This window comes from Meriones unguiculatus, chromosome 6, assembly GCF_030254825.1.
Source record: "Meriones unguiculatus strain TT.TT164.6M chromosome 6, Bangor_MerUng_6.1, whole genome shotgun sequence".
In the NCBI taxonomy this organism is placed as follows: domain Eukaryota; kingdom Metazoa; phylum Chordata; class Mammalia; order Rodentia; family Muridae; genus Meriones; species Meriones unguiculatus.
In genome coordinates this window covers 34530997-34652892 of record NC_083354.1, presented here as the reverse complement: position 1 = coordinate 34652892, position 121896 = coordinate 34530997, and the positions used below count along the sequence as shown (strand labels likewise).

Genomic DNA, 121896 nt, shown 5'->3' with positions numbered 1-121896 from the left:
GACCAAGAAATAGTACAGAAACTTTTCCATCAAAGGTTTTGATAAACTGATTGACCTAATCTCATCTGTTTTCAAACAAGCCCTACCTACATGCCTACACTGGCAGTGCCAGGTAAGCTGTCACGGTCAGACTGATGGCCACAGCAGCACAGTAAGTGGGAGGGTGGAGGACGGTTTCACAGCTGTTCCTAGCAGTGTTGAAGGCTGTCTGGGCTCCTCCTCTAGTACGTTTCATCCCACATCAGCCTGCATAATCGGAAGGTAATGTACATGTGAAAGTACTAAGACAACTAGCACTGTGACTGCAGTTACAAGAAATTGGGTTTATTACCCAACCAAACAAAACAAGAGGGCTGGGAAAACGATACATTGGATACATTTAGGATTTTTCCCTATCCCGTAATTAATAAAGCAGAACTCTGAAATAAATATTTTATTTCATTAAAAAATCAGTATTTTCATGATTAGGGTGAGCAAATATTGTTTCAGTTCATCATTTCTGGTTTACATTGCAAACGGTTTCCATAATCTGTGTCTTCCTGACTCACTATTTGCCTACATGCTTGTGGGAAGCTTCTGTAGCCTTTTCTTGGTAGGAACTCCAGTTCTTCTGAATTCTTCCCTTTCTTTGAGATATTCCAGTTTGCATTCTTCATAGAAGGCCGGATCATTATAGCTACAAGGAGTAATTTAATATATTTCAAAATAGATACAACATAAGCTTTAATAGCATTCAGATATTCATGAGGTTCAATCTTGAAAAGTTGACTTTCAGTAACCCACCAAGACACAATAAACACTAACAAACTAGTGAGAAAAGCAGGATTAAAGATTTAAATTTTTTTGTAATTAATAAAGTACATAGTAATATAAAGTCTTGAGTCTTATCCCAGGATGCCACAGTGAGTGATCCTACACTCCAAGAGCCCGTGGTTCAACAGGCAAGGGCTGGACTAGAACAAAATCAGACAGTACAAGGATGGCAGTGGAAACATTAGGAAGGGGAGGTGTCAATGAGAACTCGGCTGAACTGCACTTTGCAGGGCCACAGAAACCCACCAAAAGGCATGTGGAAAGGCACATGTGAGGGGAAAGAGGTACATGACACTGCACGTAGGCTAGTACTCCCACGGTGGATGGAGCTCACAGAGCTCAAGAAAGGTGCCCAGGGACCAGGTCACGAAGGCCCAACCACCTCTGCCACACTGCTGCAGTCTGTCCTCAAAGCAACAGGAAGGACGAACAGTGAGCACAAGAGTCTGGAGCGGCTGCGTCGTGTGGCAGGCAGACTAGACGGGAACGGTTTTTAAACTTGGGTCCCCAATAATAGCACTAAAACAAAAAAATGACGAGGGCATAGCCCAGCCCACAGGAAAAGGTGTAGGATGCAGAGGAAAAAGGCTGACTTGGTAGCTAACTATAGTTAGTTTGGGCACAGATGACTCTAGATCACAGAACACTAATTCAAGTCACGTGACACAGACCGAACAAAAACATTCCCTTTAGGACATGAAGAAAGCAGAGAAACAGGATCTATAGTTATTTAATCCATGAGTATAAATTACAGCTAAGACAGCCAGCCTCGAGGACTGAACAACCCTTGATTCCTGGCCTTTCTGTCAGAGAGCCATTTATGGACTAGCCTGACCATAGCCTGTAAGCCACTCAGATAAAGGCCCTTTTAATGTATATAGAGTCATTCCAGTTGTTCCTCTAGCAAACAGTTTTTTACATATACATATGTAAACAAAGTGACAATTTCAAATTTGCACCACAGAGCTGAAGATGTTTCTTATTCATCATAGCTCTCTACCACGGTCAAGTAGAAGTTCCCACTATAACTTTACTAAACTGCAAGTCTCGTAACTAAGATGTGGCAAGTTTGCCTTGTTTTAATCAACAGTGTTTTGATGCTGGACATGTGTGTGCTCCATGGAGTATCTCTGTCTCAGCCATTAGAGAAGTCATGCCATCTTGCCTGATCAGAGAAACCCTTCACCTTCTCAGCCTAGAATCTGATTTTTCTCCAAAAAGTACATTGAAAATGCCAGAGAGTGGAACAGGATGATGCATGCTTATGACAGCATTCAAAAGTCTGAGACGGCTGGCCCAGGCTACACTCCTTCCATATTCCCAACATATCTGGAATGGGCATTGTGGGAGCCTGGGCAACTTCCAATCCTCTGTGACATGAGGAAGAATGGGCTCCTGACCAAGGCAGAACTTTCCTGATGGGAACAGACCTTTAGTTTCCCATGAAAATTCCTGATTGGTGGCCAAGGCTTTCAGGAGCTGTCTTGTCCCATGTACTGCCTACACCTGTGAAAACTGAGGACAGAAAAAGTGGTCCTTGGCTCTCACACTAGCTGTGCGCATCGCCTGAGGAAGTCTAGGAATGGCAGCTGCAGTTTGTAAGTAAGGAGAACTCTTGGTTTTCACAGGCATCACCTGCAGACTTAAGGAAGGCTGTCTGCCACAGCAAGAGAGGTTTTTAATACAAGCCTCAAACACCTCCTTCCTCCCTGTTACAGGACTGGGGAGCCTTTTTAAAGGCCACACAGGAAGCACACACTGGCATTGGCAGTCACCAGGGCAGGGGAAATTTGAGGTTCAGGGAAGAAATTCCAACTGGCTCGTGACCAGGCTTCGGTGCTCGGGCACTAAGTGCTGAGCAGATGGCCCTCCAATACACAGAGCAGTAGTGTGCTTGCCACCAGGACTCCACCTGTCTGTAGCTCTCTCCAGCACTGCTCACCACTTCCTGTACATGAAAGGAAGAGCCACAGTTCCTATCAATGACCAGCACATGAATCGGGCTAGGTCAGGATGCTCTCCAGGTTCTGCAGATAAGCCTAGGTCTCATACGTCCAGGAACTTCCAGGTTTGGAATTCAGACTGACAGATTAACCCGTTTCCCAGGTGGAGGGCACAAACCTGCAGACCCTGTGTCAGGGGCTGTTTATCCACTGAAAGCCTTTGTAATTTGGTGGGCTCAGGAGGACTTCCTGTCACATTCAAGGACAACACACAGCAGTGAGGGATTTAGGTGTGAGTTCGGTGTATGGCTTAGGCCCCTGAGCTAGAAGGTGGGGCTGTATTTTGAGGAAGAAGAGACATAAAGGATTCCCTGTCTCAGGTTTCCTAAGGATTCAAGCTGGAGTATAAACTGGCCTCACAGAAAGAAGGGGAAATGCAGATGGTTCTAGCACAAAGGACTCTGGAGTGAAAAGCACCAGGGGTATCAGGATTCAAAACAGTCACCTGTCTCCCCATCCCCAGAATCCCTGTGGGTCTGGTCTGGGTGGCTGAGAAGGAAAGACCTGTGCACTTGCTGGGTGTGAGGCAGAAAGCCAAAGTGCGTCTGGCAAAGCTGAGGCTCTTAGGATGGGTGATGGTGCTTACTGTACACTGGCTGGTTTTATGTCAATTTGACATAAGCTACAGTCATCAGAAAGGAAGGGGCCTCAGCTGAGGAAATGGATCCATAAGATCCCGCTGTGGGGCATTTTCTTAATTAGTGATTGATGGGGCGGGTCCAGCCCATGGTGGGTGGTGCCATTCCTGGACTGGTGGTCCTGGATTCTGTAAGAAAGCAAGCTGGGCAAGCATGGGAGCAGCCAATAAGCAGCACCCTGGATGGCTTCTGCATCAGCTCCAGCCTCCAACTTCCTATCCTGTCTGAGTTCCTGTCCTGACTTCCTTCAATGATGTAGAACAATAAGGAAATAGAGACCAAATAAACACTTTCCTCCCAACATGCTTTTTGGTCATGGTGTTTCACAGTAATAGAAACCCTAACACTTATTTTCATCTGCCCAAAAAACTTGGGCTTGTGTTCTAGTGAAGGCTGTGTGGTGCCAGCTTCCTTCTGTGGTCTGTAGACTCTGGGCAGGTGCCCCGCCCCCTTGATGTAGCACATTTTGTTCTTTTGGTTGGTTGGTTTTTATTTGCTTTTTTTGGTTTCTTACAAAGGCAGGGTTTCTCTAACAGAGCCTTGGATGTCCTGAACTCACTTTGTATGTCAGGCTGGCAAATCCACATGCCACCTCTGCCTCTCTGCCTCTGCCTCCGGGATTAAAGGTGGGTGCCAATGTCCATCCCGTTTGCCTTTCTGAGTGAGGATTGATCATCTTACCCAGGGTCCTCCTTCTTGCTTAGCTTCTTTAAGGGTACAGATTTTAGTATATTTATCCTATATTATAAGTCTAATATCTATGATATTAGTCTAATATGAGTGAGTATATACCATGTGTGTCTTTCTGCTTCTGGGATACTTCACTCAGGATGATCTTTTCTAGTTCCCACCATTTGCCTGCAAATTTCATGATTTCCTTGTTTTTAATAGCTGAGTAGTATTCTATTGTGTAAATGTTCCACAATTTCTGTATCCATTCCTCAACTGAGGGACATATGGGTTGTTTCCAGATTCTGGCTATTACGAATAAAGCTGCTATGAACATGGTTGAGCAAATGTCCTTGTTATGTACTTGAGCATATTTTGGATATATGCCTAGGAGTGGTATAGCTGGATCTTGAGATAGCACTATTCCTAATTGTCTGAGAAACCACCAGATTGATCAGAAGAGGGAGAAAACAGGGAACAGGACAGAAGCCTACCACAGAGGGCCTCTGAAAGACAATACCCAGCAGGGTATTAAAGCAGAAGCTGAGACTCATAGCCAAACTTTGGGCAGAGTGGAGGGAATCTGATGAAAGAAGGAGGAGATAGAAAGACCTGGAGGGGACAGCTCCACAAGAAGAGCAACAGAACCAAATTATATGGGCCCAGAGGTCTTTTCTGAGATTTATATTCCAACCAAGGACCATGCATGGAGATAACCTAGAACCCCTGCACACATGTAGCCCATGGCAGCTCAGTCCACAAGTGGGTTCCCTAGTAATGGGAACAGGGGCAGTGGAGTCTCTGACATGAACTCAGGGGCTGGCTCTTTGATCACCTCCCCCTGGGGGTGGGGGGAGCAGCCTTACCAGGCCACAGAGGAAGACAATGGAGACAGTCCTGATGAGACCTGACAGCCTAGGGTCAGATGGAAGGGGAGGAGGACCTCCCCTATCAGTGGACTTGGAGAGGGGGATGGGAGGAGAAGAGGGAGGGAGGGCAGGATTGGGAGGATATGAGGGAGGGACCACAGCTGCGATACAAAATGAATACATTGTAATTAATAAAAAATAAATAAATTTTAAAAAACAATAATAAAATAAAAAATACAGGTGGGTGCCACCACCCCAGTGCAAGTTTTGTTCTTACAGCAAAAAGGCAGCAGTCTCAGACCAAGTGGTCTGTTCACCTAATGTGTTTTTTCTGTAAGGCTTCCCCACACCCTCCTGTTTTCTGTAGGACTCAGTACTCTAGCCAATGCTTCAAAATTTGAAATTTACTTTTATAGCTTTCTTATCATGTGTTGCCACTAGGAGCTGAAGCAAAAATTCAGCAGGCTGCCAGGCTGAAAAGTTCCTGGGGAAAGTCTAGTTCACTTGCTGTTCACTTGCTGTTCATTAGAAGAACTAAAAAGCAGGCTATACTGCATTCTATAAAGCAAGCTGTTACAGGATCTATTAAACCATGTGGAAAATCACATATACAATTCTGCCAAATATAAATTTCTTAAAAATCCCTTCCTAAATGCCCTTCTTTTAGAATAACCTGTAACAAACTGATGTCTTAACCAGCAACATGCAGAATGTGGTGGTGTGTGGGGGTGGTACTGACATATTAAAGGTAATGAGCTATTAATATTCTCTTACTACACACTTTGCAATCACAGATCCACAAACACAGAGGTAACTACTTACTAAGCAGTTAGACAGTCTTTCAATGCAGAATTTTCTTTCCGGCATTTTACTACCATAAGGAATCCAGAGTCCTTGCAACATTTGGTAAAATCTGAAAAGAAATGAGAGAAGAGAAAAAGAAAGAAAAGAAAAGGGAAGGGGAGGGAAGGGAGGGAAGAAGGAGAGAAGAGAGAAGGGAAGGAGAGAAGGAGAGGAGAGGAGAGAGGGGGAGGGGAGGGGAAGAAAAAAAGAAAAGAGAAAGAAGAGAGAGAGAGTACATTAACATGATTTTAAAAGTCTTAACAGTCTTTCCCTTAGAATCCACTATCCAGGCTGTGCACATTCCATATTCCAAAAAACAAAACAAAACAAAACAACAACAACAAAAACAGAAAAAACCACATACACTTACACTACTAAAGGGCAGACAAGTATTGCTCATTTTGTAAAAAAGGATGTGAGAGGAGGATTTGTAAGATAAAGGCAGGAAAGCTGCCTGAAGACACACAGACCATAATGACCTCACAAGATTTTTAATGGGCAAAGCATGCACTGTAAGGGAAATAAGTAACAAGAAATGTGGCTGGAATGAAAATGGCCCCCACAGGCCCAAGGGAGTGGACTGTAGGAGGTATGGCCTTCTTGGAGAAAATATGTCACTGGGGGTGGTTTGACGTTTCAGATGTTCAAGTCAGGCCTAGTGTCTTGCTCTTCCTGATCTGGATATAGAACTGCCAATTCCTTCTCCAGCACCATATCTCATGGCATGCAGCCATGCTTCCCACCATGAAAATAATGGACTAAACCTCTGAACCTTTTAAGCCAGCCTCAGTTAAAGTTTGCCTTGTTAGAGTTGTGTGGTCAAAAGTTTTCTTCACAGCAATAGAAACAAACCCTAAGAAGTTGGTACCAGGGGTGGGGTATTGCTGTGATGGCCCTGGCCATGCTTTTGTTTGGAGGAGTGTGGACTTTGGATTAAGAAAGCAGTGTAATGCTCTAAGTGGATCCTAATGGGCCATGCTAGTAGGAGCATGGAAGAATGGAAGACAGTGGTGCTGAGTGTGATCTGAACTGTGGAGACCAGGATCAAAAGGTTTCAGACTCAGAATATGCTGATGTGGCCTAGGGACCATTCTTGTGGTATCTTGTCAAAGGATGTGGCTGCTTTCTACCCTTGTCCACAAAATCTGACGCTAACTTGAAGAGTTATGGAGATTTCCAGACAGCCTAGCATTGACTATGTTGCTTGCTTATTAGTGGCCACACTCATGCGGATTTATAATGAAAAGAAGCAAACTAAGCAAGCAGAAATACAAAATGTAGTCTGTGGAGAAAAGGGGTACCAGGAACTATAAATAGGTTAAAGAAAAGCCTGATGGTAGATGGAATAAAGGGAATAGTGACCATAAAGTAAGACCCTACTTATCGAAGTTTCAAATTTGTGAAAAGGAATCAAAGAAAAGTGAAAAGAAATTAAAGATTAGAGCCTGGCACGGTGGTGCACACCTTTAATCTAGCACTAAGAAGCAAAGGGTGGTGGATCTCTGAGTTCAAGGCCAACATGGTCTACAGAACAAGTCTCAGGACAGCCAAGTTTAGGCAGTGAAGGAAAACAATGAAAACAGAAAGCTAGTGAAGATGTAATTGAACAAAATGGCACCATGTCCCACCCTCGGCAGCAAGAGAACACTGCAGCTTCCGCCATGTGGTTCTGGCTTTAAAGTCAAGGGAAGAATAAAGGGGTTATGGACTCTCTCTCCAGGGTAAGAAAAGCCGCTGAGGCCAGGCACATGTGCATGGAGGCCTGAAAAGGCCACTGTGTAAAGCCTGCATTGCCTTTGAGACTGAAAGATGTTAGAGATGCCAGAGCTATAGGATATGTGCCAACAGGAGCTGCTAACAGGAAGTGGATCCAGCCCAAGACAGAGAAATGTGCTGCAGTCAACAAAGCTGAAAGGAGTTGGAAGATCTGAAGAACACTTTGACTTAACTATGGAGATGCAGAATATGGCATTTGCCCAACTGGTTTTTGGTCTTGTTTGGTCCAATATTTCCTCATTATGTTCCTATCCCTCCCTTTTAGAATGGTAATATGTATCCTGTGCCATTATATGTTAGAAGTATAGGATACAATTTTTCATTTTGATTTTATGGGGAGTTGCAGTTAAGAGAGTATGTGAGTCCCTGAGACTTTTAACTTTGAAACAGTGCTGATACTGTGACAGACTGTGGAGACTGTTGAAGTTGGACTATATACTATGGCTACAAGCTTCTGAGAAGCAGGGAGTGTACTGTGGTGGTCGGAATGAAAATGGACCATAGGTCCATATACAGGAGTGGCAATGAAAATGGGCCATAGGTCCATATACAGGAGTGGCACTAGTGAGTGGCCTTCTCAGAGGAAGTGTGTCACTGGAGCTAAGTTTTGAGGTTTCAGATATGACTCTCCTCCTGCTGCCTGCCGATCTGGACACTGAATTTTCAGCTCCTTCTCCAGCACCATGTCTGCCTGCATGCTGCCATGCTTCCCACCATGAGGATAATGGACTAAACCTCTGAACCGGTAAGCCAGCCCCAATTACATCTTTTCCTTACAATAGCTGTTGTGGTCATGGTATCTCTTCACAGCAATGGAAACCCTACGTGTTAAAACTGTTCCCAGGCCCAGGTACCTGGCATCCATGTCTGTTTCCTCTCAGAGTATGGCAGAGCTGAAGACTTCCCTCTGGTGGCAGCAAAGCCTCCCCCTTCTGAAGAGCCTTGCAATGTGCCTTAACGTCAAGTGACAGGGCTCTCATTCTTTACCAAGTCCTAAGATGCCATAAAATTACAGTGAGTTTCCTGTTCTGCTTCCATCCCGTGACCTCACACTGCACGTTTAGTCTCTGATACCACAGTCTGCTCACAGCCTGGCTGCTGACCCTCTACCTTGCACTCGCTCTGAGCCAGACCTAGTTGCAAACTATCTTTGCAGCTCTCCTCCTGACTGTCCTGCCACTCTCTTGCTGCTGCTGCTATTCTACAAGTCCCAGGCTATGCTATCAAGTTATTACTTTGCTGTCAAATAACTGGCCACTTCCCGCTCTGGTGCTAAGCATGACACCATCCTCACAAAGAAGCTGTAGGGTAAAGTCTCGATGCTTTTGTAGTTTGTATGATATAAATTATCCCTTGAGCTATGAGCTATATTTTAATCACTGAGGAATATTTTATTCATAGTTAACTTAAAACAAGCAGAAACTTCCCAAGTCTTCATATAGCTACATACCTGTATGTGACAAAAATACTTTTATATCACAGCAACCAACAATGATTGAAATAAATTTTATGTGTACAAAACGTACTAGGAGGGATTTGGCCAGAACTAGAGACCCAAAGCAGACACAGCTGTATCTACATAGCAGCATGACTAGACTCTGAAGAGAGCTGGCAGCATAGGAGCAAGGATAAGATGAATTAGAGAATGCCCAGGATGTGATGACATGAAAAGCAGTCTAGAGAGAGAGTGCTCTTTAGCTGTCAGCCCTCCTACCATCCCAACTCCATCCACTGTCTAGTCTGAACAACAGCCATTATTTCCTTCATTCCAACTACAAATATCTCTGTTCTCTAGACAGATGAGCTGGGCCTGAGGGCTAAGTCAAACCCAGTGAACTTAGTTTGTGCCCTTTGGCCAAGGACTTCCAACTCAAAACACAAAGCAGAGATAAGGTTAGCCGATTATCAGTGGACACACTAAGGAGCAGTCTCATGGGTACAAGGTATCCTTTACTTTTGATTTTGGAATGTCTACTTTTCTTACACGTGTTTCTGCACTTGGAGCACTGTGTTAACATGTGATCGCAAATAAAGCAACATGGGCAGTCCCCAAAGGGAATGTGTCCATAAAGTTGACTACAGGGTTCTTTAAGAGAGCGGCCATGTTCAACAGCAGTGATGAAAAGTGATCTAGAAACCCTTCCTCTGTGTCCCACAGTGACCTCATCACACCTGTGCCAAACTGGCCTCCTCAGATAATGGCTGGAAGAAACATCAGTCATCCTGAGTTCTGTCTGAGGAAAGCATGCTGGTTGGCACATTCCCAGACCTTTCTGGAAAACACAGTGGCTATTATCAAAAGCCTAATTGATAAATTTAACAGACCCAGCATTCTACTGCCTTAGGTCAGCACAGAACACAGGGGCACTGCAGGGTTTTAGTATCCACCCCACCCCCAGCAGCCAAGTGTGCTGAGTGGGAAACTGACAGAAATGGTATTTCTATGTTCTGCTCACATGAGAGGTACAATCCACAGTTGTCTTCTCTTTGCCAAAACCTCTTCTGGAGTAACTACAACTGCTCTGAAGCCTCAAGATGTTCTGGAAGGTTTCTATCACATGTTTAGCAACATGACTTTAGTAAGGATCTTTCTTTCCTCCTGCATTAGCATATAGTCATGTAAGATAAATGTTGCTAGTATTACAGACTGACTCTAAAATGATATTCTGAAAGTCTTAAAAGTAAATACTGTCCACCTATCAATATTATGCTAAATGTTAAAGAGTTTGCATACCCTACTCTATCAATCATTGAATATTAATGAGAACTATAAAAACTATACAAATAGTTACAGGACATGCCCCCCCCCAAAATAAAACCCTAAAAATTAAGAACTATTAAAGTAATATTATGAACTACAAAAATAAAACTTCATTTCATTAAATTCATGTTAAGGTAGTATAAATACAAATGAACAATGCAAGCTTGAAAAGACTAAGTTATTCCAAAATTTAGTGACAAGAGAATTCAAGTCCTTTTTTTCACTAAAATACCAAGAAGAGGAGAATCTCTTAATCTCAGTATTCAGAAAGCAGAGGCAGAGAGGCCTCTGGAAGTCTAGAGTCAGCCCAGCCTATAAAGCAGGACGGCCAGGGCTACACAGACAGACCATGTCAAAAAACAACATGGAAATCCACATATTTTGTACAACCTTCATTTCTTTCAAAGAAACTACCTGGCATCAAACTAGAACACGCCTCTAATAAAATAGTTTTGTGTAAACCAAAAGGTACATCAGGAATGTCTAGGAAGACCCAGAAGCTTCAGCATAGGGTAGTGGACAGAGCATTAAATCACATTTTAGTTCATTATTAGTACATACCGTTTCCAGTTACTGTGAGCTGAACAAACTTTGAGGGAGCTTCTAATAGCCATACAGTGGGGAGCCAAAAATATCAGACACTTGATCTTTTCCATTATTCTCTTCACTTAATGAGTTTCATGAAACACAATATTTTACAAATAGTTACACAATTAGAACTAAGGTATTTATTGAGATAGAATCATTTTTTAAGATACATTTTTTTAAGTCTGTTATTGTGGCTGGAGAGATGGCTCAGCAGGTTAAGAGTACTTGGTGCTCTTACAGAAAGTACATGCACCTTTTTTTAATTCTTCTGTTCTTCCACATAATTTTCATTATTACTTTGCTGATAGGCACTTATTTAAAGTTAATGATAATCACAATTTCAACTAAGACCCTGACTGTCTACTGTGTGCAAGGCACTGCTCTACGTGTCTATGCGCACACGCTCCACCAGACAGGCATTCAGTTGCCAGCTGGGCCAACTGCACTGTAAATAGGTAACAGACCATACAGTGTGGCACAGATTAGACTAGAATCAGGCTTTTTTAAGTCAAGAAAAGTATCTGAAACTCCTGGATAACACTTACTCTCTCTACGGTCAGAACACAGGGTGGAAGGCTCACTGCACTGGAGGAACACTCAGGCCAACAGAACAGACGCACAGGCCAGCGTTCTTAAATGACTCAGAAACCCTGAGAGTGGAGTGGCAATAACCCAGCATGCCACACGTCATGGCCACGGAAGCAGGAAGCCAAGGCTGCTGGCTGGGTGCATACTGAATGGCATCTTAGTAACCACCAAAAATAAAACAGCATCAGATACTTCAACTCCTCGGTGTATATCCTATTCTGCAAAACTCTTATAAATATTTTTAGCGAGAATTTTACATAATAAAAAGTGGTTTCTCCAATGTGACTATAATAAATGAGCTAAAATTTTTCATTTTGTTTATTTTTCCTGTGACCTGAGGAATTTAATTGCAGCTGCTGACATGAGCATGGGTGAAGGGTTACACAAGATAGTGGCAGATACTTTTACTGTTTATTGGAAGAAGCCACTGGGAATAAATTCACACATGCAATAATAAAGCCTCTCTTTCCTTCCATAAGCTTCTCACAATAACCACACAAAATGACAAGTTGTGTACTTTAGATTTGAAGTATGTCATGAGGACACTATGCTTTCTTTCCACAATGTCAAGCCATTATTTTAAAGAATAATGACAGATTTACAAGCTATATCATTGGTATATTGACTGCATTTTCCAAGCACTCTCAATTTCCCTTGATAGCTTGCTGATGAGAGATTAATTTCAATCCTAATTATTCATATGAACTCTTAGATCACACATCATGTAAGTAATTATGTCTCTCTCTTTTTCTTGGTGTGTTTACAAGAGGTGAGGGTTACAAAAGGGTTAAAGAGGGAACAAAGTTCGAAGAGGTGGCTGTGGGCTTAGACATCAACAAGATAAAAGGCAGGTAGGCCTCAGGGTGAATGGAGCTGCAGAGGTGAGGTACAGAGGACCCTGGAGACCATAATGGTGAGGTGCATGACCAGGTCTGTCATGAACAGCCACAATCACAGGGCAATTAAAGGCAGCCCTGTCAAGTGATAGTGCCTTCACTGAGCCGACCACACACAGGGTTCTCAGATGACAGATTGGCTCCCCTATCCATCTGTAGAACACAAGTGAGGCTGCAGCTTTCCACCGTCTGATGTGCTCTTGGCCTGGTATGTTTTTAACATGTCTGTGTGCCTACACGGTCCCTTCTGTCCTCAGGAGTAACGTATTATCAATCTGTGAGTCACAGATGATGCTGGTACCTGCACATACAATGACCTGCAGCACCCTTTCTGTGTTTGGACTTAAAACAGAACCAAATGCTGCTTTGTGAATGGAGTCACCAGAGCAAGATAGCCTGAAAGCCAATGTTCCACAGGATTTGGAGTAACTTAATGCAATGCAGCGCAGCCAGATGGCAACAAAGTGCTATGAGATTTTGAAAGGAAGGTATGAGAACAGAGCGGTGTAAGCAGCAAAGCCCCTGACCACCAGCTTCTCAAAGGAGCACAAGCAGGAGATGCTCTAATGACAGCATCCACGATCAGGATTAATGATGAGAAGTGGAAGGCTGAGAAAATAGCCAAGAAAGAAAACCAAAAAGTCAATGACTCTGTCTCTCCCATTTTCCTTAGAGATCCCATTTGAGGGCCCAATACACAGTTTCCTCACAACTCCTGAAATGTGCTGGTGTGAAAATTTTAAGCAAGCTGCTTTAGACAGGTCAATGTCCATACAGAAAGTAAGAACCTCCAAGATAACTACAGGAGCAGGTCCACTCACCTCATATTAAAATAAATATTTGAAAGCTGGGTGCAGTGGCACACACCTGTAATCCCAATACTCAGGGAGGCAGAGGCATGCGGGTTGCTGCGAGTTCGAGACCAGCCTGGTCCACAAAGCAAATCCAGGACAGGCAAAGCTACACAGAGAAACCCTGACTCGAAAAAAACTGAATACATACATACATAAGTAAATAAATGTGTATATGTATGTCTTTTTAAAAATGTCACTTTCCAGATAACCACAATGGGACTATTATATAGTTATTCAGTAAAGGAATAGCATATTGACTGCCATTTTCTGTTTTCTTAAAACAAAAGCTGTGTCTCTTGTCAACAACAGATCTAACTCTTATCCCACCTGCCAAAATGAAAATACTATAAACAAAACAGCACACTGATAGTGTTGGTCTCCTAGGTTCTTTTCTTTTCTGAGGGGTGTCGCCATCTTCAGCTAGGCTCAAATGACTTCCTGCCTTTGCCCCAGGAGCTGTGACTACAGCAAGGGTAGGTTGTGCCTCCAGCAGTCCTCAAGACATGGAGGGATGTCAGTAAAACGCTTTAGAGTATGCTGCAGAGTATTACTGCTCAAAACACAAGCACAAAGTAAGTGGCTAAGGAAGAGCGTGAGCAAACAGCTGTGGGCATCACACAGGAGGACAAGGACGGGCTAGGGGACAAGAACTACAAACTCGGGGGTTTTGGTACTATATAAGCATGGAACAAACTGTTGCCTTAAGAGAGAGAGACAGAGAGAAGAAAAGAAGTAGCTGTAGGCTGGGAAAAGAGAAAAGGAACCTGGGCTGAGGGAGTGGCATGAGGAAGCCAGCCGTCTCGCATCTTTCTCCCTGTCTATTTAGCAACAACTGGTGGGAACCCCACTGACTCACTAAGAACTTCCCATTCACCACCTTCCAGGGCTGTTTCAGATGTATAGCTTAATTTCCTTAAACACTAATTAATTGTTCTCAACTACAAATTTAGAAAGTCCTGTTTGTGAAATGTATATAGTCACATCAAGCAAAAAGCATTATTTCAGGGGAAAAAGACACTCTCAGAAGTCACACTGTAGGCTTTCTTCCATCTAACACGGTCACACCAACTGCCAAAATGAAAGAAATCTGACAATAATATGTGCTACCTTCCTGGTAAGTACATCCAAATTCTCAGTTTGGAAAAGGGGAAAAATGGGAGAAAGGGGCTAAAAGACATGGTGGCCTCAATTTAATTAGACATTAATCAGTATACTATCCCTGGTTAACAAGACAAATCGATCCTTTCAGTTCTGGCTGCAGTTTATTTAAAGACTTTACAATGTTACTACTTAAGATCAGGTCCTATGGAGGTGTTATCTCACCATTTATATTTTCACAACACTTATGATATCGCTGTCACACTCTTAAAATAAATGAAAAGCCCATGCCACATTTCAAATCAACAAAATGCTACTGACTCTATTTTTATTTCAGGAAATAAACATTAAAATAATTCTGTATTGCTCACTTAGTGTTGAACAGTTAAATAAAATGATGTAGGGTTTTTCTTTTTTATGTTACAAGTAGACTTCAGAATCAAGTATTTAATCACTTGGCTTTAAAATTCAGTTTGAGATAATGTATTAGAAAAATCGTGACAACAAAAGCATTTTGTGACAAAATTATTATGCTTTTAATTTTCTATTAAATTATGATTTATTAACATTCTACACTTTAAAGATTAGTCTGTATATAAGAATGAATTTAGTGGTGCATTTAATGAGACAAGAAGATAGAAGGATGAACATGAAAAGATTATTCTATATTGTAGTGCATGAGCTGTTTGACAATTCTAGCACAGTCCAACAGAAAGCTTCTCTCTAGATTGATCACGGCTCAGTTAACAGCACTGAATATCTAATACCTCCAACTCAATTAATTCTCACCTGATTAACATCAGACTGATATTCAAACTAAATCATCTCTCCAGTCAAGTAGAAATCAATATTTCTGATTTTACTTTTAAATTACAATAGAAAATAAAATGCATGATCTTCAATATGCCAAGAGTGGCTTTCCTAGTCTACCATGGCATGGGTAACGCAGTTGATTAAAGTATTATTCTAATTTGAGCACCACTATGTAGCAGGATCTGATTAATCTGAACACAGAGATGGGGTAAAGTAATTAGATATGTCTTATACAGGGCAAACAGAAAATTGACATAAAATAAACTTGACTTCTTTAAAACAAACCTTGCTGTTTATGAGCTCAAGTACTTAAGAATATAGTTTTATTAGAGATTGATTACGCTCAGAAAAAAATACATGTCAGAATATTTACCAGGGGCTAAGAAACAGCAACTCTTTTCTATAACATTCCTTCTATAACTATCCTCTCTAAAAGGCATACATTCTTGAAACCAACCCAAATTATTTCTATGTGACCTTTGCAGAGAGAAAAAAACATGGTGGCCCAAACTTGCTGAGTAGAGAAATCACTAAATCCTTATACATTTGTAACTGCTCCTATTGAGGAGAAGGTGAAATTGATTTTGTCCTTCTTCATTTCCTATAAATTTAACATGAATATGAACTGTAAAGCCTAATTATTTGTTGGGTTAATTGACCAGAAATGACTGTTTTGCTTGTTAGCAAACTCAAAAATTTATAAGAAAATTAGAAAAACTTAAAATTTTTATAATGAAAATTGCAGCTAAATGTATAGTTTACTAGAGTTGAGAATACTACAGTTCCAAGCAGTGGAAGCCAAAATTGTGCTGTACACAGAATAGATATATAATGTAACTTCATGTCATAATGTAACAATGGTATGCATTTTATATATAAAAATCTATATATAATGTAAAAATGTACATTTTTGTTTCTATGCCTCTTAAACTTATTTGCAGATGGGAAATCCAAAGAACCACAAAACAACAAACTTTGTTTTTATTCTACTAGTCTATCAAACAATATGAATACACACAATGAAATAAATAATTATTTAAATGCTGCTGATGCTTTTACAGTTAAGACTTCAGACTAATTATGTGCTCCACACGTGCAAGCGAACAGTAGCATGCTAAGATCTAATGAGTCAAGAGTTAGGGCCAAGGAGAGGCTTGAATACTTAAGAGACACTACAGAAATATTTTATTTTGACTGTTTTATTAAGAACTTTATTAAAAAGCTAAAAAGGAGCCATAAGATATAATTCCTCTCTCCAAATATATGTATTTTGCCATAGAATAGGGGTAGAAAAAGCAGCTGTCACAAAGTCTTGTTTGTTAGACTCCACAAAGAATATTTTTAATTTTAAACCAGAATGTCAATAGGGTCGACTGAAATAAAGAGAAATAAATTAATGCTAAATAATTACTAAGGAAGTTTTGTTTATGGAAATGAATAATTCAGTGTTTCACAAACTAAATTCAAGCAGCAGCTGCTCTGCTGACATTAACCTAAAAAGAGCTTCCTTAAAATGTACAAGCTTGAACACCATGGGATCATCCACCCTCTCAAGTCACAGAGTGTTGTTTCCTAGGTCTTCTGCATTTGGTGTAAAATATTCCACAGCTATAATACAACTAGCCAATCATTAAAGACTCGCAGCATCACCATTTTCTTGGGAAGACTCTGTCACATTCTACTTAACTGAATATATGCATAATTTCTGGCCTGTTATATCTTATCACAGCTGGGAAGAGAGACTAATTCAGTTTCTAACAATCTGTTCTTGGCCTACTTGGTCCTGGATTTTATTGTAATTCTAAAATGAGCCCTAGACTGCCTTTCAAACCAATGCAACTTCCGTCTGTGCCCTATTCATCAAAACGAGCAAAGAAGTGGGCTGAAGTTAGCCTTGTGACGAGACCCTGCACCATTTACTCTCGTTACATACATCCTTAGTCCTGCAGGTCTTACATGTGCAGTCAACTGGGTACGAAAACGCGGAAATGTTGAAACAGTTTAGCACCCAAAATCAATCTGATATCATAATAAAACACCAACAATCACAACAGGAAACTAGGTCCCATGCGTACATAATTTTTGTTTGAGGTTTATCTGTTGTGTACGGCAACTAAAACCTGCAACTCTTCAGTGATCATAAAATGTGGTAAACTGGCCTGGCGGTGGTGGCACATACATTTAATCCCAGCACTTGGGAAGCAGAGGTAGGTGGATCTCTGCAAGTTCAAGGCCAACCTGGTCTACAGAGGAGTCCAGGACAGCCAGGACTGCACAGGCTAACATCCTCTAACATCTGTCATAGCCTTGTAATGAAGACATTTTTCTCTATTTCTCCCCCTGTGGTTTTATGAGACAGTATAGCTACATCACCCACGTTGGCTTGACCCTTGCTCTGGGGTCAAGATCCAAGGGGGTCAAGATCCAAGAAGCTATACATTCTTAACTCACTCTTTTCTCAAATATGTACTGAGCCTATCTTTCCATCAAGCTGTGCTCCAGCTGTTTAGACTGTATGTGTGAAATAAACCCAAACTCTGTCCTCTGAAGCTTATTCTCAAAGGCAGACAAGAAGCAAAACACTATGAACGGTTACAGTGCCATAAGAAGGGACAGTGGGAGATGGAGTTACAGAGGTGGTGACGACAATACTATGCATTTTCAGGAGGGCTGTCAAGAGTAGAACCCTCCGAGGGAACTGTCAGAGGAAGCACTTGAAGAAGCAAGGAAACCAACATGACAATTTCACAGCCTATAATGCTGAAATACATAATTATGTACATGACAATCCAAAACAGTATTTACGAAGAAAATGGGCATCACGAAGAGTGACAGTAGAGGAGACTACTAGTCCCCTAACCATGGCATGAGCCACTCCACAGCTGTTCCAAAGGCTGCAAATGCTTGTAATGCCTTGGTTGCTCTCATGGGAACCGGCCAGCGTTTGAGTTCACGAGCAAGAGTGAAAGTAAAAGGTGAAGACACTAGACTTACATTTAAAAAGCCACATGGTCAGCCCTGAGATCATATACAAACAAGCAGATTTTACATATGTGTTTAAGAATGTAGCGGGGAGGGGATAAAATACATAGACATATATAAAACAAAAAAGCTGTAATTTTGAGAGAGCACAATGGGATATGTGGGACGTGTTGAAGGGAGGAAAACAATGAAGAAATGATGTAATTGTGTCATATTTTTTAAAAAATAAAAGATTATTATTAAATATTAAAAATAAAAGGTTTGTAATAAAAGCACTCAGTTGGGTAACCATTATTTACTAAGGATAATTCTGGAGTAGCAGAATAGAGAAACTGAATCCTATTTTGCTTTATTTTTCTAAACAAACAAACAAACAAACAAAACAACTAAGCACTGGTGCGACCTCTCCGTGGAAACAAAGAATTAAGGGCTATGTTCGGAGAAGCAGCAGCAGCTCTAAGAGGCCTTGGAGCAGGAACAGGTGCCGGCTGACAGGCTGAGCTGAATCACCTAGTTACAGTCCATTCTGACAATCTCTACTTCATCCAAATCAATGAGCGCAAATATGTTTTCTAAGGAGAAGTCAGGGGATGAAAACAGCTCAGTGACAGAACACTTGTCTAGCAAGCATGATGTCACAGGTAATACTTCCAGCATGCAAAATGGACACGGGTGGCAGATGACAGGTATATATTATAAGACAGTATAGGGGACAGATGGAAAACGCTGAGTCAGATGACAGGTATATATTATAAGACAGTATAGGGGACAGATGGAAAACCCTGAGTCAGATGACAGGTATATATGGTAAGACAGTATAGGGGACAGATGGAAAACCCTGAGTCAGATGACAGGTATATATGGTAAGACAGTATAGGGGACAGATGGAAAACCCTGAGTCAGATGACAGGTATATATGGTAAGACAGTATAGGGGACAGATGGAAAACCCTGAGTCAGATGACAGGTATATATGATAAGACAGTATAGAGGAACAAATAGAAAATTCTGAGTCAGAGAATTAAGGCTAAAGTGATTTATTAAATTTTTAAAAATGTTAAGAATACTCTTAACAAATCCAGAGTTTCTGGTATTGCGGTTTTATGATTTAACTTGTTAAACTCCATTAAGATCTTCATTTCCAATTAAGAACTTTCTTCATACTTATTAAATAAAAGCAGATTAAGTCTTAGCTTCCAGCACTCAATGCCCATGCATAGCCCCTCTGTCTCACTTTTCGCTTGTTTGATTAATTAAGGACTTCAGAAAATGTCGCATCTGTTGAAGTGTCATACATGCTGTGACATCATAACCACTGAAGACTTATCTGTAAACATGTCTGTGAAACAAGAATGCTGCACTTTGGCTTGGTTTACTTTTATACATTATTTTTCAGTTTTTAATATGCAGGGTATAAAACTGAGACTGAGAAACATTCCCAACATACTCCCATTAGATTTAACTGATCCCAACTGGAAATGATTTAACTGACCCCAACTGGAAATGGTGCGAGGCCGAGCACCATTTAGGCATGTAAGCAACGCTTTAGGCATCTACACTTCTCTACAAGTGTTAACACACTGAGGGCCCAAACTATTTTAAAAACTAATGTTTTCTGTTCTAGAGTGCACCCGAAGGAATGTCTTCTATGCTCTTAAGAGTCAAAATACACACAATAAGACATCTAAGTTCAGTTTTTAGCCCAGTACAACATAAGCCTGATTACATATGTAAAGACTATAAATTCAGGTTTATAATGAGACTGTCAACAGATGGGCGCCACTATAGTCAGCCAGGAGCATCAGAAGGGACTATTTCACAAATAGACTGAATAGAAAAACCACAGTTATTGGAGCGATAAATAAGAAATGCATGCACGAGCATAAACACTGCAAGAGCATAGGAGAATCTGAAAACGTGTGTGATATAAGCCCATTCCATATTCCCTGTAAGTCACTTTCCATCAACTTATAAACCTATGGCTTCCTAATCTTTTTAAAAAATGAAAGGTTTTCTACATTGGATGTAGTACTTTCACTGTATATCCTTAACTATGATGCAATCTTCAAATTTCTTGCAAATACAGCTTGTCATGTTTTCAGCCTTTACAACTTTGATAACCACATGGCACTCCTGAATAACCAATGATAAAGCTTCTGGGTTAATTCCTTTTTCATAACATTGTACACAGACAGTTTCCATACTTAACCTAGCATCTAAAATTCTTGAAATCTCAAACAGGACAACCCACAGCCCCCTTGGCATGAGGTACCATGACCACTGTTCCAGGTTCTTCCTCTTATTTATAAATCCTATTAAAATATTCTCCATACGATTGAGAGGTAAAGTGAACAAGTAAATAAATAAAGTTAAAAGTTAAAAAAAAAAAAGTTCTTCGAATCCACCTACCACTGAAGCAATGGATAAAAAATATATTTGTTCTACACTGACACAGGGACTTATTACATTTAACAAAAGTGACAAGCCACCCTGAATTTTGACAAACAGCCCTCACTATTCTGCAAGCAAGTAAGGGAACTGTACAAAATTGCACACATAGCAAGGGAGGAACATTTTCTCCCTTTTGTGTCCACAGGCACTAGGACTCTCACACTGCAATGCCACCCACCTCCCTCTGGACAGCTCTGGCTAGCAATCCATTCCTCCCACAGATGCCCTGACATTACTGTTTCAATGCACTGAGTTATGACAGAGTTAAGTCCTGCAGCGTGACTACATACAGAAGTCAAATTTAATCCTACAAGCAAATTCAAAACCTGTATTAAGAAGAAAATCAACAGCTGGGTGCTGTGGTGCACGCCTGTAATCCCAGCACTTGAGGAGGTAGAGGCAAGCAGATCTCTGTGAGATCTTTGTAGCCTGGTCAACAAAGCAAGCCCAGGACAGCCAGGGCTACACAGAGAAACCCTGTCTCAAAAAAATAAAAATAAAAATAAAAACTAAAAAAAGAAGAAGAAAATCAACATGGCTTTGGTAGGATTGAATAGACTCATAGACTCTCAAGTTAAAGAAGAGGAAGATTTATTTATTCATTAGGTTGACAGGTTGGCTGGTTTTAAGATAGGGTGTGGCCCTGGCTATACTCACTCTGTAGAGCAAGCTAGCCTTGAACTGAGAGACCCTCCTGCCTCTGCCTCCAAGTGCTGGGATTAAAGGCGCGGGCCACACCTCCCAGCTAAAAAGGGTACTTTTAAAAGGCATGTTGGCCAGTTAGACAGCTCAGTCTGCACAGGCGCCTGTCACTGAATCTGATGACCCAAGTTTGTCATTTGGGACCCGTGTGGTAGAAAATAAGAACTGACTCCTACAAGTTGTCTCCTTACCTCTCCTCCACTACACTTAATAAATAAATGCAATTTTAAAGAAATTTTGGTTTAAAGCCTGGAACCTAATACTCAAAGCCATGTTTCTCTGAAGGCTGCCTATGTCCTCAGAGGGCTGACAACCAAGCCCTCAAACGTAACAGGCCCATGTTCACTGATCTGGCTCCTCTTCAAGGCTCTTCATTGTAGAGCCTACCTCAGGCTAATGCTTCTTGTGAAGCTTTTCATTCACACTGTCATCTCTCACAAAGCAGGCCCTCCATTGCAGCTCTGTCGAGGGAAGGCCTCTCTTTAGTACCAACTCTTCCATCCTCCCGGCCAGCCCAAATATATCCTGAACATGATTTTAGTCTGTTGGCACTGAGAAAAGCAGATGAAAGTAATATACATGAAAATAAAAGATGCAAACGTGAAACACCTATATTTCCTTCCCCCTAACTTACTCTGTTACTGCTCATATTAGCGGCCCGGAGGACTCCATTCCATGCACAATTGGCCCACAGGTAATCATGGTGAGGAATACTGGAGGCTCAAAAAAACCCTAAAAAGATGGAAAATCGGAGGAAATAGAAAGCACAACTTATCAAGGATAATGCAAAGAGCTAAAATTTTGGAAGTGCAGTGTCATTTGATCAGCCTAACAAGATTCGATGTACGATGAAACCTGATACACAGGAAAAGCAACCTCAGCGTCTCTGCCGAAACCCTCCAGGAGCCACAAAGTCCATCTGAGTTCAATTCTGCAAGCACAATCTTAAGTGGGTCTCAGCCGGAAGAATGGAGCCCCACACAAGTGGTCAGGGTTTGAGAGTGCAAGAGCCCACAGTGGATAAGCACAGTTTGCAGTCCTCACGGGGTACATATGGGATGAAAGACAGTATTTAGCCAGAAAGGAAATGCAACTGATTTGTGCCTTTAAATATTAGAGTTCAGGCTTGATCCTACACAAAATGGTGTCACTGAGCTGCACAAAAAAGATATAACTAGCAGCAGTTTCAGGTGAGACTAGAAGAGGAACGTAATCTTCCAGATGGAGAAAGAGCCTGTGTGCAAACAGAGCAGGTCAGGTGAAAGATGACAGACAGTTCTGAGTAAAAACTGCAGGATAGTAAATACTAATTTTCTCGGTGTTCCAGAGAGAGAGAGACCTTTTAAACAGCCAAAAAAATAGCTGGCTGCCACCGTACTAAGTGGAGAGTTTCCCATCACAAACCTCAAAGGGAAGTGTCAAGAAGGCAGATTCTGGGCAGAGTAAGCCCCAAGTCCTCTTGGACACGCTACCTTAACAGATGCACTAACACCCCCAAACACCCAGTGACAGTACTCCTCATTCTCAACAAAACACTGAGGGTGAGCATATAGGAAGTCTCAAAAAAAAAAAAAAAAAAACAGAAGGAAACAAGCAAAAGAAAAGCACTCCATGCAAGAGCATCTACGCACCTTCAGGAGACTTTGGCCGGGCTCAGCAAAGCCACCAGGGTATGTCATTTTTCAGGGATCCACACTTCCTAGAGATGATAAGCCAAATGTAACCTCACGGGGAAAGAAAAACCTTTCCTAAAGGCCATTAAACAAAAACTGCTGTGCTGTCCCCTGCCCCTGCCCCCTCTCGGCTTCAGAAAGCACGCAGGTCACCAGAGCTCTCACAGCAGCCCACAGGGGAGGACAACCATCAAAAAAGGGGGGCAACATGCTCAGGACCATTCACTCACAACGCTTCAGAAGCAGCAGGGAAGCTGCAAAGATGCCGTAGGAAAAGAGGCGGCATCTCGATGTCACACATGGAAGAACTTATTAAAAGCATAAATTCAGGAAAACTATACTTCAAGGAATAGTTGACAAAGTGAGATGAAAAAAAGAGATAAAGAAAAGAGCCTGAAAACCAAAATAAATCCCTAGCCATGCTAACAAATGCAGCAGAAATACAAAAAGGACAGCAGAGACATAGGTAAAATTCAATGGGAGGTTTTATAAAAATGAGTTAAATAACCTCAGTAAACAGGAAGGAAAGAAAACCAAGGTGTGGCAGGCAGCCGCAAAGGCAGGCAGCCCCTGGGCAGCTGCCCAGAGTCCCAGCTGCTGGTGTCCATGCCCAGGGTGAACGTCGCCCACGGAGAAAGAGATAGGTCAAACCCCCTTACTGTCATCTAGCCAGGGACTACGGCAAAGTGGATGCTGCCACTCCCATGATCAGGTTACAGAAGACTGGGGCTGTCTCTCTGAACGTGTGCTCTCCTCAGCCAGTGATCCGGGTGGCATATACTGCTACATGGAAAGACCTAACTGACAAGGAATTGAGGAACTAAATGCTGCCAACAACCAAGGAAAGAGCAGATCCTTCCCAATCCAGGCTTCAGAAAGCAGCGCCACCGGGAAACAGCTAACTGAGGCGGCATCAGACACGGAGGAGAGCCCTGAGCACACCTGCTAATGAATGGCTGCTGCTGCACTCCAGCACCTTCCAGATAATTAGTAACCAAGTCTCCATGTTCCAAGGATGCCACCTTTAAGGGAGAGAACTCTAAGGTACAAGAAAAGACACATAAAAATTACAATTAAGGTTAAGTACAATTAAAAAATAGGAGACTTTTCAACAAATGGCACCTATAAAAAAAAAAGGAACATATATGGCAAAAAAGCACTGGTGCAATATAGTCCTTGATCAAGTTAGCACACTCCTACTGAAAGGACCCGCTTTATGCTTGAGTTTGGTGATGTGTAGGAAGGAAAATTAAACTGGCCTCAAACTTCGCAGAGCAACATTCAGTGTGGTAACACACTGATGCGAGGTGTACAAACCTCCGAGGCAGAGAAAACATGACCTGACAATACCTGTCCAGACAGACACAAATCATAAGGCAAGGAGCAAGCCTTCCCAAATGCCAGAGATAGAAACACTCTACAACCTTTTTCTAGAATAAAACTGTTTTATTTCCAAACTGGTGCCACAGGAATATGACAAGAGCTCAGTTCAAAATCTTAGCAAAAATGTCTAATTTAGTTCACAGATTTTTTTAAACTATTGACAATGAAAATCAAACAAGCTGGATCAAAAAAAAATAGTAAGTTGAGAATGGGGCAAGCAGCAGTGCATTTATGATTTTAAAAAATAATGTAATATTAGCCGGATTCAGTTGACACAGTTCAAAATTAGAATATGCACTTAAAACAGATATAATGACTCAAGCTTACTAATGGCTTGCATAATATTTTCATAGTTGAGGCTAGTACTATACCTTAAATAAAAACAAAAACATTAGACTATAACTCTTTGAGCAATCCAAGTTTTATATTTTTAAACATGTTTTAGAGCTTAATGAGAAACTTAAAAAAAAATACAAATAGGAAGTTCACTTTCTTTAATGTTGTACAAGTTAATGAACACTGTCAGATGCTTCCACCACTATCTAGTGCATATTAATTTTGCTCTTCAAACAGGAAGGAGGTAGCAATTTGGGGGACAAGAGAAAACCAAAATTTGTCTATTATTCTTCTACGTGTGTAAGCTGTTCTCACAGAGCTGGCTTCTTCTGTGAGCAGGAATTCAGTTGTCTATAAAACTGAGACCTGCTCAACAGATGAGGAAGACTAGAAACGGTGGGCCCCTGTCCCGTTGCACTGTCGTACAACTCAAACAACGGTGCAGCTACCAGCTTGTAGTTTTTAGGGACTGCAAACAAGGCTTTCTCTTGAAGCTGACCCAGAAACAACTTCTTATGTTCCTTGCGCTCTGTAATATGTGCAGGAATATATGGACCAGGTAACTCCACCAGTTACCAATGCAGTCATCAGCGACCAGGACTGCATCTTGACCCCCCAGGATCTCTGCCATTAGCGTTTTAGTCCTTCATTTTCTCCTGGGTTAGCTTCACCACCAGGTAATGTGAAGAAGGCTGTTCCCGGGTGTAGCACTAACAGTTGGGGGAGCCGGTGCTTCTGCACAATCAGAAGGAAACCTTCTACAGTCTTCTCATCACAACTTTATCAAATCCTTCCCTCATTTCCCGCTGAAACCTGGCTACAACAGAGCTGTCCTTCTCATAGACGGAATCTTCTGTGCCAGGGTGTAGTTGGTAAGTGGGTACAGGCTAATGGTGTGCTCCAGGGGGAGGCGCTTGGTATGCTGGATGTACTTGTTGCCCAACCCCAGAGGCCAGCCCATCTGCGAGTGATTCGGCAGCACCACAGATGTGCAGAAAGTGGGGGCCGGAGAGATGTCTACGAGGGGAGCAGTGATTATCTGCATCCCGCTCAGCAGCCACCACTGCCCACCATTAACAGTCAAGAGCAAGAGGCAAGTTTTATATTTTTAAAACTTAACCCTATGATTAACTGTCCTTTAGATCTGTTTAAACTAAATTTAAAAAAAGGAAAAAAACCTTAAAGCCACCCCGAAGAATATAAAAATTAGAAGTGGCTTAAATATATTTAGTTGAATAAAGGGCATTTGACAATTAAAAAGAAAATAAGAATGATAAAAATATGCTGTTCTGAAGCACATTCTTGAACCAGTGTTCCCTGTTCATATAATGGGTATCCATACCTTGCTGTAGCTTATAACCTGTAATAACACTCTTTATGAGCAATCACACTTAAAACTTGGATACTATAAAACCAGAAAAAATCAAGAACAAAAACAAACAAACAAATATTGTTGGAGCCTGAACACAGTCTTTGCTGATGCTTGGTCATGTACCACTGAGCTCCAGCAAGCCCTTCAGCCAAGAGAACCGAAAATTATTTTGAAAGCTGGCATACTCACTCACTCTAACCATCAATAAGAAATGGCTTAGAGATTTATCATGGAAGAATATTCATTACAATTCTTTCAGCACAAAGCTACTTTTCCAGCAGATAGCTAAGGGTTTATTTTTCCTCTTAGCCATGACTAAAATGTTTACATTCCTTGTTTCAACATGGTACCTGTGGTTCAACATTTCTTTTTCATATTAATTATAAAACTTAAAACTATTTTCAGCTAGACCCTTGAAAAGCTCTACAACTTTCTAAGTAAACTGTTACTATCTAATGTTCACCTTATAGTGATGAAAGAGAAGGGGCGAGGGGACACGCACAGCACAAACACTGACAGTCAACAGGACGGCCTTCTGCTTCTACCACAAGATGGAGATAAAGTAAACGCATTTACACACTGCAAAACTATACTACTTATTAAAATACTTGACATCACAGCTCATAATCAGGAACAGTATAAAACCCACTCTACAGCTTTACAGCATCCTTCTAGGGAATAAAAATTTAAATACATACAAATTAACACACAGAAAAAATTTTCCAAATGTTAATAATCACATGAATTTTCATGTCCAATATAGACATGTGCTTAAATATTCAAAACATCAACATATCTGCATACAAACTCAATATGCATCACTTACACAGCCAACGTTTAGCTAATAGTTTCAATAATGGAAAAACAAGTTACTTCCCTTACCAAACTGCAGCTGTAGATGCTGCAGCATGGGTCTAGTAACCGCACTTAGTAACTATTCAGAGAGAGCCACAGGGCATGTTTCAAACTAGAAGAAGTATCCTCACAAAGTGAGAAGAAAATGCCCAGGAAAGGATACATTTCCTGATGACACCCCCAGCCCCAATCTTACAAACCTAACTCCATGCTCTGTTATGGGGCATGGACAGTCCACTAAAAATAGTAAGTGATGGGTTAGTCACCAAATAATTCTTGAAAATTCTTAACTGCTGTGTTCAGGCACCCTGAAAAAGGCATTTAATTAAAATATTACAAAGCATCTGCTGTGCTTTCACTTGTAATAATTACATCAACTACTTTTGGTGTTAACTGGTCACATTCTATAGAAAATCAGTGTTCTCTGTGCAGCAGACCTCTCTGCTTAGAGCTTACTAAATCTTAAAAAAAAAAAGGGCTGTGTAAAAACTGAGCCCCTAGAGGGCAATGAAGCTCCACTTTTTACTTCATAACATATTTCAGCTCCTCACCAGTTTATAGATACCATGACCTACTTACTTCCTTACATCCTGAACCTTCTCCTTTAAAAAAAAAAAAAAAAAGGAAATGGAAAAAAAGATGGTTATGTCCTAATACTAACAAAAATACCAAAATGCATATTCTTTAACAGTGATAACTGATGAAAGAGGAATACAGTACATAAGCCTATTCCTGAACACACATCACAAATGAATATTTGAGCATTAACACTCAGTAGGAATTAGATGGCAGATAGGAAAGATATACTTAACAAGTCTATTTAATATAAATGTTTTGCATAACTTTACATTCATTAAGTAACATGTTAAAATTTATAGGAAAAAAAGGTGAAGAATCTAATTCCAATAGCAATTAACCCTACCTGAGCTACCCAAACATAAACTGTGTAGAGTTCTTCCTTCAAAGAATCAAGCAGTCTACTGACTGCCTACCAATGAGATAACAATGTTAACACTCAAATACCAATGGAAAGAGGAAGCTGTCTTATCATTATCAAAGTGTAGTATGGTATGCTACAAGTTGAAAGATTACCAGCCAGAAAGTCCACAAACCTAGACAAGATAGCAATGCTATTTTAGGGTCTACCTTTTCCAGATAGTCTTAAAACTGGGCTTATACAAGCCTAAAACATTTGTATGAACAGAGCAGCACAAAAAAATGAGCAAGGAACGGGCTCTAAGAACTTGGTAAGAAAGTCATACTTTGTTGTTTCCCGTATTTCTGCAGTGCTGGGGAATGAAGATGGGTCCTCACACATTTAAGTAACTATCACTGAGCTATGTCCCTCACCCAGTTTTCAAAGACAGGACCTCCCTCTATGGCCTTGGAACTCGGGATCCTCCTGCTTCATTCTCCAAGTGCTGACTTACACCTGCAGCACAACTCCTGGAAAGCCAAATGTATTAATACCCAATGAAAATTTTAAGTCACCAACTCTTCTCTTTATGAGTGTGTTTCTACAATATGTATTGGACAGGTTTATCACACAAACCATGAGCAGTTTTGAGATGGGATGGGATGCCAAGGCACGGGATGATGAGCTCATTGTTCTTTCCCCGCATGGAAGCTCACCATTACCTTTTTATCTCCAGGGTTAGAACCATCTATTATCTTGCAAAAGACCAACACTGCAAAGACCAGTTCGAAATCTTCCTCTATGCCACAATAATTTCCTCCACCAGATTTATAAACTATGTACTTTCATCCCTGTAGACCCTGGAAACACAGGAAACTAAAATAGTAAGAAACCAATCTCTGTTCATTCGTATTAGAAGCCATAGATAAAACCTGGCAAATCAAAGAACACACTGATGGGACGTGTCTGAAAAAGGTGAAACTCGTGAGCTAGGAGGCTAGTAAATGAATAGACACAAAATGTCTAAGATAAAAAGTTGATGATTCATGGTTGTAGGCCATGTTGTATCTCTGGCCAGCTCCCTTGCTAAAAGAAAGAACTCAGAGCTGGCCTAGATGATCTGTAGCTCAATTTCCACGATGAAATGAGGGACAGTCAAACTCCAGACTTATAGCAACTCTACACACAACAAAACTAACAGCAAAAATCACTACCACAAACTGTAGAGCGTAGACAAAGCAGTCCTGAACCCCGGTAACTGGAAGACCCTGACACCGCGTGGCCACTGTCCCATGCTGCCTAAGGAGAAACGCTGTTCCTTCTACCCGCTGTTTACGGTTTCTCATCACACCACCTTGGCATCTTCCACGGTGTGGAAAGATGCTTGTCTGCTACTGGTGGGCTTTGCTGCTGTTGCTTTTTAGTTTCCATGTAAGCTTCTACACAGTGAGGGATATGGGCGACTGATCTGACTGTGTGTGAGCCAGGGAGGACAGGGAAGCTCTACTGTATGGGTATGACAGGCTGCAGCTCACCATCCAAGTTCAGCTCACCAGGAAAGACGGGGGAAGAAAATGTAGCATGGAAAGAAACTGCATGAGTCTTCAACCTGAGCTACTGAGGAACAAGATCTGAAGATCACAGGGTATTAATAAATGAATTATAACCCAATCACACGTAATGGGCTGCACTGCCGTTCCGTGCGTGAGGCCATGCTACAAAGAAAGCACTGGGTCAGGTTTTTACATCAGAAAGTATGATTATTGAGACCCATCAGACACTCTTCACTTTCAAAAATGTTAGTTTTGCATATGAGGCATACCTGTGAGTGGTATGCCAAACACCAAGCGCAACACGACGACCTTAAATGGAAGTTTATGTCACATGACCAGGGCTGGAGCGACAGTCTAACTTCTCTGAAGAGGGGATTCAGATTTCCAAGTGTAGCACTGACTTTTCTAAGCCAACTTGTTTAGTTTGTATAAGTGATTTAAAAACAGGGTACAGAGCTAAACAGAGAATTCTCAATAGAGGAATATCAAATGGCAGAGAAACACTTAAAGAAATGTTCAACGTCCTTAGTCATAAGGGAAATGCAAATCAAAACGACCCTAAGATTTCACCTTACACCCATCAGAATGGCTAAGATCAAAAACTCAAGTGACAACACATGCTGGAGAGGTTGTGGAGAAAGGGGAACCCTCCTCCACTGCTGGTGGGAATGTAAACTTGTACAACCACTCTGCAAAGCAATCTGGCGCTTCCTAAGACAACTAGGAATAGCGCTTCCTCAAGATCCAGCTATACCACTCCTAGGCATATATCCAAAAGATTCTCAAGTACACAATAAGGACATTTGCTCAACCATGTTTGTAGCAGACTTATTTGTAATAGCCAGAAGCTGGAAACAGCCCAGATGCCCCTCAGTAGAGGAATGGATACAGAAATTGTGGTACATCTACACAATGGAATATTACTCAGGAATGAAAAACAAGGAAATCGTTGCAGGTAAATGGTGGGATCTGGAAACGATCATCCTGAGTGAGCTATCCCAGAAGCAGAAAGACACACATGGTGTATACTCACTCATATAGACATATAATATAGGATAAACCTACTAAAATCTGTACACCTAAAGAAACTAATCAAGAGGGAGGACTCTTGCTAAAATGCTCAATTCCTATCCAGAAAGGCAAAGAGGATGGACATCAGAAGAAGGAGAAAAGAGGGAACAAGTCAGGAGCCTGATACAGAGGTCCACTGAAAGGCTCTGCCCTGCAGACTATCAGAACAGTTTTACAGAGACAAGTTGTAGAGAGAACAAGTAAAAACAGAAGAGCCAGAGAATGAGAAGGAACCAGAAGATTAGAACAGATTGCTAAAGTTGGTGTGAGGCCAAGCAGAGCAATTCAGTTAGAGCTAAGAGAAGCCAGTTTGAATCAATCAGCTTGGAGAGGAGTTCTGAGCCACACAGCTGAGTTGAATCAGCCAGCCAGAGTCAGAAAGAACTAGAAAGGGTGAGCTTATTCAGCAGTAAGTCTCAGAGGCTGAAAATATTCTAGGCCTAGGTTAGATTGTTTGGAGGCTAGAAGCTTCCAGGACTAGGCCTAGGTTTAGCAGACAAAGGCAGTAAGCCTCCAAGAGGATAATTACAACAGGAAAATAAAACTTACATTTACAGACCACATCACAGTCAATGCTGCCTCAGAGCTAATGCATCTAGAAGCATCATCCCAACACTTTTCATCTGAGGAAAGAATGAACCACAGCCCTGGCAAACAAAAACCACTGCCTGCCACTACTAATCAGCAAAATCTAGCTTTAAAGAAATGCACAGCGGCTAAATTTAAAGAAATGCTACCAATGTCCTGCATTCTGCTGTAAACTCAATCTTATTCCCATTGAGTCACAAAGTCAAGCTTGATGGTGCAAGACTGTAATTCAAACATTTGGGGGGGCTGAGTCATGAGGACTGTGGTTGAAGGCTTCCCTGGGCTACAAGCAAGACTATGTCTTTAAAACCAATTCAATTTGTATTTTAAAAAACAAAACAAAACAAAAACAAAAAAACAAATAAATAGAAGACTGAATTAAAGAAGGAAGGAAAAGAGATTCCAGATACTCTTGATTTCTATTAAGAATCCAACTTCTTTTGCAGTACTCTGAAGCCAGCCTTTCCTTCCAGCCTTAACGTCTAACTTTTCTCAAGTTCACTACCACTCTTAGCTCAGTCTTAATGGCACCTGGAGAAAGCATGGCTACATCTCCCTTTGCAGAGTCCAGAATCTGCTGTATGATATTTTTTTTCCGGTTTCCCTATAAGTAGCCAAACCACTAGAAATCCTTAGGATGTAGGTAATACTTCTATTCAGACCCTGCTTATTCACAACTGCTCTGGCTTTTATTTCACTTAATATCTAAGTATTCTATTATACGTTGTTTCTGGGACGTAATTCTAGATAGCTTCTATCTTATCAACCTGACTATAACATATTCAAAGCCAATTTCATGTTTATTTTACTTTCATGGTGTTTCCCATTATATTCAACAACTGGTAGGCATTCGAGAAATATTCTTTCAGAAATGCTATGAAACTTAGCTTGGAGGGACTGAAGAGACGGCTTGGACAGAAAAGTGTCTGCTGCACAGGAATGAGGACCAGAGTCCATGTAAAAGGAAGTGGATCCTGTGGTTCACTGGCCAGAGAGCTTGCCCAGATCAGTGAACACCAGGCCAAATAATAAGGGGAATAACCGAGGGACACTCAACATCCCCTGACCTCCAGATGCACACAAACTTAAACATGCGTGCACACACCTTACATTTTTCAAATTCTGTGAATTGGAAGCAACAGTATTTTTTTTAACTTCTAAAGAAATGGTTACTTATCTACTTAGTCCTCAATACTTTTTCCAATTAAAAAATTGATGAATGTAAAAATACTTCTAGAAAATGTAGAGAAGAAATTTTCCAAACATCAGTATTACCAGCACTTAGAAACAGCTAGTTTCCTCATGACATCACTATTCAGAGCATTTGTCCTAATTTATTTGTAAGCAGCTCTTGCCACACTGTGTCCTATCTCTTACGCACTCCAGAAGAAAAAGGACTAAATCCCTTCCAGCCACACTTAAGTGGCCATTTACATTATACACACAGCTGGGTCTATAATAAAGCTATGTTATTTTAGTAAACCCTTCCTGCATTCTTAAATTTTAAAAAGTTTAATTAAACTGTGGCTAGGAAATCTTGTTCATGAAGAGTCCAAACGTCTTTGGCTTCATGAGCTGTGTGATGACACTGCAGGGGTGTGGCACGAAGAATCCATGCGCAGTAGAGCTTCATGGACACAGCAGCAGAACGGATCTCACGGTCAGTGCTGCATGTGTCAGTTCCTCGATGACAACTCAGTGCTACCACTGGCCTCTCCATCAACCAAGGAAATTCACTTCGCACTTACAGTATGCAAAACGTACCCCATGAGTATATGACAGGCAGAAGCCTGCAGCTAAGTTTTTGGCAGTAATGTTATACGTGATAATATTTATGAATATTTTATAGCACATTACCAACAAAGATAAAATTCTATTAGAAAAATCTACTAGGTCAGGGAATGAGCACATCTGTGAGTTTTTATTTTTGTATTTGTACTGACAGTTCTTTACAGTGTAAACATGTTTCTCAAAACCTTGCCAACATTACTCATCACATGTTTTTCTACCCACAAAAATTTCACCATGTGTGATTAAAGACTTTTTGACATTTTAACTAGAGAGCGCTGATGTACAATGAAATGAACAGATCTTCAGTACATATACTACCTAGTGAGACAAAGCCTGGTCAGTACCAACCAGCAACAAGACAGCAGTGAAATCACTACAGACACTGAAATCCCTCAATGTCCCCTTCCAATCAGTACCTCCTACGCCCATCCTAAAACTGCAACTCCTGTTTAGATTAATTCTGCCAGATGAACCCTGTCTGTCCTGGACCACACTGATTATAAAGGGTGCGTTCTTAGGTTTCTCTTTACATCTCACTCAGCCAGACGGCTCTGACGTCATCTGTGCTGTTGTGCAGATCAGCAGTGCTCTGCTAAGCAGTAGCCAGCGACATGAGAGCACTGCAGTTAGCTAACTCTCTCCCTTGGAAAGAAACCTAGGTTACTTGCAATTTTTAGCTGTTAGAGAATCCTAATATGTACTACTGCCTTGGCCTTCTGACCTATAACATTTTCCTCTCCTGGCCCCGAATGGAGGTGAGCAGAGCAACTGTTTGGTGATCTCAGCCAGACCCAGAGGAGAAATGTGCCGTGGGCTACAGGGGCTTGGCCTTCTCTTACATGTCCTAAGGCTCCCTTCATTTTTTACATCGTATTTTACCATTTTTTTTTTTTAGATTAAATATTTCTATAAATTTTTAGGCTCATGTTTCCTATAATTTCCATTCTGAGCTTTTTACAAGAGGTATTATTCAGTTCTAGCATATGCATTTTTTGCTGTTTTAAATCTTCTGAATAGATTTCCTATTTTATTTGTTCCAAGAACATTTTCATTTACATTCTTTATTACAACAGCTGCTTTTAAGACCACTGCCTGCTAATTTCAACATCTGAGTTGTCTTGAAGTTCCCTGCCTCCACTGAGCACACCTCCAATGTGTCCTGCCTCACTGTGTCTATGTGCATTGGATTATTTGGATTATATTATGACTATTGTGGATGGTATGACACAGGAAGATTCTGAGCTGTTTAGTTCCTGTAAAGACTTTTTGTTTCATTCAAGCACACAATGCAATCTACTCTGCATACACATGTGCCCACATGCACACACAGTCTCTCTTTCTCTGTCTCTCTGTCTCTCACTTTCCAGGAGCTGCAGTTACACAGTTACATCAACCCTTGTCCTTAGCTGTTCAAACTGCTCTATCAGGACCAAAGGGTTGTTGTTGCTGTCCATTTGCTGCTTCTTCAGATTCAGCTGTCCTGGAAAGTTCACTAAGGAGTCATTCACCTTTCCTGTTTGACTCCCTCTCATTTCTGTTTCTGCTAGTGATAGAGAAAAGAAAATGGGAATGCAGGCTTCTGATAACATCTATTTCACTCAACTGTGATTATACTGTCCCAATTCATCAAGATATACACATAATTTGTGCATGTAGGATACAACTAGAGAAGGTACAGGTTTTCATTTTTAACACACAAAACAACAAACTATACATAAGCAAAAAACGACGAGGATCTCAGTACATAGCTCAGGCTGGACCTGAAATCTCAAGACAGCCCACAATGGCCTTGCACTCACACTGCTCTCCACACCCCTAGTGCTGAGGCTACAGGCAGCAGCTCCACACAGCAAGAGCCACTCATCTGTGTAACTTAGCTTGTTTTATAACCCACAATAACCCCCAGTACCAAACCCCTCAGAAATAGAAAACCACAAAATAAACTAGAAGGGTTGCAACTGTAATCTACAACTTTCTATTTAAAATCAGTGTACAAATGATACCACCCACTCTCACGTACTGACTGTAATATAAACAGTTAAACAGACGACAGTAAGACACTTCTAATTCATTTTAGGAACTATGGTTTAAGGATCCACACAAAAGGATGACTCTTAAGTGGTTCTATTTATTCTAGTCAATATTTCTAGAGTTTTATAAATACCAAATAGTCTATCACTTTCGAACAGACAGACAAGATTTCTATTGCACTGTATTTCAGTCAAAATACAAAGTTTACAAGTGCTGGGCTCTGGTTCCCTGGAAAAGATGCCATCACTACAGGGGATCAGCATGTAGCTTAAGCAAAGTGTGATCTTTAACAGATTTTAAACACAAAGGCACAGTACTGCTTAAAGACTATAACTAATTTTGGATTAATTTCTCATAAGATAAAAGGATTTAAGTCTATTACAAGAAAGTAATTAAAAGTTGATGTTTAGGAATACCAGGATAATAACAACTTGTAAATGAAGTAGTGGCATAAAAGCGATACCATATTTTATCATGATGTTTACTCATTTTAACAATGCTGGTAAATTTTAAGATGTGTATTTCTTTGCTGTTGATTGAGTTCAAATGTAGACTTTCCACACTGATACTTATCCTCAAGGATTAGCTGCACGAATCATTTGTTTAGAATACGGCTGGGAGGCAGCACGATCGGTAAAGAACCTGAGTTCGGATCCCCAGCACTGACATGAAAAGGCCAGGTATGCGGCCTTGTGCCATTAACCCTGGCACTGGGAAGGCACTGGTACTTGAAGCCATCTAGTCTTACCCAATTGCTGAGTTTCATTTTCAGTGAAAGACCATATATCAGGAAACAAGGTGGAAGACACGTCCTCCATTTCTGGCTTCCATATGCACATATATGCACAAATCTGCACACACATGTACAAACCCCTTCACATGAACATATACATGTATACACCATATTAACACAGAAATAAATAAGTAAACAAAATAATAAGTTCAGAAGCTTGAACAAAAATGCCTTATTAATATTCTCATCTAAATATTAAGAGTATTAAAAGGTGTCATTTCCTTCTGAAACCACAATATTCAAGAGTAGGTCTGACTACATATGGCAATCACAGTAAACTGAAGACTGAGAATGGAAGCCCGAGTTTACAAGCCAACAACTAGATCAGTTAACAATGACTACCATTATGTCTTTTCAGTTATTCCTCAAATCAATTCAGTTGTATAACATTAGGCCTCATAAGCAAGGCAAGAATGATGGCAATTAACTTTTGTTACGTCCATTCCTAGAGCAGAGGTAGCAGCACCCTGACACTGCAGCCATCCCTGGAGGGGCTCACTGCCAAGGCTGGCTCTTAACTAGCACCTGAAAGCCTGGATTTGGGGAATGTTCCCACCACCACGTAAATGATTTGAGTGGCTTTCTGAGCGCAAGTCCCCTGAGCAAACAATATGGTCTGTGCAGAACCACTTTCCTTCTGAGAGTCTGAAACCATGGTACCTGCTAGGCAGCAGTTGCCCACAGAGCCTACTCCCAGGGAAAATTCTGTGAATGGGGTCTTTAATAAGCTTCGCTGGTAGACAGCAGGTATATTGCACCAATCCCACACTGGCAAAGCTAAGATCATGCTCAGTGACTCTTTGGGGAGATTCTTGGAAATTGTACATACTGTTCATGATCACAACTATATGATGAGTCCTTACAGCAAATCACTGAATCAGGGTGGTCACAGGGACTCTAACCCGGTCCAGTGTAAGGGCCATGAGCACCACAGGACTCTACCTGTAACTCTTAAACATCACATACATAGAAGCTCTTCATTGTACTGGTGACATGGCATGTGATGATCTCTGGACATCTGAACCAGTCTGAAGGTATGTTACATCCCCACTCACAGTCAATTAAAATGGACAAACTGGTGGAAACAGCAAAAGCACAGTGACATATAGTATAGTTCAACCCATCAATGAAAGCACAAGTGTGGGGAGCCTCAAGCAATGCAGTCGGGCAGAGACGGTTAATCACATGCAGTCTTGTTTCAGTGCTCTTTGATTGTTCTTTCCCTGCAAACGTCCTAAAGAGCATCTTACATGTTCCTACTGGTGCTTTTTTTCTTTTGTCTGTCCACACACCACAAGAGTTTGGCATAAGCGATATGTTTCAGCTGCATGCGGGTGACAGAAGAAAGCAGTTGCTTCATCAGCCTTCTCTACGCAGCGCGGCAATGCAATGCTCCAAGCCAACAAACAAGTCATATTTCCTGGCGCATTATGTTTAGTCCTTTAGACTGCACATCCACTTTCTGGCCACAAGATCAAGAAGACGACCACACACACACACACACACACACACTAGAACAAGGTAAAAGAAGACCCAAGGCTCAGCTAAAGAGTATTCTAAGCCACTCCTGATAAAAAATAATTTTTATTTTGATAGTAAAAAAGAAAGTCATATTATTTTTAAAACAAACATCATGATGCAACATAGCAAATTTGTACCAAATGTCAACTATACACTGGAAAGGCCAAGAAACATAAGAATTTAACTACCTCCTTACAACCAAGTTAGCAATTCCGAGAAGCACGCCTGAAAGAATGATGAGGACTTCATCACAGATGTCCGGAAGGAGCTTCTGTTGGGCTTGGGGTGAGGGGTCTAGAAACTAAGGCAGAGGTTTTTCATCAGTCCCATCCTGTGTGCTCAGTGAGCTGAGTTCAGCCTGCACACAGTCATTTGTTCTAATGCCTTTTTACAAAGACATGAAGAAAAGGACTTCTACAGAGTTGGGGGGGTTGATATAAATGTTTACAAACTTGTCAAAGCTTATACAAGTAAGACCAGAGTTCTCTGTGTATCTAACCTCTGTGTCAACTCCCCCCGTAAGCAAATCAAAGTTTCAAAGACGGTAGGTAGTACATTTCTACTCAAAAAAGAAACGCATGCTTTTGTGTTTGTTATGTTAAATCTTTATAACGTGCACAGGCATATATGCACACGCACTCTTACACACACAGATATTTTACACAGGATTTCACTCTACAGCGTAAGTTAGTATCAAACTCTGGAAACTCCAGCTTCTGTTTCCCAAGTACTGGGATTACAGGCATGTGCCATCATGTCTACCTTACAAACATAGTTTACAGACAGGCGTGGTGACCCACACCTGTAATCCCAGCATGTGGGCAGTGTACAGGATCAGAATCACATAATTGTACATCAAAGTTAAATTTTATTACTTGAAAATGCAATAGTGAAACATTTTAAATGGTACCTATTGCTTAAAAGCGCCTTTATTGCTCTAAACCTCAGATGAAATGTGTAGCTTACATCAGGGTACAGTAAAACCCATTAGTGCATAGCTAACAAAGGTACCATAGAAGCTGGTTTAAAGTCATAATGAAGAGAGCGCTAGTAAGAACGCAGCAACCTGGCTGAAATTGATATTCATTAGGGTACTCTTCACCTCAATAGGGCCATTTGGACTCTGTGGTCTTCATCAGTGTCCCAGCTGGTAATGGTTGAAGGTTAATGCCTTACCCCATTCTGTTCAATTTTCTACCCTAATTAGCCCTCCAAATCTATAGCTGTGAGTACCAAGTGTCTGTGCTCAAAAGAAACTAATTAATGCTAGCAAATTAGATCAAGTCCGAAGATTCAACAGCCAAACTCTTAGTTAAATGCTCCCTGTTAATAGGAAGTGTGGCTGTCAATAACTGCTGGTGACTATAACAAGGCACCCATCTTTCACAGGGAGCGATTTCAGCTCTCTCTGTCTCTAGAAAGGCTTCTCTCTCCTTCAAACCTAAACTGCTGGTGTGTGACCTGGTTCTTACAACCAGCTGGGTTGTAAGGATGTGAAAAAAAAAAATTAAACAGAACAGCTTTCTTACATAGCAATTTTTCTGGCATTTAGCAGAAAGTCTGATTGCTTCTTAAAATCCCTATATCTTTATCCAGGAACCATACAATTAGCATACCTAATACCAAGTGAACTCCTATGATCATTTTTAAAGCAGACTGTAAACAGTACTTAAAGGACAATGTCCTGCCTCTAAACTGTGACTTCCTGCTCTGCCTCAGCACAGCCCCAGAGGTGGGGCTAGTGTGCACGTTTCCTTGTCACAGGGGAAAGTGGAGACTGAAGAGTATTATGTGTCTGTATAATAATGTTACATTCTAAACACTATTTGGAAACAGTCTTTAAAAAAAAACAATACTCAAATATTCAGACATCAATTATAACATACTTTCTAGTAACGGGAAATCATTAAAATAATTTAAATGAATCTCAAATTCTAAGATGCTTTTAAAGTGTTTTATATTTATTTACTTGTTTATTGTGCACGTGAATGCTGTGTGTGTGCAGGTGTACGTGTCAAGGTGGATCTTGAGGGGGTCAGAGGACAAGTTACAGGACCTGGAGATGAAATCCACGTCCTTAGACTAGGTGGCAAACGCCTTTACCACTGAGCCACCTCGCCAGCCACCAACTGAGATGCTTTTACTAGTCAAAATATTGTAACTTTTAAAAACCAAAATCTTAACATGCTATAAATAACTCAATTTTTGACAAAACTTGAAACTGCATCCTTTTCTGCCATTATAATGTATTCGTAAAGCGTAGATATTTTAGAGTCTGCTCCTTCATCTCAGAAATCAAAACAGTTTCACTTTCTAAAAGCAAGTTCAGTTCTGAAACCTAAAGTCATGCGGCTCTTCTGCGTTTTCATTGGAACCTTGTTAACAAAGGGCAGCTAGCTTTTCTGCTCTAGGTATCACACAAACGCCTTTGTGTTTGCCACTCTACTTTGGAATTCTAGTTAACAAAGTTCCCTAGTGGTGGCAAGTTTTACTCCAATAACTTTATTCCACTCTCAAGATTCCCCTGCCTCGCCTGAATGAGGATGTGTTTTGAAAAGTCCCATGAGGCAAGTGGAGAACTGCCTCTTGAGATTATTAGTGTGACACCTGCCAACGCCAGATGTGCCCTGAACCCTGCAGGTGCCAATGGGCTAATTTCTCCTGACACCTGGGGTGGGAGAGCTGAAGGAAGGTGCCCTGATTAAACAACTAATTTCCAGTAAAAGCAGGAGCAGTATCACAGAATGACTTTTCAATTACTAATTGATAGAGGATTTCAAATATAATAGTCATACTATAGAAGTACTCATTGCAAGCAGTACAGTGCTTACCACAGGGACCATCCCTGTCTGCCTGCCTCCACTGTAGTACAGAAGTCAACTCACAGACTGAAGGAGGAGGAGGAGAAGGTCCCTAGCATGTTAACTTTATTGACAGTAATAAAACTAGAGTTAACACAGCCTGATTCCCCAGAAAGAAACTTGCAGAGCTCAGGTGCAATCCTCTAAAATGACTGTTATGCTTGGACAAAAGTGATGATGGGTAAAAGCAGCGGGGGGGGGGGGGGGGTGGAAAAAAGCCTATCCCAGCACAAAATAATAAAGAAGTAAGACTTTGTTAATCTTTATTTTATATGAGTGTTTTGCCTATATGTACATCTGTGCACAGCATGCACTTCTGGTACCCAACGAGACAAAAAGAGGGTATCAGATCCCCGGGAACTGGAGTTACAATGATTGTGAGCAGCCATGTGAGTGCTGGGATATCCTGGGCCTTCTGTAAGAGCAGCCAGTGCTCTTCACCACTGAGCCATCTCCCCAGCCTCATCAGCAAAATTTTACTGTTTGGGTTTTTTTTGTTTTGTTTTGTTTTGTTTTGTGTTGTTTTTTTTTTTTTTTTTGATGGCCATTCCAAAAGGTAGATTATTTATGGGTAAAGATGTTTCTACAGTAAAGTTCCCACCTACTTTTCTAACAGTCCATCAATTACAGACCTATGATGGCCTGCCCCATTTTTTAATTATCACTATAACTTTGTTTGCATTTTTACCAGGATGTTTACACATCAATCGACAAGGTTTCCAAAAGTACCATACACAGAAACAGTACTATGAAAAACATTTTCAAGGACATGTATGCATGGGGGCACATATTTACATAAGTAACTTCTCCCTCAGAGCACAGGACAAAGCAAGGAACACACAAAACAAGCCTTGACCTCTGCCAAGTTCAAGCAAGACTCCTCAGAATTCAGTGAGGGCAGCACTAAGAAAAATCATCATGCCTGTAAGTCTGTGTGTGCACACATTACAACCCGCTGTATTTTGATGTTTCTTCTTAGAAACACATCAGATTTAATGTTTACTCTTTCCCTATCAAAATGACCAGAGTAACTACTTTCTCCAGATCACTCACATCAAGTTTTCTCTATAAAACTACACTTTCAGGAAGAAGGGGGTTTGCTCCTCAGTTGGAAGATGCTTTTAAATTGTAAATGAACTGAATACTGACTAGAAGTCTGGAAGCTGGAATGCTAGTACCTCAGTGCAAGTGTGAGAAGCAACTCATACATATTAATTCACTCTACTTGACTTTGAGGCTAAGGATTAAATTCACATCGTATTACTATAAATGAGTTTGATCTTTATATGAATATATGAATCTTACCTCCAACTTGTTCAGAACACCTTTCTCTGGCCTTTTCTCTCATTATCTTTGGGATCAGAACATCTTTTTCAACATGTCTGAGATGTTGGTCTGGAAAAAAAAAAAAAGATTTCATGGTAGTCTCAAGTCAATAACCAGACAGGAAAAATGATATTAGCATTCTAGTTTATTTAAAATAAAAATATAAGCAAATTTGTTTTAAGTGGCTCTTTTACCACTAACGTTGTGATTACTTTAATTACTATATATCATTCTAAATTTTTTATATAAGAGAAAAAGAGAGGGTCATAAGCAACATCTTTCTAAAAATCTGCAAATTTTACTGCAACACTTCCCCAACAATGTATTCTACCAGACTGGCATAAATTTAAAGTCTGAATCTCATTTTCTTATTAATGTAATTTGCAAATGTTTTGATCTTTACAGATACTGAGGTGCTGGAATAGATGAAAAGATACAAAATCAAAAGATACATGAGAAGCATGCCCTGTTGGTGTTCTTCTGGAATGTATACAATTTATCCTTGCTCATTCAAATACTGATTTCTCTACCCCACTATCTGGTTTCAGTCAGGACATTGCATTGTGATGCTTATTCTAAGTTTGTGTAAACATGCCATCATTTGTTCTCTATATTGTCAATTAAACAACCAGCCCCAATGCTGTGCAATGGAGAAGGAAGCAAGTAGGGAAGGAGAGTATCCACAGGAGAGGTCTTGGAACCACGTGGAGAGATGAACTGGACCTAAGATATGACTAAAAGCAAGTATAATGGCTGAAATCTGACTGGCAGGAAACTATGTGGGCAATGGATGGAATAACTATTGCCCAGCACTGTGCTCTAGGTTAATTAAATAAATCCCCAGTCTGTGTGTGGTGATTTGGGTATACAGCTGATTTAGGACTCACCGCTGCTTAACTAAAAAATATATCAATGTAAACACTAATATACCACAACAATGCCCCACCTTGAGTCCAAGTGGTCTAAGATATAAATTACTAGCACAGAAAAAACAAAACGCCAGGGGCCTATGAAATTATGCATACCCTTCAAACACACTAGCCACCAGGGGCTGAAACCACAAATTGAGCAACTCCAACCACAACTCACATGCTTCCTAAATACTCAGAGCCCTGGAAAGCAAAGGAGTGGTTTCCTTTTAAAACCACACGGAATCCAGAAGACAAAAGGCAGAGGAGGTCTGAGTAAAGGAACGGCCACATTTCCATGAGTACCTCAGGAAAACTGATGCCAAAGTGGACGCTACTCCATGCAGCAGCTACCTGAGGCCTGAGCAGAAACCAGGTTACTAAACTCTGCTCTCCGACCACAGAGTGAAAGAAAGGCATTTAACCTCCAAAGCCCAGGAAGTTTTCAGGAATTCTCTAACAAGAGTTGGAGCCCCTGAATTCTTTTTGGTTTCATGTCAATAGCTTTTGGGTGCAGGCAGGTATAAACTAATACATATTTATAAAGAACAAACACACACACACCAGGCAACAAACATCAAAGAAGAAAATGACACAGCATAACCAACCACAATTTATAAAACAAGTAATCGACTTCAAAGAAAATTAAAAGCATAAGAGAGAGGAGTTTGAGATGATGCAATAAAAATAAAGAAACAGATGTGAGTCTTGAGAAGTGGGCTGGACTTCACATATCTAAATACTCTTGGATGAAACGCCTACCCTGTAAAATAAGGGAAATGACATGAACATCATGTCTACCAGAATGTGAAGCAACAAGATGGCAGAGAAATTACTTGAGTCTCTATTATGACTACCTCACACCTAGGACCACAAGAGTCAAACCACCAATAATGAGTAAGGCTATCAACTTTCAGAGATGCAGAAACTAAAATGATGACTGCCTCCAAGGGCAACAGGAGGAGGCGTGGTCTTAAGACTATTGGTCTGAAACACTGCTCAACCAGTGACTGCACGTTTGTACAGCACCTGTGGGTCGGAGGAGCTTCTTGGCTAGGACCCAATGACTGGTGTCGATTCCAAGAGCTGCAAGCAGAGGACTTGTCTACAAATCAGTTCTTCCTCTCCTCATCTGTTATCTACACTGCAATGGCCACAGGCAGGGCTTGCTTAAATAAACGGGTGACCCACGCTCCTCTCTATTTGTGAGTTCTCAAAGTCCAGCAGCTGGGTTAGGAAACAGCAATCTGAGAAGGCATGTCTATAAGTAAAACAATTCAAGACAGCCAGGTGAGCCCCAGCAGCCTTTTGTGACCATGTCCCCAATTATATGATTCCAAGTTATTAGGGATACCCTGAATTCCATGGTTTGCATCAAGACCACATTGAAAATGAGCATGATGAATGGGAGATAATATAACCTTTATAAAATATAATCACAAAAGAAACAGACTATATACTGGTTAAAAATACCAAAGCAAGTATCAGAAAAACACACAGTTAATCTTTTTAAAGATTTATTTATTTTTATTTTATGTGTAAGTTTACCTGGGTGTGTGTGTGTGTGTATGTGTGTGTGTTTAACACATGCAAGCCCGGTGCCTTAGAGGCCAGAGAAGGTGTCAGAATGCCTAGACCTGGAATTACAGGTGGTTGTGAGCTCCCTTGTAGATAACAGGAGGCAAACCTGGGTCCTCTTGGAAGAGCAGTAAATGCTTTCAACCACTGGCATTATCTCTAGCCCCAAATAAGCATACCTTTAATTTTACATTTTAAAACTGTAAAATAGTTAAATATTATCAAGTAATCTGACATACCATTTATAGAATATTCCACTATTAACAGGACATTTACAAAGTAAATTGTAATCTGATTATGAGGCCAATCTCTGACTATCTGAAAGATTCACAGCACATGAAGCTTGTCTCCTGGACAACAATGTAATTAAATAAAATTCAGTGGCAGGAAGATCTTGAGATGTCTCTAAATATGTTTAAACATTTTTTAAGGTAACCCACTGGATCTAAAGAGAAATGAAATGAAAATTATAAAATATTTAAAAATTAATAAAAATGAAAACATACCAAAAGTTCAATATTACAGCTAAAACAGTACTTGTAAGGAAATGTGTGGTACTAAGAACCTATGTAGAAAGAGATTTTAAATTAACGTAAGCATCTACCTTTAAAAAACAGAGAACCGGCAAACAAAACACAAAGCAAGTAAAGGGAATGAAATAATATAAAAAGCAAAACAATGTGTACCCCATGCATACAGGAGCTGTGAATTCACAAGAGGGCACTGGATTCCCTAGATCTAGTTGTGGATGGTTGTGTGGATGGTCCTCTGTGAAAGCAGTCAACGCTCTTAACCATTTGAGCCATTTCTCATATGGAAAAACAAAAACCCCAGGATAGCTAAAACAATCCTGTACAATAAAAGAACTTCTGGAGGTACCACTGTCCCTGATTTCAAGCTGTACTACAGAGCAACAGTAATAAAACTGCATGATACTGACATAAAAACAGACAGGTTGGTCAATGGAATAAAGTTGAAGAGCCAGAAATAAACCCACCCACCTACGGACACTTGATTTTTGACATAGAAGCCAAAACCATACAATTGAAAAAAGTGTCTTCAGCAAATCGTGCTGATCTAACTGGATGTCTGGATGTAGAGGAATGCAAAAAAGTCCATATTTATCACCCTGTACAAAACTCAACTCCACGTGGATCAAAGACCTCAACGTAAAACTGGATACACTAAATCTAACAAAAAAGAAAGTGGAGAACAGCCTTTAAGGAGTTGGTACAACAGACAACTTCCTGAAGAGAACACCCACAGCTCAGGCAGTAAGATAAACAATGTAAAAATGGGACCTCATGAAACTAGAAAGGAAAAGGACACCGTCAACAGAACAGAACGACAGCTTACAGGACAGGAAAAGATCTTCAACTCTACATCTGACAGAGGACTCATTTCCAAAAACACATAAAGAACTGAAGAAATCAGACACCGACAAACCAAATAACCCAAATAAAAGTGGGGTAAAAAGCTAAACAGAATTCTTAACAGAGAAATCTCTAATGGCTGAGAAGCACTGAAAGAAATGTTCAATATTCTTAGTCATCAGGGAAATGAAAACCAAAATGACTGAGATCATATCTTATACCTGTCAGATCAAAATTAAGATCAAAAACTCAAATGACAGCACATGCTGGTAAAGATGTGGAGGAAGGGGAACACTTTTCCATTGCTGGTGGGAGTGCAAATTTGTACAAAAACTTTGGAAATCAATTTGGTGGTTTTTTTAGAAATTGTGAATAATTCTACCTCAAGACCCAGCTATTCCATTTGTGGGCATATACCCAGAAGATACTCCACCATACAATAAGGACACTTCCTCAACTATGTTCACAGCAACTTTATTCATAATAGTCAGAAACTGGAAACAACCTAGATGTCCCTCAAATAAAGAATGAATAAAGAAAACGTGGTGCATTTACACAATGTAATACTAGTTAGCAAATCATGAAACTTTCAGGCAAATGGATGGAACTAGAAAATATACTGAATGAGGTAAACCAGACCCAGAAAGAAACACCTGGTATGTACTCACCTAAAGTGGATATTAGCCATAAAGTACAGGATAACCATGCTACAATCCATAGACCCAAAAAAAAGCTAAATAACGAGGGCTCAAAGGAGGATATTTGACTCTCATTCAGAAGAGGAAATAAAATAAACACTGGAGGTAGATGGAGGGAGGAAACTGAGTGAGAGGGGCAAACAGGAAGAATCAAGTGAGGGGAGGACACAGAGAAAAAAACTGGGAAAGAGAAAGGAAATCGGTGGTGGGCATCTCTGGGATGAGCCAGAAATCTAGGACAACAGAAACTAACACACACCTGAAATGGCCACCTCCTGTGTGTAACCAGGCAAGACCTCCAACGGAGGGATGGTAACACCAACCCATCCACAAAGCCTTTGACCCAAAACTTGTCCTTCCTACAAGATGTGCAGAGATAAAGATGGGGCAGATTGATGGGATGGCCAACCAAAGAGTGGCCAAACTTGAGACCCATGCCATGAGAGCAAGCCAACCCGACACTATTAATGATATTTTGATATACCTGCTGAGAGGAGCCTAGCATAACTGTCCTCTGAGAGGCTTCACCAGCAGCTGATGGGAACTGATGCACAGACCCAGAGCCAAACATTAGACAGAGCTCAGGGAGTCTTGTGAAAAAGTAGGAGGAAGGATTGAGGGAGCCTAAGGGGTCAAGGATAACACAGGATGACCTAAAAAGTCAACTAACCTGGGCCTGTGGGGGCTCACAGAGACTGAACCAGCAACCAAAGAGCATGTGTGGGCCAGACCTGGACATATGTAGCAGATGTGCAGCTTGTTCTTCATGTGGGTCCCCTAACAATGGGAACAAGGGCTGTCTCTGACTCTGCTGCCTGCCTTTGGATCCCTTTCCCCTAGCTGGGCTGCCTTGTTAGGCTTCAGTGGGAGATGATGTGATGTGCTTAGTCCTGCTAAGACTTGATGTGCCAGGGAGGGGTGTACCCATGGGGACCTCCCCTTCTTAGAGGAGAAAGGGAAGGGGAATATGGAAAGAGGAATGTCAGGGTAGGACTGGGAGAAGACATGAGGACTTCGATAGGGATGTAAAGTGAATGAACAAATAAATTGAAATGAAAAAAGCACAGATAAGGACATTGCAACCATCCTGAAGATACCTGATAAGCTAGCACCAGATGGAAGGAGAGGAGGACACCCCCTCTCAGTGGACTTGGAAGGGGGTGGGGAGGAGATGAGGGAGGGAGGGGAGGATTAGGAGGGAAAGAGGGAGAGGGCTACAGCTGGGATACAAGTGAATATATAAACTTGTTTAAAAATAAAAAAATATTAAAAAAAAGAAAAATAAGATAATAGAAACAAAAACTGGCTAAGATAATTAAAATTGATAAATCCTACTAAGATTGATGGGGGAGTCACAAATTTCAAGCACAAAAAAAAATACAAATTTCTAAAAAATAAGAGGTCACTTACAAATTTGGAATAGTAAATTTGACAATTGAAATGAAATGGGAAAATGTCTTGAAACTGGAAATCAAATCTCACTTATAGCAGGACATCCAGTACAATCTGAAAGCAGCAACCACAATGAAATTCACTGTCAAAACAAAAACATGCAGAAGAGGACGTGTGCAGCCAGCGCTTCTCTATTTACGGGTTGTTGGTTTTTCCACCCTTCTCCACCCCTTTCCAACCTTTTCACAAGCAATGTGCTAGTCCCGTGGACTTGGCACGGCCCCCCTTGACTCCCTCAGTATTGTGACAACAGGTTGTCTCCCCAGTTTCTACAGAACTGACATTAAAGCCAGTTTGCATATTCCCTGCTCCTTAAAACACAGTGATCACGACCAGGACTCCTGTCATGATGCTCCGGCTGTTTATAAATTGTTTTGTTTTGTTTTTTTCCTAGCAATCTTGATGTCAAGACTTCCTGTGACTTCTTTATCTCAAACCAAGGCTAAACATCAGAGATGTATTTCCCACATTATGATGTCCAGAAAAACTGAGCAGACTGATAATTCCCTTCCCAGGAATGCTTGGGACTTGTGTTCTGATCTGGTATCTTTCATGTTTCTGAGTATCTATAGATTGTCCTGGCTGAGCACTCACAAATTGTGCGTCTCTTCAGAGCTCACATTTCCAGACTGGCGGTGCTCAACACATACAGATTACTACCAGTTCCAGTGAAGTGCAGTGGAAAGCCTCTGAAACAGTGTTTCATGGGTGACCTCCTACAGGCTGTTTTTCAAGGAAGCAGGAGTCCAGCTGTAGCTGTGAACACCTTTTGCCGACTTCTGGAAAGATTGCATGGGTTTATTCAGTCAAAAGGTCTGCAGAGCAAGAATGAGGTTTTCTTCAGCAATTACAGTAACTGAAGATTCAAAGTCTGACCAACTGTTCTAAGCCTGCCCTTCCCAACAGTCTGTCCAGCCCCATGTTCCAAACTGACCAGCTGCCTACACCAATTACATGCACTAAATGCTTTCATACATAAATAGATGTAGATATATAAATATATATCTCCTACTGACGGTTTTTCTGATAGAGTCCTCACATACTGCTTAGCAAGGCTTTGGTGTGAGTGTGTGTGTGTGTTTGTGTTTGAGTGTGTTATACAGTTACAATTTTAACTACAGATTCATTTTCTTTTTTAATTTATTTATTTTTATTTTACGTACATTGATGTTTGTGGTCGGCTGAAGTTTAAGTTTCAATTCTCAAGGACACCATCCATCTCATCCAAAATTTCAGAGTAAACATGCTAAGTGTTTCTCCTGATTCCTTTTCTCTTGTCCATACCTAAAACTGTACCCAAATTTCCACTGCCCGTGTCAATGAAAACAAACATTTTGTTTCCGTATCAGAGTGATTTTTTTTTACCTTAGTAGGCTATTAGGTCTGTTCTGTTTGTGTGTTTGTACTTTTAACAATGATTTAAACTGTCACTAACCACTCCTCCCTTGTAGCACTTGCCAGATAAGGCTCAAAAGCCAGTTTCTTAATCTCTATATTATATTTCCTTATACCTATCTTTTTTCCCCTTAGTTTTACTAGAAACTGTCATAAGATTAGGGTAAACACAAACAGTAATCTTTGAGGAGAAACTAGAAGACAGATGGACATTAAAGGTCAGAGTTAAAGGACCTATCGGGGCAGTGGAACAAATGAAGAGCCAAAGAGGCTCCTTGTTCTCTAATTCCCAGTGAAATGATGTGACCACACATGGAGATAAAACAGGAAGCAGGATAAAGAACAATTCTGTTGTAGGACATGCTGGATTTGAAGTGTGTGTAACACACCTTGGCAGATGGAGAGCAGATGTGAGTGTGTGCATAAACTAGGACTATCTCTGCACACCACTTGTCTCCTTATGTACAATGCAAATCATAACAGGCATCGATAATTCACACTGTAACTGTTGCACAGAGTCAAATAATTATGGAGTGCTGATCCACTTTATAAAATCCATTTCAATTCACCTTTTCCTCTTACCTACATAGTCCTACTGAATAACTTATTTATTACATACCCTGGTGGATCTATTCTATTCTAAGTCCTGCAATGGTTTTAGGCAACTAAGGAACAACTTTTCTGGATCTTGACAACAGACATAACTATATATACTGAACCATTTTTCCGTGAATAAACTATAGGAGAAATCCATCTTCATTATGAATTCTGGTTCTCATATACCTAGCAAACATATTATTTTTAAGTGGCTCGCAAAAATTCCTATCATCATTCTTTTTCAGGGCAAAGAAACAATTCTAGAATTACATGGATATCATTTCTAGTTTTCAATGTTAAATCAGAAAATAATACTGTTACCCAGACTTGCTCTCTCCACAAATGCAGCTCTCACTCCATCAAAGAAGTTTCTTTTTGCAGCAGACAGACCCCACTACAGAGATCCGCACCAGGGCAAAAGGCAGAGACTACTGACCATGGTCTGTCCAAGCCAACAGATACATCCAAAGCAAAACCCCTACACAGAAGCCTCAGGGAGCAAGAAGGGAAACTGGATGGATGACAAGAGCCAAAAGGCCAGGACGCCTGCTATAAGACAGTTTCTTCTGGATAGGCCAGGAACTCTCAACAATATGACTGACTGCACAAGACAGCACTAACAGGAGTCAGCAGGGGTTTTATGGGTTTTAAGTTGTGTGTGTGTGTGTGTGTGTGTGTGTGTGTAACAACAATTATTATAGAAGGAGCTGTACGTTCTAGAGTGATGTAGGGGACACTAGACTTGGACAGAGGAAACAAAGGAAGCAGCAATGATATAAATACAGTATACTCACGAATTAAATCCTCAAAAAAATTAATTTTGTTAAAAAAATTAAGATCGTTTTAAATGCATACACTCTAAAAATTTTCTGTGATGATATATAAACTGCATACACTCTAAAAATTTTCCGTGATAATATATAAATCATATTATTCTATAATTTTGTATGTAGTACAAAACTATCCTCGATACTACGAATAACATAAAAAAATTAGAAACTCATCTCCTAGTGTCACTATCATGTGCCTACCTTATGCATTTGTATAAGAGCCTGCAAAAACTATCAAATTTATAGTTTGCTACAATATTGCCATATAAATTTATACTAAGACAGGAATCAATATAACAGCACTGAGGAAAATTTCCAAAGCTCCAACTTCTCAGCATTCTATCATCAGCTGAAAGTCAATTTTCACCTTTTCCACTGGCTGCACTTGTCAGCTTGGGTTCTGTTTAGGGGTTCACATGCTCCTGCAACACGGCAGTACTAGACTATAAGGACCGACAACAGCGCTTGCCATGAATCTACAAGATAACAGTGAAGTAAATCAAAACACTGCAGAAGCTTTCCTAGGAAAAAAGACAGCACATGAGGGCCAGGTCTGCCTTTTCAGTAATGGAAATACAGTTTCATAAAGATTTTATGTATTTTTATTTCATGTGTCTCACTGCTTTGCCTGTATTATGCATGCATGTAGGTAGGTAGGTATGTATGTATCACATGCATGGCTGATGCACAAAAAGGACAGAAGACAGCATTAGAGTCCCTGTAACCAGAGTTATCAACAGATAACTATGAACCGCTGTGTGAGTGCTAGAAACTGAACCCGGGCCTCTGCAAGAGCTGCAAGTGCTCAGAACTGCTGAGCTTTCTCTTCAGCCCCTAACTTAGTTTTTGGAGTAATGCCACCTTTAAAAATAATAATAAATAGACATTACTATTGTGGATATAAACATGTTTTTGTGGGATACGGGGCTAATTCAGATGGCCCACAGCAGTAGACTATTTGCCTCCTGTGGGCTCTGAGAGGAGTTCTTTGCCAGCTGCAGAGAGTTTAAATCTGGGGACTCATGAGGCCAATGAAAGTCTACCTGAATGTACTCCACCCTAATAATGATTGCATTAATTTTGAATTATATGTCACTTAACCCATCATAATGTTGTCAGAAGTGTAAAATACTAAATTGTCTAGACCTGGAAAAAGGAGGGCTATCCTATTTCTCCCAGATTATGGTCCCATTACTTTACTGAACACTCTGAACAATATATCAGTTTCTACAATAATTTTTCCTCTGTGCTACATATCTTTATTCCTCAAGCCAGTATTCTAATGAGGGATACAAGTGCTAGCCCAGTAATTGTCACTAGCAGAGAATAAATGCCAGAGCCCAGGGTGTGGAGATCAGAAAATGAACAAGGCTGCTCCTGCTTCCCCCTTGCTGTTCCTGGTTGCTGTTGTGAGACAAGAAGATGGAGATCTCCTGAAATGAGGAATGGAGTGGCTCCAGGGAACCCAACGACCCTAACCAGCAGGAATCAGCTAAGGAAGAACTGTGACCCCTCTCCCACTAATCCTTTCTGTCTCCTACCTGCTGGTGGGGTACTGAAAGGGATTGGGGTGGAGTAGGGGGGGAAAAGATAAGAAACATAAATAAAAGTTTTTTAAAAAGTATGCCAACACATTACTCTCATTTGTGTCTGGAGATACTTCCATGCCAGTTTATTCTAGAGAAAAATCAGCAAAATTGCTGCAATAACCTGCTGAATGATTTGGTTTGCTCTGATTTGGTTTTGTTGTTTTGTTTTGTTTTCCCCTCTGTGTAGCCCTGGCTGTTCTGGAACACACTCAATAGACCATGCCACCAGGCTGGTCTTGAACTCAGAGATCTGCCTGGCTTTGCCTAAGATTAAAGGCACCCACCACTACCACCCAGCTCTGCTGAGTGTTTAACTATACAACACTTTCTGTCTTTGGGTCTACCACGTACTAGCTAAGAAACTCAAAGATAAGGGCCCCAGCAGGTACGCTCAGCTCTCAATTAGTACTCCCTCACCAAGTGCAGAACAGCTCCCCCAACCCATAAAAATATGAATTTTTGCTATCTTGTCAGGCTGCTTAGCTTAAATTATCTTTTCATACTTACAAAAAGAAGGAGGGGGCAAAGGAAGGAAAAGCTTTGGAAAAGGGCTTAAACTGGGAAAATCAAGGCAGCAAGCAGCAGTAGTCCTTACACCATCTTCCTTTTCAAGCTGTGCTTGAGCTCACAACACAAAAGGAGTTTAACAGGACATTCTCCTCAATAAAACTCTTGCCTGCTCTGAACGGCAAGAACAGATGGGGCAACAGAGTCCTCATATCAGCCCTCTGTGCTTAATTCCATTCTGTAGAAGGTGAAGTGTATGAAACCCATGAAGTGGCAATATCACGATCACGTAATCCAGGCCCCAATCTTCCATCCCAGCATCACACACAGGGGATCTGGCAAGTGAGATAAGTGTCTGTTATTCCAAAGAAGCCTGGAAACAACCTTTAGACAACAAGGTTTCATCTTGGGAGCAGACAATGTGAAAACATCACAGCTCTAGGTTTGCTTTTGCTTTTTCTTTTTTTTTAATCAGAAAGTCAAACAGAATTCTGACTCCTACAGAAGAACATTTTTAAAAAGTTAAAAAAAAAAAAGCAAGAGAAGCAATCTGTCAATTAACTGGAAACGGGAGGAAATACAAACATTCTAAGAGAGGAAACATTAAAAGGTGGGTTAGCAACAAGTTAGCTTAAAGCGCCTTCTTCTACAAAACGTGGCAACTACATCGGTGAGGTAGCTGTGCAGCTTCTGGGTCAAATACTCCCATCTCCCACAACACATGCGGCCTGCACGTCTTTGTGGGCTTTCAGACTGCCACTCACCACCTCCTTCACACTAGTGGTGCAGTTTCCCAGGAGCACCTAGTTCTCAGACCCCAGCGTTCTGCACACTGCCAGGTGTGAAGTTTCCTTCCCCAGCATCACTTTAACAAGAACGAGGCTACACAGCACAATAAGCTAAACGTGTTCCTCAAGCAGGAAACTGACTGATGTAATAAGACACACCTCATTTCGAAACCTGCTGCAATCCTCATGGAAACCTTAGTCCTTAAAGCAGTTCACAAGTTTCAGCCACTTCAACCAAACTCTAAGACTAGCTTTTCAAACAAGTATAATTTCCCATTGGTTTGAGTAAAAAGGGCATCAAGCTGCAAGGAACAGGGGTAAGGGCTTGATAAACGATAAACATTTGCCTGTCACCTGTTCAACAATATTCTGCCCAAATGACTTGCTTTTTCTCACAAATATATCTGGGCAACAGTAGAATACTCCCAATTCTGAATGCTTCTCAATGTCTTTGCACATGTCTCCACTGTTTTTTCTTTTTTTAATTTTATAATTTTTCATGAGATTTCTGTAAAAAGCATGTATGGCACTTGAAAGGGGACAGGGAATTCCTGAGAGGTTATTAGCTTATTTCACAAGTCCAGCTTCTGCTCAGATCACACTCTCCTCCTGTGGCTTTCAGATCCAGGCTCAAGCATAACTGGGCCCATGATAAACTTCTTAACTTTTTTTGGGGGGTGGCAGGGTGGGGAAGAGGGGAGAGTGGAAGGAGACACACATAGCATTTCCCAGATAATCACCTACTACCTCTATCAAACGTATCTCTGCTTAAACTGGCTAAGATTTAGTTACCTTCAGAACCAAAACTTGCCAAAATGGTGATATTAAAATTACAAGAACCCTGAAACAAACTTTAAACATTTTAAAACATATCCTGAACAATGGTAAGAGAACCAGGAAAAAAGTATTAAAGTTCACATGGTGATTCACTGCTCTGATGCCTTTCAAGGTAATCCCACGGATCAATTTCTTCTTTTTTAATATGGCAATTTTTGAGTTATCCTTGGACACAGGATGATTTCTGTGTCTTCAGTTGGTGTGTGCTGCCGAGCGATCAGCCAGGCTCAGGTGCTCACCCATCTCCTTGCCCTCTGCTCACACTCTCAACCACCTGTTGGGAATTTCCGTGTCCCAGCAGCATGTCAATTCCAACTTAACCTTGAACCTTCATTGTGCCATTCTGAGTTATATTACCCTACTTTCCAAAAAGAATAAAAACAAAAACAAACAACTTATGCTTCTATAGTATGCAAGAGCACAATAAAATTTCTGCAGATGGAAGGAGGGAGTGTGAGGATAGTTTTACACATATCCCACACACACACTCACACACTTAGAAGCAGGTACGAAAAAACACAACTAAAGGCAGTCTTGTACCATTATCCAGCAATGCACTGGTAAACTCAAATAGCTCAGTTTTCTGTCTTCCTTTCTCTTATTTTTCCCCATCAAAGTTAAATTATTTAAAACTAATTCAGACTTCTGTATCTCAATGTCCTTCTTGACCACAACACCCAAACAGCATTCCTGCTTCCTCTTGCTAATGTGAATGTAGAACTTATCACATTATACTGTGTCATCTTTCCAGGTAAGTGAGCAGCTGCGGCAGACTGAATCCTATTTACTCTCCCAGGTGTGACTACACCTGGAGACAGTGCTTTTAGACAGTGACTAAGGTTAAATGTGACCATCGGGTAGGATTGGCCTGGTAAAAGATACAGAGCCCTTCCTTCCAACATCTAAAGATCTATAAAGCAACTATCAGCAAGGCAGAAGATCCTTACCATTACAAGATCAAATGGCACCCTGGATCCCCAGCCTCCAGCAAGATAAGCTGTATCGTGCCTCTTGTTCAAGCTACTACCTACAGTGTCAGTCAGCCAGGCCATGGTACTTTGCTACTGTAGGCTGAGCCAACTCAGAAAGACTGTGCTACTCAAAGTTCTTATCCTGGCTGTACCTAAAAACCACCACAGAAGGCAGTTTTCTTCTGATCCTTGGGTTCCATCCAGACAGTATTTCAGAAGTGGACAAGTATTAAAAGCTCCCCAAATTATCCTAATGAACAGCCGATCACGAATGACGGTGTGATTGTTCGTTGAGGCTGGAGATTCTGTAGTTCTTTCTTAACCATTCTCTAACTCACAGCATAGCATACTCCAAGAGGAAACATTTAAAAAAAGGAAAAGAACTGGAGTAGGCCGAGCACTTCAGGAGCTGTCCTTGCAACCTTCTTCGGAGATACACTTTATATACCCACCCCTGGAATGTCCTTAACTTCCTCACCTCACTTTCCACCCCAAGCCTTTGCACTGACCCACTTTGTCCACATACCAGATTCCTGGAAGAAAACAGCTGTAGAAGAACATGGACAGACACAGACACACACATATACCCACTTCCCATCTTGCAAACGTAAAAGTGAAGGAGGAACCTGCAGTGACTGACTGAGGAAAGGAAATCTGTGGTCTTGCTAAATGGGAGGCAAGAGAAAAAGGAGGACAGGATCACTCCTGGGTAACACAGAAAGCAAAAGAACCCAAACTTACGAGGGAGCCCCAAGTACCTGTGTCTGTCATCTGGGAACATAATAGTAACAGAATTTTTTCCTGAAATACCAGAAAAGACAAAGTTGACATTTTCAATTATTGGGTATTTTATACCGTGTTAGGGGCAAGGGCTAACTTCTACAACTCTTATCAAGTAGATATCAAAATGAAAATTTGAAAGGATAGCCCTAAACAGAACCTGATGTAAATTAAAGTTCTTATCCATGGCCATAACCTATAAAATGTCTTTGTATATAGTTTCTCAAATATTTTTGGATGAATTTTTATATGTTACCGGTTCTTTCACTAATTAATGAGCTGAAGAAAATCTTCAACACATGAATCATAATTTTACCTTTTTGAAAGTTATATTTAACAAGCATGAATTTTAACATGTTCCTATAGGTGATCATGGGTTATATTTTTAAGACATAAAAATCTTTTAAAGTTTTAGAAATCTTTTAAGATTTTAATCACAAAATTTGACTAGATTTTTCTAAACTTTACAATGTTTATAGAAGTATGAGTCTGCAAAGAACTATAACTTGAAATATAAGATATGCTTAAATCCTAGTACAGGACAATGAGCTGTGCTACAAACTCTTGCAGGATTATGGAGCTCAAAGGTCCCATTTATGACTGAAGGGTGTAAGAACTTCCTATAAGAATAGGGACTCGAAAGGGGAAAAAAAAAAGCTGAGTGATAAGTTAGTAAAACTGGGCGCATGCAGGACAACTGTTTTCCTCCACTTTGTTTAGATGTCAGGGAACTACCTAACAAATACCTAAATGTCAGAGGTTCTAAGAGAACAAATCAAGCAGGCATCATATGTTTTAAAAGTTCAGTTTCTCTCACAACCACTTTACTTGGCATTTTGTCCTTTCTCTATTTTTTTTCCACAAACTGCAGTAGAAAATAATGGGTATAACCGTGGCTGATAAACCTTCAGGAAGTGTATTATCAACTCTACGAAATGGAAAAGTTAGAATGAAAAGATACATGAGGATAAGGTTGCCGTCTGCATTTCACTGGATTCAGAATTTGAGAAAAACCAGAAGAAAAAAAAAACCCAAAAAAAAAAAAAACTAGACTGTTTTATCATAGAATTCAAGGCCCTAAACCTGCTAGGTGCCACCTGAAGCCTACTTTCCCACCCTTTTCCTCTGTACTCTGCCCCCACCAGTTAAATGTTTTTTTGAGCCTTTGCCACTTTGAATGTCCACTACAGTCCCTCCCAGCTCTTTTCATGGTGGCTTATTCTCATCCTTGACATTTAAAGCGAACGGGACTTCTCCATAAAAGCTCTTAGCAAAAATAGCTCTCCCCTCACAATCTGCTGTCTTCATAATGTTTACCAGTCTTTAAGTGTATGTGTACAGACAGGGAGAAGACAGACTGGCTGGGGTCCTTGTTTGTAAAAGGAGGTTTGTTTTTGTTTTGTTTTGTTTTGTTTTGTTTTGGGGGGGGTTCAAGACAGGTTTTCTCAGTGTAGCCTTGGCTGTCCTAGACTCCATTTGTAGACCAGCTGGCCCCGAACTCAGAGATCTGCCTGCGTCTGCCTCCCTGAGTGCTGGGATTTCAGGCATGTGGCACTGCACCCAGAAGTAAAAGAAACTTTTATTTGACTGGTTCAACTGTTGTCTTGAGGCTTACTACCTCTTTATGCTAACCTAGGCCTAGTCCTGGAAGCTTCTGACCTCCATACAAGCTAACGTAAGCCTAGAATGTTTTCAGCCTCTGAGACTTACTGCTGAATACGCTCACCCTTTCTTGTTCTTTCTGAGCTCTGGGCTGGCTGGTTTAACTCAGCTGTTCTGGCTCCAAACTCCCCTCAAAGCTGACTGATTCTGTCTTCTCTCTCAGTCTCTGAATTGTTCTGCTTGGCTCCAACTAACTCCAGCAATCTGCTCTAATCTCCCAGCTCATTCTCATTCTCTGGCTTGTTTCATCGTCACCTGAATTCTCTCTCTCTGCAACCTGTCTCCCTATTACTGTCCTGGTAAAACTGCCTCTTCTCCGTCATTGCCCCTTAAGTAGCTTCCCTTTCCTCTTCCTCTCTCTTCTGAGAGTTGAGCGTATCTTATTCTTATCAAGTCTTTCTCTGATTCATCACTGTTTCTGCCACTCAATTAGACATCACTTTCAAACATGGGTGCTTCCTTCTACAAACTAACTTTACCTTCACTGTTTGGGACTAAAGACATATACCACCATGCCTGGACCAAAGCTTTTCTTTACCTGAAACTTGTGCTATATCAGGCTGCCCTTGAACTCAGATCTACTTGCCTTTGTCTCCTGGATTAAAGGTGTGTTTGTGTTCCAGCTGGACCACACAGACCTAGAAGATCTCTGTATGTGATCTCTTGCCAGCTGGGTCACACAAACCTTGAAGGTCTTTAGATATAACCTCTTTGGAAGCAGCCATGTTCTGAATTAAAATTCCTCTACACTTTGTCCTGTATGTTACCGTTTCCTAGTTTAGAACAATACATCATAAATACTGGGCCCCCAACAAATTTATTTAACCAAAAAGTACTAAAATAAAGGCACGGTCAATAGCAGTAACCTCTCTGAACATGTTTCTTACTCTGTGAAAATGGAAGTAAACGAACCAACCATGCAAATACTATTTTGTGATAACTGGATACACTTATCTTGATAAAAAAATGTGTCAAGTTATTTGTCTGCTACATCTCGTTTCCATCCTATTCCAGGGCCACACGTTACCTTTCAGTTCAGAACCTCTCAGGTTTGTAAATTTCTTACCTACCAATGCCTTGAGTTTTTTCTATCCATCACATAAACAGACATTTACCTTCCCTCTCTACCTTTCACCGTTACTTAAATCAACTGAAGTACTAAGCGCGTTTCTGTAAAACTTCCTGAGGAACCGAACTCTCCTGCAAACCTAAGTGGAGCCACGAAAGTTAAAAGGACGCGGATGAAGTTTGGAGAGCCTTTCCAAGAGAATGACTCTAGCGAGTCGGTCATGAAACCTGTCACACTGGGCCACCAGGTTGAACTTGGGGGTAGGAAGTATAAAAATGTCAAACTGCACCAGCATGAAACTTTGACGTTTTTCTTAAACAGTATCTACACCCGATGCTGTTTAAAAGAACCCCGGACCCCCACGGAGGGGGGGAGGGAGAAAAAATAGACGGTGAAGAGATTGAAGAGATAATGGAAGTTGACACCACGAACCCGACGCCCCTCACTGAGCAAGCAGAGCCCCAGCCGACGGACGGCCGGTCACGGAGGGAGGAAACCCAGCGGCCGGGCTGAGACGCTAACCGCGGAAGCCGCGCGTCCCCGGAGCACCTGACCCCGGCGGCCACGGCCCGAGACCCGCGCCCAGGCCCTCACAACCACGCCGACCCCAGTACCTGCGGGGTCCAGCGCCATACCGGAGGGCGGAGAGGAAGCAACCCACTCGCGGGCTCCGCGGGCCGAGAGGGGCGGAGCCCGAGCCGAGGTGCGCGCGCAGCCGCAGGAGCTGAGGGCAGCGCAACCTCCCCAGCGAGGACGGGCCACGCCCCCTTTTCCCACGATCCTCCTTCCGCTGAGCTCTACGCCTGCGCCTGACTGCGCTCTCCCGGAAGCCTGCTCTAGAGTGGGCGGGTTTCCCAGGGAAAGGCGACCGGGAGGGGCGTGGCTACGCATGCGCGCCCCGCCCCGAGAGGTGGCCGGGGTTATGCACGCGCCTGCCTTTTCGAAGTAACCCGTAGCAGGTGGGTCTTGGGCCTCTTCCCTCATTGGTGCTTAATGTCCCGGTCATTTAGTCATTAGTCCCTCTGTCCCAGTCAGATTTCAGCCTTAGTGTTGAGTGTTAGAGAAAAAGTAATAAAAATAAAGCCCTTATTCTCACCCCATTGTTACTGAGAGAACAGCCCTGCAGGCGTCCTCGGTTCTCTGGACGTCCCCTGGGCGTACAGCCCAGTCTGGTGGTGTTATGGATCTTGACTCTCCTTCAAAGCTCTAATTTGTTGCTGATGTAAGGGAAAGGAACAGTTCCCCGAAGGCTTCCTCGACAGAAGTAACTTTCTGATTGGCACTTAGGCCTGTTTCCGCTCACTGACCGACCTGGAGCTCTTGAGTCTTTATCAGATCAACATTTAATAAGTTCAAGCCTCCTCCAAAGGGTGAGTAAGGCCAGGGACAGATGTTTGGAAAAGCATGGAGCAGCTGCCTCTTCCCTGCAAGGGGATTTAAGGCTTTCAAAATGATTGCCTCCCCACCTACCTGCAGTCTCTCCTCCCCTGCTGCTGCATCCGCCTGGTCAGTTGGCAGAAAAGATACCACAGTTGAACAGGCCCTGGAAAGTGGGTCTCTGCTCGGCAGGGCTCCCATTTAAGGGCCTGTTTGGACATAACAGCGCTCATTACAGCTGTAGGCTGATGTGCCAAGGTGGAGAATTAAACCTTCACTCAACCGGGCAGGAAATCGGTTCTTGTATGTTTTATAAATGTGCTTCGAAACAGACACCGAGTCTGCCATGGATGCCCTTTTTATTTTGCTAGAAGCAAAGGATTTAGAAAGGCCAAAACAACGTTGCTGTCGTTGATTTAGGCAGTCCCTCATATACCCCAAGCTGATCACAGAATGTGTAGCAGAGGTGCGGAAATCTTTTAGAGAAAATGAAATGAGTTATAAAAACACAAGTCATGCACTCATATTCAAGTAATCAAACCAAATATGGAAAACAGCTAGCCAAAGGAAGTAAATTCGGTCTGCTTCAGTCAAACAGAACCATATACATACACTTGAATTCTGTAGCCACTGCTATTGGTTTTGTGACATTAAGTTCCAGTAATTTTCTGAACTTAAGTTTCATTTTCAAGGTCACGCTTAGGAATACATTAGAAACCAAACACACCTCACTCTGAGGGATCCCTTGTATAGTTTCTGCCATCAGTACCACTTGAAACATTATCATTCAGTATTTTCTACTTAAATCAATTCACCTTTTGAATATCTAAACAATTGCTGTTTGCTTTTGCCTTATCCTTGACAATATTATTTTGGAAAATCTTGATTTTTCTGTTTCCTGAAATTGGCTACTAGACGTTTCAAACCAGAGAAAGCAGAGCAATAAATACACCTCGATGCCTGGTACTTAAAGGCTTTTCCACTCGTAGTAAATGGAATGCTTTTGGGGAAACAGTCTTTACAATAGAGATCATTCTTAAGAGTTAAGTTCCAGGAAGTAAGTTGGCAACTCAAAACAAAAATTACAAGTGAACACATTATGACAGATAATATCTTGGAATGTACAATAGAAGTTCAAAGATTAAGGAAAATCCCACCATCCTGGACACTTGAAACTGCATCTTATACAACCATGACCCTTAAGGCTGAAACAATGCCAGCTTAAGGCTGGCACCTAACAGCTCCACCATAGCCTCTCAGAAGAGATGGAGTAGCAGGGTGTTTGGGAAAGCCATGAGATATCAGGTAAAATTTTGCTTCCCTTAAAAGATAGTGGCCTTAATGACAAAGAAGGAGGTAAGTCACTCAGTACAGAAAAAGAAAAGAAAAAAAAAAAAACAGAGGAAAAGCATCAGAGATCTGAGTAGCTCTTAAAGGACATCTAGAACATGGAAGAGATTGATGCCTGTGCTGGTTGGATTTTGTCAACCTGACACAAACCTAGACATATCTGAGAGGAGAGAATATTAATTGAAGAAATGCTTCTGTAAGATTGCCCTGTAGTCAAGTTTGCAGGACATTTTCTTGTTTGATGACTGATGTGGGTGTGGGAGAGCCCAGCCCCCTGGGGGCAGTGTCCTGCGTGGTATAAGAAAGACTGAGCAAGCCACAGAGAATCAAACCAGGAAGCAGTGTTCCTCCGTGGCTTCAGTTCCTGCCTCTAGGTTCCTGCCTTGAGATCCTTCCCTGACTCTCTCCGTGGAGTGTGACCTAAGAGCAACTGCACAGGCGAGGGACTACAAGGGCTGACTGACAGAAATGGAGCATGGGGCCCTCTAAGGACTGAAGGATTTATAAAGCTTGAGTAGTTATAAATAAGTTTACACCAGAAGAGCCCAGAGCCATATAACTTCACCATTAGGCTCAAGAGTATTTGAGCTTGTCATAAGCAGCCTACAACTTATGCACTATTTAAAGGCAAAAAAAAAAAAAAAAATCGCATTGGAGTCAGATTCTTCTAAAGACTTAATATACTTTTGTTGTGTATTGTGTGTGTGTGTAACACACAACACACAAAAACTAATGAGCATATCTTGCTAGGTGAGTCATTAATGTAGTTCACAGGTTGACAGCTGAGTAAGACTGTTGGTTCCTTTTTACCCTCCAGCAGCCAGCCTAGCACCTATGGCACTGTGAAAGCTGGCCATCAAGCAGAAGGCTTCCAGATCAGTAGCAGCTTGATTTCCCCAAGTTTTGTGGGAAAAATCTATGCTGTCTTCAGCAATAGGCTTTACCCTCAAGTTCTGGTTCGTAACCAAGTATAGTTGGTTATATATTTGGAGGAATGGGGTCGTGGGACCTCCTCAGCAACAACTTGAAGGGATGTATCCCATACCCGTGACTGGGCTTTTGTTCCACTGTGGTATCCAGGAGGAGCGGTATTATCCTGCGTAGAGTAATTCCAATTAAACTGTCCTAAAGTATATGTTACAAAGCTTATGAAATAGGTTTCCACGTGAATCAGCAATTTCTGTTACCTCAACTTACATGTAGTAATTTTTCTGTGCATTCTCCTGGTTAAATGGGTAAGGGTCTCTGTTTAACCTAAAAGTGTGAAACTACCACAGAAAGAGGATGTAGCTAGTAAGAGAGAACTTGGAGCTCCATAGGGCTACCTGGATGGAGCTAGATTCATTCTTCCTCAGCAACACACACACACACACACACACACACACACAACAAAAGCTTTAGTTCAGGTGAATGACTTGTTACATGTGGATGTACCATTGTGTATATTAATGGTCTAGAAGATTCCGTGATTTAACTTCCCAGTAAAATCCCTAGCCACAGAAGTGACTATGTTACTAACTTTTATGAGTATTAATTAGATTTGCATGTTCTGGATCTTATCCCAACAAAATCACACAGGAAAACCTTTGGGATTGGCTTCTTTTGCCCAACTTCAGAGCTGTGACATCTTTGTTTCTCTGACTTCCCATGTTGCATTTGGTAAGTGATTTGTCCTCAGTTTCCTCATCTGCAGACTTAAAACACAGCGTGCATGAATCATCTGAGCCTTAGAGATGACCCAGTAGATATCCTGACAGGGTGTCTGGGCTTCATTCATAATTTACAGCACTTGTTACCATGAAATGTATCTTTTATGTCTTCTTTTTCCATTTGGAAAACTCTTCTTTTGAGCTACTGTTACACTGTGTACCCTTTTAAAATTTAATTACCCAGCATTAGCCTGCCATCAGGACTAAAACTTCGGCACAAATATATTTAACTCAGTACTCTGTGAAACATGCTTCAAGTGAACAGAGGAGATTTAGCAGTGTGCCCTATCCCTTCAAGTGAGAAAAAAAACAAGTGTCACAAACATCGCCTCTCACTTCCGAAGAAGGCTTCCTAGGTCCGTGGTTTGTGTGCATTGTTTTCTGGGCGGCCTCCTTTGAAACAGACCACAGTTTTCTCTTGGGTCAAGGATTTCAGTTCATTAAAAAATTAAATAAATAAAAGTTTTAAAAACTCAAATGACTTAAACACTTAAGAAGAGGGGCCTGGTGTGGTGGCACACGCCTTTAACCCCAGAACCCAGGAGGCAGAGGCGGGGTGTGATCTCTGTGAGTCCTGGGTCAGCCTGATCGACAGAGTGAGTCCCAATTCACACAGAGCAACATGGTGAGACCCTATCTCAAAATAAATAACGATGATGGATATGGATATGGCTCATTGGGTAAGATCATAAATTGTTCTTGCGGAGGACCCTAATTCACTCCCAACACACAAGTCACACAGCTCACATGCACCTGTAACTGCAGCACCAGGCAATCTGACACCCTCTTCTGGCCTCCCCTGGCAACTTCCAACATGTGCATATACCCACACACACATGCACATAATTTAAAATAGAAAATAAATCTTTAAAAATAACAGTAATGGGGCCAAGGATGTGAATCAATGGTAGAGTCCTTCCAAAGCTTGGGCTTTAGTCTTCAGTGCCTCACAAAATAATTTAAAAACCAATGACAGTCGATGATGCTCTAACAGGTCTTGCTGGGTTTCTCTTCGCAGAGATCCTTTGCAAAGGTTCTCATGTGAGCTAAGAAGCCTGACAAAAAGAATAGTAATGCTTTTTCTTTCCTTCTGACTCTGAAACATCAGTGCAGTGACATCCTATTTCAGTGGCCAGCTGTACTGGAAACATCTCAGGGGACTTTTGTTCATGTGGAGGAGGTGAAGCCGATGACCTATACTGAATATCTTTTCACTGTTACTGTGAAAAGGGACAAATGACCTGAATTCAACATCTGCTGCTTCCTCAAATAAGAGCGCTTCCCCCATGCCAAGTACTGCACTGGGTATGGGAAAGCAGCAGTAAATAAGACGATGAAGCCCTTGCCCTAAGGGTATCCATTGTTCTCAAATAGTCTGAGACAAATATGCAAATAGATAGTATAAACGTGTGATAGAAGATGGTGTGGGAGCCGAAAAGGAAAGAAATTAACTTTAGGAAGTTTTGTATAGATGTTTATATTTAAGGTAGATCTTAAAGAACAATTAGGCACTGAATAAGAAAAAGACACAGAGGCCTAGTTTACAAACCATCACTGTTTGAAGTAGGTGTGGAATGATGGTCAAGAACGGTTCAGTGTGGGGACTCTGGCCACCTAATGAGCCTACCAATGTATCTTGTAAATGCAGCAGCTCTGTCTTTGATCTCTGACTGTAGAAGTTCTCAAAACTGTGGCAAGATATGACATACAGGGACTCGGGCTGACGGTTTTGTGTTTCTGATGGTTCTCTTAGTGGGCAGGTTTAGCTACTGTTAAATCCATGCTTAAAGTTGCTTTATTTTAATTGTGTGTGAAAGGCTTAAATCATTCATGTGATATTTGATTACCTAACTTCTTAGGGACTTCTTTTTGTTTTGTTAGGGTCTGATCAGAAAGCCTAGCAGACAGCAGATTTGGTTAGCGTCTTATTCATTAGCCCATACAACTCATGGGTCCATGCATCTGCACTCTGTGTCCACCTTTCTGTATGTGACAGCCAATCTTTGCTGTCAATTAGACACGTTTGGGAAGAGGGAACCTCAGCTGAAGGATTTCCTCCATCATATTGGCCTGTGCGCATGTCTTGGGGTATTTTATTGATTGATAATTGATACAGGAGGGCCCAGGCCACTGGGGGCAGCCCCATCCCTAGGAAGGTGGGTCTGGGCAGTACAAGATAGCTGGTATGAGCCTCAGAGCAGGCCAATAAGCAGCACTCTTCTGTAGTTTTTGCTTCAAGCTCTTGTCTCTAGTTCTTGCCTTAGCTTCCCTCCATAATGAACTGTCACCTCAAAATCAAGTACACCCTTGTTTCCTCCATTTGCTTTGGTCATGGTATTTATCAGAGCAACAAAACTCTTCTGCCCAAGCTCTTGCCTTGCACCCTTCCAGGCTTCTCTGATCCATACATTTCCTTCTTAAGGTTCAGACTATGTTCTCTGAATGTTCCATTCATTTGTCTCCCTGGCTTCTACATCCTAACAGGACAGGACAAGAACTCTGTCTGATCTACTTTTGCTCACTGGTTCCTGAATTTTGAAAGTAGCCATGCCCACTAGAACTATGGCTTGTTCGGCTGTGGGTATGGTGTTCTAGGTTCCTGGTAGGGAGTTCCCTTTTTCTTGGGCTTCATCAGCAAACGCTTTTCTCCTGGCTTCAATATAATCGCACCATTCTTCAGTTTATCCTCTGACTTGCAGGAGACAAAATGCATGATACCATGTTTAATGTTTCTACTTAAATATTTATTATACACTCTGTGATCAAAAAGGAGGAGAAAATCTAGACAGAAAAATAAAATAAAATTTCAAACACAACCCATCTATGAAATATCGCTAATGACAGCCTCTTCATCTTACCATTGAGAGGGCATTGAGAGGACTGGACTCTCCGGGAGGACTAACCCAGCTCTCCCTTAATTATCCCAGAAGTTTTCCAATTATAGGAATTATTAGCCCTGAAAAATTATATACTCTGTCTACTTTCAGGGTGAAATACACCTTGGATTTGCATATTACTTTTACTTTGAAGGTTGAGTTTAAGTATAAATGATTGTCAATAGCCTACATAAGCTAGGTTTAAACCAACAAAGAAAACCTGTCAAGTTTTGATAAAACAGATGCAAGTGATAATAGCTATGCCAGCGTGTCGACTTTCAGGTTAGAAGTTTTAATTGTGCTTGGGCTAAGTAAATTGACTTTGAGGGAAATCCTTTACACCTGGAAATGATGGTATTTCACATGAAGAGAAGAAGTTATGCACAATGTCCAGGAGATTGGATTTCTCAGAATATGTGATTTCAGATACTCACTAACAAGCCAGAAGATGACAGGTGTCCTAATAAGCATTATTCTTTAGAACTATTGTTTTTAATTTTGACTTTTTTATCTCTTTGTTACAAAGTTAGACATCACTTAGGTTTCATGAGTACGGCAATGCTGCTTTCCACCACCAGGAACTGAACAGTTTTTAGATACCATTGTTTTTAAATGGGGAAAGCTCCTAATTTGCTACGTTGTTCTCAGTATTAGAGGAGAAAATAATTATGGAAATACTAGCCAGTGCATGGCTAGCATTTGGTGCTTGACACATGTTTGATGTTGTTTGTGAGCTTTGAACCTCTCTAAGTACCTTGGCACCGGTGGGTTGAATCTTAAGAAATAGAAGTGTCCATAAACATACCTTTGGTCAAGGAAATAATTTTCTCTTTCGAGAGTGTCCAAGTGGAATGCTAGAGGTGGCAAATGTCCCATCCTATGCTGTCCGGGCTCTAGAAGGTCCTGAGAGAGGAGCTGGCAAAGCTCACAGCCCTAGGGACCTGCATTCTCCAGTGCAAAACAGAATCAGACTCGCTGGATGGTGTTCCCTGCTAACAGCTTAGACAGGAAATCAGACTTACTCCATCTTTAATGCACCTGGAGGCTGAGGTCCTTTCCCCTCGCTGTATTTTCAGCCTCTGTGTAGCACCTGACTCACCAGTGTTTTTGTTTTGAACTGCACCCCTGCTTTGGACTAGACTGAAACTAAACTCATTTATTTCTCCTATTAATTCATTAATTTCTCTTTAACTCTTTAAACCCTTGACCTGAGAACTCGGGTCTTCAGTGTGGTCTTTTTCTTAAAGAAAAAGCAGTTTGTTGCAGAGCCTTCAACAGTAATATAAAGCCTGCCTCAGGTGTAGACCAACACAATGGTATCTTTAGCCATTGTGCATTCCTACTCCTTGAGAGTGTGCCCTGCCCTTCATCAAATGATCCTTTTAGCTTTTGTCCATTCTCAGCTCATGAGAATATGGCCTCTATCAGTGCCCACTGCCCACTCTTGCACATAGAAAGTACACTCATCATAATTAATTGTTTCTATGGTCGTTTTCCACTCTCATCCCTTCATGGTGTGCTTCCTTTATTCACATGCTCTGTGGGTCTCAGTTGAGTTGTTTCAGTGGAGATAATGAGGACCAAGGAGCTGCAGAATATCCAGACCAAGATGTCTCTAACAACACCTTAAACTTAACATCCTGGGTAAAGACTTCGAAGGATTTACTGTTTTGAATATAAATCATCTTTGAACCAAGTCCTGCCTTCACTCCCTAAATCCAAATCATAATGTGTAATTTTTCATACCGTAGACCCTCTTCTCTATAGCTACTACTTTTGTTCCAACCTCATCTTTTCACACTCATGAAATGTGTAGTGACCTAAAAACTTTACCTTCTTTTTTTCCTAACACCAACCAAACTTTTTGTCAGAAAAATAAGTAATGGAGAAAGGATGGACAGTGATTTATCAGGCCATTTTTTGCTTTGATAAGATAACCCAAAATTCAAATGAGGGGAGGCACACACACACTAGTTTTAATTAATTTTAAATCTATAAGTTGAGTGTGTATAAGTAAAAAAATAATATTAAGTATCACTTGCTATGGTTTGTTTATTTATTTATTTGGTTTGGGAAGCAAGGTCTCATCGAGCCCAGGCTCCTCCAGTGCTATCTAGCCAGAGAGTAACCTTGAACTTCTGATCCTTCTGTCTTCACCTGCAGAGTAGTGCAATCACAGGTGTCATCACCACGCCCAGTTTACCTGGTGCTGGGGATTGAGCCCAGGGCTTCCTGCATGCCAGCTGAGCACTGAACAACTGCACCCCTGCTCCTTTCCATGGTTCCCAAACATGTTAATGACATACAGCATCATTTATAACAAATATATGATGTCTGACTGATTGCTTTTCATAAAATTTAGTAAATGATTTCATGGAGGTGCCAAATGAAAGTTCATCATAACATAAATTTTAATACTATACCTTGTGAATTCTAGTGAATTACTTGGTGAAAGCATAAAGAGATTACTGTCAGCAAGACAGTAAAATTCCTTCTTGCCACAAATGGTTATTTATAGAATCAAAGCTTCTCAAAACTTATGAGTCAATATTGAAATGTAACCTATTTTCAGTTTATTCTAGAAATTAGTAATATTTGTCCACAGACAACTAACATAGCGGACTGAACTAGCAGCGTGGAAGGATACAGGTCTGCACTGAACTGCTGAGTGTTACTGAGAGGTTAGCTCCCAACAAAATTACTTAGATTTGCTTACTAAGTATTTTAGAACATAATCTATCTGTGTTCTTTTCTCTGGTTATAGTAGTAAAGGTATGTTAGAACAGAAAATGAATCTGCATGATATTATTTAATACTGAGATCACAGGGTTACAGGAAACAAACCCAAATTTCAGCTTCTGTGTATGTTCTGCTGTGGTATGGTAGGGCAGTTAGGAAAAGAAAATATATATCAATATTAAGATATATGTCTTAAGATAAAATTTGTGGGAAACGTGAAATAGAAATTCAAATTCAAGGACAAAGGGATAAATTAACCAACCACCAGAGAAGAACTTATTCTTATTTGTTCATTTGTTTGTTTTTGAGACAGAGTGTCACTGTGCAACCCTGACTGGCCTGGAACTCACTGTGTAGACCAGGCTGGCCTCAGACTCACAGAGATTTGCCTGCCTCTGCCCCTTGAGTGCTGAAATTAAAGGTATACACCACCACACTGGGCATGTTCATATTTTTTAAGGAGATGCAAACAAGTATCAACTCTTTCTTATGACTTATATCATTTGGGGTTCTTTCAAAGCAAGGCATATTTAAAGGAATATTCTGTAGGGTTTTTCCTTCACCAGTGCTTACTTTATATTTTTTGTTTTCAATTACTTAAACTTACACCAGATAATTTTATGCCAGCTTAAAATGTGTTCATAAATATATATTTATATTCCCAAATACATATCTGTACTCACAAACTTCAGTTAGAAAAATCACTTTAATACACTGTGACAATGAACAGAAGGAGACAAGGTTAGAAGCAAGACCAGCTAGTCCTGTGTGGTGATGCATGGGACCAGGCGTGGCTGCCCAGACTAAAGGAGGGCAGTGAAGATGTGTGGAAAGAGATGAGTCCAAGAAATAATTTGGAGGTAGAACTAATCCGATATCATAAGAGATTAGATGTGATAGTGTGAAAGCTGATGCCCTGGTTTCTTCTTGGACAACAGAATAAGCAGCTCCTTGTTACAGAGTGAGACAAATACAGTGGAGGAGTGTGGGCTTAGAGGATGAGAACAGAACCTAAGTACACGTGTGCTCTCACATGTCCAAGTGTGTGCGTGGAACCAAAGCTAAAAAGGGTAAGCATGGACGTTTAAACTTGGCAGCCTTGTTAATACATCACAAAAGATCTCTGGAACTGAGTGCAGAGATCTTCTTGGGTGAGATCTCCCAAGAAGAGACAGAGCATGGCATGGAACCAAAGGAAGGTACTGTTTCTGAAAAGAAAGTACTGAGCTGGGTCAGTGCTACTGAGGAGTTAAAGCAGATGGGCAAGTCCTGGGCCTGGGTGGTTTCAGTAAAGAAATGGAGGCAGATGCCATGTTGAAGTAACATTTAATAACAACTGAAAGGTTGAATATGCACCAGTATATAATCTGTTGTTAAGTAATATATTTTCATTTTCCATGTAGCAAGGAAATGTGTGACTAATTTGTTAATTGAAAGTAGTGTCTTTATACTGTAAATGACCAAAACTTTTCATGAAAGTACAACTTTGTAGTAACTAACTGTACTTGGTCAGTAGACAAAGATGCCTACTTTAGTAGAAAGCCTTGCAGAGCAGGATAATGGAACAGTTACACAGCCAGATTTCAGAGCATAATCGGGGAGTTAAGACATCCGTGAAATATGCTACTATAGGTCCAAAGGTGTATGTGCCATTAACAGACGTTTTCCCCTTTAAAATACAAGTATGGGTAAATGTTTTTATTCTAGAGGCCTTTGCTGTTTGCTTGTCTCTTTTTTGAGGCAGGGTCTCAGGTAGCCCAGGCTGCCCTCCAGCTTGCTGTGTAGCTGAGGATAACCTTGAAACTCCTGCTGCTCTTGCCTCTGTCTTTAGCAAATGCTGCTGTGTGCAGCCTTTCTCGGGGCGTTTAGTGTACCATCCGTGGAACACTGGTCTGAAGCTTCAGTGGGCGTGCCTGCTTTCCTCTGATGGTGTCATCGTAGACTTAAAGAAAAAACACACAGCCAACTTTTTTTTTTTTTTTTTAATTTCAGAATCATGAAGATCGTGACCTACTTCCCAGTTTGGAATTTTGCATATCAGATAATCTGCAGAGAACGTCTCATGATAGACAGTGTGTTCAATTTTCTATTCAGATCAATTTGTATTTCAAATGGGAGTAATGACATCCAGGGGGAAAGCTAACTGACTAGTCACTCAAAGGTGATCCTCTTTTCTTGGCTTCTCTTTGCCTGTGGTCTTGAACTGCACCTCTCTCTTCCTTTTTAACCTCTTGAGTGTAAAATGCATAATTAGAGAGGAATCTGAATCCATCTTCATTTTTTTTTTTATTTTGGAGGAGCTGTGTAATTAAAAAGTTGAGAATCTGCTCGGATGTTTGAGGAATCCGGATTATACTGAACAATCCACCCTTAAAAATTAAATAGAATGTTATAATCATAAATAGCTCTGCCTTGCAGTCATTTCTGTAATTCTATCTAACATTCATATTGTCGTTTGATTAGTTAATCATCCATTTTCAAAGGTGTGAATGTGTTTTCACACTTCTGCTAAGACAGTGTTAACTATGAAACTATAGATAGCAATAGAGATTAATTATCCACTGCACAAGTTCCCACACCTTGTGCGCACCAGACAGAGGAAGAGCATGCACATCTTCACACAGGTGTGACTTCAAAAACTGGGGAAAACGCTTGGTCAAATGAGTTCAAGGAGCGCTTCCAGTTGACACGCCTTTAAATGTGAACCGCTTTACACTTTTAATTCTATTTCATAAAACAATCGAGTGGATTGGTGCAAGTCTTCAGCTGAGAGTGAATGGAAGGAGGTGTTCTACAAATGTGTCAGTCTTTCATGGAGTTAGAAAATGGGACAGAAATTTTATTGGATTTTAACAATCACTCTAGCTTCAGTAGAGCAAAGCCAGAAATTGGGAGCTCACACTCTGAAATGTTAATTAAATAAGCAAGCATTCCAGAAGCCAGATAACTCAAATAACAATAACAATAATTGGAGAGCTTGTAATCAGCATAGCTATAGTAAGCTCTTTCCAATTGGCTTTTGATTTCCCTAATGATGAACTCTGTTAATTTAGAACCTGCCTCACTGAGTCTCAGGAGATCTGACTTTTCTGTCTCAATGAATCAAAACTGGCGTGTAAGGTAGCATGCCAGAAGAGAGGAACGGAGAGCAGAACATGGTAATACATTCCAGCACTAGGAAGGTGGCAAGAGGATCAGAAGTTCAAGGCTAGCCTTGGACACATAACATGTTTGAGGCCAGCCTGGGGTACAGGTGCTCCTGTCTGAAAGGAAGAAAGAGAGGGAAGATGAAGAAGATGAGGACTTTAACCACGTTCATTCAGATAAGCTCAGCTACACATCCATCATGAAAGTAAGAACTCCTGGACTAAACACTACATGAACTAAATGTAACTCCATGCTTGTAACTCCATCCTCTACTGGCATGACCTCATAGGTCAAAATGTCCACACTTTAGGATGTGTTAGCTCTCAGGCGTATTGTTAGCTAGGCAGAATGCTTAGGCCTGCAGAGTCCTGACATGTCCACAGCCTCAAAACCACAGCAATACATAAGGGAAGTTGGCCTAATTGAAATATGACAAAGGCCAGAGGCTCATTTCTATCAAAGAGATTTCAGAAAAGTACCCTTCCTCTTCATTGGGCCTGCCTCTGGAGACAGGGGAGTCCCACGGCCACTCTGGCTTGCTCCAACCCTTCTGCTTCTCTAGCCAGCCACCTGCAAAGGTGCAGGCACTAAAGGGTAGAAGAGACATGGGTGTGGGGTTGACCTGCAGGTTAGATGTTTTAACATTTTGGTCAGTTCCAGAAGCAGAGTGTGCGTCATCAAGCCCTCTGCACACACTTAAGAGTGTGTCCAGTAGAATCAGTGTCCACAGGCTCCCTAGCATCTGACAAAAATATATATTTTAAGTTACCCTAAATCATACTTAGTTCCAAAAAAAAAAAAATTATATCCTGGGAGTACTGGAAGGATGATCTTTCTCTTGTTTCCATGATTCTAGGGGTCGAGCTTGAGACCTTAGGAAGGGTAGGAAGTATTCTTCCACCACGTCCCACTTCCAGCCTTCAAGCATGTCACAGGCTGGCAGGCAGCTCAGAACTGCTCTCACCTCATCGTTCTCAGATGATTTATTGCTGACACGTGTCCTATTCTGGCTCTGTTCTTTGTAGTAGTATAAGCCAGAGCAGACCCTATGGATGACATAAATCTCCATTGCATCTCTGTGTTGGGATCATTCTCCAGAATACTAACTATTAGAATTGTGTAAAGCTTTAGGTGTGAGAGCCAGTGTTGTCCTAAAGTGAGTTCCTGTATCAGGAGCTCACAAGCACCAATGCCTTCCAAATCACCATGCTCCATTCACAAAGACCACCTACCCAGGCAGTCCTCTGTCAAGCTACAGTCTTTCAGCAAATGCATGTGTGGCAACATGAGGCCGTGTAATGACCCTTCTCGGAGCAGATCTCTGTTAAATGACGCATAACTGCATCTGAGGGTCGACAACAAAATCATCTCAGTTGGTAGATCTCAGTTCCATCTCTTGTTGTTATTGTGTGCTACAAATAAATCCTTTGCCTTAAGATTCCTGTGGGGCCAGACATGGTGGTGTACACCTTTAATCCAGCACTCAGAGGCAGAGACAGGTAGATCTCTGTGTGTTTGAGGCCAGCATAATCTACAAAGTTCTAGGTCCACCAAGGCTACACAAAAGAAACCCTGTCTCAACACAAACAAACAAAAAAATTCTTATAGGAATAATAACAAACGTTACCACATATGTATATCAATCTCTCTACATATTAATTATACTTTTACTGTGTGCTATACTTTATCATCTGAATTTAATCATCACATCCAAGAAAAAAAAATTATCAATTTAAGTATCATATTTAAGTATTATTTTCACCATTTACAAGATAAAGAAAGTGAATTCAGAAATCTTGAGTGGCTTACACAACACAGAAATAAGTCATTAGCTAAAAGGTAGGGCTGAGAAGTAGTTACGTGGCTGAGTGCTTGTCTGGCATGCACAAAGCTCTGGGTTTGAGCCCCCCCACTACATAAAGCCAGGTGTGGTTGGTTACATGTGCCTGTAATCTCAACACTTTGGGGTAGGAGGACCAGAAGTTCAAAATCATCCTCAGCTACACACATAGTGGAGAGGCCAGCCTGGGATACAGGAGGCCCTGTCTCACCAAAAGCAAAATTAAACTAAACCAAAATGTGGAGCATTCTTACTTGTGGTTGGACGGGAAATGGTGACACTATAGTGCTTCTCACTATTCTTCGTGTGGCATGCTGCCTCGTACTGTGTATGACATCAAAGCCTCCGAACCGGTAAGACAGCAGGCCATGTCTTCTTCCTTCCTACTCTCTATTTCCATGTCTTGCAGTCACTCACAGAATGTGGCAGAGTGATACTCACTCTGTCTTCAAGGCCAGGCCAGAGGCTTGGCAACTTTGGTTTACCGGAACATCCTCTGGAAGTCGTGGTATACTGTGCCCTGCCCACGTTCCTCTGAGTATTGTTGGAAAGCATTGTTTTGATGTAATTGTTTTCTTTTTTGAGACAAGGTCTTAAGTAGCCCAGACGGGCCTCAAACTCACATTGTAGCCAAGGATAGCTTTTAAATTCCTGATCCTTCTGCCTCCAACTCCTGCGTGTTGGGATTACAAATAAGTGCTACCTTGTTCAGTTTATATGGTATTTGTTTTGTGCATGCTCTTCAAGTACTCCACCAACTCCTCGCCCCTTGACAGAAAATTCTGTGCGGCTATGATGCATGGGAAGAGGTTGTTCCTTGACAACAACAGCAAAAATCCACACTTGATGTTGGCAGTGGGAGCCTTAAGGAAATTATAACTGAAAGCATGATATTTGATCTTCCTGTTCGTTAAACACACCAGAGAGACACACAGAGGAATGAGAGGCAGGCAGACAGAGACAGGCAGACACTGGAAACAAAAAGTTTTATCTTCAAGCTGATGAAGCCAAGAATATTTTCTATTTCCTCTAAACTTGACTCAAAACTTAACAGTTTCTTTTTCTTTCAGCCTTCTTGTGAATTAGGAAGTCATGGTCAGAAGAAACCACCAGCTGGCACTGTCTACACTGTGCGTGTACGCCTCTACAGCCAAGTGTCAGAGCGCTGTAAGTCAGCATCGTCCATGTTCCCTGGGTTACCGCAGACAGCAGCACTGCCGGACTGTGCCACAGATAACAGACAGGCCTTTCCTCACCATTGTAATGGCCCTGTTAATGGCCTCTTGGGTCTGCTGTGCTTTCATTTATAATTTCCTTAACGCTTGTGTCGCCAACATCAAGTGTGTGTGGTCGGATCGGTTATCAGGAGCTGCTGGAGTGTCCTCACGGCGAATGCAGTGTCAAAATGATCAAGTTTCCACGAGGGAGGTCCAGGTGTTGCTAGGAAAAGGGCTACCTGGCTGACCGTTCCCTGCTGAAGGATTCCAGCCTAGGCCTGTCTGCCAACCACTCTTGACAGTTGAAATCCTTCATGGAAAGCATTAAGGGGATGCTTACAACAAAGGGGCCTTACACTGATTTGTAGTAAACCCCAATAAACAAAGCCACACACTTTTTCCTTCAGTCGGGGAGCCTGCTACAGGATGACAACTTAAAAGTTCCCAGAGCCTTCCTCTTCAACAGAAAGCTCTATTCAAGCATTTTAGAGACCCTAAAAAAGGCCTTTACATCAACATGAGTGAAGTTTGCTCTGACACTTCTGCAGCTGTAGATAACTAATACAGCCATGGCCACAGACATGTTCCAGTCACGACCACTGCAGATACTGTGGCCTTGGGAAGCAGCATGCCACACAAGACAGGCTTTGCTAACCTCTGAATGGTGTGTAGCTATTGTATCCAAGCCGCAAGGGGAGCATGTCTCCTGGTGAACCAGAAGTCTTGTGATTGGTGCACAGCTCAGCCCTTCATCTGCAGGAACGACTGTGCAAAGGCTGATGCCAGCACACTTTTCTCCCTCCTTTCTGGCTATGCAAGGAGGCGGCTCTCACTTTTCCAGGAAGCTACACCATGCTCCGGTGTGCTGTTTCCTGGGGTTCCAAATATTAGACCCATTAACAAGCTTCTCTTGACTGATCTTCTGATATTTCTGATCTTCCTTCCTACTAGAATAAAGACAAGCTGGTCCATGAAGAAGATATGGTAGAAATGTCAGCAGGATGGAAGTAGTGATAAAGCCATAGCTTCATTGACCTTGAAGTAGGAACAACATAAATCATTCCATTTCTTGGCAAGAGGGAACTGCATTTTGCCACAGTGACTCAGTACAAATCATAATATGTAATGGGATTTAATGCTTTGTCCTCACTTCAGGCATCTACTCTTGATATTTTACGTTTGACTTTCTTCCACTTCGGAATCTTTTGCATTTCATTGTCACTTTTATCATCCTTCCATCTCATCATTTTCCAAATCAAGGTTCAAATCACAGCCTTAATAATTCATCAACAAATAAAGCCACTCCTTACTTACAAGCACTTGCTGGTACTATGCAAACTCACTCTATATAGCACTGTCACTTTTATAACTAGAGAAAGTCACCCTGCCCAATGTATTAAATTATACTTCATCTTTAAATAGGTAACTTAAGTTTCTTTCTTCCCTTTTCTTCTTTTGCCCAAGATAAGTTCACTGCATCTTGCCTGTTCCAAATTTAAACCTGACACCCAGATAGAAAACTGACAAACAGGAAATGATTAAAGCTAGAGGCTCTTCCCACCATGCTTGAGACCATCAGAGCAGACCCTTTTCATAAAAATTGGCTTTTGATTGGAGTAAGAAAGGGTGGACAGTCAGTCTGTTTTGCGATCTGGTCATAATGTAACTGAGATGGTCAGCACAGGCTCTAGGTCTTGCTTTACAATTTGGTGTGGGTTGAAGTCTTGACTATGATTTGAGTCAGATCATTTGCTCTTGTGTCTTTTGCCTGGAGATTTAGAAAGCCCACAGTAATTAATAACAATGAAATGCAAAGTCTTCCAAATACATGCTGCTGAACCTCAGTGAAGAACAATTGCCTTCTCCAGTTTCCGTCATCCCGACTGAAGGAGCCCAATCAGGACACATGTCTATTGACAGGGTGTGACCCTCAGTAAACCCCTGAGGTACAGATGCTTCCATCCCATGAACAAAAGTGAGGCCTGGAAACAGCCAGAGAGCTTGGTGTGAAGTCCAGACTCTTCCATTGGTAACTTGAAGGCCATCTCAGCATTTGCTTCTTAATTCATAGTCTTTCCTGTTTTAAGAACGTTCCTGCTTGTGAACTCACACTACAGAGGAGTCCTCTTGCCCTGTCTCCCTTGGACTTTAACTTCTTCCCACACAAAGCAACCTACCTCCATTAACAATTTGGGAGGAAGGATGCTTTTGTTTTCATGTATTTCCTGTTTAAGCATGCATCAGGACAACAGAGTTCTGCACCAGTGAAGTTGTGCCTTGCACATTGTTCCAGAAAATACTCATTTCACAGTGTGATGTGGCTGTCATATTTGTTGCTTGTCTTTCTCTTTAAACAATTTAAGGTAAAACGGTTACCATTCACTTTTCACCTTTCACAAATAAAGTGTCGTCACAATAGAAATGAAAGTATTACAGATGACACCAAAGACCCTTTTGAACCTATTTTGTGTTTCAGTCCTTGTCTTTAAAATTCTCTTGGGGCATGTGTGGGCAGTAAGCCAGCTCAGTCTGTGGTGGTGCCTGCCACGAAGCCTGAAGGTCTGGGTTTAACTCCACATGGGAAAAAGTGAGAACCAACTCCCCCAACCTGCCTCTGCCCTCCATGCATGGGCCATGGGAATGTAAATGTGAGCACACATAGACATATGTGTAAACAATCAATCCATAAATAAATATGTTGAAAAAGTTTCAATAGCTTTGGGTCACCACTGTTAAATACGTTGTAAGTAAATATCCCCAAACTTTTTCTTTATATTTACTTGTCACTATATATATAATCATAACAAGTCATTGTATTGTTTTGCATAAATTGTTTAAATAGGATCTCACTGAATATAATATTTTTATCGTGTTTTTTAACCCAAAAACTCATCACAGAAGCCAGTGCATTTAGTTAACATAAACTTATATCCATTCTTTAACTGACAGTACATTTTATTTAATTTTTTCTTTATTAATATTTACACTATGTATTTTCATAATTGTAAATAATGTTTATACAAACCCTTGTATAACACAGTTCTTTGTAATAATGATGATATAAAACATCAGTCATGCTAATATACAAATATGTTGTAGGCTTAGATTTTTTTTCACCTAAACTACTTTATTTAGGGTTCCTAAACGCTTCTACCTCCCTTCCACACACTGGCCAGGAGTATGAGAGAAAGAAGATTATTAGGTAAAGGGGGTTGTAGATCTTTTTAGAAGTAGTTTCTTGGGATGAGTCCACTCTTTGTTGTCTGGACACCAGCAGTCCAGTCCAAAGGCCGACACCAAACAGCAACAGGAATCAGCTCGATGCAGCAGATCGGGACAAGTCAGCGAAAGCCGCAAGCCTGGGCTGTGGCCACAAGCCTCGGTTGGATTGCCCTGAGAAGCTCTCCGGAACGTTTCTCCCAGTGAAGTCAAGTGTGGAAGCATGAAGACCAGCGCAGCAATGTCAACCCAAAAAGCCATGTCTCACTGTCTGTGGGATTCTATGTATCTCCTCTCCTCAGAGTTCACCCATGGATGTTCTCAGCCGGCCAAAGTCACACCCCTCACACCAGAGAGCTCACAGCAAAACATCACGTGCCCTCTCACAAGCCAGCCTCCAGCAAAAACATCACATGACACCAGAAACTTCCACTTCAGTATATTCCTACAAAAGATGGTGAATTTTAAGTGGTAAACCAGGCTGTGTGGCCACTGTTAAAGTCACAGTAAAGAGACAAAACTTTTGTCACTATATTTGACAACAAAATTACTCATTTTGCATGGCAGCAATAAGACAGTGACAAGTACAGTTTCTGAGTTGCAGACTTGCAGATTTTTTTTTTTAGACATGGTCTCACCAAGTAGCCTTTGGCTGGCCTGGAACTTACTATGTAGACCAGGCTGCCCTCAGACTCAGAGATCTGTTTGCCTCTGCCTGTCACCATGCCCAGCCTATATATACTTTTCCTGGCCAATGTATACTTTTTGTTTCAATAGTTACTGCTGAAGATGGCCTTTAGCTTGCGCAGACTGCTGGGCTGCCTATTATATCATAGCTTATATTGCCTTTACTAAAAGTTCTATATCTCCTACCTGTAGCATATACAGTTATGTAGACAAGCGACATTTTTAGTGCATTGATACAAATACACGTTGTGCTAAGCTTTACAAGGTTTATATAGGTGGGCAAGATGTAGTATTAGTCTTTCTCTGCCACAAGGATGCAGGTTTGCATGTCTGTGTTCTTTATAATGCATGCCATGAAGCAGGAATTGCTCCAGTGTAGTAGACACATATCTTAGCAAGGGTTTCTGCTACTGCAATGGGACACCATGACCAAAAGCAGTGTGGGGAGGAAAGGGTTTATTTAACTCACAGTTCCGTATATGACAAGGAAGTGATGATGGCAGAAACTCAAAAAGGGCAGGAACCTAGAGGCAGGAGCTGATGGAGAGGCCTTGAGGGGAGTTCCGGAGTAGCTTGCTTGTTTCCTATAGAAATAGGCTCCACCCACAGTGGGCAGGGCTCCTCCAAATGAAGCCCTACAGTCTTGCCTACAGCCAGATCTTATGGAGACCTCTTCTCAGTTAAGGCCCTGATGACTCTAGCTTGAGTCAAGCTGACATAAAACCAGCCAACACAGCACGAGAGAGGAGGATTTACTCCCTGCTGTTGGTAGCAGCTGGATATTTGGGAGAAGGCAAGATTAAATTGGATCTTTGTAAGCTCTGTTGATGTTTAAGGTATGCCTCAATTTTAGGGAAGATTAAAAATGCCCTTCCCATTAAATCTCGGCTAGCCTATGACTTCTTGGACATATATACAGTGGTAGAAATGTTAGTTTTAGATCCAGCCTGTTAAAGGACTGGCAGCTTACACCTTGTTCTCTAGAAACACCGAATCTCCAAGATGTAGCCTGATAACCTTGCTGAAAAATGACAGAGAAGACACAACAAGCTCACTCCTCTGGCTGTCATAGCCAAGGCTCCAGGTATATACAGAAAGCTATCTGGAGAATTCAGATCAACTCTGCAGCTAAGTGAGCACCACCTAGCAACCCCAGTTGAAACCTGACCCAGAAAATAGTGAAATGCACCAAACTTGTTTTTCCTTTAAATCAGCAAGTTCTGGGATAATTTCCCATGCAGTGATAGGTAATTGAAACAAAAAAAAACATAAGAAGATAGTTTAGAAAGAGAAAATTTTGCAGTTTTAATATATTGATTCTCATGATGAGAGAATTTACCTTATACGTTTCTTGCAATGTGAGTCCTTCATTTAATTCACAACACAGCACCATTCTTTCACGTGTGTTTTTTGCTTTATCAGCATACTATTTTCAGAGTGAAAAATAAATCCTCATGTAAATCATCCCAAAATAAATTGCAGTTTTTCGTACTTGAAATAACTTAGCTGCTTTCTCTTTCCCTCCCTCCCAGCCCTCTCTCTATAGTAACCTCAGTTTTTTAGGGAGCAGAGAAGGAAGATTGCTGAGGTTTGCTGTCTACCAGCCTCGCTTCGGGTAGAGAGAGAGAGTCCTCCTCAAAGGAATAAGGAAGAGGATGGTAGAGTGAAACACCCAAGGTCCTGATCTGTCATGCACACAGGCATTCATACCCTCACATGGATCTATGTATATACGGCACACACACACACACACACACACACACACACTCACACACACACATATTTCAGAGCTAAACTTTCTTTTCAAGATAATTATCATGTTTTTGAACTGAAGCAAGAAAAAGACATGACCAAGAAAATAGGACAAAGGAAACAAGGAAGGAAATTCCTTATTACCTTTCAGTTTTCTGACCATAAACTTCTAGTGTCGTGATACAGTGATGGCATTTCACAGACTACTATGATGTCTCTATATGTAGCATTAGCTTTCCTTTCTTATCTCCTTCCTTTCTTTGTTTTCCTTCCTTCCCTCCTTTTTTCTTTTCAGTCAGGGCTTTAAAAAATAATATCAATTGTCTTCTGTTTTAAGAAAATATGTTTTTTATACTTAATTGATACATATTAACTATACATTTGTATGGAGGGTGACACTTCAATTCAGAAAGACTGGAAAATGATGTTATATCTTCTGCCTCAAATATTTATTAGTTCTTTGTGCTGGAAGCATTCAAATTCCTCTCTTTTAGCAATTATGAAATATTCCCATAATTATTAGCAGCCACATATTAGCTTAGCCGCTGAGCTAAGCAGTTAGACCTTATTCCTCCCTCCCTGCCACACTTTGTACCGCCCTCCCTTCCTGGCCACCACCCCTTCCTAGGCTCTGGATATCACTGTTCTGTCTTCTGATTCTATGAGATCAGCTTCGTTAGCCTCCACTCACAAATGAGAATGCATCATATTTGCTTTACTCTGTCTAGTTCCGTCCACGTCACATTAATACTCTCCACTTCTATCCTGGGAACATTCATTTTCATTTGTAGGTCAAATAAATTAACATTATAACTATATTCTTAATATGTTTCCTTTAGGCCCATCAAATTATTTTTTGTTTCCTATTTCAATTAAGAATTTCATTTTTATTTATTGGTTAAACAACAGTTTGTGGAATGCCAGATCTCTGTGAGATTGAGGCCAGCGTGGTCTAAATAGCAAGTTAACTATCAGCCAAGCCTACACAGTGAGCCCCTAACTCCACATATTTAGAGGTTTTAGAGACTTAATGAGAGCAATTTTGGGGACATTGTTATATGATCCAGAACTCAATGGAGAAGAAGTGTCCTTGGCAAATTCTAAGATAAAGAAGCCCTGTCTTACAGCAGTGACCTTAGCAGGCTAGAGAGAAAGGCAATACTGAGTCTTATTTAAAAAAGAAAAATTGCAGGCTCTTCCTTAGAGTTACACCTGTTGTTATTTTATGAACCTCTGGACAAGTCCCTGCTTATCAGGTAAAAGGCACCTAAATAAAGTTTTGAGATGGTGTCTAGCCCTCACGTGCTGTGGTTTTCAAAATGTCCCAATTAAAATCTATAATAACTCAATCCTATATAAGAGAGATAATCATAGTCATACCTGCTACAAGGAAATGACACGTAGGATTAACTTGATTAATGCAAGCGCATAGAGCGGTGTCCGGTGCATACTGCGTACCTACGTAAACCTCAATTATTACTGATGCTGCACGCTGAAATCTAATGCTGTTAAAAAAAAATGGGCAAAACATTGGAGTGGTGGGTTTTTAAATGAAAAGTGAGTGAGATAGAATTGGTGGAGTGTGTGGCAATACAGACTGAGAATGAAATGGGAATCTAGAGAGAGCAAAGGGGGAAATAAAGGCTAACTGATTTTACTGCCCAGTGAATCCAGTGCAAGTGGACAGATAGACTGTGTGCATATTAAGCAAATAAACTAGAATTGGAAAATGTCCGGGAATTCTCAGCTGTCTTAGGCTGCCCTTGGTGGAGCAGTGAGCAGCACCCTGGACCCACACTGTGTTGTCAGAGGACAGGGACCCACTTATTCAAGTGGTTGACACTTAGTGTTGTCACACTGATGTGACAAAGAATGATGCCCAAGCACAGACACGAGGCCATTTTTGTCAAGATAAATATCCTAATGTGTTCAAGTCAGGTTAAAATTTGTTAAGGCATACAGACTTTGTTGAAGTTATACTTTAATGATAACTGAATTTCTTTGTCCTATAAGAAAGACTGTACACAAACTAGTAGGCCAAATTTAATTCAAACTTGTTTGAGTTCCCGTTGTCTTGCAGTGTCACCACTGAGACAAATACTACAGTGCTTGGGCGGTGATCCCAGGAGACCAGCACTAGAGTGGAAGCAGGGAGATGGAACAGGGAAAGGAGAGCAGGAGAGATGCCTTGCTGGTCAAGAGCACTGGCTACTCTTCGGAGATTATAGGTCAGTTTTCATGTGGTGGCTGTCTGTTCCCAAAGGCTCCATCTCCCCCTGCTGGCCTCCACAGGCTCCTGTATGCACGTGGTACACATAAACTCATGTACATGTGTGCATGTGTCCACACACATATGCATGTGCACACACATGGGGCAGGGGGAGAGGTTGAGATTTAAAAATAGAATAATAATAATATTTTTATAAAAAGAAATAGGCAGAGGAAAACGACCAGCACTAGATGAACAAGAAATAAGTGACTTAGGAAACTGAAGCCAGTTCCACAGGCTAGCCCTGAGAATCAGAAGAATCTCTGCAGAGTACCAGCACAGGCTAGCCCTGGGAATCAGAAGAATCTCTGCAGAGTACCAGCACAGACGAGGCCTGGGGAGCAGGGGAATCTCTGCAGAGTACCAGCACAGGCTAGCCCTGGGAATCAGAAGAATCTCTGCAGAGTACAAGCACAGACGAGGCCTGGGGAGCAGGGGAATCTCTGCAGAGCACCAGCACAGACGAGGCCTGGGGAGCAGAGGAATCTCTGCAGAGTACCAGCACTCTGGTACTCATTCGTCTTTGGCTGGGTTAAGCTTAGGGGGAAGGAAGCTAACATCTGTGAAACCGGCTTGTAGAAAGCCCTCACGCTGTGCCTAAAGCAGCAGCCATGTGTGAGTAGAAGGTGGAGAAGGCCAAGAAGCTTTGGAACTCTGCTACATAGATCTCACACTTGACATCGTTGAACGTCTACTATTTACACTGAGCTACCCCGATAATGGCTTCAAAGTCACGCTTCTCTGATGTCTCTTCTACTTTGTCACAATTTTCCTATGAACTGGTAGTTTGTGCATCTGTTTAAAAACCCCTGGTTGGGGATTGGCTCCCCTTTCTCTTTAGAGCAAGATTACTGAAAAGAATGTTTTACAAGTTTGCTACAATTACTTTACCTGGATTACCTGGTTACCGCTTCCTCTTTATAGGGAGTTCATCAAAGATTTTGGGAGTGAGTGGGCAGAGTGATGAGTGGCGAGAGAATTTGCCCAGCATCCAGTTCCTTAACTGTGGGTTGGGACCCCATGTGGAGTCACATAACTGAAAGTGGGGGTGTGAGGGGTCATAAAAATTCACTAACAGCAAAAAGTTTCAGAATGTGTCCCCTGGTTAGTTCTTCTTGTCCATCTGAGACAATTTAGAGTCACTTAGGAAGAGGAAATCTCAGCTACAGAACTGACCAGCCTTAAAACGCATCCTTAGGCTGTATTTTCTTAAATCCTAAACAACTAAAGATTTACGTGTTTAATCTTTATAAGCTTTACAGCTCCTATGTGAGCTTTTCTTTTCTGACTCTGATAAGAAGGAAAACCATAAGACTGTAACTATCTGGCCTTCAGTGCCATGAGAGATCTGAGGAAGAGCAGTATTCCCTGAGTAAACAGGAAGTGCGGAGTGACCAGCCTCCGCGTCTATAGGAATGGCAGAGGCCTCAGCTGCCTGGTCAGTCGCCCAAGTTTCTCTTTGTTCAGGAGGGCGTCCAGCTTCAGCTGCGAGACCCAGAACATCTGATAGACTTTTTCTGTGCAGCAGAAAATTTGAAGGACCAGCTTCCTAGTGTCCTGCTTGTCCACAGTTTGGACAGCATGCTGTCAGGAGTCAAGGTAAGGGGTGGCTTTTTGCCCAGTGGCCAGCTTTTCCACATATGAAGCAAACTCCATGTGGAGGTTATTCTGTGCTCATCATCTTTTTCAGAGTAGAATGGGAGTGCTGACACGTCCTGATGTATCTCTCTGTCATCGAAGCCTTTTATTATTAAAAGCATCTTAAATGCCATATTCTACAGCTCTCTGAAGTATTTGAGAACCACCTGTCTATCTCGGCATATCCAAATATACGAACATTGCTTTTTCTAGCTCTTTACTTTCTGTTTAACTTTGAAAACACATAGAGGAGGCTAAATACAGCTTATTTCTGTAATTAACTAAACTAGTACCTAACATGACTACAAGTATGATTTATAGGTGACTACTAACTTGTATTTCTTAATTATCTTACACAGTTCTCAATAGTAACTTTAAAGAGTAGGACTATATATTACATTTTTAATGAGTTGCATATGTACATATACCTTAAACAAGACTTGAAACATATATACCATGTGTTGTAGCAAATGGAACCTTAAATTTCTATCCATATACAAAAATCCATACCAATCTAGAATATTTGAGACTTGTTTTCTTAGTCTAAAAGGAGATACAACAATCCACTATCTTTCCTTTTCTTATCAATGAAATACAATAATCCACCCTTCTTTGTTCTTTCATCTCCTCAAACCCCCTCCCTTACTTTTCATCTGCTAACACTAGTTAGGAGAGGAAAAAGGATAGAAAGGAGTAAAAGAAACAGAGAAATATCCCTGAATCTAACCTCCTGTTTTTTGTTTCCTCCCTTGACCATGACCAATATTAACTTGTAACCAACCCCTCTAAATGACAACAAACATCCATGACCCACTGAGTGCCCAAAACCCATCCATCCCACCTCTCAGAGCATCACGTTTTTTAAATTGCTTCCTGCAGCCTGGGAGCAAAGGCATCTTTTGGGGACCCTAAGGAAATTGGGGAAATGGTCAAGTCCTAGGAGATCTGGCTGTTTCACCTGCTGTCTAGCTAGGCTCTGTGGGATCATCTGGGCTATGAAAGGGTAGGGTTTAACTGAAGTCCTCTCTGAAGCAGTGTGTGAGACTGGACTGTCTAAGGCCAGTTGCTTTGAAGCTGTCCTGGATGCAGTTTTTGAAGAAACACCAACTGAGGCAGTCTGTGAGGATGGATCATTTGGGATACTTGCTTTGTCTTCAGTGATGCCTGGGTCCTTTTGCTCTGAAGACACACAAACTTTTTAAAAAGATATTTTAAAAAATTTCTCTTTTACATTTTTTTTCACTTTATATCCCAGTTGTAGCCCCTCCCTCTTCCCCCAAAAGAGGGAGCCCTCCTCCCCTACCATCTGACCCTAACCTATTAAGTCTCATCAGGACTGCCTGGGTCCTATTCCTCTGTGGCTTGGCAAGGCTGCCAGGGGGAAGTGATCAAAGAGCAGGCAACTGAGTTCATGTCAGAGACAGCCCCTGCTCCCCTTACTAGGGCACCCACATGGAGACTGAGCTTCCTATGGGCCACATCTGAGCAGGGGGTCTGGGTCTTCTTCATGCATGGTTGGTACATCAGTCTGCAGGGAAATCATGAAATTCGCAGGCAAATGGGTGGAACTAGAAAAGATCATCCTGAGTGAGGCAGCCCAGAACGAGAAAGACACATGTGGTATATACTCACTTATAAGTGAATATTAGCCATATAATATAGGGTAACCATACTAAAATCCACAAACCCAAAACCCCAGATGATGTCACAAAACTGGATTTGAGACTGAAAATTTCAAAAGAAGAGAAAAACTTGGGTTTATTTATAGTTAAGAACAGGAAAGACTTGATTAAAGCAACAGATAGTTCAGAACCATTGAAACCATATCAAGACTTTGTTATATACTCTAGGGAACCGGATGCCCCTGCCCATGTGTGTGAGCTGCGGAAGTACCAAGGAGAGCATGGTCTTCTCAAGGAGATGCAGCAGGGGTCTGTCCCGCCGGTCCCTGTGAGTGGAAGTGACATCAGGAAAATTGGCATTTCTTCAGGGAAAAAAACTAGGAGCCCTGTTACAGCAGTTGCGTGAGCAGTGGAAGAAAAGTGTTACCAAATGGAAAAGGATGAACTTCTAAGTCACATAAAGAAGCCCTAAAATGAGCTCTGTATGAAACAGTGGAAAGTCTTGAAGCTTCATTTAGGACTAAATGAAGAGTCAACAAAAAAGGTAAACAGGCATATAACCCAGGAAACCAGCTGTGCACTGCAGAAGGCCGGCCTGTCACACTGAGACTGGAAGCTTTATACATGGTCAGTGTCTCATGTACATATGAGACATGAGGATTCACATATGCTGCCATTGGACCGTATGAGGATAAACTGCAACAAAGAAGAAACATGGGGAATAAGATAATCAAAAGGAAAAGTAGTAATCCCAGCAATTTCTCTTTATTTGGGATGTATATGTTATGCTTTTTAATCTTTGAATTTTAGGCACGCCACAGCCTTTATGTAAAATATAAACTAACTGTATACAGGAGGTTGGTGGCTTGAAAATGTTCTTTGATGATTTAAAGGGAAATATTCCAGTGTTTACTAAGCCTATTGAAAAGGTCATGTTTACTTATCTTTGGACAGTTACCTGTTTCATTTCTTTCTTGGCTTATAATTCTAATAAATTTGTAGAACGTGTTAAACTGTTGTGTCACCGCATTAGCACACATTCGGAAACATGCCTGTTTGGGCCCTGTACAGCACAGCTGACCTGGTTGAAGTCCAGCACTAGAAGCACTCGCATTATGTCAGAAGACAGAATAGCTCAGATTTTAAACAAAAATCGAGGAGGAAGGTACTGCGCAGACATTGTAGATGTTTCCAGCCTGGAAGAAAAGCCTTGTCTGAAACTGAATTAATTCGCTGTTTCTATTCTTTATTGAGCATATTTTTAGGCATTGGAGGACATAAGGAAAGTGGACCTAGAAAATTCTGAAAGAAAATTGAAATATACTGAAAGAAGTAGATTAAAAATGTAATGAAGATCTTACCTAAATATTTCAAAAAAATCTAATCTTCATTAATTTTGAAGACATTTACAGCCTTTGTTTCCTGTGTAAATAAATGCATATCTTCTTGCTCAATGCAACGCATTTCCTTACTTCCGTTTTGAGGTTAGCACATCCTTAAAGCTTCTAGGTTGATTTGATTCAGTGGTTCTTTCTAAAATCCAGTGTTTTTTCAGCATCTGTGCTATCTGTCTCATTGAAATTCAAAAAATATAAAGTTAATAAAGCATTGTTTAATCTATCTCTGGGAGATCTTATATCCCCCTTCTATTTTATGAGCATATCCTTTAAAGTGTGTCTAGATCTTTCCACAGTTGCTTGACCTGTAGGATTGTAAGGTTTACCTGTGACATGTTGATAATATTTAAAGAATTGTTGCATCTTATTGGATATGTATGCCAGAGCATTATCTGTTTTAATCTGTAAAGGCATCCCTAAGATAGCCATCATTTATAATAAACGTGTAATTACAGAATCAGTCTTTTCAGAACTCAAGGCAGACGACCATTGGAATCCTGAACAGGTATCAATCGTAAGGTGTATTAACATACGTACATACTTTAATCTCCCAAACTCTGCAAAATGAAACACATAATGCATTGTATGACATTGCTCTAAAGTGGCGTCAGCAAATGGAATCTGTATTCTCAACTCAGCAGTTGATCCTTGACAAGATAAATACATTTAGTCCTGTTACATTGCTCGGTTTCTTTATGTTCTTCAGTGTCTATGCACATTTATAAAACATCTTTACTTATTTCTTTTTCGCCACTTTCAAACTTAATATTATTTTTGTGTCTATCTTTTGGGAATTGTCCACATCAGCACAAATCACCAGTTTAGAAGGCTTCTGCCAATGCCTTTGCTCAGGACTTCTGCCCTCAGCTTCCTGAGCTTCTACAGCTCACATCAGGTCCCAGAGGACCCGCCCCAGCTCTGGGCAGCAGCACCCAGCCTAGGGTCACTTCTGCACACCTCAAGTGTCAAGTTCCCGCATGAGAGACTGCCCTGTCTGTGCGCCACTGGCCTGGCACCCTCCCGCTGTGCTGCTGCTCACAGGTCCTACCTGTCTGAGGGCACCGCTGGCAGCAGCTGCCACCGCCACCGCCACTGCCTGCCGGTTGGTGTGGCCAGCCAGACACCAGCCATTTTGCTTGTGTAGCCGTGCACCACAGCCACAGAGCAGCACACAGTTGCTAGAAAAACCTCGTTGGGCTCCTGTGCTCACAACTTTTGGCCTAAGCCTGGTTTTCCTATGCCCTACCTAGGTATGGCAGATATTACAGGAGCCTTTGCAGACCGTCCAGAGGTATAAATGATGACATGGATTCTTCGACATAGTGTAAAGCTTAGGCAGTCCACCAACTACCGTTGAAACCTAACCTGCCTATTCTAGCCTACTGTCTCCACCTGGCTAGTTCTTTACCTTTCTCTCTTACTCCCATCCATAGGCTCCCTTCCCTGGATTCACAGCTGGAGTTGCTGAGGATCGGTGTGAACCCACTTGTGAAGAAGTCACAGTGTCTACCTGCTGGAGTTGCTGAGGATCGGGGTGAACCCACTTGTGAAGAAGTCACAGTGTCTACCTGCTGGAGTTGCTGAGGATCGGGGTGAACCCACTCGTGAAGAAGTCACAGTGTCTACCTGCTGGAGTTGCTGAGGATCGGTGTGAACCCACTTGTGAAGAAGTCACAGTGTCTACCTGCTGGAGTTGCTGAGGATCGGGGTGAACCCACTCGTGAAGAAGTCACAGTGTCTACCTGCTGGAGTTGCTGAGGATCGGTGTGAACCCACTTGTGAAGAAGTCACAGTGTCTACCTGCTGGAGTTGCTGAGGATCGGGGTGAACCCACTTGTGAAGAAGTCACAGTGTCTACCTGCTGGAGTTGCTGAGGATCGGGGTGAACCCACTTGTGAAGAAGTCACAGTGTCTACCTGCTGGAGTTGCTGAGGATCGGGGTGAACCCACTTGTGAAGAAGTCACAGTGTCTACCTGCTGGAGTTGCTGAGGATCGGGGTGAACCCACTTGTGAAGAAGTCACAGTGTCTACCTGCTGGAGTTGCTGAGGATCGGGGTGAACCCACTTGTGAAGAAGTCACAGTGTCTACCTGCTGGAGTTGCTGAGGATCGGGGTGAACCCACTTGTGAAGAAGTCACAGTGTCTACCTGCTGGAGTTGCTGAGGATCGGGGTGAACCCACTTGTGAAGAAGTCACAGTGTCTACCTGCTGGAGTTGCTGAGGATCGGGGTGAACCCACTTGTGAAGAAGTCACAGTGTCTACCTGCTGGAGTTGCTGAGGATCGGGGTGAACCCACTCGTGAAGAAGTCACAGTGTCTACCTGCTGGAGTTGCTGAGGATTGGGGTGAACCCACTTGTGAAGAAGTCACAGTGTCTACCTGCTGGAGTTGCTGAGGATCGGGGTGAACCCACTTGTGAAGAAGTCACAGTGTCTACCTGCTGGAGTTGCTGAGGATCGGGGTGAACCCACTCGTGAAGAAGTCACAGTGTCTACCTGCTGGAGTTGCTGAGGATCGGGGTGAACCCACTTGTGAAGAAGTCACAGTGTCTACCTGCTGGAGTTGCTGAGGATCGGGGTGAACCCACTCGTGAAGAAGTCACAGTGCCTACCTGCTGGAGTTGCTGAGGATCGGGGTGAACCCACTTGTGAAGAAGTCACAGTGTCTACCTGCTGGAGTTGCTGAGGATCGGGGTGAACCCACTTGTGAAGAAGTCACAGTGTCTACCTGCTGGAGTTGCTGAGGATCGGGGTGAACCCACTTGTGAAGAAGTCACAGTGCCTACCTGCTGGAGTTGCTGAGGATCGGGGTGAACCCACTTGTGAAGAAGTCACAGTGTCTACCTGCTGGAGTTGCTGAGGATCGGGGTGAACCCACTTGTGAAGAAGTCACAGTGTCTACCTGCTGGAGTTGCTGAGGATCGGGGTGAACCCACTTGTGAAGAAGTCACAGTGTCTACCTGCTGGAGTTGCTGAGGATCGGGGTGAACCCACTTGTGAAGAAGTCACAGTGTCTACCTGCTGGAGTTGCTGAGGATCGGGGTGAACCCACTTGTGAAGAAGTCACAGTGTCTACCTGCTGGAGTTGCTGAGGATCGGGGTGAACCCACTTGTGAAGAAGTCACAGTGTCTACCTGCTGGAGTTGCTGAGGATCGGGGTGAACCCACTTGTGAAGAAGTCACAGTGTCTACCTGCTGGAGTTGCTGAGGATCGGGGTGAACCCACTTGTGAAGAAGTCACAGTGTCTACCTGCTGGAGTTGCTGAGGATCGGGGTGAACCCACTTGTGAAGAAGTCACAGTGTCTACCTGCTGGAGTTGCTGAGGATCGGGGTGAACCCACTCGTGAAGAAGTCACAGTGTCTACCTGCCAGCTCTCGTCAGCCATTGGCTGAAGGCTGTTCCCACTGCTGTTTACCCCCACCACTCCCAGCAGGCCTAAAGAAAGCCCTCGAGCGGTCGCAGGCCCGGGACACAGAGGGACACCTACAGGATGCAGAAGCTGATGGCATCTGCCACCGCCAGCAGCACGCTTTGCTACATCCATCATTTCATGTTCAAACTTTCAGAACATCAGTGCCAGCCCCCAGACAAATCTAAAATGAATGCAGCCTTCCTGGCGCTCGTTTCTCAAACAGTTGTTCCAACCCAGGAGCAGCAATCTGGGGAATGAAGTCCTTGTTTGTGGCCCCCCTTGGGATGCAAATGTCAACTCTGGAAACAAGGAAAGGCAGAGTGGTCCTGCGGGGAGGTCTGCATCGGCTTCTTCTGCATTTTAATTCCTCTTCCAATGCTGAACGTTTTGGTTGATTGTTCTTACGGTGCCACATAGGTTTGGAAGGGTTCATTTTGTAGCCCTCATTTGCCTGGAACTCACTAAAGAGGCTAAGTGGCCTCAAATCCACAAAGATTCTCCTGCCTCTAGCTCCCAAGTGCAGGGATTAAAGGTGTGCACCACCACACCGGAGGGTTAGATAGTTTCAGTGGGGAAATAGTTTAAAATGGAAAACTCAACTCTGAAGAACTTTTTCAAAGTTGTCTGTAGCCTCTCGGGTGAGACATACAAAACACAAAATGAAGACTGCTCATGTGCGTCATAGTGTGAGAACTGAGTTATGCTCCCCACTAAAATCACATGTAAAAATGTTCTCACTCGGAAAGAGGGTTGTTGCAGATACAATCTGTAACACGGTCAGGGTTAGCAAGATGAGCTCCCGTGGAGCAGAGCAGGCTGGCCATCCGACATGTCTGGCGTCCTCTCTTTATGAAAAGGATTACCACGTGGAGAGATTCCCCCACATAGAACACTGAGCACAAAGGCAGAATACAACAGGTTGTGACGATAAACAGCAAAACAACCAGGACTCACAGCAATGGTTTAGGAGCTAGAGGGACAGAGAGCAAAGGAGCCATTACTGTCACAGTGTCACTACTGTTCAGACCCTTCAGATGCTGACAGTCGCAAACCACGGTGACGTAGGTCACTTACTCTAGTTTCTGGAGCGAATGACCCGTGTGTGTGTGTGTGTGTGTGTGTGTGTGTGTGTGTGTGTGTTTCAGGAGCAGTCAGGCCTGGGCAGATTTTTCAGGTTAGAAAATTACTTGAACTGGAAAGGCTTTTTCTTTCAATGGTACATGAACATGTTATGGTCATTACCTGGCTGTTTTGTTTTCTGCTAAACTGCCTACTTCTCCGGGGGCCAGGAAGATGGGTAAAGAGCTTTCTAAACAATCAAAAAAACTTGAGTTCAAACCCCTAGCGCCCATGTGAGCCGGCATGGTGACATGTGTCTGTGATCTCAGCACTGGGAGGCAGAGACAGAAGGACCCTCAAAGTCTGGGCCAGCAGGCCTAGCTAGACCACTGAGCTCCAGAGTCACAGAGAGACCCTGTCTAAGTAACATGGAGAGCAAGACAGAGGAAAAGAAGCTGATATTGACTCTAGCCTCCATATATACTTGCACAGGCTTCCTTCCTCTCGCTCTCCCTCTCCCTCTCCTTCTCTCTCTGTCACACACACATGCACGCACACACAAGGATACATACAGACACACATGAAAACAAAAAATAAAGTGAAATACCAGTGTCCTCAGAAAGGGGTGATGTCTGTGGAGTGAACTTCTGTACCCCAACACTGAGAATGCTGCCCATCCCTTGGGAGATGGGGAAACTACACATAGCCCAGCCTTCTCCACGTTTTTCCTGCACTCCAGCCCTCTCTTGGGTTTTTTTGCATCTCTGCCTTTATCCTAAAAATACAACAGTTCCACGCACCAGGCAGCAGCACAGGCTTTATCACCACCTCCCAATTCATTCTCAATTTCTAGATGTCAGGGTAGCCTGCCATCCACATTTCAGTGCCAAGACGAGAACCTGCAGCATCTTATTAGCTCTCCACATCTAACGAGTCGCCACATGTGGTACTTGTTTAAAAGTGTCTTGGTTTTTTTTTCCCCTTGCCCAGTGCCAGATATCTGCTCTCTTGTCCCCAGAACAGAAAGTCTCCTTATTGCTGTCATTACGGTCAAAATTGGTGACTACCCCTGCTGTCAGATTTTAGTGGATCTCATGGTGTGCGGTCAGCTGTTGTTTGAATTCACTAATGTCAGCATTAGGATATTGGTAGACTCTCCTTGGCAAAGAGAGAATCTTTCTTGGGGCACACAGAGGCTAGCACGTAGCTCTAGAAGCAACCTAGATATGAACCAAAACTGTGATGCTCTGTGAAAACAGGTACTAAAGCCAGAATCGGGAGCATTGCATGTGGTCGTAATATGAAAGGAAAATGAGTACAAGCTTGTCACTCTCTCGATTTGGATCAATAACTGTATTCCTAATTCGGGGGGGGGAGGGCAGGATCTCACATAATAATCCAGGATGGCCTCAAACTCAATATGTACTAAGGCTGACCTGAAACTCCTGAGTGCTAAAGTTACAGGTGTGCACCGCCATGCCTAGCAAGTTTCTACTCCTCTTCCTTTTTGTTGTCTGTTTGTTTGTTTGTTTGTTTGTTTGTTTGAGACAGGGCCTCATCTTTATCAAGGAGGGTGACCTTGGAATACTGCCGCCATCTCTAGGAGCTGGGATTCTGCACATGTGACACCGTATTTGGTTAATGCAGTGCTAGGGATTGAGCAAGGGTCTCATGACAGAAGCCCAGCTTCCCTCTTTAAGGACATGCATGCACACACACAGCAAACACCTCTCACTGTCTTATAAAGAAACCAGACAGTAAGAACACTGTACCAGAATTCCTGCAGGTCAGACTTGAGCTTCAACAGCTGTGGTTTGAGAGGAGTGAAGGAAGTCCAGTGTGTGGAGTCTTGGGTGAATGCTTGTTGTTGACGTGGGCAAAGCCATGCCCAGGACCCTAGCCTCAGGCCCATGCATGGGAAAATGACAAACTCTTCGAACACTGCTCCTCTTGAGAGTCTAGCTGAGCGTGCTTCCTTGATCCACCTGTGTACCGTAAAGCCTGCCTGCTCCTTTTTCTGTGTATAGAAACCCTGCCTCCTTGATCAGCTGCACACAGCAGCCCCACTTCTCTGCCCAGCTGTATACAATAAACTCAGAGCTGCTGAGGTCTCTTCAGCAGGAAGCCCAGACTACCTGCCCCAGCTCTGTGTGGGTATGCCTGTGTGTTTGTCTTTTCTTCAGTCCCAAGCGGCGCTGGACAAGGCACGGGTACATGCTACAGGCCAAGTGGCGGCTTCCTTGATGGCAAGATGAAGACAGCAGGGCAGCTCTGGCAAGCCTAGCCCAGGGCTTCGCGTGTTCAAGCACCTTCCTGTCATCACCATCGTTGAATTCTGCGTCTTATGCCTGTTAGCTAGCAGAGTGGACAACACAGGGAGAGATGTGCCCTCCTGGGAGACATTTTTACATGTGTAACTAAACACCCAAACTTTCATTATACCCACATAACATTTGAACTAGGGCCAGTCCCCCTAAAGAAGAAATTATGAAAACCAATCTCCAAGCTTTAGAGCTGTTCAAAGATCACCGCAGTGGGTCATCCTTCCAGGATTCTCATACTTGTACCATTCTGCTGGGCTGTTACTCTTCCTCCTCGATGTACTGCCTTGGCGGACCATAGTCACACGTGTTCCTTTCTTAGAGTCCTTCAATATAAGGAGACTAAAAGGAAATACAGTTCTTACGTGTTGGGTTATGTTTTATTTTGTGTATGGGTAGGGGAATGGTGTGTGTGGGGGGGGTGCCTATGCCATGCAGAGGTCAGAGGGCAACTTGCCGGGGTCTGCGCTCTCCTACCACATGGCTCCAGTAACTGAACTCAGGCTGTGAAGCTTGGAGGCAAGCACCTTCACACACTGAGCCACTTGACAACGCACGGGGAGTTTATTTATTTTTTCCTTTTTGAACCCCACAGGAATAACAAACACTAGTCTCAACAAGTACAATCCAAGTCAAGCGACTTTGTTTGTCGCCATCCTGGTCTACAGAGGTCAGCACTGACAACAGGGTAGAGGGCCAGTGTGCTCTTCCAGAGCCCCTCACACCTTATAGGCAACTGGCTCTGTACACACAGGCACACGCACACATTTTGTGCATCATACACAGGTTTTTCTCTTTAAAAACAAACAAACAAATGTTATCTGATATCTTTTAAAAACAGCCTGGGCAGTTTCTATGTATCAAGGGATATTAAAATGATCCTTATTTTAAATGTGCCATGCAGTTATCTTTTGTGTGTTTAGGGAACTGGTACACTACGGGTCCCTGAAGAACCACACTTCCTGGCATGCATGACTTCCTGCGCTTCGCCTACTACACAGGCACTCACCGTGCTCATGTTTTGAAAACTTGGTGCCCAGCTAGGAGGTTCTGTAAGCTTTGGGGTGGGAAACACGGCTGGCAGAGGTAGGCAGATAAGGTAGAACTAAGGGAGCAGTTTCTGCCTGAGCTCTTTGGTCCCCTGCAGTCATGTGATCAGCCACCAGGTCTTCTCTGCCCTGCCCTGCCATGATGAATGGTACCTCCCGAGGGTCAGAGTTAGCTGGTTTCAAGTAGCTTCTGTCTGGTATTGTCTCCACAATGGGAAAGTAGCCAATAGGCCATGTTAATTGATTTGATCAATGGATTGGCAGAGACTTGGCAGTAACTTTGACACTGGGACTAGGTGTCTTGGAATTCTTTCTTGGAAGTTGGCTGCAGTGTAAGGATTCTGATTTCTGGGGATGGAGAGATAGTTCAGCATTTAAAAGACATCCTCCACTACATAATAGGTTGAGGCCAGCCTGGACTAAATGAAACCTTAATTGAAAAACTAAGTGCACTCCCACCCCTACCCCCAAAAGAAAAAGAAAGAAAAGGAAAGATTAAGAAAGTTATGCCGTTAATTACATTTCTTACTCTTGAATATCCGTGCTGTTTCTATCTGTTAAGTTTCTAAATGTGTTGATCACGTTGCCATTTTCTCTCACTGAGCCTTGTTCTTCTCTCTTTCTCTTCTGGTTTCCTGAGATAAGGTCTTTTGTAGCCCAGGCTGGCCTCGAACTCTGATCCTCACTGTGCACCACCACTCCTGAACCCTGAGAGCTTGCTCAGTGCCATCAAGATACTTTACATGAAATTAGTGGAAACTTCATCTCACCCTGACAATTTTGAATACTGTTGTCTGTCTTGTGTGTGCATTCAAGTTGTGAGGCTTTTTGTCTGTGTCAGACCAAAGCGTTTTATTTCTGCCTGGTGATTAAACCATGTGCTGTTGTCTGTGAGTGTACAAAGTAACACAATCACAGAACTTACACATATTCCTTCATAGTCATTTCTCGGCAAACTTTGTAGTGATCATCTCTGAAATAAGATTGTAAAAGTATTTTTACTATGATGTCTTCTAGATCATTTACCAAAAAAGAAAAGAATGTAAGTCAGTTTGTGGAGAGTGTAAAGGAACCACAGCATTATTTTTTTCAAATCAGATAAACAGTTTCCCCCAAACTATTGAATAACTTGTCCTTGTTTTACTCAAAAGGCTGCAAGTCCTGAATATAATGTAGGTTTTTCTGGATACTGATCTTTCATTGATTTTATTTTTTTCCCTCTCTGTTCATTTGGTAGCAAAGTTTTTAAAATTATCGTGAGTTTTCTTAATAGCATAAATTTGAAATGAGTAAATTGTACATACTACCAAAATAGGTCTGTGCATATGATACATGTGCATATGATTAGCGTTTAATACCTAGAAACAGTTAGTAGCCCTTAGACGTTTTGTAAATGGTTTGTGTGGAAGGAAGGATCCTCAGTGTGGAGCTGTAGGGAGGGGCTGGCCCTGGCAGGAAAACAGCAGCACCTAAGCTGATAGGAAAGCTTAAAGGTCACTCTGACAAGCATTTTTTTGTGATTTCATGTAAAATCAGCTTTAAATTTCGTAACCTCGGGGCTTCAAAGTCTACCTCCCTGATTTTGTATATCTGCCAGTCACAAAAAGGTGATAAAATCTACATGGGACTCTGTGACCACTGTTGAGAGATGCAAAGTTAGCTGGGAAGGAGATGCCAGGGATTTGTCATCCTGGTTATAAACCTGCTTTGGATAGCAATAGGTCATGGTCATTAGCATATCTTCAGTTTGCAGGCTGGGGAGATGGCTCTGGGTTTTAAGTGCTTGCCAGGCAGGTGGGCAGAGCTGAGGACAGATCCCAGCACCCACGGAAATGCTGTGATTCCAGCACTGCAACACAGAGACGGGATCGCCAAAGCAAGCAGGCCATTGAGATTAGTTCAATCAGACAGGATTGGTCGAGGGACCCTGCCTCAGGTAGAAGAGTGTGAAAGGATGATGGGCCTCCGCACTCATTTCCACACCTGTGCAAGGGCGTTTGCACACAGATGCACACACAGAAATGGACCTGCACACACATCACATACAGGGCAGACACAAGCATGAGAAGAGAAAAGGGAAAAAAATCATTGTCTTAAAACACTTTGGTCTCGGCATTGGTCAGCAAAGGCTGGCATGCTCACCGTTAGCACTCCTGGTTTTAAACCGATCAGTTTCTCCCTCGTGTAAAGGAAACAGGCTCTTCCTAGCTCTTATGAAGACCTGCCATTTACACAGTCTGCTTGTGGTTTTTAGGCTTTGACGTGTTAGTTCATGTTTCCTGAGTTTTGGGCTCTCCAGTAAAACCATAAAAACCTAAAAACCCAAAACCTAGTTTCCTAGTGCAACAAGGAAGTGTTGTAACAAAGTTCTCTGACACGTAGGTAGATCGCAGGCACCCTGTTGAGCAGTGGGTGCCCTAAGCCTCACGCCGCAACGGCCTGAGTGAACTTGAGATTTGGACTCAAGTTCACTCAAATGTACCTGTACCCCTAGTCTTGAAACAAAGCTACATGGCCTTAAAAATGTGTGTTTTTTTTTTAAATGCAGCACTGATTATGACCTCTCTCCACATTTTCAGTACATTCCAATAATTTTATCTTTTTTCTTATTAACAAAGTACAGTGTGAAGAAAATAAAAGCACTAGCAAATAATGATCCATGCGGCTAAGACCAAGAGGCAAGCATTGCTGAATATTTTTCTATTCTAATAGAAAATAGAAATATTTTCTATTTCTTATCCCCATTGTTTAAATGTTGAGGTTCTCATTAGTAATAAATTAAAATATATCCCGCACCTCTTTTTCTCTGAAACGCACACCCTTGTTTTATCGTTAAGCTTCATTTGTTTTTATTTACGTATGTGGGTGTGCCCATATGACTTTAGGTGTGAGCATGCATTAATGCTCAGAGCAGCCTGAAGAGGGCATGGGATCCCCTAGAACGAGGGTTACAAGTAGCTGTGTGGTGTGGGAAGCTCAATCCAAGTCCGGAGCACGCACAGTTATCCCTGTACACCACTGAGCCATCTCTCCAGCTCCCAGACACACGGATCAGCCACCTCCACTCAGGCCACAACTTCCTCAAGATCAGCACTCCACAACACAGTCTCAGATTTAGAGATCCACACAAACACCATCTTAATTGCTCTCAGTGTTTAGATTTGTACTTCCTGAAAGCAAATCCAGCTCCCTTCAACTTTGTATAGTCTGTGTGCAAAATTTTCAGGAAAGGCATGGGGCTCCAAAGTACTATATTAAACTGGATAACAAAGACAAAAATCAAATTTTCTCTTTTATATTCAGATCCCAGCTTGTAGTGTTATAAAGTGCACATGAGTGTGGGTGAATATGGAACTAGGACAGGAGACCATAAGAGGGGAAAGAGGCTTTGAGGAAGGAGGGGAAGGACAGCAGGACACAGGGGGCAACGAAGCAGAAAGGATGAACATCCGCTTGGCAGATACGTTTCTTAACGAAACAAGGAAACATAAAACAGTGTGTGCTAACTAAAAATGTCTTTAGGGCTGAGGCGACGGCCCTGAGGAGACGGTGAAGTGCTCGCAAGCATGAGGACCTCAGTTTGCCCTCCCAGCACCCATGGAAAGATGGATGGGGTGGCATGCGTGTGCCATGCTGGTGCTCCTGCAGTGAGCTGGATGCAGGGACAGAAATCCCAGATGCTTACATACCAGCTGCTCCCACACACACAGCAGTGAACAGCGCCGGACCCTGTCTCAAGCAAGCTAGAAGGTGGGTACTGACTCACTTCCAATGCTCAGGTGGCCACACTCACAAAAATTCATATGCACCTCAGACACACACACACACACACACACACACACACACATACACACACACGGGGGGGGATACAATTCAAAATTCAAAACAGTAAAATAAAGTACACTGCACATTCACTTACAGTTTATACTTTCTGTATTGTGTTGGGGTACACATATATTATGTTGGGGCACACAGCCATCTTCTGTTCCTGATAAACTCCTCGAGCATAATGATAGCTGAGGCTCATCTGCGTGCAAAGCCTTCAGTCACAGCCTGTGCCAAGCAAGACGACTCAAGGCCTCAGTCCTTGGCGAAGGCTAAGGCAGTCAGCATGCTTCGGTCGGAACCTCCTTCTGTCTCCTCACTTCCCATCTCAGCTTGCTACTTAGCTCTTTTTCAAATGATGTTTCATAATGAAGGAAACATTTCTCAAGTGAAAAATGTGCCGTTTATAACTTTTGAAATTGCACCTTATCCTTAAAACCTATGGCTGTAAGTTGCAAAGGAAACTCAAATTGGTTTATCGTAGGTAATTTGTCAAAACTCTACAGCTCTGGAGGAGGGGAGGACCATGTGGATTGACAAACATGAGTCATGCACCCAGGTCTGTGGCTGACCATGGACATCAGAGAAGGAGCAGAAGTATATTCTAACAACGGGATTTTTATTTGATTCAACTAGGGGTTCCTGTGGTTCCTGGGTAGTGATGTCTGGAGTAACTACTGAAATGCTTGCTGAACTAAACACACCCATTTATTAATCCCTTTTTGCCTGTCGGTGAGTAAGAAGGTAAACATAAACATTGTTCTGATGTGTTGAGGTCTTTGATACTCTAACGAAGAGGACACCATTGGCCATCCGGAATTGCTTCCTGAAAGATTTCACCTGCATTAACTTTACCTACAAGTGGAAAAAAACGGAAGGGGACGTCTATTACAGCACAGAAAGGAGGGAGAGAAGGGGGCTCTTACCTGCTTGTGTCCTGATCCCCCTGCTCCTGGAAGGCTGCTGTGGGGGTGAGGTGCAGCTTTCCTTGGGGGTGGCTGTTTTCCAGCCCCAAATCTCCATGGAGGAACAGAGTAGGAAGAAAGAAGGATTCAGTGTTTGCTGGTCTAGCCCCTGTGCTTCCTAGCTGTGCGGCTTACAGAAGCCACAGTTCATTTCATTTTACATTGCTTCAGCTCTAGATTTAACACAGGCTTTCTTCCTTCGGCCCCTGCAGGCCTAGGATAGCCATCCGTGCTAACTACCCAGCCTGTGTTAGCTTTCTAACCTTGTCCACGCTGCACCAGAATCACTGCAACGAAATTATGTGGGTGTGTGCGTGAGTGTGAGTGTGGATGTGTGCAAGAGTATCAGTGAGTGCATGTGTGTCAGTGTTCTCGTGTGTGTGTGTGTGTGTGTGTGTGTGTGTGTGTGTGCATGCTACTGTTCAGCCTCAGGTGTTCTTCCTCAACACATCTTCCACGTTATTTGTTTGGTTGGTTGGTTGGTTTTGGGTTTTGGGCTTTGGTGTTGGTTGTGGTTTGTCTTGTGTTTTGAAGACAGAATCTACTCTCGCTGCCTGAGGCCAGGCTGGCTGGCTAGCAAGCTCCAGGATCTACTGGTCCCCATGTCTAGGAATCGGAGTGCATACCACCACACCCCTTCACATGAGTTGTGGTTTTGTAACGTGGGTCTTCATGTTTGCAAGAGAAGCGCTTGGCTAACCGGGCCATCTTCTCTGTCCCTCATGAACCCATTTGGAAGGGAACCATGGAACTGTCCTAGCTGCCTGTGGTGGGGGTGACAGAGCACAAGCCTGACAGAAAGGAAAGAGCTCCTCTCATTCCCGTCAGAGCGGTATGCATTGAGCTAGTCTGAATGGCTATCTGCAAGCATTGTTATCAGCAGCAGTCTCATCGTGTTCTTTGGTTTCAATGTGAATTACTTTTGCAAGGAAGGTAAGATGTATTATTCTCCTTTGACTGTGACATTTACTCCGAGCCTGTTTATACCAAGGCAGCTGCTGACTAAGTTAGGCTTTTTCTTTAGTTCTTTAGTTCTTTTTTTTTTTCCACTTCTCTTTTCATTTTAAAGGCATATATGCAAGTCATCTGACCCAGGTTGTACATGAGCTACGCAGCATATGGTTGGGGGAAAGAACATCGCATCTTTTGTTCAGTAGTTTTTTTATTTCTTTCCAGTCTTTTGCTTTTCTGGTCCTCAAATAAGGCTAATTACAAAAGGGGTAAAAAAAAGAGAGAAGAGGTGGGGCTGGTAGAGAGGGGGCCTTTAAAACCATTCCTTTTGCAACAAGGAACAAAAGAGTGTACCAAGGGCATGGCCAGGCCTCAACAAAAAGAAAAGAGAAAACCCACCTAATGAGGGTGTCAAGATAAGTGCTTGTGACGAAAACTGGCAAAAAGGAGCTTTTAGTCTACAACCCATAATAAGTGTGCATCAGACGGGCACTAGAGGAGTTCTAACGAGGCAGGCCACAGGAGCTGCATCCTTCTATGCAAGAGCTGCATGCCATAAAAAGAGAAAGAGAGAGAGAGAGACCCTTTCTTTACAAGACATTTTCTTTCAATATTAATTTAAAAAGAAATACCTGAAAATTAAGATGTTTTATTCATATCTCTGAATCCGTTATCGCATGAGTACAATATAAAGAGTTGGTTCTGAGGTGAAATTATGAAGGCCGCTTCCTCCCCAGGGGTCGAAGCCTTTGCATGTGCAAGTGAAGTTGCTCGTGGAGAGGAGCTGTCCAAGAAGAGCTGACCAAAGAGAGGAGCTGTCCAAGAAGAGCTGACCAAAGAGAGGAGCTGTCCAAGAAGAGCTGACCAAAGAGAGGAGCTGTCCAAAGGATGCTTTGCGCCTGGGGCAGCAGTCACAGCAGTAAAGAGTTTAGTGTAAGGGGTGATTGGACACAGGTTCTGAAATTTTTAGTAGTTTTTAAAGAAAGTTTCCAGATTATCCCACCAGGTGATCAGATTTGTTTATCCCACAAGCACAAAGTCACCCCTGTGCACAGTTCTCCACAGCCCGGCTAGGTTTCAGTGTACACACAGAGCATTCTGTATAATGTCTTAGCTAGAACACCGGGAAAGAAGTTATGTCATCTTACTTTACTATACTGTTGTTAAATAATGCTTAATGGCTTTATATTTGACTTACTGAATTTCATTACATAGCAATTGCTATATGGTAGATCACATTAATATTCGACTATACAGTTCATGTGAAGTGTTTCCTAATTCCAGGTCTTACTCTGTTTAGGGACATTAGTGACATTTCTAAAGACAATGTACACATGAACTATATCTTGCTTACTAACTTCTATGTGTGAATAGTTGTTTATATTTTTTATTCTTATAAATATCTAAGTGTTTGGATTTTTTGTGTTTATGTGTGGGTGTGTGTCTGTGAGAGAGAGAGAGACTATATGCCCACATTAGAGTGTAGGTGCCCTCAGAGGCCAGACGAGTGCATCAGATCCCCTGGATCTGGAGTTATAATGTTTGGAATCATCATCTGATGCTGGGAAATCAAACTCAGGCTTTGAAGCACAGCAGCCCATTTTCTTACTCCCTAAGCCATCTCTTATCCTGCAGATATTTTTGTTTCTTTTTTTCCCTTTATTTTTAATTTTTTTTATTTATTATAATCTATTCACTTTGTATTCCAGCTCTAGCCCTCTCCCTGATACCCCCCCCAATCTATCCTTCCTCCCTCCTTCTTCTCCCTATATGTCCCTCCCCCAGTCCACTGATAGGGGAAGACCTCCTCCCTTCCATCTGACCCTAGCCTACCAGGTCTCATCAGGACTGGCTGCTTTGCCTTCCTCTGTGGCCTGGTAAGGCTGCTACCCCCTCAGGGGGAGGTGATCAAAGAGCCCGCCACTGAGTTCATGTCAGAGACAGTCCCTGTTCCCATTACTGGGGAACCCACTTGGAGACTGAGCTGCCATGGGCTACATCTGTTCAGGGGGTCTAGGTTACCTCCATGCATGGTCCTTGATTGGAGCATCAGTTTCAGAAAAGACCCCTGGGCTCAGATTTTTTTTGGTTCTGTTGCTCTCCTTGTGGAGCTCCTATCCCCTCCAGGTCTTTCTATTTCCCCCTTCTTTCATAACATTCCCTGCAATCTGTCCAAAGTTTGGGTATGAATCTTAGCATTTGCTTTGATACCTTGCTGGAGCTGGGTAGAGTCTTTGAGAGGCCCTCTGTGGTAGGCTCCTGTCCTGTTCCCTGTTTCTTCCCTCTTCTGATGTCCATCCTGTTTGACTTTCTGAATGAAGATTGATCAACTTACCCAGGGTCTTCCTTCTAGTTCAGCTTCTTTAGGTGTACAGATTTTAGTATATCCTATATTAGATGTCTAAAATCCACTTATAAGTGAGTATATACCATATGTGTCTTTCTGCTTCAGGGATACCTAACTCAGGATGATCTTTTCTAGTTCTCACCATTTGCCTGCAAATTTCATGATTTCCTTGTTTTTAATTGCTGAGTAGTATTCCAATGCATAAATGTACCACAATTTCTGTATCCATTCCTCAATTGAGGGACATCTGGGTTGTTTCCAGATTCTGGCTCTTACAAATAAAGCTGCTACGAACATAGTTGAGCAAATGTCCTCATTGTATACTTGAGTATACTTTGGATATATGCATAGGAGTGGTATACCTGGCTCTTGAGGTAGCGTTATTCCTAATTTTCTATGAAAGCACCAGATTGATTTCCAAAGTGGTTGTATAAGTTTACATTCCCACCAGCAATGAGGAGGGTTCCCTTTCTCCACAACCTCTCCAGAATGTGTTGTCACTTGAGTTTTTTATATTAGCCATTCTGATAAGTGTGAGGTGAAATCTCAGGGTCGTTTTGATTTGCATTTCCCTGATGACTAAAGACATTGAGCATCTCTTTAAGTGTTTTTCTGCCATTGTATATTCCTCTACAGAGAAGTATCTGTTTAACTCTGTGCCCATTTTTTAATTGGATTACTTGGTTTGTTGCTGTTTAACTTCTTGAGTTCTTTATATATCCTGGATATTAGCCAGATCTGTCAGATATAGGGTTGGTGAAGATCCTTTCCCAGTCTGTAGGCTGTCATTTTGTTCTGATGACAGTGTTCTTTGCTTTACAGAAGCTTTTCAATTTCATGAGGTCCCATTTATTGATTGTTGATCTTAGAGCCTGAGCTGTTGGTGTTCTGTTCAGGAAGTTGTCTCCTGTGCCAATGAGTTCAAGGCTCTGCCCCACTTTTTCTTCTAATAGGTTTAGTGTGTCTGGTTTTCTTTTCTATTTTAGTGTTTATTTTTCTTTTCCATCATAGTAACTGAGTTTTTTTTTTTTTAATATATGACAAAGATGAAAAAGTTGCAACTTCCTTTCCTATTTGCATTCTTAAAATCACTCCAATTACATAAAAATGAACAAATTTTCTATACCTTGGATACACTTAGATTTGAAATTCATCTTTAGGTATTTGCCTCTCTCTCTGTCTTTCTCTTCTCTCTCTCTCTCTCTCTCTCTCTCTCTCTCTCTCTCTGTATGTGTAGAGGCTAAAGGTTGATGTTATGTGACTTTCTCAACCACTGTCCACCTTATATTGAACAGGATCTCTCACTTGAACTAGAGCTTGCTAGTCTGTGTGGCCAGCTCGCTCTAGGAATCTGTGTCCTGAGGGCTGGAATTACCTCTGGGCTGCCATTTCCACCCAGAATCTCTGGGTTCTAGTCTCTGAACTCCTGTCCTCACACTGGTTTCGCCAATACTTTACCTACAGGAGTCACCCGCCCTCCCCTCCCAGGCTTTCACTTCTTTAAAAGCTGGTCTGTAGGGCAGTGGTAACCTTGAAAACCTACCAAGTCAGGATCTGCCTTAAGTTTTATCCTGAATGTCCATCAACATATGAGGAGCACTTCTTAAGGGGTTCCTACTCTTCCCGGAAGTCGGGGGTCTGGCCTTGCGGTCTGGAAACAGTGAGAGTGCTGTCACACGGTTAGTGCCTTCCTGGGTTGTTCTCTCCGCCAGTCATCAGTGCTTCCTTGGCTGGCAAGCATCCTCGCTCTCAGGGCAGGCGGACCAGGCTCAGCATGTTCCCTGCTACTTACTGATTCTGTCTTTGCAGAGCCATTTAATCCCTGTCACCTTGCTTATCCCCAAACCATACACGTGGCGTGCACCTGTTATTGTAGCACTCTGGAGGTGGAGGCAGGAGGATCAGAAGTTTAAAGTCACCCTCAGCTACTTACGGAGTTCAAAGTGAGCCTAAGATGCCTGAGTGCCCTCCCAAAAAGAAAACTGCTGTGAAAAGGTTCTTCATTGTCATGTGGAAGAGAGCAGCTCCTTACGGAAACAGTCAATGTGCCAGTGAACTCCTGAACTTCATCACACCAATCCCTTCCTTACCCTGCAGCACGACTGTTCTCCCCGGCACTGGCCTCTAAGAGCCAACACTGCCATCCGGCAACACCCCACCCCCGCCGCACATGCATGGACACGCATGCGCACACACACGCACACTGGTCCAAAACATTAATGGCCCCACTGAAGCACATTGCTGTTCTCTTCCACAGATTACATCCCCTGATATTTTAGCATCTAGCTGACAAGTTCTATTGCCTGGTGTTGTGTGCTATATGAGAGGATGTAAAAAAAAAAAAAAAAAATAGTTACACATTGCTAGGCAATAACAATTACACAATAAAACTATCTATGGACCAAGTGCTATATATCTATAGTTCAAGATGGGAAACTCTCCTTACCTCTGGAGATACTTTCAGTTACAATTCAGGACATTTTACAGGGATTGTGACACTACAAACTGTAATTGACTTTCAGAGAACAGACTTCTTCTTTCGGTAGCCTGAGGCTATGTGATCTTACATTAATACACACTTTGTCGAATCTGATTGCCTAATTAGGACCTAGAGTTCCTGTGATAGTTGGAAACTTCTTCCCCCCCCTTCTTGACAAAAACTTTATAATACAGCATGATCAACACAGTTTCATGGTGAATAGTTCTTAAGACTGCAGTAAGTCATTAATGCGTTTTATGGTGGCTGTTAATGTATAATTAAACACCACAGCAGATGTTCATCAAAGACGACTTCAACAGATTTATTTGTTTATTTGTTTATTTATTTATTTCTTTAAGCATCCTTGGATCTTGTGGTAACAGATTCAAAATGGAGAGCTTTGAGAAAATAATTGAACGATTTACTAAAACAACAACAACAACAAAACAGTAAAATACAGTTACACTAACAACCAGCCAATAACCTTTGCCTGGATTTGGCTGGTGTCTTCTGCCCTTTGTGTGGGTTGCTTCAGAAGTTTCTCAGTGAGCCCCTTGCCAGCAGAAAATGCTCACATGTGCCCCCTTTGGCAAGCTTGCCTCAAATACTTATGCACAGTTGGAATGGCGTCTCGTCTCTCTACGGGGAAGTGCCTCGAGCTGCTCAGCCCTGCTTCCCTTGCAGAGAGCTCCAGGCCGTTTCAGGAAGGAGTCAGAGATAACAGTAATCAGCAACTGCATCTTCGAGAGGTCATGGGGTGCAGTTCTGGCCATAGGAATGTGGGTGGAAGGGAGCAGGCACCCTGCCTTCCACACCTGCCTTGCAACACCCTGGACCAGCCTCCAGGCTCTCTCTTATCCTTCATCTGCCAGAGCTCCTGCTGACCTTTTGGGAATCCATGTGTAGGAAATAGCAGAGCCTCCAGAATGTGAATCCAGGAATGACTGTATGGAACAACGCCCCCCCCCCCACTCTCCACCTGCATTGCTCTCAGAAGCCAGATGCACAAGCTCATCAGGAAATACATTTTTGTTGACACCATTCTTGTTGAAGAATATAGAGTTTTTCTTATTAAGCCCAGCTATTACCTTAAGAGATGCTACTGGTTTACTGTCCTGGGTTCAAATCCCAGGGAAATAGCTAGAGCACAGCACCTAGTCAGTGAGCGAATGAAAACTCAGTCACTATTGCAGAAGAGACAAATGGCATGACAGAATCCCTTGGGCTTTCTGAAAGTGGAGCAGAGCAGATGGGGGATTAACTTAAAGATGGGTAGTTAAGACTGAATCCAACCTTGCTGTGGGCTCTGTGACTCCACGCCCGTATTTCTGTAGGTAAGAGAAGAATGTGATAGTAAGCTTGGGTTCTTGACCGACAGATCCATGAAGATAATGGAACACAAGGACAATTTCACAGAGAGTATGCCACTTCCGTTAGGACAGTGAGATGGCAGGTTGTGACTCAGACGACTCTGGATAAGTGCCTAGCAGGTAAGAAATGCTTTTACTGCTGTGGGGGCTGAGGAGAGGCACACCCAGACCCTCCTCTCTGACTCTCACTGTAGGAATAATCACCGCCCTCCGTGGGAAACTGACCCTGCAGTGCCCATGGCCAGTAGCATCCCAACGGATGGATGGGTCCTGGGGCTGTGCTGGCTTTGTGTGACTGAGATGGAGACTTCCACATGTTCTCTGGTCTCACAGCGGCAATGGAGGCCAGGGTTGCTGGTAAACTCCCTCCCTGGGGCCTCTGGCGGTGTGTGCCTGCGCTCTTGCTCACTTCCTTACATTTCCAACGGTTCATCCCTTCCAGTGGCACTTTGCAACATGCCAAAACTACCGGCTCAGGACCAAGAAAAAACTCTCGGTTGATTAATTTCCATCCAGCCTAGCTGACCATGACATGACCTGGGTTTGGAGCATTCAAGTTAGTTGTTTCAAAATGCCCATAGTTGCTGGGTTTGCAGTTGTAAATTATTTCCTCTGGGCACGTGTCTTTTCCTTCTAACTGTCCCTGCTTATCAGGGCTTCGCTGATATTGCCAACAACCAAAACTGCATTCCCTAGAGGTATCTTTCTTGGAAAATTGAGACACAAATCCTCTGTTAATAGTCTCTGAATCTAAGCTACAGATTATGAAACCTTGTCTATAAAAGGACAGAGAGTAAGTAGTTGAGGCTGTATGAGCCCTCACAGTATAAAAACACCTGAAAATAATGTTAAAAAAAAGTATATATAAATGTGCTTCAGTAAAAACCTTATTTAAAAAATAATCCATAAGCTAGATTTGACCCAGTGGCTTTAGTCTAAAAGGGCCAATTTTAAGTACATACTACTTTATGTACTTAGATTTAACTTCCTGTACAAACTTTGTTTATTTTACAAGTTTCCTAATTTACCACATTGATATGGAGATAGGAACAAATGAAAATACCCTGTTCAGAGCGCTGTAGGGCAGTTAGTGTCCATATGTACTCTGCTTGAAAGAAAAAGGATGACACTTTGTACGTGAGAAATGCTTTCTAATGAGGAAATGAGAAAAGCGATTTCTGACGTAACTGGGAGTGTGGGATAAGGAGACGACTGGTTTAAAATGAGGCTAACAGATTTGCCATGTTTATTTTTGCTTTTTTGCACATATCCCTGGGGTTACAGTGTGAAAAGGATGCAAAGCATCTCTGCCATACAAAATCTATGATTTCATTTAGGAGACACATGTGAAAAAGTAGTTGTTCCAATCTGCGAGGATGCCCAGCCTTGTTTTTTAATTTATTGTTTTTATTATCATGACCATTGCTGTTATGATTGAAAGCGCGTGTATCTCAGGCTGGGCTCAAACTCCCACTTAGTTGGTTTGGCTTTGCACTCCGGACCCTCCTGCTCAGTGTCCTCAGTGCCAGCCTTAGAGGTGTATGCCACCGTGTCCTGCTTTTCTGTTTCTGGGGATGGAACCCTGGGCTTGCACACTGGCTGCTGACGACGCCAGGAAATTGCTCTACCAACTGTGCTATACCCAGCCCACTACTTGGAGATTTGAAATTGTCTTTCCAATGATTGACTGAGACATCGTAGGGTGAGGAGTGTGGGTAGTGAAAGTCAGGAATAGTGAGTGCAGCCGGTGGGAACTCTAAAGAGGAGCTGAGTGTGTCCGAGAGGTGTGAAGTAGATCTTTGTCAGGAGCAGTGACTCAGAGAAGGAGCTGGAGTCAGGGCCAGAAACAATGATCAGAAGGGACGGTGGAAAGCTTTGCATGCTGGGATAAGGACTGAGGTTCACTGCAGCAGGTGAGGGGAACGGAGTGGCGAAACAGCAGCATCTGAGCTGGGCCATCTTTAGGAGAAGATCCAGAGAGGGAGAATCTGGAGGCAAGGAACACAGGCAAGGAATTCTGGGTAGTGCAGGGAACAAGGCTCAGGCCGTGGCGGGATGGGGCCATACGGTATTGAGAAATTGCTTGCCTTTTCTGTAAACTCCTCTGAGTTAAAGCAGCATCTGCTGTGCGCCTGTGGCGTCGTTTCCTACTGGATGAAGAACAGCACAGCATCCACTGCTGCTGACGACGTCTCTTGTGCTCTGCTATGTTTTAATTATGTTTGACATTCATCACACACCATTATCCAGCCGGTTGCGGGTCTGCAGCTTCATCAGAAGTCAAACAAAAGCAAGGACACTTGTAATTATGAAGCACGAGACTGTCATTATTTGGGAGTCAGGAGATATTTAGGTTGAATACACTTGTGGCTTCCTACCTTTCCTGCTGTTCATGTGTCTCCCTTTGATTCAGGTGTAAGGAACCTCAGCCCATGATTTAATTACAAACCAGCCCAAGCCAAGAACAGTTCAAAAGGATAAAGATGCTAAAATTAGACTGGAATTGGGAAGGTGATGCCGGTCTATCACAGAGTTTTTGAAACATACAGGAGTGAGAATGCTGAAGCAAACCCATGAACCCTTCAGTCTGCTGCTGGACTAGGCACCACACACCTGAGATTCTTCAGGTACCCTTCAGTCTGCTGCTGGACTAGGCACCACACACCTGAGATTCTTCAGGTACACCACCTCACTCTTTATCCTTAATCATTAGCTGGGGAATCAGGCTCAGGTATCCTATTGGTTTCCTCTTCACATAACTTCAAAGTAGGTCTTTAAAAGACAGCTTGGGGCTGGAGAGGTGGCTAGCGGGTTAAGATAATGCAGAGCTCTTGTGGAGAGCCCGATTTTGCTTCCCAGCCCCCACGTCGGGTAGCTCACAAACACTGCCTGGTGACTCCAGCTCCAGGGAATCTGACACACTTCTGGCCTCCTTGGGCACCCATGCAGAGGTGTGCATATATACACCCAGACACACATACACCTAAATCTCTCCCTCCCCTTCCTCTGCTTCCTCCTCGAGTTACTGTGCACATCAGCTACAAGAGAGAGCTCTTTCAGGCTGACTTATTTTGTTTTATGTGGTGATTTCTACTTTCAACCACTTTCCTGCAGAGAAAGAATTTCACTCATTTTTATGACCAAGAAAGAGCCAGGCACTGTGTATAAGCTGATGGTCTTCACCGTGGCAGGAAAGATGGCTACTTGTAAAACAAGCAGAATCCTTGAGGTTTAGTTAGAAGCAAGTGGTATTCCTGATGCTCCAGCCTTCTCCGTTGATGCTGCCTGGATAACTTCCCCACATTTCTACTGTGATGTATAGAGGCTGATAGAAGCAGCTTCATCAAAACTCCATTTAAGAGATTTCCTTGTAAATCCCAATGTTCCCCACCCCGTGTGTGTTCATGTGGTCACATGCCTATGTGTGTAAAATGGATGCCTTGTGTGTGTGTACGTGAGAGTCTGAGGTGTGACGTGGGAGTGGAGTGCAGGCAGATGTGAAGGCCACGGGTCAATGCTGGGTGCCTCCTGAGGTTGCTCTCTACCTTTCTTTTTGAGATGGGGTCTCTCAATGAACGGGCAGCCGGGCTGGCCTGTGGAGCCAAGGACTGTCGCCTATCTCCACCTCGCAGGGCTGGGACTGCAGGGGCCTGCCGCTGGACCCAGCTTTTGCACAGGGGCTGGAGATGTAAATGCAAATCCCTGCGCTGGTGCCTCGGACACTTCCCCACCTGAACCACGCCACCAGCACCTGAAGTTTCTCTAATTACTCCCCTAGTGAAGGTAACATCGGTTAGAACATCCACAATTCCTGAATCTCCACAAGGTCTTGCCTTGCTCGTTCACGTGTGGGTTGACTGACTTCCTTCAAACTGCATTTCTGTTCATCCCTTCTTCAAGTTCTGGGCAAAATGGGACTGGACCTAGGAGGGTGTCGACCGCCTGAAATGATCTTCTAAGGTCAAGGAGTCTTGCAAACCATGACAAGAGCTGCTGGAAGCTTGTGCTGAGAAGGGGAGGCGGGCAGGTCTGGCCCACTGTTCCTGCGACCCTGCGTTAGTTTCCTTCTGCTCTCTGCCTGTGCATCCTCTCACTTTCCTCACTCAGCAGTGCGCTGTGGGTGTGACTTTTGCTCTCATAAACCTTGGTGCCATCTGCTCCTGCCTTCCCTCCTTTGATGTCACTCCACAGATGGTAGGGACAGGGCACTCGGTTGAGCAGGGTACTTGGGGTGCATCAAGCCTGCCGTGCCTCAGCGCTGCTGCTGCAAACCAGTTCCACCCAGGGTGAGCGTAGCAGTGGAGGCTGCATCCTGACTCAGCTTCTGAGATCCCGCTGGAAGCTGGTGGGGCTACACACACTTCAGAGCAAACATTTAGGGTGTGAGCATAAGCACAGGTGATCGACTGGAAGTTTGTAATCGTAGATTTCTGAGAAATGATGACAACTTACCAATAACAGCCTATCAAGGCCCCCAAATAGTGTAGGTAATTCAAACAATGGGAAAAGTCTTACAAATGTGCTTGTTAATTTGACCATGTGTCAGAGTAAATTAGTCAGCAGCTACAGCTAATGCAGGAAAGAAGAAAAATTAATATTCATCAGGCTCTTGTTTACACTTCTGTTGTCAAGGTCAATCAGTCTGCCTCAAGCACGACATCTCCTCTTATTAAAGCCATCAGTGCCCTTCAGTAAACGAGAACACAGGTTTCAGAGGTGTTCGATTTCTGTGGACTCACACATACGGGGATCTAAGCTTTTTCCATATTTTGTGGGATTTAGACATAAACCTTTATTTAGCCTGATGAGTGATGCTTCATGATGGAATAATAGCTAAAAATGAAATTCATGTTAACGTAGTTCATAATATTTTCAGTTGCACTGGAAACTTCGTTTTTAACACAAACACGGTATTTCGTTCCACTGACACAATCATTCTTGCCAGGCACTTGTGATACATAAAAAAGAAAGTAATTTTTTTTTTTACCTTGTAGCCAAAATGTAATTGTTAAGAAGTGATTTGAGATTAGAAAGTATTCCTGAAGAAGAACTCTGTCTTCAGGATTCCATAGCTGTAATTCTAGCCAAGGGTATTTTCTTATGATAAATAAAAGGATGATTTATGTCATGTTGCTGGACTCTCAGCTGGAATTCCCAGGCTCGCAGTTGGCATGAGAACTGACTGCACTTGCTTGTCTATGAGCGAACCTATAGCTACACTAGAATGGCAGTCTGCTTGGCTGAAAGCGTGGCTTAGCTTCTCAGCTTTGCTGTTTTTGACTACGTTGTCTAGGATCATAGCCACCAGCAAGTAACAAGTTAATATTTAAATCATCAATTAAAATGAAACTGAATTGAAAATTCAAATTCAGCTTGTCAGTCACGTAGCCCTGTTTAGTAGCCTCTTGTAGCTAGTTACAGATGCTGTGTATGAGATAGGAATGTTTCTGGCACCTCACGTACTTAGTTGGAGAATCCTTATCAAAACTTAATGTAGAAACTGGAGCTCTGGCTCAGTGGTTGAGAGCACTTACTGCTCTAGCAAAAGACCCAAGATCAGCTCCCAGGACCCACATTAGGCCCTTGTTACAGTCATGAGAATATCCGTTCTTCAGTTGCTTTCCTGAAGATTATTTGTTTCAAATAGGTGGATAAAAGCATCTTTGACCTCTTGTCTTCAAAAACAATCCTCAAGCAAAAACACATACAACAAACGAATAAACAAAAGAAGCAAACTCTTTTATCAATGAATCTAGATGTTTGACTCAAAATAGGAATACAAAAGGAGATGGGGAAATTGCGATAATGTTGGGGGTGGGGAGAAGGTTGTGTCTCAGTGATCAACTGTGTGTATGTGTGTGCGCACACTCAGGGTTAGACAATCTGTGGGCATGCATTCCTAAACTTTTTTGTTCCTGATATCTATTCACTGGAAAATTTTTACATGACTCCAAATATACAGAATATACATGCATAATAGGTATGTATAAAACATTACCAATAAGTTATAAGACACCCTTCTTAGTGCAAAGCTTTCAAGACTTACACTCAGAACTGAGGCCACGTGAAGTAGCCTAAGGTCACACAAGCAAAGATATACCTTGGATCCACTGTATGTGTTTCAGGTCTAGTTGAGTTTTGCTCCTCGTACATACAGAAACCTCTTGCTGTTGTCATGCTTCTCAGCATGCCCCCCCCCCTCCTTTCAGTTACAGGATGCCAATAAAGTGTGCACTCAGCAGTTAATCCTTGGCCTTGAATAGAGAAATGGCTTCAGGATTGGAGGTGTGTTCTAAAACCAGAGGTCACCTCTCTTCACTGCCCTACATGGCTGTGTGAGCTTTATTCAAGAAGGGAAGTAGAGTAGCAGACGTGAGTCTGTGGATTAGGGACTTCAGAGGCATGGACAGACAGAGGAAGGAGACAGGTTATGAGAACAGTGCCCCCTGGGACCCGAGGGTGAGAGGAGAGAACGCGTGTGCATTTGCACACTAAATAAATAACTTAAAATTATTTAAAGAAAAAAAAAGATCTAATAATTGGTCAGTAGACATTCCAGTGGGGAAACATGGAGAAAACAGTATGAATATGAAGTTAGCTAAAATGTCAAGTCAACACGATGTAGAGTCACCTCAAAAGAGAGTCCCCGTGAGGGCCTTGGATCTTGGAGGATTATTTCAATTAAGCTAAACAGTGTGGGAAGCCCCAGCTCCCTGTGGGTGGCTCCATTCTTTAGGCAGGGGACCAGAAAAACGAGAGCAGAGGAAGCAAGCTGATCACAGCAAGTGAGCATGCATCCATGCATAGACTCATTCTTGCACCTTTGAGTGTGACGTGGCCGGCTCTCATTCTTCTGCTGCTCCTGGGCATTTCATGCCGTGATGGATTGTAACCTGAAAAATGTGAACTAATTCAAACCCTTTCGTTCCTAAGTTATGTCAGGGTACTTTATCACAGCAACAGAAATGAAACTAGAACCAAAAGCAAGAAGGAAATGTGTAGGATTTTCCTCCATTGTGCATAAGAGCACAATACCTGGAAAAAGAATACAAGTCAAGGCACTTTTGGAGTACTGGGGACAAGAAGGGACCTAAGAAAGATGGGTTACAGTTAAAGAAACAGGAATTTTTGTGCAATTACGCTTCTCAAAAACAACTGTGTCCGTTTTCTAGAGGAATGAAGAGAAACCTTTCTGAGACAGGGTTTCACTCTGTTCCCCTGGCTGGCTTCAAACTCAGAACTTTTCTGTCTCAGCCCCCTGAGTGATGGGGCTACATGTGTGCACCAGAGCAACTGGCTGAGCATAGGCTCTCCCCAGACCGCATCTCCAACCTCTCTCTCAATATAATATTTTTATTATTTGAGAATTTCAGAGCTCTCTTCAGATCCACGCCCCCTGCTCATCCCTCTCCAACTTTCTCTTTTTGTTTGTTTGTCTGTTTTTTAATAATTCCCTGAGGCCAGTCTGTGCTGACCATTATACTCCAAGACATGGGGCCATCCACTGGAGCATGGCCAACAAACGAGAGACCACACCCCTAAAAAGACACAGGAAGCTGTCAGCTGTCAATAGCTCTTCAGTAAAGGGGATTTTGTCCGTTTTGGTTTTGATTTTGTTTGTTTGTGTGTTTCAAGACAGGGTTTCTCTGTGTTGTCTTGGCTGTGCTGGACTCACTCTGCAGGCCAGGCTGGCCTGGAACTCATAGAGATTCGCCTTCTTCTACCTCCCCAAGTGCTGGGATCACAGGTATGTGCCACTGTGCCTGGCTAGTAAAGGCACATTTTGATATGATTTTTAGATATTGATCAAATGTCAAAAAAGCCACGCAAGAACGCATTTCTGACCATGGCAAATACGTAAAAATGGCTGCCATCTTCTTAGAAGCCACTTAGCACTCTTTGGTGTCGGGTAGTGGGCTCAGTCAGCGAAGTGCTGGCCATGGAAGCACAAGGCCCAGGTAGGGTGCTAGCACCCATACACCCATATTATTTTTAAAAAGTAAAAAAATAAAAAGCTGTGTGTGGCAGTGCGCTCTTGTGGATCCTTGGGGCTTGCTAGCTAGCAGCCTTGCTGAATCCGTGAATCCTAGGTTCCAGTGGGAGAGACATCTTAAAAATAAGGTGGGACCAAGGAGATGGTTCAGCAGTTAAGCACGTGCCACGAAAGCAGCAAGCACAAGGAGAGGTGTGCCAGTCCTCACAACCCGAAAAATGCCCAGTGGGTGTAGCAACACATACAGAACTCCAGTGTCAGAAAGTGAGGATCTTCTGGACGCCCCTGAGCAGGCTGGCTAGCTAGATTCAGCATTTCGTGGGAGAGCCTCTCGTGGGAGAGACTGCCTTAATGAACATGGTAGAAAGCAACTCAGGAAGATTGTCACTGTCAGCCTCAGGTACCTATACACACACAAGCACCCTCTCACACACACTTGAAAACAAAACAAAACAAAACAAAACAAAACAAAAAAAAAAAAAACAGGTGGCTCCTGAGGAGCAATACCCACGGTTGACCTATGGCCTCTACAAACCCCGCCCACACCCCCGTGCGTCTATGTCAACGTGAACACGCACACCCCTTCATGTTTTACGGTTTACTCCAAAGCCTTTTAGGACTCTGATATCTGAAATTAATTTTACACAGTATATTAAGAAATGAAAATTTAAAACTCTTTCCGTGGAAATCAAGACATGGCACGGCTGTTAAGAGCCTTGTTGCTCCTGCACAGAACTCAGGTTCAGCTCCCAGCATTGGCATGGCGGCTCACAACCACCCATAGCTCCAGTTCCAGGTCATCTGACGCTCTCTTCTGACTTCCATGGCCACCGGGTATGAGCATGGTACATATACATACACACAGGCAAAACATTCATACACATAAAAAATAAATCTAATTTAACACTTGTCCGTGAAAATGTCAATTAGTATCCAAATTCCTAGTTTTAAGAATAAATGCGAGGACCTCCCCTATCAGTGGACTTGGGGAGGGGCATGCATGCAGAAAGGGGGGCAAGGGGGGCCGAGAGGGGAGGAGGGAGGGGCTTATGGGGGGATACAAAATGAATAAAGTGTAATTAGTAAAAGTTAAATAAAAAATTAAAAAAAAAAGAATAAAAGTGTTCATTAATAAATAGGGGGCTTTGGACCCCAATGTGAGTCATCTACAATTATAGGTTATAAAATTAGTAAGCTATATGGATTCTTAGTATGATATAAAGTATAGACTGTAATGTATAATTATCTGTGCCTTTTTTATTCACGGATTTAGTGATACCATTTAATATACATCTGCCATTGGCAAACTACAATGAACATGACTTTTTAAAAGCAGCTATAGCCACATTTCAAATCTTACCCTTAAAATTCACAGTGAAGGGTCCTGCAGTCATTAGGCAAGCAGAGAAAGTGACCTAATTGACTGTCAAGGAATACCTTTTCACGTCTAACTTGTTAAAGATGTTAATACCAGCCAAGCCTAGCATCTTGACCGTGACATTTTAGTATGTCAGTGGTTATATAAAACTTCTAAAAACACTCTTCCTTTAAAATAAAAGATAACTTTTTTTTTTTTAAATTGAGATTTACTAAGAAGAGGACTCCAAATGTATTATGGCTGAAAGCCTGAAAAGCCTGTTTCCCACCTGTCTTCCATTAGAGAATTAGGAATGCCTTGGGTTACAGTAGTACCGTAGAAAGTAAACCTGAGGGCTGGGGTTATAGCTCAGCAGTAGGAAGCTTGGATAGCATGCACAGAGTGCCCAAGGGTCAGGGTTCAATTCCTAGCCAAAGAGAGAGGCAAGGAGTGGGAAGGAGAGAAGTGATTTATATTATACTTTAAGAAATGCATAGGGTCTTCTATCAGAATCCACACAACCTCAAAGCAGACACTAGTCTCCTTTTAGAAAAGTGTCTAGCTTGTCCGGTGTTAAATATGCACAAGGCCAGTGACATTCTAGAAATGGCAAGGGTCATGTTTCCACTTACCTGAGGTCTCTGGCTTAAGGCTTTTAGATATATGATTTCAAACCAGTATGACAGGAGTACCGTATTTGTCCTCTCACTAAGCAGGCAAGACAGCTTGTGTTATCATGAAAAAGGGTCACTCTGTATATCCAGGGCTGGCCCTCAGCATGTAGACCACCTGGCCTGGAACTCAGAGATCCACCTGCCTCTGCCTCTTGGATGCTGAGATTAACTGTGTGTACCCTACTATGCCCAATTTAACAGCATAACTCTTGATTTCATGCTGAGTGACATTTGTAGACCAACTGTGTGTTCTGGGCATATCAATGGTAAAAAGAAACCAAAGTAATTATGAAAAGAGTAAATATTAGCTATAATGAGAGAACTAGTTAAATACATCCATTCTTGAACCAGGGTTTTACGGATAGAAAGTAAGTTTCCCACTCTACAAAGAATACAGGGAAATAAATTTTAGAAACCAAAAGATGAAATAATTTCATAGATAGATGGGAGAATTTCTCTTTTCTTAGTCACAAAGTCTTTGTTTTGTGTGCTCATGTGCAGCCATGGTGCTTACCTGAAGATCAGAGGAGGGCCTGCTGGACTCTCATCCGCCTATGGGTCCTGAAGGCCAAACTCAGGTCATCGGCGTTCACTGCGAGCAGCCTTACACACTGAGCTGCCACCGCCAGCCATGTGAAGAGCTCATAAAGCCACACTCATCCAGTCTTTACACACTGCAATCTGTGCATGGGGGTGTCCCACTAAGAGGCTGGCACCAGAGGCCACGCATTTGTCCCGCGTGTATCTTGTTGGCACAGCTCATGTTAATCATGACAGTTCCAAGCAGTGGAACCACGAAGTGAAATTTAGGAATCCTTGTATCTCTCGACACCTTTGGATGGGCGAGAGCTTCCCGTCAGGCTGGGGAGAAGTGGGTATTACTCACGTGTGACGGAGGCAGATGCTAGAGGCAATGCTGCTTCCACAGCCCCCTTCATGCCCCAGACTAATTTCATCTTCTAGGTTTTAACAAGTCAGAATAAACAGAACATGAACTGACACAAAGGTCAAAGGTGAGGAGAAGGAGTAAACGCCCCTGAAGCTTTTCACTCACTGGGTTCTTTGAGAAGCCCTCTAGCTCTCTAAAGAACCAGCCATATTGAAGGGTGGCTGCGCTTGACATTAAGAGTCACATTTAGCAGAGACAGTGAGAAAGCATCAATGGCAGTCCCACCATGGGGCAAGATCTTAAAGCATTATACATGAATTTGATAACAGACCAGAGAAGGTCGTCTGGGACTAAATGAATCTGAGTCACAATTCCACCATTTTCTCCATGGAGCTGCTACATCATTTCTGGAAGTCTGTGTCATCATCAGTGAAACACCTGTGTTCACCCTCTATAACCACGCTCTCAGTCAGTGTGGCTACAGCGTCGGGGAACTGAAAAGCCAACCTTGACATAACCACAGGCTTCGACTATTGGCAAGAAGTCTGTGGTCAGTCACGTGATGATGGAAAGGTTTCACGTTACTGCGAGCCCCTTGATTTTCTTCTCTGTGGTTGATTAATGACAATGCAGCTCCATTTATAACTTAAGTCCAGACTTTGGAAGCAGGAGAGAAAGAAGGGCGTGCCTCCATCAGGAGTCTTCCCTTCAAAATGAAGACAGAATTCCTCCCACGCCTGCCCAGCTTTCTCTTCTATGTGTGCTTGGCTTGAAGTGGACTCCATGGCCACTTACAGCTACAAGCTAGGCTGGGATCCAGAATTCCCAACGTTATGAAATCCAGCCATTCTAAGTCTACCAGTCGGGGAGGACCACCTCGCTGAGGGAGGAAGTAGCCGTGGAGACATTGAAGGCTACAAGACTGTATTCGTTTTCTTGTTGCTGTCATTAAATATCTGACCAAAAATACGAAAGGAAGGGAGGTTATGGAGGTTATAGTGGTTACAGAGGTTATAGAGGTCTCAGGGTTTGAAGTACTGCCCACCTGTAAGAGGGTTATAGAGGTTACAGAGGTCTCAGGGTTTGAAGTACCACCCACTTGTAAGAGTGAGCCATGGAGGAAGGAGGTGGCTGGTTACTTTGTGCCACAGTCCAGAGGCAGAGAGGGACCAGTGCTGTTGGCCAGACCACTCGTTCCTTAGGTTCAGCCTAGGGCTCCAGTCCCTGGAATGGGGCCCCTTTATGAGGGTGAGCCTTCCCATTTCTGTTTATCTGACCTTAAAAAAAACCTCCCTCACAGATATGACAGAGGCTTGCCCCTCAGAAACTCTAAATCCTGTTGAGTTGACAACCAGTATTAACTATCACCATCATGCTGTTTTTCTTATTTCTGAGGTATAAATCCATTCATTTTGATTTGGTATTATAGATGTTGGTATCTCTTCAAGAAAATAAAAACAAAAATGTATTATGGCTATATGTGTGTGTGCTAGTAACCTTCCCTCACCCTCCTGACTAGATTTTGTACTCTCAAAACAGCTGCATCGCTCTCATCCCCTCATCCCTTCATTAGGGTTTGGTAAGAGTGCTATGAATGTGTTAGGATGGTGTAAATGATATTTGCTATGTATGGTCTGTTTCCCCTCCCTGTGCCTGCCAGAGGAGGAAGGTGTTACATCTCCAGAGACTCTTTTTACCAAGTCCATGTTTTAAATAAATGAAACTTGTACAGACTCCAGCACAGCATCTTGAGATAACCTCGGGCCCTGAAGTCTACTGACAAGGAGAGTGAACTCAGCCAAGTCATGCAACTGCCTTTGGAAGGAATAGCAGGGTGAAAAGCATCATGAAGGATCAGAGGAAAAGGCGACTTCTTCCGGTGGAAGGCTCCTCAAAGCAGAACAGCGAAAGCATATTCCTCCCACGTGTGTGTCCTTGGGCTTCAAGCTCTCCAAAGATGCTTAGCCATTCAGCTGCTCACGGAAGGCTCTGCTCATGCCCGCACACGCCCATCACCATTTTCACACATGCTATTTTTTTTTTCAACTCTTTCTCTGTGGTTTCCTACCACCTACCAAAGTTCTTCTTGTCCAGGTCAGGAGTGGGATTTTCTTGGCTCTTCTTCCTTTCCCACGGATCTTCTTGTTGGGCTAGCACTGAGAATGCATTTGCTTTTTTTCCTCTTTTTCTATCTAGGCTGTCTCAGTAAGGCTCAACACCACATCTTTATCTGATGTGAGATCTGTGCTTAGAGCCTGAGCCCCTTATGGCTTATAACTAGTGGATTTCCAACAGAACATACCTCTGGCTCAACTCACTGTTATGGCTGCCCCACTAACTGCAATACAGCCTAATCTTCACCAAGTTTTCCCATGATAAAAGATAACAAAATTGAATAGTACCTGAAATCTGAGAAACATCCTCCAGTAGCCCCTCCGTGTCACTTTGTATCTAGCCAATAGGCAGTTTGTGCAAAACTGCGTGTTAAGTGTTTCCTCCACCGCTGCTCATTCCAGGCACTGGCTATGGCAGCAGCCCTGTAGCACTTCTCCCAGCTTCCCTGAGCTGTTGCCTTTGTGTGCTGTTTCCCCAGTGCCCAGACCGTCTTTTAACATCGACACCATACCCCATTACTGTGTAACTCATAACTCGTGAAATAGGGGTGGCTCTAGGGAATGGACAACTGGGTAATAGCAGCTGCTGTGTCAGCATGTGGACCCGAGTTCAGATCCTTGAACACACCCCCTAAGAAGCCAGCTATAGCCATACAAGCCTGCAACTCCAGTGCTACGGGTGGTGGAGACAGGACAGTCTCTGGGACTCACTGCTCAGCCATCCTCGTTGAAAAGCAGTGAACTCCAAGTTCAGTGAGAGACCCTCTTTCAAGAGAGTATGGTGGGGAGTGACAGACGACCACCATCATTCTTTGACAGTCCCACAGATACTTGAGCACATGCAGACAACACCCCGGCTCCGTCCCTTTCCCCCTCTCCCTCTCTCTGTCTCTGCCTTTGTCTCTCTGTTTGTCTGTCTTTCTGTCTCTGTCTCTGTCTGTCTCTGTTTGTGTCTGTGTCTATGTCTCTGTCTCTCTCTCTTTCTCTGGTTCAACTATGTGTTAGACAAAATCCAGAACTACAAAGCAATATTAACCATGACGACCACTCCAACAGAAACGCCATCTTTGTGCGTGAGGCAACAGTAGAGCCACACTTGTTTCCCTCAGCACTTCTTGCCCTGCTCCAGTGATTCCAAGTTCTAGAGGTGTGGAGATCAGGAGCTGAGTGGAGGTAGGGTGAGTGGCCACGGAGCCCACGCAGAATCTCAGCAATTAGACTCTGGAGACCAGACTCAAAGCTGCAGATCTAACTCTATTATCCAGTGTAACAGCCTTGAAATGATTGAAAGGCTAATCAGACCGGCCCATGCTAGCCTCAAGCACCAGTAACAACCAATCAGGTTGGTGTGACTGTAAGGAAATGTGGGAGATGGTAGGGTGTGGGGTGGAGGGTAAGGTCAGCTTAGGCAGTGGAAGCAGTCACCGCCCTGGCCTCAGCTGCATTTCAAGACTTCACTAGGGTGCTAGGAGTCCCTAGTGGATCAACACTGTGTGCAGTGGATCAGGACCTTTCAAGGAGCTGATGCTACATTCGCCATTCCCGATGGGTCTCCAAAAGGCTTGCCTCTACATTCCCCACGTAGAGAGAGAAAAACCACAGATCTAAATGGAAAAAAAAAAAAAAAAAGCCATGGTCTGAAATAGAATTCTTTCTCTTCTTATTCAAATTGACAGTTTTTAGTTGTTTCTTGAGGCCATTCCTATGCATTCAACATAGAGAAAGGATGTTTGTCTCAACATTTGTCAAATCTCTCTTTCTCACGTGTGTTGGGGTGCACATGTATGTATGCATGCATAGCCG

General features: G+C 42.4%; 1 protein-coding gene, 1 long non-coding RNA gene and 1 pseudogene across 4 annotated transcripts; all 3 read right to left on the bottom strand.

Moving 5' to 3' along the window:
• Positions 1 to 418: 418 nt before the first annotated feature.
• Positions 419 to 59271, bottom strand: Cmc1 (C-X9-C motif containing 1). 3 transcript variants are annotated; one of them, XM_060385089.1, is made up of 5 exons: positions 59142 to 59266; positions 59062 to 59110; positions 41393 to 41482; positions 5815 to 5905; positions 419 to 676 (listed from the first exon to the last, which is right to left on the bottom strand). In XM_060385089.1, exons 2-5 carry the CDS (start codon positions 59078 to 59080, stop codon positions 556 to 558), a joined length of 321 nt encoding a protein of 106 aa, XP_060241072.1. In that variant the 5' UTR covers positions 59081 to 59110; positions 59142 to 59266; the 3' UTR covers positions 419 to 555. The 3 variants fall into 3 exon arrangements, with proteins under 3 accessions (XP_060241072.1, XP_060241071.1, XP_060241073.1); XM_060385088.1 differs by having other exon boundaries at positions 59062 to 59271; XM_060385090.1 differs by lacking the exon at positions 5815 to 5905 and having other exon boundaries at positions 59062 to 59271.
• On the bottom strand, positions 21497 to 24522 carry LOC132654634 (uncharacterized). Its single transcript, XR_009592286.1, has 3 exons — positions 23959 to 24522; positions 22975 to 23042; positions 21497 to 22075 (listed from the first exon to the last, which is right to left on the bottom strand). It is a non-coding gene; the product is annotated as an uncharacterized LOC132654634 (long non-coding RNA).
• LOC110555514 (cleavage and polyadenylation specificity factor subunit 5-like) lies at positions 24923 to 25780 on the bottom strand (annotated as a pseudogene).
• Positions 59272 to 121896: the final 62625 nt, after the last annotated feature.

Bases quoted from the DNA above. Each gene is read 5' to 3' on its own strand.
- Cmc1 (XM_060385088.1), bottom strand. The intron at 5,906-41,392 runs GTAAGATTCATA...ATTTCTTTTCAG, and splicing joins GTGTTCTGAACAAGTTGGAG to ATTTTACCAAATGTTGCAAG. The intron at 677-5,814 runs GTAAGTAGTTAC...TACTCCTTGTAG, and splicing joins AAAGACTGTCTAACTGCTTA to CTATAATGATCCGGCCTTCT.